At 42.7% G+C, this 144,179-nt stretch overlaps 1 protein-coding gene and 1 pseudogene across 2 annotated transcripts in view; both read right to left on the bottom strand.

The window, feature by feature from the left end:
- Positions 1–687, bottom strand: part of LOC147689895 (uncharacterized) — a 12,485-nt gene extending 11,798 nt beyond the window's left edge. The window contains exon 1 of the mRNA XM_086937392.1: positions 629–687. Within this exon, the coding sequence (XP_086793518.1) occupies positions 629–638 (10 nt within the window). The 5' untranslated portion in view covers positions 639–687. The remainder of the gene's footprint in view (positions 1–628) is intronic.
- Positions 688–53,057: 52,370 nt separating this feature from the next.
- Positions 53,058–138,333, bottom strand: LOC147689894 (uncharacterized; annotated as a pseudogene). The gene is made up of 3 exons (XR_015300129.1): positions 138,275–138,333; positions 136,537–136,553; positions 53,058–53,621 (listed from the first exon to the last, which is right to left on the bottom strand). The product of XR_015300129.1 is annotated as an uncharacterized LOC147689894 (transcript).
- Positions 138,334–144,179: the final 5,846 nt, after the last annotated feature.

The following is a 144,179-nucleotide window of genomic DNA, read 5'->3' as shown; positions in this document are numbered from 1 at the left end:
TCTCACCAGTGGAGCCAACCCACTTCCCTGTCAATGTGTGGACTATTTCAACAACTTTGACACTTATGACATCAAAATGGGTCAAATTGATTGTATTGAACACCTATTGGCCTTTTGCTCAGTTTGGCTCGAAGATCAATGATCGAATATTTGATTGTGCTGCAATTTTGATTATTCTGCCTGTAAGCCTGCAACGATTCAAGAGTAAAATTAAAGTCCAGACAACTTGCTTCACATGAAGAACAGAAAATCTAGCCAGTGTATTCAAGCGCTCATATGATGAAGGGGCTCACCAGTATAAATGAACATTCATGTTGTTACTGCGTGAGCACAGTTCCACCTAACCCTTCATTACTACCCTGTTTCTATGATTGTATTGCAGAATAATCACATTTATTTACATTATTGCTGTATTACCATAGTACAATGGCTATTAATTTAGTTTGAGATTATTTTGAACACTTTGTTATATTTTTAATGTATCTATTTTGCATTGGTTTATTATGTTGTGTCACTGATTTGGGCTGATGTGATTTATTTAAATTGCCAATAAACCTTTAACAACTTCAAAGAAAATAAAGGTTGAGATTGTCATGAGAAGCAGAAATTAAGAGCAACAAGCACTTACAGTGGTCCATGACTTTCAAGGTTGTGGTTCGATGTCACCAAAGAAAAAACAAGGGTCTGTGAAGGAAAAAAAGTCCATCAGAGAAAACAAAACAATGAACAGGAAACTTAATCTTTGAACTGTAGCGATCTATTAATCAGCAATAACATAACCATGATGCAGCACAAGGGTTTTGGGCTTATTTGTATCCTAATTCCTGACAGGAGCTGTGAACATACACTCATACTGCCGCAAAGAATTATGCATCTGGTAAGATTTAAATGGTGCCAACCTAGTTGCCTTTGTTTGTTTTTACAGCCGAAAACACAATAGTGGAATGTCTCTTTCCTGTTTAATGCTTAGGTAGCATGTATTTACTAAGTGTATTTATTGATATTTGCAAAAAAATGCAGAGACATTTCAGTTTAGGTGCCAAATTAGAGGCTCAGAAATCAGAAAACCTTAATTATATTCCAGCAAATCATCTTAATCGGATTGTGTGAACCTGGACGGTCGCTGTATCTCACATTTTGTCTTCCTTTGTCTGGGTACAAGCACCTTATACTTTTCCTAGGCGCCATACAACGGATGTGGGTTGGTGATGTCACTAGGACCCACACTCTTGAGCACGGCGATGTTAGCTAATGAGATGGAAAATAGGGAAAGACAATTTCGGAAAGTGTGGAGACCAGTACTTGGGTTTTGGACAGGGCGGCATTTGTGGAACATGTCAGAGGAGATAACAAGCCCTTAGAATTAGATTGAGAGATGCCAAGGTGTAACAAGACGGGCCGCTAGGAGGGCAGGGGATGCTTTGGACGGCAATTTAGGTTCTATTCTTGAGGCGAAAACATTTGATAAAAGAAATTACAATATTGTTAAAGTTAATAATTGTGGCAGCAAACTGACTGCTCTAGTTTTCAAATCTCTTTACTAGACAAATGGCAGAAAAAATTGTGCTAGCAGTTCCAAGTGCCTTTTTCCTTCTGGGCCAACGACATTTATTTTAATGAAACACATGGAGTTGTCTAGTTTCTCCAGCAACTTTAATTTTCTTTTAGTATACACACAAAGTTCTGACTTAAAAAATCAACTTCAAAAATTCAGCTTGCACAGATAAATATATCGAAAACATACTAACAAGTAGTACTGATGCCTAAATTATGCATGTACCTACATATGTGCAATTGCATCAAGACTTTGAAACATGCACCCACATCAGAGAGTTTCCACAGACACAAAGCACAGAGCTCATCTCTTACCTGAATGGAGGGTCAGTTAAGAATCTGAAAGCTTTGCTGAGAGTTTGGTATTTATATACAGCGTTGGCTGTGGCTGTGCGCCCCTTGGGCAAGACCCCGCCCTATCAAAGGCAGTTTGAGTCATTAAATGCATTCAGGTGGTGGCACAGCACATCAAGATGAGCCAGATATAAATGGTTAAATTAGTGCAATGGAGAATAATTGTGATTATTTTTAATTAAAATAATTATGTTAATTTTTCCGGATCTGGGGTTGGACCATGCACAGAGAGCAGATCCTAGTGCGGGAGCTCCCTGCCGCCCATGCAATAAACCAGAGGAAAGCATCACCAGCTGCAGACTTTCTAGGTCGTGACCCTCCCTCGTATGCGTCAATTCTCCTTTCATGGAAAATGCGATGTTAATCGTCAGTGCTCTCCACAGTATTATTAAGGCAGAAAGTAATGCCACTCCCTCAGGGTAAACATCCACTCAGTGGTATTTTTAAAAAGATCTGAGCAATTGTTCAAAGAGGAGAATGCACCATCTAATCGCTGCCTCATTCCAACTTTCTGTATTTAGTAATCTACACATTCCTGCTCATTGACTCAAAATGTTGATTGTTTATGAATCCAACACCCATTATAAACAATAGCACATATTTAGAATTATATAGAAGGGTAGTCGTGAATTACAGTAGTCTCAAATTGTCTATGATGTCACCCAGAACCTCAAGGTGAAATATATCCTCTTAATTTACTATTTACTCGTCTATAATTGTAGGTTATGTTTGGCCTTCAAAATCATCAGCCCCTGATTTCAACAGCTACGTAGGGAGCAGAGGATTAGTAGTGCAGCTGTACATAACATGCCCGCTCCTCCCTGTCCATTAAAAAAAATATATATATATACGGTATCCAGGAGCACATCCACCTCCACCGCTCTCTGCCCCTTTCTTTCCCTCTTCTCCAGAAGGGGTGCTCCCTGCTTTCTACCACTGCCCTGACAGGTTCTTAAAGAGCCCAGCCAGAGCAGCCTGGACTTCCTTTATGACGCAACAGTGGTTAACATGAGGTGGTACCCCAGGCTAGACAATAAACAGCTGTTATGCTTTCACACAATAACAAAGCACCCATTCATCTTTGTCAGTTTTATTTAGATTGTAATCGAACTTGATAAAACCTCTCCTGACAACAAACTGGTCCCGCTAATTTGTCACCTTCAATAGCATCTACCAGGTTGAGAAAATCAATCTGTTTTTTTTTTCCTCAGATCCTTTTTTTTCCACTTTATTGGAGAAAGTTCCCACTTGATCTGTATTTTTGTATATCTTACAAATGCCTTGGTTGTGATACCCACATAAATGTATGTTACATATGCAGTATCTTTTTACAGACCATGTTATTCATCTTTCTTAAATTGTATCATATTCATTGGTCTCGGTAAACAAATCTCATTAAAAAGTCTATATTTCCATTTTAACATTTTCTTCCATGTACTGTGACAGACATGTTTCTCACAACAAAGAAAATAATGATACATTTTACATAAAATCAGAATAACCCCCCATATAACACTCCGCTTTCTCATACAAACATCCAAAGTCCCTCCCTATCATACACTTCATTCATACACTACATTCATACTATGACCTAGCATCCTACACATACACAGGACAAACAACAACCAAAAAGCATTTTTGATTTTTATCCATCGCAGCCTTGTGGACTGGGGTCACTTTTCCGAAAACGGTCAACGTACTTTTCGGTGTGGGCATTGATTACGTCCAATCACCTTCTTCAGGAACACAGAGCAATACAGATACTTCAAGAGGTATTCAAAGGGGAATTTATCTTTACGCCAGAAGCTGTAGCTGGTCACACCTATGTCTGGTAGTATGACACCTCCACACTGCTCCTTAGTAGATGATCTGATCATTACCAGCTCCTGACAATTGTCTCCAGCAGCAACAAAGAGTTCACATGTGACGTGAGCACATCTAAAAAAATAAATGTAAGGATGTCTCGTATTAAAATAGGGAGTCCTGAGAAGTGAACCTTGTTACTGTGATTGGCAGAGTCCTAATTTGTGTTTCAGTCCAGATGTACAATACTCAAGGATCTTGGCCTGAGGAATTCTGTCAGGAGTTGGCAATGATAAGATCATCTACGAAGGAGTAGTGTGGCTGTTTCATACTTCATAGATGTTTCAGCAAGTGGCTCTGCAGGTAGGAAATGGAAGCTGGATACAGCTGTATACTATCACAAGTACCCCTATTTAGTGCACTTGCGGCATCAGTATGCAAAACAGACAAAAGGTGCTTGTGGTCAGTGATTCAAAAAAGGAGCAACCGGGGCGGAGTAAGTCAGTGTGTCTGTAGTCAGTGCATATAGATTAAAGGGCAAAACTCCTTACCCACCCTGAGGTGGCATGCTTCCTTATAGGTATACATAATGAAGTGACATCAGAGGAAAGAGATTTGTAAAAAATAGTTCCTGGTGGACCTATACAATTTTATTTCTGTCCCAAACGGTAGTGGTTAAAAACTGGGGTGTAATTCATTCCAATATAAGCCCTCAAGATATTTTTGCCTGTGGAAAACTCTTAGCACACATCTGCAGAGATTCATTAGGACCAGATATTCCTTTCTGTAAGATAGTAAATATAGTGAAAGAGAATAATATGGATACATACAACCAATGGTGCCTCATTTACTGGCAGCTGGACGTGTAACAATCAGGAAGGAATAGGCACACATTAAATTACATAAAATAAAATGTGCACACACACAAGTAGTGACTCTGAAGAGGGTAGTTGAATATACACAGTGCCATGTAGTGAAAGTGAATAGTGGACCTGCATTCAAACATGACACCATCCTTATAACTGGTAGCCAAAAGAAGAAATGGGGGATGCGTATCTACTTCACCTTGGGTCTGAGCTTCAACTCAGTTCTTAATAGACAAGGCATCAACACAACTGATATTCAAAAAGAATTTAGAGTGAAACAGTCTTTACAGTTTAGTGGAATAAAACTGTTGCACATCCTGGGAATAGGGCCCAGGTCTACAAGGCTTGGATTTTCAACCCCCGGGTGAAGGAATTTAGTTTAATGAACCATCTCTGAGTAAGGAATTCCAGGTTACTGTAGCCTCAAACAACTGTTTTTGGGTTACTACAGTCCCTGAAGTAGTTCAGGGTTACAGTCGTAATTCAGGCCAAATTTCAGTCTCAGAATAGCACATTCAAGCATTGCACTAAGAAAAAAACTATTTATTTAAAATTGTTTATTTCAACAGTTTCTTCCTGTTTCTTCCTGTTCCTTAGTAAATAAATACCAAACACACAGAGTATAATTAAAAAAGCACTTATGCATGTTGCTACCAGCATGAATGAAACAAACAGTTCTAACATGCTTAAAATGATCATAGCAGCATACCATCATAAAGTTATGTATATGAACTACATTACAGGAATATGAAATATCTAGGATGCCTCTAGTGTTTCTTAAGGCCCAGTGAACTGCATTCCTATTTACAATGGATCCGCTGTGGCTATTAGACTTGAGCTGGGAGACCGTGTTCTCTCAGAAGGGAAACACATGATGGATCGACTCCTGGCATAAAATGGATTCTCTGACAGTCTGGCAGGATTTCTTATGCCAACCTGGTGTGAAGGTCTCTCAATTTTAGTGGTTAATTTAATGAGTCTATATATGATTGACCACTGACTTTTGGCCTATATTGCAAAGTCTAGTGGGGCTTGCCAAAGTCGCAATGCAACCGGCTTAAACCAGCAAGATGAAAATACTTCATGTTTACCCTACAAGTCTACTGACAAACCTAGAAACGCAGATATTGGGTAGTTGTTCACAGATTTCCGTCACCTGATATTATGACTAATTATTGTTTAGCTATAATGACACTTTCAAAAATTCTGCGAAAGAAAATAACATGCTGAATGTGGACCAAAGTTTGTAACACAACGGAGTGAGGTCCTGGGACGTGAGGGCAGCTGGACCAAATATTTCATGTACATACACGAGTTGCTGGCTCCACACTTCACTTTTTATCTCCAATGCTAAGAGAAAACAAACAAATCCTAGTCTTATGTTTGTTGGGTATATTTATTTTTACCCCTCTGAATTTATATTTTCACAATACTGCTTTCATTTTTATGAATGAGAAAGACCACATAATAAACATTTACACTTATATACAACACAATTTTCCATAACATATATGCACAATAGATACAATCTTCTTCTGTAGCTCACTACCTTTTATCCACAAATACTTAGGGGCACATGAGGATCCGCCACCCTAGCGGAACTCGAGACCGTCCGCCTAAAGGGCGGGGGTCCCGACATTGCCATTAGGATGCGCCCGCCACAGTGGCGGGCGCATTCTTCAATTTAACATTGTGGCGGGCGGTGCTCACTGCTCCGCCCGCCACAATGTTAAAAACAAAAGCACGCATTTGCATATTCGAAGCGGCAGGCACCGCGCGGTGCCTGCCTCTTCGAGTATGCAAAGGTAGGGGGTACCACAGGTACCCCCCGTGTGCCACCCCCCTTTGGCCTTCACTCTGGGGGCCCACAGGGGGCCCCCAGAGTGAACACCGCATGCCTTTCTGTGGCGGCATTGCCGCCACGGAAAGGCATTTAAAAAAGCCCATTGTAATATTGCGGGCGGTGTCTGACAGACACCGCCTGCATGTTACTCGTTTTCCGCCCCGGCCGCAAGGCGACCGGGGCGGAAAAGTGGCGGGCGGTGTTTGGCTCCGCAGCGGTCCCCCCCGCCATTGTAATGTGGCGGGGGGGAAAAGGGTGGCGGGCGGGCATTTTTGTCGGGCGGTCGCCACCGCCACCATGGCGGTGGCGATCCGCCCGACATCATAATGGGGCCCTAAATCTTTGCATGATAATTGTCAAGTAGTAAGGGTTTAACAAAAACCCACAAAAACCCACAAAATATGAGCAAAGTCTTGCTAAAAGAAAGGTCAAATAAGACTTTAAGATATTTAATCAAAGTAACAATCAATGAAATCCTTTTCTCCTTTCTTTATGCCAACGCGTTTCGAATCCGGTATTAGCAATTGCCAGATTCTCATCAGGGCTCTGTCGTTTTGGGATGTCTGTTTAAGGAATATAGAAGAAGGGAATTTATTTACTGGAATTCTCTAACTCTGCAATAACCCTTTATCTAAAGATGTCACATCTTAGCTTAAAAATACCTGAATGAATGGACGGGCGGTCCCGCGGGTCCACTTCTTTTTGTAATAACGGGACAGATTCCACTTTGTTTATTTGGAGGCGGAAACTCCTAATGTGCAAATAAGAAAAAATTACTTATCTTTCTCAATCTTGAATAGGTCAGTGAGCGTCTAAAAGCCCAAGGTCCCCATGTTCCTACCTCTTTTCTGAAAGAGCGTGTGTGAAGACTTCTAGTCTTGATATGTAGCATTCAGCCCAATCTAAAATAATAATCGGAAACGGCCCTTAGTACTCGATTTCAATTGCGGCATGTCACTATCAAAAGCCCTTAAAGACCAACGTACCTCGATAACTTCATGTTGGGTTGGGCGCCAAGCTTCTTATGCTGGACACTATGTCCCCTCAACACGCTGCATTCACCAGCGGTTCATAATCCCGCGGCATTCCTGTATTAAGCGCAGCCTCATTAGTTTAATCCGAAAGCTGTGCTCGCGTATGATATTTTCCTTACGGTTGCGCTCTCTCACCTGTTGGTTTCTGCACCAATGCGGGAATGCAAACAAGCTGTCTATGTGGCGGCCATGTTTGGTCCCTCCCATATAGTCAATCATAGGGATGCATTCTGGTCATTGTAGTTGTATTAATGGCAATCGGTCTGAATGTCGGGGATTGTGAATGAGTTAGAGTCTTGATACTTCAGATAATGAATTCAACCCGGTCTGGGTACTGTTACATTTTAAGATTAGATATGCCTCTTTTTTTAACAAGACTTGCTCTATATCTGTTGAGTGTTTTGATTGATTTACACTAAACAGTACAGTCCACTTAAAATCATGTTCTCCATGCTTGTTTTCCATGAAATGCTGTACCAGGGGCGTAGTTAAAACCTTATTTTTCAGGCGTGATCTGTGTTGGGTCATTTGTGTGTTGACTTGTTGGTTCGTCTTGCCAACATAGATTTTGAGGCAGGGGCACACAATGGCGTACACCACGTTTCTAGTCCTGCAGTTGGAAAAGCCTTCATGTTTCCAAGTTACGTTCGCATGTTGGAACACTTTTCCTTCGATTGTGGTGTCACATGCCACGCAATTTCCACATCTATGATGTCCTTCTACAGGTTTCATTCCCCATTGTGCCAAAAGATCGTTCTTGGGTTTGGGCAACACGATGTCCGCTCGGACAATCTGCTGGCCAATGTTTTGATTCTTCCTATATGCAAATATAGGACGAGGGAAAGGCACTTCCAGTTCTTCTAGAAGATGCCAGTTCTTGAAAACCATTTGTCTTTTTTTGTGGGTGTCTGGACAAAATGTGGTGACACACACCATCTTTTCAAGATCACGTTTTTCTTTGACTTCAAGTAGGCATTCTCGTGGAGTGTAGCATGCCCTCTTATAGGAATGTTTTAATAACTTCCTCGGGTATCCTCTTTGGGTCATTTCATCACAAAAATTCTGTGCATGTTGGTCATACTGCCCTACCTCTGAGCAATTTCTTCTTATACGAAGAAGTTGCCCATAAGGCAGGTTAGCCCTCAAATTCCTGGGATGCAAACTTTTATAGTGAAGTATGGCGTTTTTATCAGTTCGTTTCTTATAAAGGGAAGAATTTAGTTTGCCTTCAGCACACGTTATTTCAACATCAAGAAACGTAATCTTCACACAGCTTGAGTCTATGGAGAATTTTATGTCCTGATGTTTCAGATTTAACCACTCATGGAACTCAGACAACTCGGTGTGGCTCCCCTGCCACAGCAGCCACACGTCATCGATATATCTCAACCATTGTAGAATGTGATGTTTATACAGGTTGTTCTCTTCCATGTATTTCTCTTCATATTCAGCCAGGAACAACAAGGCCATTTCTGGAGCATAATGGCACCCCATCGCGGTGCCCTTAATTTGCATAAAATATTCATCATTAAAACGGAAATAGTTCTTTTTCAATGTAATTTCTGCTAGTTTAAGGATGAATGATGTAGGGACCCTATGTGGTCTTTCTCTAGAGTCCAGATAAAGTTCCATCACCTCTAACGCCTCGTCCTGGGGGATCTGCGTGTTGAGGGACGTCACGTCTATTGTTACCATAAGTTGTGTTGTATGGTCAAATGGTGTGCCTTCTACCTTCACCAGGAAGTCAGTGGTGTCTCTCAAGTATGCTTTGACCTTACTTACAAATGGCTTTAGAAAAAAGTCCACGTATTTAGAAAGGGGCTCAGGGCACGATTCACATCCGGAGACGATGGGACGTCCGGGGGGATTATTCAAATCTTTATGGATCTTTGGCAAAAAATATGCCACTGGGGTTCTTGGAAACTTTTTTACTAGGAACTTGCTTTCTTTTGGGCCCAGAAACCTGCTGTCCCTGCCAGTTTGAATAGTGTCTGATATTAGTGCTTGTATCTGTTTTACAGGATCTTCTTGTAGTTTCCTGTACCACACCTAGTTGTTCACCTGAGATAAACCTTCGGCTATGTATTTGTCTCTGGGCCAGATAACGACTGCACCGCCTTTGTCGGCCTGTTTTATTAAGACTGTAGAATCTTCTTTAAGATTTTTAAGTGCAGCTCGCTGACCCTTACTGATGTTCTGCTGAACATATTTTTTCCTTTTTTCCAATTTGTTTATAGATGACAGCATTATCTGTTCAAAAGCGTCTCCTTGTTCGCATCTCCCATGGTGTTTTGAATCATACTTTTGGCTGCTGACCTTTATCTAAAAAAGAAGTTTGCTTTTTGTTACTATTACCTCTTGTTTCTGAACCCAAGGATTCAGATGAAAAGGTTTCAGAGAAGGTTTTAAACCTGTTGCATGACCTCCCTTGATAGTTATATAATGCTCCACGAGAATCTGCTTGTGAATAATAATCGTCTTTAAGAAAAGGATATGCCTTCTCCAATGTGAAAGATTTAGAGTCCCTGTCGTACTGAGCAGTCTTACCGTTGATGGTATTATCTTAAATGACTGTATCTCCTTGTCTATTTTTTCCAAGAGGGCCTTGGAGTCAGGCAGCAACTGACTGTCTTTCATAGTTTGAGTTAAATCTTTAATTTCTTGTAATTCTTTTGCACAAAGTCTCTGCGCTGTTTCTATTGTGTGGACGATTAGGTCACGGCTGCACTTGGTGTTTGTACAGCTGAAGCCCTTTTTATATTCTGCATAAACTGTGAATATTACTGGGATATTTTTAACCTGAAGACCCCAAGGGATGGTACCTCCCCTGAGGTGCTTCAGAAGAAAATACCCATGGAGTTCTGTGCGGATATGTTTTTTGCGTAACCTAATCAATTTGTCTGATTCGTTCTGCTGTTGGGCAGAAGAGCTTAGTGTGACATCTGCGAAAGGGGAAGAGGCCAATACATTTTGTATATGGCTCTCAGAAAAAGATAAAGTGTCTTTCTCAGACATTACTTTGGAGGGACGAATTTTCTCTCCTCGTTGTTATTTCAATAGAACTCACAACTTGGAGAAAAAATCCGAAACGCCCTGAAAACTCTCGCGGGTGTAAACCCGCCCTAAACTTTGTAACACAACGGAGTGAGTTCCTGGGACGTGAGGGCAGCTGGACCAAATAATTTGTGTACATACAAGAGTTGCTGGCCCCACACTTCACTTTTTATCTCCAAGGCTAAGAGAAAACAAACAAATCCTAGTCTTATGTTTGTTGGGTATATTTATTTTTACCCCTCTGAATTTATATTTGCACAATACTGCTTTCATTTTTATGAATGAGAAAGACCACTGTACATTAAATAAACATTTACACTTATATACAACACAATTTTACATAAAATATATACACAATAAATACAATCTTCTTCTGTAGCTCACTACCTTTTATCCACAAATACTTAATCTGTGCATGATAATTGTCAAGTAGTAAGGGTTTAACAAAAAAAACACAAAATATGAGCAAAGTCTTGCTAAAAGAAAGGTAAAATGAGACTTTAAGATATTTAATCAAAGTAACAATCAATTAAATCCTTTTCTCCTTTCTTTATACCGACGCGTTTCGAATCCGGTATTAGCAATTGCCAGATTCTCATCAGGGCTCTGTCGTTTTGGGTTGTCTGTTTAAGGAATATAGAAGAAGGGAATTTATTTACTGGAATTCTCTAACTCTGCAATAACCCTCTATCTATACGACTGTACCTCGATAACTTCATGTTGGGCGCCAAGCTTCTTATGCTGGACACTATGTCCCCTCAACACGCTGCATTCACCAGCGGTTCATAATCCCGCGGCTTTCCTGTATTAAGCGCAGCCTCATTAGTTTAAGCCGAAAGCTGTGCTCGCGTATGATATTTTCCTTACGGTTGCGCTCTCTCACCTGTTGGTTTCTGCACCAATGCGGGAATGCAAACAAGCTGTCTACGTGGCGGCCATGTTTGGTCCCTCCCATATAGTCAATCATAGGGATGTATTCTGGTCATTGTAGTTGTATTAATGGCAATCGGTCTGAATGTCGGGTATTGTGAATGAGTTAGAGTCATGATACTTCAAATAATGAATTCAACCCGGTCTGGGTACTGTTAAATTTTTAGATTAGATATGCCTCCTTTTTTAACAAGACTTGCTCTATATCTGTTGAGTGTTTTGATTGATTTACACTAAACAGTACAGTCCACTTAAAATCATGTTCTCCATGCTTGTTTTCCATGAAATGCTGTACCAGGGGCGCAGTTAAAACCTGCGTGGCATGTGACACCACAATCGAAGGAAAAGTGTTCCAACATGCGAACGTAACTTGGAAACATGAAGGCTTTTCCAACTGTAGGACTAGAAAAGTGGTGTACGCCATTGTGTGCCCCTGCCTCAAAATCTATGTTGGCAAGACGAACCAACAAATCAACACACGAATGACCCAACACAGATCACGCCTAAAAAATAAGGTTTTAACTGCGCCTCTGGTACAGAATTTGATGGAAAAGAAGCATGGAGAACATGATTTTAAGAGGACTGTCCTGTCTAGGGTACTGAATTATCAATATTGTAACTGGGACAAAAGGTTAAAGAGTATATTATCTGAGTCTAGAATAGGCGGTGCTAAACCGTAGAAATACAGCTTAAGAGGTGTGCATGCACAGAAGTTGCTGATCATTATGATACCTTCTGAGCGATATGGGAGCATGATCTCATATTTTTGACTGAGACACCCACAGAATGTTATTGTTGGAGCCAGTATTGTGGGTCACTAATCTGAAGACCCGTTCTTGTTATTTTTGCCAGTGAAAGCGACTGAGTTCATGAGATTGCGGTTCGATGATTTTTTGGCTTTCCAATGACTGTCCACGTTATGTCATGCTCTTGATGGTCTGACTGTAAAAAATGTGTTGTCATCCTTGTAGTGGAGCGTTAACACCTTACATAACACCTATGTTCCATGATACAGGTTTACATTTTTTGTGTGATCCTCCCAATTTACCATTATATGCAAAGGCATGTGATAAGATAGATCACCCCTTTCTATTGCAATTTGTGTGTTGGTGTAGTTCTCGTTGTGTGGTCAGACCTAGGATAAGATGAGTGTCATGTTCTTTGAATCCACAGATTACATAAGGACCGCATTGTGCATGTCCAGTGACTCAGGGGAGCGACCAGAAAATTGATTGTGAGTGAGTAGTGGTCAATGTTTGTGCAGTGTGGATGCATACATTCCAGAGGATGTGCCATGATGCATTGGAAATAGTGGGAGTAACATACGTAACATAGCATCCCTACTAAACAATACACAAGGGAGTATGCAAAAGCTGTGGGAGGAGCTTGACTTTCCTTCTGTCTAGCCGATGGCATCTGTTAATCAATATACGCAATCCCATTCTTTCATTTGAGATGGTGTTGCTCCAGTGACAACTGCTTTGAGAGTTACATATACTTCGGTTATGAAACAATATCTGACCAGAAGGTGATGTTTTGAGTGATATGACAGCTGCTGGCAGTTACTGTCAGGATAGAATTCATGGTGTATGCTCTACAAGGAAATAAATAAAGGAAACAAATCTTTGGCTCCTTGTTTCTGCTGGTGATCAGGAGGATGTGAAATAACATGTGGCCCATCATCGCAACAGAACACAGCTTTGTCTTTTGGATAGGATTTTTTTTCCATTGTCCAGCTACACAGGAAGTGACATCACTGCATTTCCCACCATCATCTGCACAGGAAGTGGCATCACTGTATTTTCCATCATCCCTTTGCACAGGAAATGACATCACAGGTTTCCGGATAAAGCATTTTTAAAGGGAAACAACCTTTACAATAACATCTTAACCATGCATGCTGTAAAACTCAGGCTTTACAGCGCATGAGTCTTTACCACGCAGACTTTTACACTGAATCTGCCTTTACCATGCAAGCCTTTTATATAAAAAATGTAGCAATTTTGTAGGCAAATGTTCGGGGTGATCCGGCAACCTGGGGCCGAGACAAAGGGGGCGAAGGGCATAAGAAAGTGTTTCCTATGTTAATTCCCATTGAGATTTTAGACACAACTACAGACCGAACTTCTGGACGGAATTACACCAAATTTGGCATAAAGCTAGATTTTGGTCCACAAAGAGAGCTTTTTGTGAGTTAGTGTGAATCTATTAAGTAGTTTTTGAAATATGAAGGAAAAGATATTTTGTATATGTAGAGCAACAGAGCCTTCATTATTCCAACAGGTCTGATTGTCTGCCAACACTTCAACCAGAGAATGTTGCCATCCTTTTTGGGACTCCGACCCATGCAAAAAAATACAAAAATAGAAAAGAAAGATTAAAGAAATACATGTAAAATGTGCCTGTGGCTCACAGTACAATAAATACATACCCCATATGCAGTTATAGGCTCACCCAATTGAAAGCATGGGAAGTTAAGTGAATACAAAAGTGGCTTGATGTAACAATGATAGCATTCATTCCGAGTGCATTTCCAGAATTTTCAAAACAAATCAATTTATTACATTCATGAAATAGAAGTAAAGAAACCTATTTTGTCAATCTCCTTTGAAGGAAAATAAAAGGAGAGGAGGGAAAACTTTGAACCAAATGGTAGGACTGAACATCACAGTGCCAGATGTCTTATTCCCTCATCAATGAAAAAACCAAAGTCTTAAACGCTCTTTTAGGCTGCACATTACTCTCACCCAAAGTGAAAAAATTCACACACGAAGAAAACATGATATATAACCTCCATTAAAGTTTGCTGCTTCTAGAAACATACAAGGTGTTAGAAGTTTCCTAACGTTAAATAAACTCAATTAACAAAGACTGTTACTTTGACCTAGGAAAACAGGCAGAGGGAGAGCAATCCAAAAGGCGTCATAATCCAAAGGAGAAGGCCGCACAGTTCTAGAACAATTCTCATGGAGGTCCAAAATCCCAAATTTAAGATTGTAAGCTGAGTGAGACTACACGGTCACACCAAGACTTAAATCAGGTCTAGACCAGGAAAGGCTGCTTTAACAAATCAGCCATTGTAAAAATGCAGTTCCTCATCCTGATTGAGGCCTCCCGGGGACTTGCTCCCTAACAGAATAATATATTCCTATTCCAAAAGTTAGAGCCTCTTCTCTCTGTCTCCTCCTCAAGCACTTTTCATGAACCTGTCAATTCCCAAAAATAATAACAAATCAACATTCAGATTATGCTCTTTGGGCAGGGCTTGGCCACTGGCTAGCGCACATCAAGATTTTTTATAGCTCTGCAATGCTCCACAATTCTCTTTTTCACTGATCAGATCATACTGCCAACACACATGTGAACGAATGGGCATTGTACAACAGAAACACAATGATCACTTCCACACGTGATGAACTTGTTAATGTGGCGTGTCTTACCTGTGGGCAGTGTGTATGCTTTGTGATTGCTGCTCCCTTTAAGGGCCTTGCATGTACCACAATTGTAAAACCCTTGCTGTTTGTGTAAACACCCTCCCCTGCTTTCACATGTTTCATTGTAGCTGTGTACTAGACTGTCCAGCAGAGATTTAGATTTGCTGTATGTGACCAAAGGAATGGGGTGGCATTTTGTTCCTTATAAAAGGATCAGCTCTAACCAATACCAGTTCCTATTGAGAATCATTATGACTACAGTGGATTCACTATTGTAGGTAGTGACAAGACTGACTGCATGAGGGCCCTGCACCTCTCTCTTTCACTTGATAAGTAAGCTTTATCGCCTCACTAGTCCAGCTTTGTCCATCATTGTTCTAGGAACTTGCTGGGTGTAACCTCTGACTCTTAGGTCCAGATGTACAAAGCTACCCATTTGCATTTCTTAAATAGCAATTCCATAGGAATCGCTATTTAAGAAATAAAAATAGGAAATGCCATTGCATTCCCACCAATGGTTATAATAAGACATTCTTTTTCGAAATGCAAAGCCGAGGATGCAGCTCGGCTTGAGGCCCCCCTGGAGGCACCCCAAATATTCTAGTGCACATGTAAGTGCAAATATGCCCTAGGGGCATATGTGCGCTTCATATCAAATGAAGAAATGCATTTTTAAATACATTTCTTAAATTTGTACATGGTTACCATTGACTTCAAGTTGGTAATTACCTTTCCTAATTGCCCTGATAAGAAATGCAATGTACATGTGCTTTAGGAATTGCACATATGGATTACCTATTTGTGATTCCTTAACAACATGTACATAGCATTCTACCAAGGACCGTTTGTACATCTGAAAAGGCCATTTAGCATTCTTTAGCAGTCTGAAATAGCAAATCGTCCCCTTAGGAAATACTGAATGGCTTCCTACATCTGGGCCTAAATCTAATGATCATGCTTCCCTCTTCCTCCTTAACCCCTTGGCTGCGGCGGTAATTCCGCCGCAGCGCTAGGGAGGAGGGGATGCCACGCGGCACTGCCATGCTCGTGACAGAACCACTCCATCACGAGCCTTGGGCGCGCTGTGCTTGTGACGGAGTGGTTCCGTCACGGCCCGCCCGCTCAATAGAACGCTCAGCGCAGGCGCAAAATCAATGCCGCGCAGGCATGCCGGCCGGGCCGTAAGGGAACCACTCCATCATTAGCACAGCCCGTCCGTGGCTGGTGACGGAGTGGTTCCGTCACCAGCACAGAAGGGGTTAAAAGACTGACCAGTAATGCAATTTGGCTTAGCTCTGAGCAATTTCCCATAGGGGATGCTCCACTTAATCTACTGTGGTTGGTGACTATTAGCGTTGAGAATACTGTTACCCGCAATGCTCCTCTGATGTAGGCTGGGTTGTATCCTCTCATCAACTATCTTGATGGAAACATCAAGAAAGTTCATCTCCGTGGCAGTGGGGGGATGGGTCAAAAGAAGTGTGTTTCCTATGTTTATTCCCATAGAGATTTTAGACACAACTGTATCCCAAACTGCTGAACGGAATTACACCAAATTTGACAGAAAGCTGAATTGTGATCCAGAAGGACTGCTTTTTGTGATTTGGTGTAAACCGGTTCAGTAGTTTTTGAGATATGAAAGCAAAATCAAATGAGTATATCTAGATCATGCTGAGATCTGATTGGCTGCCAACACTTCAACCAGGAAGACTTGGCAGCCATTTTGGGATTTAGACTCAGCCGAGCTCCCACTCACTCTAGAACAGCTTTTGCAGAGTTCCCTTTGCAAACATGATTTACGGGCCGCAAGCAAATTGGCATACTCAAACTCATTTCCACTATGGCTAAGGGAGGTCCGTTGAGGATTATGGAGAAATTCATGTTCCATCATTTACATAGTAAACTGTGCAGGGTGTAAACTGCTTATTCAACCGAACCTAAAGATTTCCCACCACTCACAATGGTAATCGCTTCACAAGATAACAGCCATCTTGTTTTCCATATTGTATCACACTTCCTTACAACTGATGTCCATTGGTGTGGGAATGCCAGAGCTTCATAGGAATGGAAACAAGGTATCTCTATCCTGGATAAGACGCGGTACTACTGAAGTACGCAGACTAAACGTTTGTCCAGTAACCACAGTCATAAGCTGCGGCATTACAAGTATCTCCAAAGGGCTTATACCCCTGAGACTCTGGCAAAATATGATCCCTCTAAAAGGTCCAAGCTACCTCTCCCTTGCTCTGTCCAAACTCGATTACGCCAATAGCCTCTACCACGGATCACCTTTAACGACCATGAAAAGACTACAATGGATTCAGAACTCGGCTGCCAGACTACTCTTGCATATCAAACCATGAGACCACATCCCCTCTGCCTTGAAAGCCCTGCATTGGTTACCCGTTGCCAGAAGATCCACGTTCAAGCTGCTTTGTATCACCCGCAAAGTGATACATGGAATGGGACCACTCTTCATCAGGAATAAAATCACGAAACACATTCCACAAAGGAACCTCCACTCTAGAGTGGAACCTCGCTCAAAAACCCCAAGATACAAGAAAAAAACATGGATGGCACATCCTTCTCTGTTCAAGCAAACAAATTATTGAACTCTTTACCCCCCACTGACAACTACCTTATCTTCAGAAAACTACATAAGAATTGGCTCTTCCCCACATAAGCACGATATGCAAACAGAAATATACAAGATATCCCTCTGTATATAAGCATGTATTTGTACTAAAGGTATGTTCCAATATATATGTATTGCTTTGTATAACCAATTTTTAAGTACAATTCCCCTTGAAAACCAGAGTTTAGCTAATGTATCTTTAATCTACATATACGTACTTCCTTTATGCATCTATATATGCATCTATACCTTTCATGTACCTGGATCTATGTATTCATTAGTTTTCTCCTAAAAAAGCAAATTCAATGTACAACCCTATTTCTCTTCCTATACCTCTATCAATATCTTTAATCTACATATACTTACTTCCTTTATGCATCTATATACTTTCCATGTACTTATGGATCTATATATGTATTACTGTCTTTTAATTCTGCATATCCAATGCACTACCCTATTTTTCACCCTATACCAATACTATGATCCCCAAAATAACCCTTTCTAGACTCTCCCCTACTCTACCCCTCCTTGCATCATCTGACACCTCTTTTACTATACTGATCCCCAAAAACAAGCCTTTCTAAACTCTTTCCTCCGACTCCTCCCCTCCACATCCCTTTTACTCACCCCAAGCCTCCTCCCAGTGCTATGACCTCTCCAAAAAATAAAACAATCCTTCACTCTTCTATCCCTCCACTATCCTTTTCAAACAAAATAACTGAGTAACATGTCCAATACTCAAATTTCATATTTCACTATACTAATTCACTGCTAATCCTTTATGGGTTCCATAATAGTGTGCTATTCGCTGAAAAAGTGCTTCAACACCCCATCAGGGGTAGCAAGCACTATATAAATGCAAACCTTTTGCCCTCTTTTATGCCTCCACTACCCTTCTCTATCCAAATAACTGAATAACATATCCACAACTCAAATTACTTTCATATCTCACTGTATTAATTTTCATCATTAATCCTTTATGGGTTCCGGAGTAACATGCTACTTGCCAAAAACTGCAATTAAACCCCCATCAGGGGTAACAAGTGCTATATAAAAGAAGACCTTTTTCCCTCTTCTATCCCTCTGCTCTCCTTCTCAATCCAAATAACTGACTAACCTATCCCCCACTCAAATTTCTTTCATATTTCACTATACTAATTCAACACTAATCCTTTATGAGTTCCGGAGTAGCGTGCTACTCGCCGGAAAATTGCTTTGGCGACTCGCCAGAGGTAGTAAGCACTATTTCAATGCAAATACAATACAATACAATCCCACTGCTTCCCTGTATGCCAGTCGGACCATGCAGATTTTCTCCACTTATTATGGACCTGTGTGGTGATAGCATCCTTTTTCGTGGACATCAATTCCACTTTGTCTCTCATGATTTAAATGACCTCATGCACTGGATCCCATAGTGGCTTTGTTGAGGTAAGTTTGGCCATTACCACTAGGATTATATCATTTTACTGGTATTGCCTTACTTCTAGCAAATGCAAACCTCACCTCACTGGGGTGCTCGAACTCCCCCGATGGTGGCAACCTGGGTAAAAGATCTGTCCTGTTGTGATAGTAACTCTGAATTGTACGCTTCCCTGCAGCCAATTACTTCCAGGCCCAAGGATATCTGGCAACTAATGCAAGACTATTTGTTATCCATGGATTGCTCTACAGGCAAGGAAATGGCAGGTTAAAGGCTTGTTATTTATCAAATGCTGTATAAGGTACTCTCTTGATCTGTTCTGCAATGCCCGATGCGCAAATTACTTTTGAAACTTAACTTATCTCTATAATTTCTCCTTCTTGGTCTTTTATTTACTTATCATTTTCTTTTCATGTAACTTTGCTGTGCCACACATTTATTAGTGTTATATATTTTCTGGCTGCATTGTATGTATTTGTCGTATAGAGCGATAAATACATAAAAAAATAGTTCTGAAATAACATGGAAATTTTGTAGAAATTCACTGAAAAAACTGAAGGTTACAGGGATGTTACAGTTAGGATATAAAACTAAAAACCTTTGAAATTCACAGAAAAATCAAAGATTACAGGGACAGGATAGTTAGGCTCAGATTTTACACGCACAAAGCCATAGAATGAATTTCCTGTTATGAATAGTCACCGGGGATAATTTTAACTTATGCCCCGCAATGAACTGCTTATGATCCCACATATCATATCACTCATGACAAAGTCAGTGACGTCACTGATGGCATCTCAAATGACATCCCTGATGACATCATCCAGTCAGTGTAATTCCTTCATAAACATTTCTGAGACTTAAAAATATATACTAAGCTGCTGCATAAGTTAAATTACAGTTGTTTCTGTCAGTGATGCTATTTATAATATATGCTATCTGAGTTATTGTGTGACTATCGGTGTGAGAGGGTGACTGAGTGGTTGTATGGATGTGTGAGTGGGTGTGTGAGTGGCTGTATGGAGCTGTCAGTGGGTATGTGTGTGTCTGTATAGGTTTGTCAGTGGATATGTGAGTGATTGTATAGGACTGTTAGTGGGTGCATGAGTGGTTGTATGGTGTGTAAGTGGTTATATGGGTGCGTGTGAGTGGTTTTATAGGTGTGTGAGTGGTTGTATGAGTATGTAAGTAGATGTATAAGTAGCTGTGTGAGTGTGTGAGTGGGTGCAGGAGTGGTTCTGTGGGTGTGTGAGTGGGTGTGTCAGTGATTCCTTGGTTTAGGGAGAGGTTATGCTGGTGTAGGCGTGGTTATATGGGTGTGTGAGTGGGTATGTGAGTGGTTCTATGTGTCTGTGAGTGGGTTGTGAGGGTTTTTAAGGATTTGTGAGGGGGTGTGTGAGTGGTTGTATGAGTGGGTATGTGAGTGTGTAAGTAGCTGTATGAGTGGTTGTATAGGTCTGTAAGTGGGTATGTGAGCAGTTGTGTGGGTGCGTGACAGGGTTTATTAGTGGCTGTATGGGTCTGTGAGTGGGTGTGTGAGTGGCTGTATGGGTTGGTGAGTGGGTGTGTGAGTAGCTGTATGTGTCCGTGACTGAGTGTGTGAGTAGTCGTATCAGTCTGTGTGTGTCTGTCTGGATTTATGAGTTGGTGTTTCAGTAGTTTTGAGGGTATGTGAGAGAATCCGTGAGTGGGAATGTGAGTTGGTGAGTAGGTGTGAGAGTGTCTGAGTGGGTTTGTGACTGTCTGAATGGGCCTGTGAATGGGTATCAGATTGGGTCTCCGAGTAGGTGCATTAGTGTTTGATCCGGTCTGTAAGTGGGATTGAAAGTGTTTGAGTATGTCTGCCAGTGAGCATATCAGTGTTGGAGTGGGACTGTGAGTGAATTTGTAAGTGGGTGCGTGAGTGCCTAAATAGGTCTGTGAATGGGTGTAAGACTGAGTCTCTGAGTGGGTGCGTGAGTGTCTCATTGGTTCTGAAAGAGGGTGTGAGAGTGTCTGAGTTGGTCTGTCAGTGGGAGTCTGATTAGGCCTGACAATGGGTGTGTGAGTATCTGAATGGGTCTGTGAGTGGGTGTGGGAGTTTCTGAGTGATCTGTGAGGAGGCGTCACAGTGTCTGAGTGTCTGTGTGAATGAGTGAGTTTATAGGTGGCTGTGAGCGTGTCTGAGTGGGTCTGTGAGTGGGTGCATCAGTGTCTGAGTGAGTCTGCCAATAGGTGCATGAGTGTCTGAGTTTATCTGTGAGTGGGTATGTCAGTGTCTTATTAGGACTGTGACTGGGTGTGTGGGACTGTGAGTGGATGCATGAGTGGGTCTGTAAATGGGTGTGAGAGTGTTTGCATGAGTTGCTGAGTAGGTACTTGAGTGTCTGAGTGGATCTGTAAGTGGGTGTGAGAGTGTCTGAGTGGGTCTGCCAGTAAGTGTCTGAGTAGATCTGTCAGCAGATGTCAAAATGTCTGAGTTTGTCTGTGAGGGCCTGTAAGTGGGTACATTAGTGTCTGGGTAGGATTGTGAATGGGTGTGAGAGTGTTTCAATGGGTAACGTAATGTAATGTATGTAATGTAATGTATTTGAGCTTATATAGCGCACAGCTACCCACAAAGGGTTTCCCGGCGCTTGCTTAGGGAACCCGTCCTGGTAATCCCCTGTGAGATAACCCGGCAGGGTATCCACAAGGTGAAAGCCAGGCAACCCGCCGCGAGGGGCCGTTGTGGAGATTAAGCAAGCTATTGCCCAGAGTCGCAGAGTGTGAACCCGTGAGTCGAGAAGGCACCGGAACGAGAATTATCGAGTCCGTGGAATTTTTGAGCCCAAGACCCGCCGAGGCGGGGAATTGAACCCTGGTCCAGGGCCGATCTCAGCTTCCGTCTGTGAGTGGGTGTGTGAGTGTCTGAGTAGATCTATAAGTGGGCATGAGAGTGTCTGCACGAGTCTCTGAGTGGATGCATGAGTGTCTGAGTGGGTCTTTAAGGCAGTGTGAGAGGGTCTGAGTAGGTCTGGCAATGGGTACAGAGTGTGTGCCAAGACCACTCACCAGAAGCTCCATATCTTCCTTCCGGGAGATGCTAGGACCCAATACCTCCTGGAACCCTTCTTAGCTACAATGTGTTTCCATTAGATGTATACACTGAGCTGTGAGTGTCCGCAATGGGAAGGAGATTGGGATGAGACACTGGAGCGCTGGAAAACCTCTTCGTAGCTGGTATCTTGGCTGGAAGTAAATGTGACGTGCGCTTAAACTGGGTTCAAAGTGGATCATATGATGTGAGGCGCTCTGCAAGAAAAACGAAGTAATCACTTTATGGTTAGATATCATTCACTAATGTGGAATAATTGTAACATGTTTTAATAAGGGTTTGCTCATGCCTAGCAGAGTTCGTACTTTACTTCTTTAATGTGAGGGAACAAGTTGTTGGATCATATTCACTCTTGAGTATTATATGGTCACTCATTCATACTGTTGCATAATACTGCTGCAAAACAACAATAATCATTACTGCACAAGAAAGTACACTCAAAGTACTAGTAAATAATATTTGTGCCTGACACAAGTAATGGGTGTTTCCCTGTTACTCAATTCATACAGGCATTTAAGGTTTCTAATCATTGTTGACATGTGCCCTGACCCCTGATCATCTGTTCTGATCACCTGCTTTCGGTACGCAGTATGACCTGCTCTGCACTCATGTGCTTTCAGTACACAGTACAATATGCCAATACAATATGACCTGCATAGGAATAGAAAATAAAATAATTAACTGACTATGTCCTGCCACCCACACATGACTCACGCTATGAACTACATACACAGTAATACATTTAATAGTGTTATGAGTCCAGGGTCGTGAGTTCTGGAATCATTACAGTCGCCCCTCTCAAAGAACACCCCACTGTGCATGGTTTATCTGTTTGACATACACTGTCTTTTGTAACCAAGGGACATGCATATCTGAAGCTGGTTCCCAAGAATTTTCAGTAGCATTATATCCTTCCAAAAGCAATTAAATACTGTAGGTGTCCGCAGATGCATTTGAATCAAGTATGCATTCTACCTCAAATTCTAAAAGCCCATTGACCAATAGAGGAAGGGGTGGTGTATCTGAGCGCTTATCTGGGTGATATGGTTTTAGGAGGGATACATGAAATACTGGATGAATTGCGTATTCCTCAGGCAAGTTTAATTTCATAGCCACTGGATACACTATCTGTGTGATGCTAAAGGGTCCAATGAACCTGAGTATGAGTTTACATGGTCCTTCAATTTGGAGTTTTTTTGTGGATATCCATACATGGTCTCCTATGTTTCATTTTGGTGTGGGTTCTCTTTTTTATCTGCTTTTATTTTCATGGTAGTTTTGTATTTTTGTAGGGCTAATTTAGCTTATTTCTGACCCTCCAATAACTGATGTAAACGCTCAGTGACCGCAGGTACTGGTGGAGTTTGTATTGTAATTGGGAGATGTCTGGGATGGTATCCTGTAAGAAAGTAGAATGGACTACAATGGATTCCTGTATGTTCACTGTTAATATACACAAACTCTGCTATGGGCAATGCTACATTCCATTCACTTGTAACTGTGGACAAAAGACATCTGAGTATTTACTCAAGGGTTCGATTAACCTTTTCTGTTTGACCATCTGATTCTGAGTGATAAGCAGATGACAATGCTATTTTTTATCCCAAGGATTTGCATAAGGCCTTCCAGAAATGTGCAGAATCGACTTTCTCTATCTGATATATTTTGGAAGGTAAGCCATGTAATCGAATGATGTTCTGAAGAAAAATTGAACTTAATTCTACTGCTGATGGCACTTTAGGCAAGGAAATAAAGTGAGACATTTTTGATAATAGATCCACTATAACGCAAATAGTAGTGTAACCACCAGCGGGTGGTAAATTGTAAATACAATCAATACTAATTGTATGCCACGGATTTGATGGTGTTGGAAGAGGACATAATAATCTAGTTGGAGGATGGTGCGTGCTTTTTTGGAGGGCACAGGTTGGACAATTTTTAACATATTCTTTGATGTCTTTATGCATGGAATCCCACCAAAACTGTTTCCTACAGTTGGCCAATGTTTTAATATGCCCGGATGCCCAGCTAATGGGGAATCATGCACCCAGCCTAGTACTTGTTCTCTTACGCCCTTACTTGGCAATAAGAGACAAGAGTTATGATACAATAGTCCATCCTATATGGTGTTGTTAGGGTCAGGAAGCCATTCTTTAATGTTTGTTTCTTGACTTTGTGATAAAAGAGTGGTGTCAAAATCAGCTTCATTTTGTGTAAGGGCTATCACTTTTTCAGGACCAATAATGTTGAAAAGTATACCATCTGTTTTATCGGAAGAATGTTCTAATCAGGACAGTATTTGATTATAAAGTCATATGTACTAAAGAAGTTAAGCCATCTCATTTGATATGGTGTCAAGGTTTTCACGGTACCAAAATCCTGTAAATTGTTATGGTCTGTATAAATGGTTACTCGATGTTTGGCTACCATTAGATGATGTGCCGTTCTTCAAACACTAATTTAATTCCAAGAAGCTCTCTCTCAGCTCTTGTATAATTTTGTTCAGCTGGAAGCATTTTTTTAGAATAGAAGGCAATGGGATGCAATTGTCCATCTTCTGGATGTTAGTAGAATAAGACACCTCCAACAGCAACGAATGAAGCATCTGCTTCGACCAAAAAATGGCTGATCCGGGTCAGGATGTTTTAATATTAGGGCTGAAGTGAACTTTTCTTTCAAGGTTCAAAATGCTTGTGAAGCGGCTTCAGACCAGGTTAAGGTCTATCCCTTTCGTAATAAACTTGTGATTGGAGCAACAATTTCAGAAAAGTTTTGAATGAACTGCCTATAGAAGTTTGTGAATCCTAAAACTTGTTGTATGTATTTTACATTGGTGGGCTCTGGCCAATTCATGATGGCTTCCACTTTGGCAGGATCCATGAAAAGCCAGTTGGAGAAAGATGGTTCCCTAGGAAGTGAATGGTTTGTGTATGAAATGTACATGTTTCTAATTTAGCAAACAAATGATTTTCTCATAGCGTTGTAGGACAGCTCCTACCTGTTGAACATGATCTGTGTAATTTTTTTGAATAAATAAGAATGCCGTCAATCTAGTAGACCACACAGATGTCCAAAACTTTATTAATGAAGTATTGGAAAGCCGCCCTGGCATTACACAAGCCAAAGGGCATGACGGTGCACTCAATAGACAAAATGTTGTTCTGGAAGCCGTCTTCCACTCGTCACCCTCTTTGACTGGTATAAGATGGTGTGCTCCCCGGAGGTTCAACTTTGTTTAAACGTATGAATGACCGAACTGATCCAATAAAACCGGGATCAATGGTAATGGATATTTATTTTTAATTGTGGCTTTATGAAGACTACAATAGTCTATACATGCTCTTAAATCGCCCGCCCAATTTGGGACGAAGAAAAGAGGAGAAGACACTGGTGAAGTCAAATGTCAAATGTTCCTATATAGCGCACAACTCATTACGAGGTCTCATGGCGCTATAGAGTAAAGAAGTCGAGTGTCTTGTAAAACCACTTGCTATTAGTTCTTCTAGGCATTGTCGAAAGTATTGTGTTTCTGTTTCTATAAGTGCATAGATTCTGCTACATTGCAGAGGGGCTCCTGGAATAAGGTATATATACAACAATCATAGATTCTGTGAGGTGGTAAGGACGTGCCCTAAACTGAATCAAAGACATCTTTAAAATTCAAATATTGTGAGTGAATGACTCGTACGGTGTCAGAAGTACAATCGAAAGGAGCAGCCCACTCTGTTTCAGAGTCGTTACAGCAATTACTTTGACAATAAAAACCAACTTAAGTAACTATTCTCTATTACCAATCTATGTTAGGGTTATGTGTGGTTAATCAAGGTCATCCTAGGATTAGCTTATGGTTAGGGTATCAATAAGATAAAAAGATAGGCATTCAGTATGTCCATTGGAAAATACTAAAGTGAGTGGAAGTGTCTGATACTTGATGAGGCCTGAACGCAACGCAGAGCCATCCACAGTTCATACCAGCTCTGGCTCATCTTTTAAGATTTTAGGGATCCCCAGAGTACCAGCCAAACTAAGATCAAAAAAGTTGCAGTTAGCATTGGAACTACTTAACAATTGGTAACACATGTCTTTCTTGAGTTGTTAGAATAAGTGTAACCTGAATGATGAAATGTCGGGGAATTCTGGAAACAGTATTTGCTAAATATTGGGAGAGCTTGGGGATAATCTCTCACGACTTGATGACCTCCAATCCAGTGGAGAGTTGTAGTTTACCAAAGAGGAATCAGGGATGTTGGTAATAGCTACTGTCTTTTTAGATTTTAGTTTAGTAGGACATTCTTTAGCAAAATTCCCTGATATCCTACAATATAAGCATACCTATCATTTTCTTCCTCTCTCTTGTTCCTCAGTTGTTAAAGGACCTTTAATTCCACCTTTTTGCATAGGTTCCACTTCTGATAGTTAGGAATCTGGTTCTTTACAATCTAGTCTTAGTGAAAATGGTTTAGGATCTGCTCTTGGTCTTTCACCCCTTTGCTGTCCTAATCTATGGTCCAATTTTACGACTAAATCTACAAATTCTGGCAAATCTACTATGTGAGATTGGGCATCTTTCAGACTGTCATTTAATCCACGATAAATAGGAGAGGTTCTTTTTTCATTGGGCCATTGTGTTTCAGTGAGGAGTCTATTAAACATATGTCAACAGTCCTTGTTACCTTGTTTAAGATTTAATAATTCATTATCTCTAGCCTGTATTAAGACGTGTTTAGCGAATTGACCAGTCATGGCTGATTTGAAGGTTGGACAATGATGAAGGATTGGATCATTCTTGTCTATGAGGGGTATAGACCAATTTGCCACCACCCCACCAAGGTATAATAAAACATAAGCCACTTTGGCTGAATCCGTGAGAAAGGGATCACTGAAATAATATCGAGGGTCAAAATATCGACTTGCCAAAATATCGTTGACAAAATATCGACAGTCAAAATATCGAGTTTGTATCTACAAACAGGTAAGTACAAAAATATCGAGTACAAAATATCGTTAACAATAATATAGATGTAAAAAATATCGACTTTATTAAAAACAGTGTTAAATTAAATTAATATTAAATTTTAATTACTAAAATATACTTAAAAATACTTAAATTAAATTATAATAATTAAATAATAAATGAAAATAATAAAAATAATTTTTTACAATCTTATTTGTTGACCCTGAACCCTAAAAATACCCCTTTACCCAAAAACCCAAAACTGACCCTGAACCCTAAAAATACCCCTTTACCCAAAAACTGAAAACTGACCCTGAACCCTAAAAATGCCCCTTTACCCAAAAACTGAAAACTGACCCTGAACCCTAAAAATACCCCTTTACCCAAGAACTGAAAACTGACCCTGAACCCTAAAAATACCCCTTTACCCATGAACTGAAAACTGACCCTGAACCCTAAAAATACCCCTTTACCCAAGAACTGAAAACTGACCCTGAACCCTAAAAATACCCCTTTACCCATGAACTGAAAACTGACCCTGAACCCTAAAAATACCCCTTTACCCATGAACTGAAAACTGACCCTGAACCCTAAAAATACCCCTTTACCCTAAAACTGAAAACTGACCCTGAACCCTAAAAATGCCCCTTTACCCAAAAACTGAAAACTGACCCTGAACCCCAAAAATACCCCTTTACCCTAAAACTGAAAACTGACCCTGAACCCTAAAAATGCTCCTTTACCCAAAATTTATCAATATTATTTAATTACCAATTAATTATTAATTAACAATAACAATAAAGTAAATATATTAGCACATTAGCTGTAATTATTTTAATAATTAATATTATTTTTTCCCAATTAATTACTTAAAAATAACACAAAATTATATATATTAAAAATTTACTCTAATTAATGTAATTAACTAATTACAATTAATTAATTACCAATTATTACTAATACAAAATATGTTCAAAATTATATTAATTAATTAACTAATTAATATTAATTAATTATCAATTAATTATTAATTAAAAATATTAACAAACATATATTAATTAATTAATTATTATTAAATTACTTCCCACCCTATTCCCCTATAAACCCACAACCCGCTACAGAATTACATTACGCAAATATTATAAAAACAAAATTAATTTAATAAAATATTTTATAACATTAATACACACTTTTCACACATATTATTACATAAAAATACACTATAAAATATTATATATTATTAAAAATTCGATATTTTTGCTATCTATATTTTATACAGTCGATATTACTTCACTTACCTGAAAAACGATATTTTTGTAGTCGATATTATGTCCAGTCGATATTTTGTCCAGTCTATATTTAAAATTCGATATTATGTCCAGTCGATATTTTGGAGTCGATATTTTGTCTGTATACCGTGGGAAAGGATTGTGGTTTACATAGAAAGCGCAAATTACACCGACTAAGAAATATTGCAAACTTAGAACTATCCCCCGTAAAAAGTTCAGGCATGGATAGGGGTACTGGTCTAGAGGCATCACCACTACCATAAGGAGGGAACATGTTTGTTCATGTGCTAAAATCAAAGGATTCTTTGCCTGTTTTATTAAGGTGAATATCCTATGGCTCCTTTCTGGGTTGTCAATTCTGTCCCAAAAAAATAATTTTCTGCATGTAAGTTACACATTTCTCTTTGTAAAGAATGTAACATATGAGTTACATCTTGATTATCTGCTACATCAGCTGCCAAAGCTAGGGCCTCATCCTAAATATTGATTAGTGTGCTTGGAACCTGGATCCAAGTCTCCAGAAAGGAAGAGCTGTTTATGGCTTGGCCTTCTGTCAAGACCACTCACCTGAAGCTCCAGGTCTTCATTTTGGGAGATATTAAAACCTGCTACCTCCTGCAACCATTCTCAACTACAATGTTTTTTTTAGGTGTATACACTGAGCTGTGAGTGGCACCAAGGGGAAGGGAGTTGGGATGAGAGGAAAACCTTTTTGTAACTGGTATCTTGGCTGGAAGTAAATGTGACATGTGCTCAAACTCGGTTTAGAGTGGATCGTATTATGTGAGGTGTTCTACATGTTTTATTAAGGGTTAGCATATTCCTAGCAGAATTTGTGCTTTACTTCTGTAATGTGTGGGAACAAAATGTTGGACCATATTCAATTTTGAGTATTATATGGCCATTCATTCATAATACTGTTGCATAATACTGCTGCAAAATAACAATACTGCTCAAGAGAGCCCACTCTAATGACTGGCAAAGAATAATCCGTCCTGTTCTAACACTTATATAACATAAATAATAATGTTCAAGTTAGAATTCTGATGAAATGTCAGCAAGGGGCATATAGGGTTCAAGGATTCCTACTGAGTTTGTAAGAGAAAGCCACCAAGGCAAACTATAGGAGATTTGTCTCTCCGGAAATGAGGCTTATAAGATTGCTCCACAAAACAAACAACAAATTGTTGCAATGTTGAAAAGTCAATAAAGTGTTTGTTCTCTATACTTGAATCAAAAAAGAAAATCAATAACTTTTCTCTTTTACTTGCACTATCAGAGGCAACTTTTAAGCAATGACTCACAGTTTTTTGTTTTGTCTTTTTGTTTTGCAGGTCTGAGTCAGGAACGAGAAGACTGAAAGTGAAAGAAGAGCGGAGTGCCCAGAGAGCAACAGCCACGGAAGACAGGCAGTTTGCTGTGTGAGGAAGAAGACGCAGAATCCTGAAGATGCATCGCTGGAGCTCAGGTAAGCGAAGTACAGACAAGGCAAGCGCTGCTCTCAAAGAGAAACATGTAATTATAGCCTGCTGTACCGACAGCCCAAGTTTATGCAAAACACGCACAACAGTTATTTCTTTTGACAATTGGACTCGTGTTAGGTACTGATGCATGCCAGATACGAGTAATGGGTGGTTCCCTGATAGTCAATTTGTGCAGGTATTTAAGGTTTCCAGTCATTGCCACATGCCTTGATCATCTGCTCTGACCACCTGCTTTCAGTACACAGTATCACCTGCTCTGCACTCATGTGCTCTTAGTACACAGTACAATATGCCAACACAATGTGACATGCATTAGAATATAAAATAAAATAATTAACTGGATATGTCCTGTCATCCACATATGTCTCATGCTATGTACAACATATGCCTTCATACACTTACTAGTGCTCGAAGGCCTGATTACTCTGGGTCGTGAGGGCTGGAATCATTATATTGACTAAGTGGGTCTGTGATTGGGAGTGAGACTGTCTGAGAGGGTTTGTGAGTCTGTATGAGTGTGTCTAAGTGGGTGTGTGAGTGGGTGTTTGAGTGTCTCTGTGGGTCTGTGAGTGGGTGTGACAGTGCCTGAGTGGGTATGTGAGTGGGTAAATGGGTTTCTGAGTGGGTCAGTGAGTGGGTGTGAAAGAGCCTGACTGGGTCTGTGAGTGGGTGTAAGAGTGTCTGAGTGGGTGTTTTAGTGGGTGTGTGAGTGGGTGTATGTGTGTGAATGGCTCTGTGAGTGAGTGTAGGATATATAATTGAATCTACCAGTGGGTGTGACTGTGTCTGAGTGGCTCTGTGAGTGGGTTTGACAGTGTCTGAGTGGGTCTGTGGATGGGTGTAAAAGTGTCTGAGTAGGTCTGTGAGTGAGTGCCTGAGTGTGTCAGTGAGTGGGTGTGACAGTATCTGAGTGAGTCTTTCAGTGGGTAAAGTAGTATCTTGGTTGGACTATAAGTGGGTGTAATAGTGTCCGAGTGCATATGTGAGTGGGTGTCTGAGTGTCCGGGTGGGTCAGTGACTGGGAATGAGAGCTTCTGAGTAGGTCTGTGAGTGGGTGTAAAAATAGTCTCTAAGTGGGTCTGTGAGTGAATGTGACAGTGTTTGAGTATTGGTGAGAGTGTCTGATTGGGTCAGTGACTCGGTGTGAGAGTGTCTGAGTGGGTTTGTGAGTGGGTGTATTTTTCTTATGGAAACTAGGTGCTAACTAGAAATACCTACTGGCTACTGCTAGTAGGTAATATAATATATATATGATATTTTCCTGTTAAATGTTTAACACACTGTTTCGCTGTAAAGGCATGCGAGGTAAAGGCATATGGTGGTAAAGGTATTTGTGGTAAAGGCATATTTGGTAAAGACACTTGCATTGTAATGACGGTGTTGTGAAGGCATGTGTGGTAATGGCATGCGTGGGAACGTCATACAACTATTTTTAAAAGAAGTCAAGGAAGAGGAGTTCATTTGCCATCATCCATCTGCACAAGAAGTGACATCACTGCTATTCCCATTATCCATCTGCATTGGTATTGATATCAATGGTTTTCCGCCAAACCCATCTTTAAAAGAAGAAGCCAAGCAAGAGGACGTATTTTCTCATCATCTATCTACACAGGAAGTAACATCACTGATTTCCCACAAAACTCATCTTTAAAAGAAGAGGCCAAGCAAGTCGACTTTGTTTCCCATTGTAGGAGAGATTTTATAAAATAAAAAAATAATGTATAATTGAAACATGTTTCAGTTAGCATGACTATACTGAATTCATCTGAATGACTATTCATGTTAGCAGAATAATGATGCACATTTGTTTTATGTGAGCAAGCCCTTGTCTCTCTTTGTGTACTTGTGTGTTTTTCATTTCAGGAAAATCATTTAAAATGTAGGCTCAGCTATGGTGTCTGTAATTTAATATTTGCATTCTTTCGAAGAATCCGTTTTCAGAATGTTCCTCAATTTTAATAATTTTCAAAGACGCCCGTCTATGTTGTGTGTATGTCATTCAGAAACTTAACAAGCTGCTGTATTGCTGTTTTATATAAAATATCAATTTGTTCCCTTAATTTTAGTCATGCACAACGTAAACAATGAAATGCATTACAGAGTAGATATCTTTGGAAGTACCTTATTTACTAGAATATAGATTGTTTTACATGTTTGCCACATTGCTAGTCCATCTCTTGTATGTCATGTCATACCATGAATTTTGAGCGGCTTCTGTACCCTGAAACCTTACAAAAGCTTCCTTATCTTTGAGAAGCATTAGTGTGTTTTTTCTGAGGTTTCTTAGGAGGAAGCTTCTGCGCTGGTCTAATATATAATTCCTACTTAGATACTTTTTGTATCTAACAGAGCATGGTCTATTTTAGTCTGTTCACTGATTTGTATAACGTTTTTTCTAGGGTTTTATTCAACAGCAGACCTTATGTTAGTCGTTTTGCGCAGATGGGATTAAAGGTCGGTGTCTAGTTGGCGGTCTTGTATGGACTTTGAACGCGAAGACGAGCTGCGGTATGGAATATTGATTCTCTGCACTATGTGAGTAAACTAAGGAAACCTGGCTTTTATATAAAGGTTCTGGACATTGTTAGTATTAGCAAGTAATGGTACATTTCCTTTTCTCGCAGTTAGGAAGTATTAGTAGACGAGATAGCTACATAGTGAGAATTGACTCTATAGGTAAGAGTGCTGATACTCTGAATCGTATATTTTGAATCGTTTTCTTGATTTTAATCGTTTTCTTGTTTCTTATATGTGATTTGAGTCTCTATGTGTTTAACTGAGAATATTGCTCATAATCTTAATCTTTGCGCAGTGATTTGTTCAGCAAGGAGAAGGAGGAAATATTATGTAGAGTAAGGTTTTTGGTTTTTATTTGGTTCTTATGGTGTTAGTCACTAGGGTGTGCATGATTGGCACTTGGGTGTTATCCACTGGTTTTTGGACGCTGATTGGTGGTATATATTGGTTTAAGAAGTCGGAGGCCTGTCCTATCACTTAGACATGCCTTGTAGGTCAGTCACTGATGTTGGATTGCGATGTGAGCAGACGATATACAGACATATTTTTGGAACCCAGGGGTTATTGATTGCTGTATGTGTTGTTTTTACTTTTTTTAGGAATGTCTGGATACTGATCAACTCTGTGTCCTGAGGATGGTCTTATGGATCTGTGAGATCAATGAAAGACCAAAATTTCGACCTAAATATACCCGTTTTGTATCTGTATACATCAGTGATTTGTTCAGCAAGGAGAAGAAGGACATATTATATAGGATTTTGGTTTTTATTTAGTTCTTATGGTGTTAGTCACTAGGGTGTGCATGATTGGCACTTGGGTGTTATCCACTGGTTTTTGAACGCTGATTGGAGGTATATTGGTTTAAGTAGTCGGAGGCCTATCATATCCCTTAGACATGCCTGGTAGGCCAGTCACTGATGTTGTACTGCGGTGTGAGCAGACGATATACAGACATATTTTTGGAACCCAGGGGTTATTCATTGCTGTATGTATTGTTTTTGCTTTGTATAGGAATGTCTAGATACTGAGCAACGTTGTATTCTGAGGATGGTCTTATGGATCTGTGTGACCAATGAAAGACCGAAACGTCGACTTAATTACACCCGTTTTGTATCTGTATACATCGGTCAATATGGCTGAGATACCCGCCACCCCCTCTCAACACAATCCCCAAGAATTGGGAAACCGGAAACAGTTCTTGAACTTTTGGAAGGCGGGAAGGGAGTGACCCTTCCCGGCCGGATTTATTAAAAATATGAAACAAAATTAAAATATTAAAATAACAGTTTCATATTATGTACAATTTCATTTCCACATTACGATGTTTGGCTAACCTTAACAGATCTCTAATACAAAGGTTCTCCTAGCCGAACTAACATCCTACAAAACATTTGACTTGAAATTGTACATCCTAACGTTAAGGGCCAACGGCAAGGTCGTAACCGGTGTCAGATCCCTAAACCAGAAATACCCCCCTCACTTGTGAGAGGAGCGACCGCACAGAGGCGTACCTCAAGTGCATCTACCAATTTCCCTTTGTACTTGACGGGGGCCCCGATAAACTCGACGCCATTTAACGGTCGTTCGAGGACTCGTGTGAGGTGTCTAAAAGGTAGCGTAAACCCCCTCCCGCACCCCACACAACTTACCCATCTGCCATCGCAGATGTCCTGGCCCCGGGAAATTCCCCAGGAGGGGCAGTAGCCCCTCCTATCCAGGAAGGGGCCTTGACCACCATTCCTTTCCTTCCGGCGGCCTCTCCTTAGACAGGACCGCCTCCCCGTTGAGGGGCCAAGTGGCCACCTCCCCGAGCGCTCCCATCCGTAATGGGTGACGCCCCCTCATAGGGATCTTCGAATTACTGCTCACCGATCATGACCTTACCGCCCGACCAAAATAAATACGACAATTCTACCTAAGTTACTAAGATTACAAAGCAAACATCATTTATTACCAAGCGTAAATACTGATCAATCCTTGTTCCAAATTACTTTAATTGCAAAACATACTGAAAATAACCAATCTTTATTGCATCGTAAGAAATTTCACGACAATCATCACAACCTGTAAGAAAACAGAGAAAACAAAAAGATACTATATCAACTGTATTCACAACGAATCGCTGTCCTCAGGGGCTGGTGGGTGGGTCAAAATTGCTCTTCGTTCCGTCTCGAGCTCACGTGCAGCGGGGAGGTGCAGCTTCAGAGCACAGGAACAAGAGGATGCTTTCTTGGCTTCCGCTCCTTTTATCCGTCTTCAGGGTGGGCGTAAACCCGCCCCCGCCTGCCTCCGAGGGCGTGGCCGGCCGCGTCGGTGTCTAGGCCAGCCCACTCTAGGGCGGGAAAAAGGCGCGCCCCGGCTACGCCGCTTCGGGCATACCAGCCGAGACTCGCCTCCCGCCCAAGATGGCTTCCCGGGGGGATCGTGGTACTCCACCATACGTTCGGGGGGACCGAATGGTCGCCCCTTTCCATATGGCTGAGATACCCGCCACCCCCTCTCAACACAATCTCCAAGAATTGGGAAACCGGAAACAGTTCTTGAACTTTTGGAAGGCGGAAGGGAGTGACCCTTCCCGGCCGTATTTATTAAAAATATGAAACAAAATTAAAATATTAAAACAACAGTTTCATATTATGTACAATTTCATTTCCACATTACGATGTTTGGCTAACCTTAACAGATCTCTAATACAAAGGTTCTCCTAGCCGAACTAACATCCTACAAAACATTTGACTTGAAATTGTACATCCTAACGTTAAGGGCCAACGGCAAGGTCGTAACCGGTGTCAGATCCCTAAACCAGAAATACCCCCCTCACTTGTGAGAGGAGCGACCGCACAGAGGCGTACCTCAAGTGCATCTACCAATTTCCCTTTGTACTTGACGGGGGCCCCGATAAACTCGACGCCATTTAACGGTCGTTCGAGGACTCGTGTGAGGTGTCTAAAAGGTAGCGTAAACCCCCTCCCGCACCCCACACAACTTACCCATCTGCCGTCGCAGATGTCCTGGCCCCGGGAAATTCCCCAGGAGGGGCAGTAGCCCCTCCTATCCAGGAAGGGGCCTTGACCACCTTTCCTTTCCTTCCGGCGGCCTCTCCTTAGACAGGACCGCCTCCCTGTTGAGGGGCCAATTGACCACCTCCCCCGAGCGCTCCCATCCGTAATGGGTGACGCCCCCTCATAGGGATCTTCGAATTACTGCTCACCGATCATGACCTTACCGCCACAGGCCGGATAGTTGACCGGCTATCCGGACCCCCCACAAAATACTCCTACCTAAAGGTCATGCTGTAAACCCCTCAACCAGGCTATGAAGTCTCCTATGAGTAACTCGTTCCCCACCCGGGACAAATGAACACCGTCCCCCAAATACATACTGTCCCCTTTGATACAGCCATGCGAAACAGAATGCAGTGTATTTGAACGAAACAATCTACTCACTTTGTTATTTATCTTTCTTACTGAATGATTCAATGCAGTAACCGAAATAGCCCCCCGCCACACTTTCCGTGGGATCATATGGGACCGTGCAATCGTGCACCCTGGAACTCTTGTTTGCCAACCAACTTACTGTGGAAAGCATTGCCTTGAGAAGAAGTCGTCTACCAGTGGCCACCAGATCGTTACCCCCAAGATGGACTATGATTATAGACGGCGGTGACCTCGTCCGCTCTAACAAACCCTCAAAAAAGATTTGAAACTGGTCAATACAGAGCCCGCCCTTTCCGTAGAAGGACACCCTGTACCCGTATTCCCCAGCCATGTGACTCATATCACCTGCTTTGAATACGTCCGCGGCACGCCTCACATATGAGTGGCCCACGACCCACACCTCTTTATTCGCAGACGGTGATTTCTGACCGCTGGTCCCCAGGAGTCGGGTCGACTGTACAGTCCGCCCCGCTTCGTAAGCTTGCGTAACTGAAAATCAAACAGAGACAAGAAGCGTGAGTATATCATTACAGCTTCACAACATGTGCAACCGCACATACCTTTTATAACAATTAGAGGACCAACGCCCCACACGTTTCACTCGCTCCACACTCAGACCCCTGGCTGTAGCCTCAGTAGCAGCCCCTATCCGAAAGGAATGGGTCCCGAACTCACCGGGGTTCAAGCCCGCGGCCGAAACAGACATCGCAAGCACCCTCCGGAACTGAAACCTCGTCAGTGGGGTGGCGTCAGCGTGTCTCAACAAGGTCCCCCCCCCATGCTGCCACCCTCTGCGCTAAATATTCCTCTACGCACGCAACAGGGCACATGGAAGACCCGGGGATCCTCTGAATGATTACGCAGTCCCCGATTGCACCCTGATCGGATTTGGACCTAACAAACGAGACCGTCATCGTCTCCTCCCTGACCTGAATGTGTTCCCGGCACAGTCCCCCCATCGTATCTCGCTTGTTCTTTGCCACTAATTCGCTTACCCGCATAGCCCCATGGAATGCTAGTGCAAATGCGGCTCGGAACAACACTGCTTCGTACTGGGATGAACACGTTGCCGGAAGTACGGACAATAACAGGGTCAACCTATCCAGACCTATCGGGTGCCTATCGTCTACTCTGCGACCCTCAAGGCGTTGCCACCCACGTAGCGCTTTCTGCACAACGAAAGACGCTGTCGGGTCCTGGATCCCATGAGCCTTTGCCATAAAGGAAATGGCGGCCCGATGCCTCTGGGCCGTAGCTACTGACTTGCCTGCCTGATGTAAAGAGAGCAGGAATCTCACTACAAACTCTTCCTGACCCCAAAGCTCCCCCCCGGCAGTACCCAAAAAGGCCCAATAGGAACGGAACGCCCCTTCATATGCCTTCCTCGTCCTGGGTGCTAAACTCTCTCCCACGAGGTTTTGTAGTTCGGGGCACCGAGAGACCAGAGAGCTTCGGGAAAGGGTGCCGCCACCGGGTCCGCTGTGGGCAGAAAACCCCAGAAGGCCTGCATACGGAAACGAGAAAGCGCATCAGCCGCTTGGTTCATCACCCCCGGCACGTGTCGCGCCCTAAACAGTACATTCAGTTGCATGCATAACAACACAATTTCCTTGAGCAGTCTCAGAATCAATTTGCATCGTGCTGCCTGACTATTGATACACTCAACCACGGTCATGTTATCAGACCAGAACACCACAGAGTGATCCCTAAACCCTTCAGGCCATGTTTTCAAAGCCACCAGAATAGGGAACAGTTCGAGAAAAGCAATGTTACTCGTCAACCCGCACTCATGCCACCATGACGGCCATTTTTGAGCCGACCATTGTGTACCCAATATGGCGCCAAAACCCACACTCCCCGCCGAATCTGTCCAAAGCCCCAGCTCCTCGGAAGACACCGCTGGTTTGTTCCAGACAATTCGACCATTGAAATCCGCCAGGAATGCAATCCAAATGCGCATGTCCTGGCGAACCTCTGCCGAGAGTCTCGTGCGATGATGTCCTTCCTTCAAGCCGACCATGGATTGTGCAATCGAGCGGGAAAAGGGGCGCGCCATCGGCATCACTCTTAGGGCAAAATTCAACTGACCCACCACCTGTTGCAATTGATGCAGGTTTACTTTCGTTGCACGAATACACGTCTCAAGGGATAACCTGAATTTTAACACTTTTTCCTTGGGTAATCGAAAACAACCTTCCACCGAGTCGAGCTCGATCCCCAGAAACTCGATCAAGGTCGGGGGACCCACAGTCTTACCTGGCGCCAATGGCACACGGAATTGATTCATTAGGACACAAAATTCATGTAAAGCCTGTCCACACTCAGAATCCCCGGCTGCCCCCAAAAACAGAAAGTCATCGAGATAGTGCATAACATGTTGAAAACCTGTCTTCCTTGTGAATACCCACTGCAGAAAACAACTGAACTTCTCGAAATAGGCACATGAAATCGAGCATCCCATTGGCATACATCTATCCATGTAATAGCGACCCTGAAACTGAAAACCAAGGAGACGCTGATCGTCTGGGTGTACCGGGAGCAACCGGAACGCTGACTCGATGTCCGATTTTGCCATCAGCGTCCCGGGCCCCAGGCGATTCAACATGGCAACGGCCTCATCGAAAGATGCGTACCGCACCGAACACACTTCCGGGTCTATCGCGTCATTCACGGAAAGACCACGTGGGGCTGACAAATTATGTATCAGCCGAAACTCACCCGGGTCCTTCTTGGGGACCACCCCTAGCGGAGAACAAACAAAGTTAGCAACCGGTGGCAAATCGAATGGACCGGCGACACGACCTCGAGTCACCTCTTTCCCAATCTTTACCTGCACCACCGCCGTGTGCTGTAAGACCGACATTTGATTCTTACAATTTGGTACCCCCTGAAAATCCCCCACTGGGATGCGGAAACCATATGAAAACCCGTTTCGTAACACCCCAGCGGAAGCATGATCCGGGTATTCGCTGAGCCAAGGAATCATTGCCATGGTATCAATCGGGGTCGGTAAAGGCGCCCCTCGGACTATATTACACCTGTTTGGCGCCTCCCTTGCCACCGTTATCACCCGTTTTGGCTCTGCACATGGACTCAGGATGGGATGGCTGCCCGCACCCCCCACACTCATGTCTGAATTTGCATGACCCCTGGGGCCTAGTACATTTCCCTCTGTTAAAATTCCAACAGATCCCCCTTTTACCTGTGTTGCCACTCGGCTTCGAGTGGTACTCGTTACCTGCACCCGTCCGAAAGGGTGTCCCAGAGTTTTGGCGGGAAGATTCCCCCCCGTTACTCCCTACCAATGGCACCTTCAACATCCCTGTACTCTCCATTTTTTGCCATGACACGGAGTCGTAACAATCCCAAGTCAACAATGGGTTGTGTTCTTTAGCTTTTCTAAACAGATTGTCATAGCAGAACCACTGATTGCCCCCATATGCCACAGAATACTCCATAATACGCGACTGATAAATGGGTAACTCGGTCAACAACTCGGGCCTGCGCTCACCCATGATGGAAGTAAAAATGCCCCACGCTCTGCCCCAAGTACCAATGGTCTCGTCGACCTTAAAGGCGGCCATTTTTGCGCGCCAAACACTCGGATGCATGAGCTCCTTTTGACTCTTCACATGCTCAATCTCGTAATGGTCGGTAAGCAATGAAAACATGTTTACATATTTATCCGCCCAAATCAATTCCTTAATTTCTTGTGGGACGTGCTGGGCAATCTTCTCCCTTCGAGAAGGTACAGACCCCTCCCCCGCAATCGGCAATGGCCGCTTACCTGAAGTAGACCCCGCGCTTGTCGCCGAACTTGGGCCTGCTGTACTTCCAGCCGCCGGAACCTGCGGGGGAACAGAAGATGTTGCCTTCGCAGCCTCCCTAGATTCCCGCAATTGCCTCATTACTGCCCGGGCGTCGTCAGCCGTGGCGCCCTTGCTATCGTTTCCCAACCACGCTGCCAATTGTGCCGCTAACTCGGGGGGCATATCCTCCCTGTTCACGGGGGTGACCACCACAGGGATTGGATTCCCCTTTTTCGGCACCGGGATTGGCTCCTCACGTGGGGTTTCGGGAAACGGGGTCCCTCCCCCAAGTGCTCCCCTTCTGGGCCTCTTGCTTTTTCCACCGGGGATTGTTCCCTGCAAAGGCCGTTTCGGTCCTTCCTCCCCGTCCTTAGCCTCCACCTTTTTCTTCAGATCGGCTATCTCCTTCATGAGCATGCGGAGCATCTCCTCGGTACCGACCCGCTTTCCGACTCTCTTGGGCATTCTCAGACGGGATATCTGTAAGACAAAAGAAAGATTACAACGCTCAAAATTGCTCTTCGTTCCGTCTCGAGCTCACGTGCAGCGGGGAGGTGCAGCTTCAGAGCACAGGAACAAGAGGATGCTTTCTTGGCTTCCGCTCCTTTTATCCGTCTTCAGGGTGGGCGTAAACCCGCCCCCGCCTGCCTCCGAGGGCGTGGCCGGCCGCGTCGGTGTCTAGGCCAGCCCACTCTAGGGCGGGAAAAAGGCGCGCCCCGGCTACGCCGCTTCGGGCATACCAGCCGAGACTCGCCTCCCGCCCAAGATGGCTTCCCGGGGGGATCGTGGTACTCCACCATACGTTCGGGGGGACCGAATGGTCGCCCCTTTCCATTCCTTTGACATCTGTGTTTTGTACATATATGTTAAAACTATCACAAAGGTGTCTGATGAATAACATTCATGAAATTGTGAATCAAACTCATTAACATAAGGGTGTTACACAACTATAAAACTGTGAAATGTTAGTAGTGACAGTCTTGCTAAGAACTGGAATTGAATATATTTCTTGTCATGAATACAACGTTTTTGTGTATATCCCTGTTGTAATAATTTTTTTGTTCACTTATCTTGTAACTTGATTAAATATTTGAATAATTATTGAAACAAATTCCTTGCGGAACATTTCTTAAGAGGCTATTTATTATACCCAGTCCCTCGAGGTATATTGGCTTGCGCTTTTTTGTTGTTGAAAGTATAAGCGCAGGCAACTGTCTACAAAGGCCCTTTTTTTATAAGTGGTTTTGGGATATAAGTTTCACTTTGTATATAGGTCTGCACTTTGACTATTGCGTCCAGTGGTTACACCTGTTTTTCAGTTGTTTCAAATCACACTGTTTTGTAATTATACCCTTTTTTATACACTTTTAAGCACTAACGTCAGAACAGGAAATGTTAGCCTATACAGATGAATATATTGCTAAAATAGCCAGTGGGCCATCATTATTAGGACCACAACATAGGAATGTTGGGGTAAACATACAACAGGATTCAGTACGTGGGAACTTAGAGAGGCTACATAAGAAGTTGATAAGTACTGAATTACACGCTAAATTCCCTACAGATTGTCTGAATGCGAATATCATCCCTCTAGAATTACAAGTGCAGAACATTCCTATTATTTTTGTGGATGACGAGGGCTTTAAAACAGGCTTAAGTTTTGTGTCAAACAAATGCTCACAGAGCTGGATGGTTCTGAGCATTGAAACAGCATTGAAACCCATTGATAAAATCAAAGCAGAAATCGCAGAACTAGAGAAAAAACTATTAGAGGATCCCGCAGTGACAGATGCTAGAGATTTTTTGAAAACCTAGAAACTGTAGTGGCAGAGTTTCATAGGACAATTATACTTAAAAAGACTATTAAAATATAAAAAGATATCAGGAAATACAGTAGAGATCGGACCTATTCCTATTTAAGAAAATATTTTTTCCAACAGAATCAAGGCCAAACTACAGGACCACAGAAATATACTACATTTTCTGACAGTAATCCTTAAACTCAGAGGGGGACACCAGCAGAGGGGGGTACAGAACTTTGGGTTTGCTCCAGGTCAGAATAGTATTTTTTACAGAGAGGCCAACCACATCAAAGGGGACGAGTTCAGAATACCAGGAGAGGTTGGTACCGGAACCAATACACCTCAGGGTTTCGTCAAACTCGCAATCAATACAACGAGTGGTAGACCCAAATACAACGACGGACAATGAAAATATGCAAGCAGTTCCTATTTTTATCTTTCTTGTCATGAATTGAGCTCAAAAGAAATTACACTTTTGAGTAATGGATTGTCCATCGATCCCACCTGTAGAAATGACCCTTTTATAACACAGATAGAACTATACAAATTCTTTAGAAGCCTGCGTTTAAAGTATTTTTTCAATAAAATTCTGATGGCAACACAGAATGATACCACAGGTCTACTTTGTCCATCTACATTCTATACTGCTACAAACTGTATGCCTAAGGAGTTGCTCACCTTTGAGAATATAATTCTGATTGAGATGGAACAATTGTTCAAAGAGCACAAATATAGAAGGTTTAATTTTTCTAAGGATCAACAACAGACTCTGAGGGAGCTTGCCAGCCGTGGTGATTTAACAATCAAGCCTGCTGATAATGGGGGTAGTATCATTGTGCAAAATAAAACAGATTATGATGCTGAAGTATCAAGACAACTACAAGATCCATTGCACTATGTAAGACTGTCAAAAGACCCCACAGATAATATTAGAAAAGATATTCTAGAGTTGACAGTTATAGGACTGAATGGACTGTGGCTTAGTCAAAAAGAATCAGACTATTTCAACAACAAAAAAATTCACTATCTCAGCATTCTATAGGCTGCCTAAAATTCATAAAAATGACAAACATCCACCCGGCAGACATATAGTTGCAGGTTGCCAATCAATTCTACAACCAATAGCAGAATATACTGATTTTGTTCAGCAAGCCATTTGTTCCTTTTACACGATAATACACTATGGACAGCATGGATGTAATTACACAACTGGAGGGATTGTCTTTCGATGCCCAAACTGATGTCCTGGTTACTATGGACATTAAAAATGTATACACCAGCATTCCCCAAAATGAGGCTCTAACGATAATAAAAAACACATAAGAATTGAGAACTCGTCCACACAGAGTGCCCCCGGATTTTGTAGTGGATTGGGCAGGGATCGCATTGGAATCTAATTAATTCATTTTTTAATAATTCGTTTTTTGGTCAGGTAAAGGGCGTGGCTATGGGGGCAATTTTTGCCCCTGATATAGGTGATATAGCTAATCTTTATGTTGCTGCCTTTGAAGATGAGGTAATTTATAACAACAATCCATATGCGCAACATATTAAAAAGTATTTGAGGTAGATGTGATTTATGTCGGGTCTGGAATGGTCCGGCATCCACTGGATTACCAATATTGATTAAACACACAAAATAATAATTTTAAATTTACTATGAAATACAATCATGACTGCATCAATTTTTTAGATCTGAAGATCTGGATCAATGAAGGACAGCTTGCAATGAGCCTGTATACTAAACCAACATCAAGAAATACACTTCTAAAGTATACTAGTTGCCATCCGTGGAATTTACGTGATAATCTCCCTTTTGGACAGTTCCTAAGAATAAAGTGGAACTGCACCAGAAGGGAGGATTACTTTAAAGAAGCCAAAATCTTACAGAAAAAGCCCATTAAGAGAGACTACCCGTACCGTATGGTGAAGCGGTCTATGAAACGGGTTTGGTACTATGACAAGGATGCACTGCTACAGGTTAAAGTCAAACAGAATACAGATTGCAATGTGATTACATGTGTAACGACCTATGGTACAGAGTCCAATTAAATTGGAAACATTATTTTAAAGAACTGGCACCTAATAAGCAGGGTTGACCGGAGAGACCATCGGGTCAGGGCATATTATGAACCAAGACCAACCACGTTACAGGATATGTGGGGTCTAATGCCAGTTGTGGGGCATTACCCAGGTGGGCACTGTGCAGCCTGTGCCACTACCACTGTAATAAAATCATATGTCATAAATGGGAAGAAATGGGCATTAAAACATCACTCAAATTGTCTGTCAAATAATGTAATCTATTGTATACAATGCCCATGCTTACTGTTTTATATTGGCAAAACCACACAGGAAGTGAAAAAACGTATAATGCAACATCAATCAAGGATATGATGTAAAATAACAACAGCACCCTTGGTGGAACATTATCTACTGAAATCTCATGCGCCAACAGACATACAATGGATTGTATTAGAGATGGCTAAGGGCTCTAGATGTTGTCGGAATGTTGATCGTCTGCTCACATTGAAGGAAAACAGATGATTTGGTCTGCCAAGACTGTAGAGAAAGGACTTAATTCTTTTGTGGAATGGCACACTTTGGCAACATCATACCGCTAGTTGCCATGAATCATATCTCGGTCCTTAGGAGTAACATTTATATATGACTCAGTATGTTTGATCGGTGTATCTGATAAGAATCAGCTAGGAATGTGATTGTTACCCAGATGAATGTATCTGAACAACCTGATATTAACATTAGGCTAAATATATGTTGGTCTGTTCTAATTATAAAAGCTACGTGTGACTAGTACATGGCGTCTGAAATAATTTTTGTAATTTTTGTCGTTTTGGCTGATGCTTTATATATCCTGTATTTTGCGTATGTTTATTTTAGTAGGTCCAGAACTTTGAGTACCCGATACTATGAGTTGAATTATGGCACAATTAAGGAGCTTGGCACTATGGGAGGAATTGATTCAACATCGAGTGTAGCTAGGGAACAGAAAAGGAGCCGTTGTTAAATGTTGAACGCTCTTTTGTGAGTGCTCTAGACGTTTCTGCCATGAATAGTATTACTTTCAAGATGGCGGTCACGTTGTGACGTCTTTTGCTTGGATGCGATTAAAGGTCAGAATGTAGTTGCCGGTCTTGTATGGACACTTCGAAGGTGAAGATGAGCCGCGGTATGGGAGATTGATTCTCTGCACTATATGAGAAAAGTAAGGAAACCTGGCTTTTTATATAAATATTCTAGTCATTGTTAGTATTAGCAAGTAATGGTACTTTTCCTTTTCCCGCAGTTAAGAAATATCAGTAGACCAGATAGCTATATAGTGAGAATTGACTTTACAGGTAAGAGTGCTTACATTCTGAATCGTACATTTTTAATCGTTTTCTTGTTTTTGATCGTTTTCTTGTTTCTTATATGTGATTTGAGTCTCTGTGTGCTTAACTGAGAATATTGATCATACTCTTGATCTTTGCACAGTGATTTGTTCAGCAAGGAGAAGAAGGACATATTATATAGGATTTTGGTTTTTATTTAGTTCTTATGGTGTTAGTCACTAGGGTGTGCATGATTGGCACTTGGGTGTTATCCACTGGTTTTTGAACGCTGATTGGAGGTATATTGGTTTAAGTAGTCGGAGGCCTATCATATCCCTTAGACATGCCTGGTAGGCCAGTCACTGATGTTGTACTGCGGTGTGAGCAGACGATATACAGACATATTTTTGGAACCCAGGGGTTATTCTTTGCTGTATGTATTGTTTTTGCTTTGTATAGGAATGTCTAGATACTGAGCAACGTTGTATTCTGAGGATGGTCTTATGGATCTGTGTGACCAATGAAAGACCGAAACGTCGACTTAATTACACCCGTTTTGTATCTGTATACATCGGTCAATTCCTTTGACATCTGTGTTTTGTACATATTTGTTAAAACTATCACAAAGGTGTCTGATGAAAAACATTCATGAACATGTGGATCAAACTCATTGACAAAATGGTGTTACACTACTATAAATCTGTGAAATATTAGTAGTGATAGTGTTGCTAGGAACTGGAAATGAATGTATTTCTTGTCATGAATATAACTTTTTTTTAATATATCCCTGTTGTAATAACTTTTTTGTTTACTTATCTTGTGACTTGATTAAATATTTGAATAAATATTGAATCAAATTCCTTGAGGAACTTTTGTATAGAGACTAATGTTATATTTGTATGCAATATAATATTCCACATTTGTAAAGCACAAACTATCACCCGTAAGGGTCTCCAGGCACTGGGGGCCGTCGGGAAGATTAGGCAAACTATTGCCCAGAGTCACATGTTCCTGGGCTAATCTGCCGCTGGCTCCGGGGATCGAACTGTGATCCCCAGATTCCTGCGTCAGTCGCCCTGGCCGCAGCGCCACACCTCTCCCAGATAGGAACATATGGAATATGCAATATGGAAAGTTGTCACACATTACAATGCAATATACATTGTTGAAATGAGTTGAGTGTTTCTATTTTGTTGAAACTATTTTGATAATTTTATGTGATTTATGGGGAACTTTATTTTATTTATTTATTTTTTCAGTTTGTAGAGCGTGACAGCTACCCAAATAGGATTTCCCGGCGCTAATGAAGACTGGAGCAACATGTAGTGGGTAATAGGTTATTTGTTAAACAACCAGGTTTTGACTGCTTTACGAAAACGGTCGTAGCAGCTCTCTGCACGGATGGCAGGCGGGAGGGAATTCCAGAGCCTTGGACCTATGGAGGCATAGGACCTCCCACCCATCCTAGCGAGTCTGACCTTAGGTACCCAAAAGAGTTCTTGGGTAGATGACCTTAATGTGCGTATTGGGGAATACGTCGTCACCAGGGATTCTAAATATCTTGGAGCCATGCCTGATTTTATTTTGTACATGTAGATTAGGGCTTTAAACTTCACACAGCTCTCCACTCGGAGCCAGTGAAGTTCCCTAAGATGTTGTGTAATAGGTTTATTCCTTTTGCAGCCGCAGAGTAGGCGCGTTAGATATAACATTCTACTGAATAAGGTGAGGCACCAATTAATTATAAGTTGAAGCTTATAAGATCCTTAATAGTTCAGCTGAAAATGAGTACTAATAAGCAATCGTGGTATTTTATTCTGTGCACAAGAATAGAGATCATAGGGCCAGATGCATCAAAGGGTTTTGCCCATTCTATGTCAATGGGAAAATGTGTTGATGCATATGGCCCATAGATTATAGGTTGGGTTTGAATCTCTGGTTGAGAAGCCTAGCTCAGATAGTATGCAAGTCGTATTGCAAGGTACTACATGCTTTTCAGTAGTGAATTTGATTCTCTTCCCGTATTCTGGTTGGCAGAAACAAACTTTATTTGTTTTGATTTGTCAGCTTTGTGCATTTTCTTTAAGATTTTGTTTTTAATTTAATTTGGGTTGTGATTCATTATATGCATTGTGAAAGTTTGGTTGAACTAACAATGAGGGCATTAATTACAAAATCTAAGAAATCGTTCGAGGGTAGTAATGTTCCAGAGGCCGCTCCCCCACAATGGTGGAGGAGCGTCACCCCACTGCCTGGCTCAGAGCCAGCAAATGTAAAATAAAACCATCGGTATTGGAAGGGGCTGGGCCTGGGAATGGGAGGGGGGAGTAAAATTGCTATGTGCACTCCACTCACTACATGCGCATATGTGTTTTGGCCAGCCGTCTCGGGCCGAGCAAAACACACATACGTACTTAGGTTTTCTCCAGCCCAGCTGCATTGAGCAGCCGGGCTGGAGAAACTCCCACCAACTCGCTGATCTGAGCAGGGTGTCTTTCCTGCATGCTCCGACCAATCCCTGTGCTGCGACTAGGTGGGAGTCTGCCCCAGGGGCTGCTGTGACCCAGGAAGAGGTGAGGCAGTGAATCCGACACAATGCTGGAGGTGGCCAGTGGCAAAAGGTACATATTTTCTTTTTAATGCATTTCTAAAACCTCCTTTCCGCGTGAACCCTCCAGCACAGCCCCAGCTGTGCCACCACCCTTTGTTTATGGTGGCCGCTGCTGGTCTGTTCCACTCCAATTGGAAGTGCTGAATATGAGTTTTGTGACTCTATTTTACAAACTACCACCATTTTTTACAAAGAGTATCCTTAAAATTCCAATACTTGTTTTCAAATTTTCAATGCCTCTCTCACTCAAGTCATCTTATCAGAAGGTGCAAAGACTGGTCAGATCCTCCCACTTCTGAAAAATCCCACACTGGACCCTAATGACTTCATCAACTACCTTAAGCACTCACCCACCATTCATCTGCAGCATTACTGGAAAAGCAGTCTGTGTTCAACTCCAAGATCACATCACTGCTAACAATCTCCTGCAGGACTACCAGTCCGGCTTCAGCTCATGCTGCGGCACAGAGACTACTACCTTGCTCATCGTGAACGATATCCTCTTGACCACAGGATGAAGATGAACCCTGTCTCCTAACATTGCTGGACCTCTCAATTGTTTCTGCTACAGTTGATCATCCTACCCACATATACACCCTCAACTCGCAAATGGGATTCACTGGGAATACCCTTCACTGGTTCTCTGCCCACCTTTTCAACTCACACCCTTTTGTTCACATGGGCACCTCAAGGTAATAACATCTCAATCACATGTGGAAAACCCAAGGGTTCCATTCTGTTGCCTATAAACGTCATCGGTTACATGGAGCTGCTTGGTGATCTACTCACAGATAATGGCATTAAGATTCAACAAAATGCTAATGATACACAGCTCTACTTCAAATTCTCCTGTGCTTCAGACATCTGCTACACAAGCACTGCTTGCACCTCATTCAGACAGAGACACCCAGCGCCTACCTGAAGCTTATCCCAACTAAGACAGAATTCCTATTATTTGTATAAAACAGAAAACAAGATTCAGTACAAACCTACCTCAATGAGATGAACGTTGAGGTCTACGAACCGCAACTCTCACTTAATGCCTAATCTCTTGGGGTCACCCTGGACACCAACCTCTCCCTCAAGAAATACAAATAAAGAAGGCCTGGTAACATCACTCTTTTGTAAAAAAAAATCAAATTGTTTCTTTCAGAAAGGGACTTCAGATCTGCTGTTCAAGGCCTTGTACTCTTGCATCTAAATAGTGGTAATACCATATTCCATGGCTTTCGGGACTCCACACTAGCACTGATTAAGGGAATCCTACGTGTTACAGCATGTCTCATCCAGGGTCTAAATAAATATGACCACATCACCCCCATCATGCTAGAACCCTATGGCTCCCCTTGGCACCCCCGCCATTTTCAGAACTAGCAGCATCCTTTACAAAGCCATTACAACCAGCACCCTCGTTTATCTTGCAGACAAGCCCACCATCTCTGTTGGTTCTCGTCATGCCTGCAGACAGACTAAGAAGCCTAAAAAATTAAAACAAGACAACAAGCCTTTTCCATCTATGCACTCATTATCTGAAACAACAGCACCATACCAATCAGGCCTGCCTCAACACTTCTCCAATTTAGGAAAGAGTTGAAGACTCACCTCTTTAAAGAACACCAAATAATAATGCACTAACTGTCCACCACTCAGCTTCCTATCCTGTTAATTACTGACTTTAAGGTTGCCTGTGGCAATGTACGGCACTCCACTCCTTTTTAGCTACTTTAGCACTAAATAAATATTATTTGTGTGTGTGATTATATACCCACATATGCATTCTTTTGTAAATTAGCATGCTGGTCTCGATACCTGCATACTACTGACATTTTGTAGACATTTTTGCTTTCCCTACAGCTGCCAAAATAGGGTCACCAAGATATTGTATTGTATTGGGTCACCAAGGGGGGTAACCAAGATTCCAGGCATCTTCTTGTTACCGGGTGTTAAGAATGCTGTGGGAGAAAGTTCCTGATAGAGCCCGTTTCTATGCGATGCTGTTCCTAATCCCATTTTAGTGAATTGATGTCAATGGCTTTCGATGCTATTTTAAATTTCTTACCTCCATTCTGCACCTTCTTAAGGGCAGTGATTTTAACCAGAGCTCACTCAATTTTAGGGCCAGTTGCTGACCTACCTGGAACTGTGTAGCATTGGTGGGAGTGTTTAGTCAATGTGATCATGTTGCTTCCAAGATTAAGTGCATGGATATGAGGAGGCAACATCACTGTGCTGTCACTGCTGCCTGTGGGGTGCAGGGGCACTCTGTATGAAAGAATAAAAAGCAAAAATTGAAGACCACCACACAAAACCATTAACATATGTGATGATAAAAGAGTGTGCACCTACTCAAGCATAGTGCCCGATATAATCGTATATCTTAAAGCTGAAGGGTCTGTCATAAGGAATGTGATGCATGAAATTCAAAAATTTATGGAGGTAGGGGGATATAAAGTTAACCAAGCAAAAACAGAAAGCCTTACATTTAATTTGGTTCCTTCTGATCTCTCGGCCTCTTTGCATCGCGAATGCCATATCCAATCAGATACCTAGGTATTTATGTTACAAATGATTATGACCAATTTTTTTCTATGAATTACACTACTATGCTCGGGAAAGTGAAAAATGTATTAGAAAAGTGGACTCTACTTAATTTATCATTAATAGGTCGGGTGTCTATGGTTAAAATGTTGGTGCTACCATTGTTTCAGCTTCTCTTTAGTAACCTTCCTTTGATAATCCCATGGGAATGAATGGGAAGGCATTCCTTAATAGTGAATTGCATTTTGCGATTCGCTATTAAGGAATATGTAGGAATCGCTATTTTTTTGCGAAACCAACATGCATAGGTAAATACATAATAATCACTTTTAAGGATTCGCAATTCCCTACTTTTTTTGCATGTGGCCATAGTTCGTAAACAAGAAACTTCTCTTTCCTCCGAAACAGGAAACTTTTGTTACTATAATTTTTCCAAACACTAACATAATATTTGGGACCATAATGTCCCCAAAACGTGCATTTTCTTATTTAGGCAACCTTTCAAATATTTAATACAGACCTCTTCAGTTGATCTCATTTTGTGAATAACTGCATGGTATTGTTTGTGAATTCCAAATCTATTGTCACCTACTTGAGTCTTTCATGACAACTTAACACTTGAATTACTACTATGTTAAAGGGAGGGAGTAAGGACTGGCCCACTCAGTGCACTAGCACAATGTGGCACAGCTTGTGTCCACCCCTTCCCCCTATAATGGCAGTGCATACCCTAGTGAACTTAAAAGTCAACTCATAGTTTAAGTACAATAGCAAATGGAGTGGAGATCCAAATCCTGTTTCAATAAGTTGAAAGAGGCCCCGCAAAACTGATGTACAAATGTCTGTGTGCACTCTAGGTAACAGTGATTATCTGAACTGGCAGGCACCTCTTCTGATCTTGGACTTTCTGGACTTTGGGCACTCGGAGGCCAAGTACGTCTGGCAATGAGGCATCTGCCTTAAACAGGGTTGGTCCGAATCACTCTGTGCACAACCTTAGAACACCTATTATCTACATTTTGGAAATCATTTCTGGGTAAGAGCAATTCAGGAAGAGGTAGGACTAGGTCTTCCAGTGTTCCATAACCAAGCAGGGTTGCTTCTAGTTATCTGGAGTCAAAGTCTTTCTCTTGCTTCTTACTGGCTAGTTCTGAAGTGGCATTAGCCTTCATGGCAAGATTTTGTAAAAGAAGGGCATTATATATATATATGTTAGGTTATCTAAGTACAATCTATAAAAAGTTCCCTTTGTCTAAAATCCCTTTATTTTCTACAGGCTGACGCAGTTCCTGTTTTAAGAGTATGTCCAGTGCTACTTTGATTATATGAGAACTTTTTTCAAATAAAAGTCCTGCATGACTTGAGGCATCTATTAGAAACTCTTCTGCTATCTAATTTCACTCACCACAAACCAGTTCAGCTGAGCCTACTTTAAAGGCATTTTAGCTTCTGCTGGCCCTTCCACATGATGCTACACAGAGTAGAGGAGATAGAGTCTGGAATTAAACCCTTCCTGAAACAATGATGGCACGGGTATTCACAAGTGCATTAGAAGGCAGCAAGCGTTGTCACCCCAGCCTTTCTTACTGGGCATTGTGAGTATTTCCCATCAAATACAAGGATTCTAACAGTGTATGTGGAGTTTTGCTAAGCGGCCTGAACAGATGGGAAGTCATTAGGTCAAACGTGTGAATGCCTAAACATTATTTTAAACTGGTCCAGTTATACAACATTCAATTTCTCATAAGCACTACAATAACAACAGTTGACTAATGACTTACAGAAAATATTTGATCTTTTCACGCCAATATGATAATCTATTTTATTGTATTTAATCCTTATGAAACAGGAGTACTGTAGCACAACTGTTAGGGATTGAGAAAGCGCTCTAAAATGCATGACATATATTATGAAGTGTGGAACAAATATCATGCCTAATTTCTAACTGTCCCAAATGGAACAGGCACAGTGGTGTTGCCTTACAATACGGTACTGATCTCTTACTATGTTCCAGTGGAAGTGTGAGGGTCTGAGAAGCAGTCAAATCAATGTTACAATAGTAGAGACTGCATTTAATAAAAGGTGTCCAGTTTTACCACCAAATATGTGTTTGGGAGTGTTTCAACAGGTCTCTTTCAACACAAGATGTCAAGAACCCAGAAGTTCGAAACGAAGAATTATAGTGAAATGTACACTCAGCAGATCAATTTCCTACACCTCTCGCTCTTTTTCTCTTCTGTCTGTTCAAGTTTCCCCCATTTTGAGCTTTTCTTATTATTTTTGCATCTCTTTCCTTATATCTTCTATGGAATACTGCTACATTCTTATCATCTCATCCTAAACTGCATCACACGAGGGAGAGTTGAGTGTAGAATTTAAGGGAGTTACTAAGGCCACAGAAGCTCACCATGTTATGTTATATTGATCTATGTAGTGCTCTAATCAGCCGAAGGGCTATCCAGGCGTTTGGATCGGTATGTAGGTTTGTGGTCCTCAAGGTATTTATATGAAGAATCAGGTCTTCAGCATCTTGAGGAATTCAGGAAGTCATGAGGAGGCTCTGATGTGTTGAGGAAGGTTGTTTCATGTCTTGGGTGCTATATGTGAGAATAAGGGGCCTCCAGTTTTGCTTTTGCGGCTGCAGGAATGTGGATTAGTGAGAGTGAGGCAGAGCATAGTTGTCTAGTGGGTTGGTGAAAGTGTAAGTAGATGTTCAGGTATTCTGGTTGTGTGTTGTGTAGGGCTTTTTATGTGTGGATGAGAAGTGTGAATGGGCTGGACTTGTACCATGACCTGTGGATTTAAAAGAATATGTGATGTGAGAGATAAAGTTGCGCAACTACATTTCTCTCAAATTCAAAGCATTACTTTTACAACAGCTTTAACAGAACACCTATGTGAATCGAAATCAACAACGTAGATGTGCTTTTGATGAGTTTTAGCTCTTGAGCTATTGAAAGGGAGTTAAACCCAACTTAAAAATACGCAGTATGCTCCTGGAGCTCACAATGCAAATACTTTTCTCTAATGTTCTACGTAATTCAAGATAGAATGTTTTTATAAATCAATGAAAATGTATGTTCAGCAAAAAATACACTGAAGAGGTGATAATTGATTCATGCATTTATTTTAAAGTATACATTGCAACTCTATCCATTTTAACAATGTCACTTCTTAATATCGAGATGGAACTTGATTGTACAGTTTTAAGGATGTTTAATTGAAGAGATGCAGGTGAATGTCTACGTGGCACACCATGCAATAATGGATGACGGCTTTTATTTTCTGGATTCCTTGTCACATTCTCTTCCTTGAAACTGGTGGAGATAGTTTCCCTGCTTTTGTCCCATGTCTTTCCCTTGGCACCTTCCTTCATGTCCCTGTCCTTGGCCCTCTTCCAGACTCTTTCCTTCGTTTGCATGTTCTTGACCCATTCCCTTGTCCTCTGCTTGGCCCTTTCCTAGTTTGTCTCCATAGCCTTGCCGCTGGTCTTGTCCCAGGCCACCTCCAAGGTGTTTATCTTCAGCTTTTCCCTAAGCATATCCTTGGTCTTTTCCCTGGTCTTTTTCATGTCCATATCCCCGGTCTTTTCCCTGGTCATATATTTCACCTTTTCCTTGACCGGGTTCATGTGCCACTCCATAGCATGTTTCTTCAACTCCTTCTTTCCCATGTTCCTGGCCATGACCTTGTCCTGCTCCATAATCTTTTTCCTTGCCAGGAGTGATTCCTTGCCCTTGTTGTTGGCCATGACCCTTCTCTTGTCCTTTGTCTCGTCCTTGGTCTTGCTTTCGTCCGGAGAGGTCTGTTTGAACTCCGCAGGTTCCTTCACTTTCTTTTCCCTAGTGAGAAGAAGTAGATAATAATATGGAGAGATGGTAAGTTTATGGTTAACAAAATTAATCAAATTCTGTTAAGTGTAAAGCAGAGTCATTTAACAAATAAAAGCATCCACAATACACATGCACAATGCACACAGTCCTCATGTTTATTGGGTGATCAGTGAAGCAATGACATGCATAATACAAAACCTTTAAAGAACAAGCATACATGTCTCATTTGAACCACCACAATTTCTGTATATTTCAGCAGTTCCAGTGAAGGATTCTCAGAGCCTTATTCAAAATGATATTTTCCCACTGTGAGGCTCTGTCTCCTGTGGCAAAAATTCCATTTGTAAATGTTTTCTATTTTTGTTTTCCAGTTTGGACCATTTTTAGTACAGCAACTATTTTCAAAGATTTGTATCACCAAACATTTTGCCATTGATTGCGCAATTGATGACATCGTCAATGAGATCAGAAGTCACATATGGCAATATAGATCTCAGCAGATCATCAATTAATGCTGTGTCCTCAATTCTGCTCCGGTTTTACTCACAAGGGTGTAGGAGGGAGAAGCCATATCTTGTCATTCGTTCTAACAACACAATAAATAATAAAAATGGACTGGAAATGGTTACATCTACTTTATGTTATTTCCTAATTTTCATTTATTTAGAAGCTAAGCATAATAGAGTTTCCTGTTTATGCATTTCCATTGAAAGAATATTATGAATGTTACTTAAAAGTACTAAAAGTGCAAAGTGTGACAGATATAAAAAAAAAACTAAAAACTTTGTTGAGGACCTTATTGTTAGCATTGGAGTAAACATGTAATTTTTGATAATTCCAGGAGTACATATGTGAGGCTTGGCAGAATGAGGTTGAATCCAGAACCACCAGAGTGACTACAAGGGCTAGTTGGCTGGCCTCCTGACCAGAGTGTTGGTTGTCCCAGGTGCAGGACTTCCATCGCAGTCCACAGCCTCATCAGAAGCACCACTGCATGACACTTCTTCAAGACAGTCCTTCAATTGCAAGTTCTTTGTCAACATCTCCTTCAGAACCAGCCAGTGCATAATGTATCATCAACGCAGGACTTCGCATCACAGGCCACAAGGGCCTCCAGCACACCATAATGTGTAAATGTGCCACATTTCATGGAAAATGTGACTGGACGTTTGGCTGCTTTGCATGAATTCAAAGTCTATAGAAAAATGCGTTGGTGTCCAAACCCTTGTTGGGACCCCCTTTTACACCCTTTTATCTTTGATTTTCCATGACCAGTCACCTCAAGACCTTCCATCGTCCTCCAATGTAGAAAACACAATAGTTTTGTGGAGTCAATTGGACACATATTTATGAATATTGAAAAATCTGAGGAAATCCCATTTCTGGTAACCTTGACCATAACGACAGAGTGGCTACTGTTACACTGTGTATATATAATAAAAAAATAAATTCTTGGACTGTATAGACACCTCACCAACATCTAGTTTAGGAGACAGAAAAGCAGCTTGCAGCCCTCCTGCTGTCTATGCCAAGGCAAAGGAGAGGTGTGGTGTAGCAGCCAGGGCAGCTGACTATGGAGCGCGGGGCACACAGTTCGATCCCAGGTGGCAGCTCAGCACTATGTGACTCTGGGCAATAGCTCACTTAATCTCCCCGATGGCCTCCAGCACCTTGAGATCCTATGGGGTAAGTTGTTCATGCTTTACAAATACCGGATTTAGGGCAGGCTCTGCAGCACTTCACCATTTGATTGGGTGTGTCTGTGCTTCTTGGAACATCCTCATCCCCTTTGGGGCTAAGCTATATAATTCTTCTAAGTAGCAGAGTGAGAATTGGAAATATACAGGTGGTAACTAGTAAAGCAAAATGTGAGAGGCAATTTTGGATATACGATATTGCGTAGATGTCTATCGCTATTGTTTATATTGATCTGTTTGTGCATATTTGTATGGTTGGCATCTCTTGTATGTAAGGTTGGCATCTCAGCCATCTACTCCTCTCATATCCAGTGGATATCCCTGACATAGTTTGCCCATTCATTGCACAGGATAGGCATCCCTGACATCTGGTGGCCGCATTATCAACAGGTGGTCTAACTAGGGGCCACCAGTGGCTTATATTGAGTACCAGTGGCATCTGGCTGATATTTATGATATCTAGCTGGTACTCTTATTCTCTGATGGCATCCTTGACTTTAATTGGACATTCTTGACATCCTTACGTCACCGTTTACATGTAATAGCTGCTTGTAGCCTCCGAATGTCACATCGCTAATTATGGCATCTGGTGGGTATTTTTAGCTTTGGGTGTGTGTTGGACCATGCGTCATTGGCATGGTTTTCCCTAATTGTTACCTTGTGACTTTTTGTTTTAGCTGACGTCGTTTTTTCTGGCATTAGGACCCTTTGCACTTTACCACTGATGACCAGTGCTAAAGTGATTGAACTCTTTCCCTAAACATGGTTACACTGGCTTTTCAACAATTGGCATCTCTAATTTACTGGGAAGTGCCTAGCAAAGTGCACTACATTTACCTAGGACCTGTAAATTAAATGCTACTAGTGAGTCTGCAGTACAGTAGTCATGGCGGGCGTCCCACCACTAGAGGCAGGTGAAGCCGAGCATTTCTGTGCTCTGAAAAGCAGGGTGATTAAGTGGCTAAATTTGAATAGACCCTTACCCGTACACTTAAGCAATGAGATCATAATGGTCAGAAGGGTGCCTTGGATAGGGAGAACACGCAAATCCATCATAGGGGATTGCATATTGGTGAGCTTCAGGGATGCTGGAACAGTTGCTCACATATGCCAGGGAAAGAACTGATCACAGGTAACAACAATTCAAACACTTCATGTGTCTTTCTTCTTTCCCCCCATCCCAGCCCCTGTACACGTGACCCGTTCATATGACAACTGGGAAAGGGTGAGTCGAAGGGGTGTTCATCACGAGTTCAATCCCAGGCCATTATATAGCCGCCTAGAGCCACCCTTCCACACATTCAATCGGTTCCACTGCCTGGATGGTCTTGAGGGGGTAGATTGACAAAGAGATAATGGCATATGGGGTATAGGGGGTAGAGGGGTTCCAAATGCTGAGTGGGAGAAGCACAGCCCCGAGGCAAAACAAAAGTCATCATGTTGCGCCCGGAGTTATGTGCTGGATGAACCTAGGGTTGTAGATATTGCATGTATAGGTGACGCACAGGGACCGGAATTGGGAAAACAAGTGCGAGAATCACTAGGTGGGTCACAGGGAGGAGGGGTCCAGGGGGATGAGGCACTAAAAATCATCTCATGGAATATAGCTGGCCTGGCTGGGAAATTTAATAACAAAGAGTGGCTTGACTATATCAGAAAATTCCATGTAATTTGTCTGCAGGAGACCTGGGCCCAGGAGAATAATTTCCATCTGCAAGGGTATAAGTGTTTTTTTGTACCTGCTCAAAAATCAAGATCAGGGAGAGCCATGGGAGGTTTAGCTATTTATACAGATCTGAGCCTTCCGGGAAGTTACACTTGCCTTGATTGGAATTCCCACAGGATTCAGGCAGTCAGGTTCACTGGGAAAGGTCTGAGATTTGTTGCAGTAAACCTTTATAACAACGAGATAGCGGGATCTAACATCTCTCTTGTTACTGAATTAGATAATAGGTTGGGCCAGGTCATAACAGGCCAAAAAAATGGGCAGTACTATGGGTTGGTGGTTATGGGAGATTATAATTGCCACTTCAGCCCGGTACTGGTCCAAATAAGCACAGATTGGTCCCGATGCCCTATGGAGAAGGGTCCGCATTTCTCTCATACGCCGTTGGGCTCAGCTTTCAGAATGTTACGGTTTAAATATGACCTTGAACACACCATTAATATGGTAGGGATGCAGGAGGATGGCACAATCCCCCCCACATTTAAGGGTAGAGGATGCTCTTCCTTCATAGATTACATTCTGGTCTCAAGGTCCTTAATTAATAAGACAACTAGTGTAGGGATCGAATGGAGTGGCTTTAGTGACCATAACCCTCTTGTCTTGGAGCTGCAGTATATGGTGGGTCTAAGTATTAGAGTTCAACGCACCTTCACTGAGAGAGCAACAGACCAGGGCAGGAGACTAAAATGGGCTAAAATAGACGGGGAAAAGTTCTACAAGGGCCTGGTGGATGCAGGCAAACTTGCTATTAATGATTGTTTGGACACAGAAGTCCGCGGACCGAGGATAATGGAAGCTTTCGACCAGATCGCTAATCTGGTCGATAGTTTGCTAAAGACTAGTGTCCCATTTAAGAACCACGGGAATCCCCGATGGTTCGACAAAGACTGCTCCAAAGCTTTGAGGGAGCTGAAAAGCTGCCTTAAAACTAAACCAAGGGTCCCCCACAAAGTTAAGGTGTGCAGAGAAATTTATAAAAAGGAAATTAAGAGGAGGAAACTCGCCTTGCAGGCGGAAGCGTGGGCAGATTTACGAGAAGCAGGGGAAAGAAAGGACCTAGCAGGTTTCTGGAAAATAATTAATAACCCAACTTTCCAGGAAAAAGACACCCCGGATATAGGGGCCAATATTCTCCCAGAGCAGTGGGTCAACCACTACAGGGGCCTGTACAATCATGAGCCTGGTTCTACTGTAGACCTACCGGCCATTCCAACTGAAGCTCCACTGGTAGAATTCTCCATTAAGGAGATCATTGCAGGGATTGAGGGCCTGACCAAAAATAAAGCTCCGGGGCCTGATGGAATCCCCCCGAACTCTGGGCTCCCCTAATGACAAGGGTTATTAATACTGCTATCATCTGTGGCCTGCCCCCGTCTTGGTCCACGGCAGTAATTGTGCCGATTTTCAAAAAGGGCAACAGGGATGACCCAAAGTGCTACCGCCCGATCTCCCTGATTGATGTGTCAGCAAAACTTTTGGGGAGGGCAATTCTTAATAGACTGTCCGAGTGGACCGAGGAAAAAAACATCTTCTCGGACACTCAATACGGATTTAGGGCAGGGAGGTCCACTAGTGACCAGTGCCTGAACCTTTATATGCTGACTGCCAAGTATACCATGGCTAGTGATGAATCCATCTACATGGGTTTCATGGATCTGGCAGCAGCATTCGATCACGTCAATAGGGAAAAATTGTGGGGCATGATGCTTAGTATGGGGATAGAGAGTGGTCTAATTAATATATTGAGGGAACTGCATAGTGACACCACCGCCAAAGTCCGCTTTAATAGGGAGGGGGGGCTGACTAGTTCTTTTCCCTGTAAGAGTGGAGTCCGACAAGGCTGCATTCTTGCTCCCTTTTTGTTTTCCCTTTATATTAATAATTTGGAGGAGTTTCTGTTAGGTCTGAAGGCAGATTGCCCAAGGGTTGGGTCGCGTCATATTCCTGTTCTGCTTTATGCAGATGACGCGGTACTGATCGCACGGACACCAAGGAGCCTACAAATCCTGATTGATGGTTTTGTTAGGTTCATGAGTGCCTTGGACCTTTCTGTAAATCTGAGTAAATCCTATGTGCTCCTGGCGCGGAAAAAAGCCACCTCTAAATTTACATACAAAATAGGGAGCCACATTGTGGAAGAGGTCAAAACGTTTCCATACCTTGGTGTAACATTTGATGGTGCCCTGCGGTTTGATACCCTGGTGGAGGAACGTTGTGGTAAAATGATTGCATCTAACGGGGCAATTGCTAGCTATGGCAGGAGGCTAGGAAGATGGTCCCCGGAACAGGTGATAAATCTGTACAGCTCAGTATCATGCTCCAAGGTAATTTACGGGGCAGAAGTATGGGGCTTTGTCAATACCACTAGTATCCAACGTGAAGAAAATAAATATCTGAAATCACTCCTGAGGGTACCACAAAGTACTGCTGGTTTGATTGCCCATAGGGAGCTAGGGAGACCATATATAGAAGATCTGATAACATTGAGGCCTATTATCGCTTGGTTAAAAATCTGGTACAATCCTGATGCGACACTTAGTAGAGAAATCTTATCGGACTGCCTAAAAAGGGACAAGTGTATGCGCATCCCCTGGCTCCTTTATGTAAAGAATACCCTGGAGGAGCTAGGTTTTGGGAACCTCTTTACTCATCCTGTAACTATTGTAGCCCAGAATAAACTGCATGTAGGGAGAATTTTTCTAGAGCGGAAAAACCTACGCAGAGATGAGGCTGAAGGGTGCAAAAAGACAGTGAGGGCCCATCACCTAGTGAAGAGTGTGGAAGGTATGGAGCCATACTTGTTCCTCATGTACAATGCACAGGATAGGTTCCTGATGTGCCGTTTCAGATTGAACCTTCTCCCATTTATGTTGGCATCACCAGCGGGGTTTGCTACATCAATAGAACAGAAGGGGCCCTGCGGCTGCGACAACAGGTCTCTGCAGGACTCCCTTCATTTTGTTTTACTCTGCCCCTTTTACTCAATGCCCAGACGCAGATACCTTGTAAATATTTTGAAAAATGCTAATTTGGTCCACGCTAGGGAGGCACTTGTATTCTTACAGAAAGCTGAGGAACCCCTAACACTGTGTAGTATTATGAACTTTATCAAGGTAGCACTTCGTTTAAGGCTTACTAGAGGAGAAGACTGAAATGTTTTTACTTTAACTTTTAAGTGTTAAATATGGCTATATTGTTGTATTTATGTTTTGTTAATTCACTGTACAAAGAACCCTGAAATGTTTAATGACTTTTTAACATGTAAATATGAGTGTGCTTTTATGGTGTTTTTTAATCAGCGAATAAAGATTCTTTGACTTGACTTGACTTGAAATGCTACTAGTGAGTCTGCAGCACTAGTTGTGCCACCCACTTAATTAGCCCTTTAAACATGTCTCAGGCCTACCACTGCAGAGCCTGTGTGTGCAGTTTCAAAATGCCATGTACACCTGGAAAGTTAAACCTCTTGCCAGGCCCAAAATTCCATTTTAATACTTATACGTCAACACTAAGGTTGGCCCTAGGCAGCCCAATGGCAGGTTGCAGTGTATTTAAAAAGTAGGACATGTACTTTTGAGTTTTACATGTCCTGGTAGTGAAACACCCTTAAAATCCTTTTTAACCGCTGCAAGGCCTATCTCTCACATAGGATAACATTGGGATTGCTTATTCCATTGTATAAGTCTAATCTCCAATTCAGGAAGAAATAAGTCTCCTAAGTTTCACAATCACAATTTAAAATCACAACTTATGGTGAAGTAGGATTTTAATTAGCAATTCTGAAAATGACACTTTTAGAATGTTGCCATTTTTTTTGCTTTATCCATTTGATGCCTGCTGCCTGTCTATGATCACGTGTATGGGGTGGGTGACAGCTGGGCTTTGTGTATTCCACATAGACAGCCGCACACAATGGGAGCCTAAGTTTGACTTGATGGGCTATCCTAGCAGGGGGAGGGAGGAGCTGGACCCAGACTCATTTATACCTGAATAGGCTGTGTCCTGTACCCACACAAAGGGCTGCACACCTCTCTGTAGTGAGTCTGGAGCCAGGGCAGAGAGGCAGGGCATATGTGCACTTCAAGGCATCTCTTTGAAGTTTACCCACTTCAGAGGCACCACTGGGTTTAGGAAACTGGACCTCAGACACTACCACTTCTGTATACATCTGGATCTGTGGAAACTCTGCCAGGAAGAAAGACTGCTGTGCTGCTGAAAGGACTTCCACACTGCTAGACTGCTACTCTGAAGGAAATGGGGACTTGCTGTGCTGGCCTGCTGCCCCTTACGCCGGGAGGAAGAACTGATACTGGAACCCATCTTCAACCAAGGACCCCAGAGTGACTCAAAGGGCTAGTCTGCTGGCCTCCTGATCTGAGCTTCAGGCACATTGCAGGCTCCCCACAGCCCCTGGACCTGTCTTCAATGAGCTCCTTACTCCCAAGAGGTGCCTCCAGGTCCTGAGCCCTTGGTGTGGCTCTCGATTCCTTTGAATCAAACTTTTGAGCTCCTCACAACAGTGAGCGGGCCTGTTCGCATTGGAACCGTGCCTCTCGCACAATGAATCAGTGCGAGCTGTTGCAAGTTTACCTCTTCGCACAGCAAGCATTGTCCGTGGCCCTGGATCACTACAGCGAGGCTCCAGCGGACCCTTCCGTGACACCTGGCTGGCTCTTGGCTTCCCAATGACCATTGCCAGCAAAGCTCTCCTTGCTCCCAGCAAGCTTCTTCCCCACCAATGGCACTCTTGGCACAAAACTTGAGAAGGTAATCCTTCAGTGGGAGTGATCTGTGACTGTATCGTACCCGCGCTCCATGGCAGTTGGCCTGAGCTTTTGGATTTGACCCGATCCAGCCCAACCAAATATCCCCAGTTGGGGCTGTATGCTTTGTAACAATATTTTACAGTTAATTATTTATAAATTCATAACTCCAGTTCCACCTATTGTATTTTTTTTTGTTTTTCTAACCTGGTGTGGAATGCTTTTGTGTGATGTTTTAACAGTTTTACTGTTTGAAGTGTTGCAAAAATACTTTACACATTGCTCTAAAGTTACGCCTGACTGATCAGTGCCAAGCTACCAGAGGGAGAGCACAGGGAGAGCACAGGTTCATTAGGGACTACTTGTCCCTTTCCCTTTCCCTCAGTGAGGTTGTGATTACTGTTTGACCAGGGATTATACCCCAGCCAACTAGGAACCCAATTTCTAACAATTGACAGCCTTGACATCCATCCGGCAGTGACACCTAAAATACTCTTGGGTCAATCACATTTCATAAACATCCCTGGTACGTGGCACTGCTGCTGGCTCCTGGAGGGTATTCTTGGCATTTTGTGGATATCCTTTGCTGTGGAAACTATGCCTGGCCTCGGACAACCATATGAGATGGAAAATCCTGCCTTGTAGTGGGCATACCTGACAGAGATCTCTAATATATAGTAGGCCCTTCTGGTATCTACACCTGAAATCTAGTGGACATCCCTGGTGACATCTTGCGGTAATACCTAACATCAAATGGGCATATGACGGGGATCCTTTGCTTCTTGAGGGGAATCCCTGGCATGTAGTAGCCCACCCGGCATGATCTGGTAACCCATGGGCAGGAGCGGCTAGATCTGTCTATTTGAAGCCGTGTTAAATGTGAATATTTGATGAGAAAAATAAGCTGATATGTTGACATTGCAGACCAAACTAATAATGTACATACACTGAAGAGCTGGTGTTTGTTGACAATGGGGATATTATAAAAGAAGGTCAAGCTTTTTATTGGGTGGAAAAAGCGATAGATGGGGTAATATAAATGAGAAATTGTACTTGAAGGCCAGAGTATGCTCAGACAATAGTGGCTATTTGATGAAAAATAAGCTACTTTGCTAAAAATTACAAGTTGATTTAGGAATATGAAATGCATTATTTGGAGAAAATTGAATCTGATGAAGGAGATTGTATTTATTTACTGAACAAATAAAACCTGGTATTTAAGGGCAAAATATCTGTATTGTAAGAAAATAAACTGAAATGAATGCATTTGTACAATTCTACAATACATGTAATGCTTATATTTGAGAGATTATTCAAGCTGAGCTGAGTGCACAGGCACAGCAACACAACTGAATTTGACTTTCCATGACATTGTGGAGAGCTCTGTGGGTGTTATCAAGAGGACTGAATGCTTGAAAGTCAACTGCTTTATATGCCGGCTGCCCACAGGCCAAGTCTCACCAGTCTTCAATAGATGTGTGAGGGAGATCTTTTGTATCAGGGACACAGAGATTCAACAGAATTAACAACCTCCCAATTGAAAAGAGAGGTAACTACACTTGTGTTTAGGTCAGATTGAAGCAATGCTTATCTGAATATATGAATGTTGTATTTGTTTTATGGACTTTTGATTAATATGACCAATGTAAATGGTAATTTGCAGATTTAATAAAAATAGGTTGACATTTACATATGAAGACATAGCAAATAAATTATTAAGAAAGACTTGATGGATTTGGTTTGGATAGCTTTTACAGTATTGAACATTGCAAGCACTTTACATAATTATATTTACCAGCAACCACTGTGGCAAACACTTTTGCAATCATTTTATAGAATCTTTCCTGAAACCTACATACATTGACTACTAAAAGATGCTAAGAGATTAATGGATATTTTTCTGATATAAATTCAAAGGATGACTTTATAATTCTGCCCCCCAAGGAAATTACTTAGGCAAGGCATGTTATGTAATGAATTTACTTTTTTAAAGTAAAGAGAGCTCCAACTGAGATTATTTTATTTTATTATTTTAGGAGTTTTATATAGCGCTGGCACAACCCAGGGCTACCAGAGCGCTTTACAGCAAACCACATGCAACAGACTCTCTAGCAGATTAGAAGTACAATGGTAATAAGAGATACAAGAATAAGTCCAATTTAGTATCATGAGATGAGGACTTTCGTTAGGTCAGAGTGCAGGACTTTGGTTGAGAAGAAGAGGTCACATATCATCACTACGGACATATGAGGCGTAAACCTGCTACAATGGTGTGACCAAGGGGACATATCCAAACTCCCAAATAAAAAACAAAGAAAAGCCTAGTAGATTAAAGATTCTCAGCTGCTTCTCCCAAATCTGTGTTAATATTCTTTAATCTAAACAAATAAGATTTCAGAAGGGAATTGTAAAATCCATGGTCAATGATCAGTGGAGAAAAAATTGAGTCTTTCTTCTGGGTGTGATGATCTTCCAGTGTTCCATTAGGGTGACCACCCCACTTCAAGTCATTACAGACACTGAGGCCTAGTCACAAACGGCATTTTATTATATGTGTGGTAGCACTACAGTGGTACTACGCGTGTGCTACAAAAAGCTATTAACTTACATACACTTCCTACGATACTAGACTTGCACTTCTACCTCTCTGATCTTTTCTCAGTGGCAGAGATATCTGAACACATAAGCGTATGATTTAGAAATGAATGTAGGAATGACAAGCAGTAGTGGCTGTAACATGGAGAACATCTGCTCCTCAATGGAGCGATTTAGGCAGATAGATGCTAATAAAACAAACCCACAAAAGTGTGAGACAATTACCATTCACAAACTTCACTTCTAAACTTACTAAACCACAAAAGGCCACAAACAGATTTAATGTATTGCAGCCCACCTTTGGAGTAAGTGTGGTACCAAATGACCAATCACTGCTACTGCAACACACCCCTATGAAACTAATGGGGTCTGTGACTTAAAATAACAATCCATTGAAAATGATGTAAAAATAAATGAATTTGACATTTCAATTAAAAATTAAAAATAATTTAGAGTTAAAAAATATACAAAATAGATAATTGAATATTTTATTATTTTACAATATTTTTTATTTAAAAAACGTTCAATATTATTTTTAAGCTTCTATTAAAATAAAAAATAATTTACATTTGTTAAACATATTTTTTAATGAATTTCTTAAATATTAATTAAAAACATTAAATCTACTTAAGGTAGGATTTATTATTTTGGTTATCTTTACAAAGTAAATAATGCACTTACAATATTTAATACAAGTTTATTTTGATGAGTTAGGTCTTGTAACTTTGTATTTTACTTCATTATAAATAATGGTTATAATTATTTTACATTTATAGTTTGCATTAACATTGTATTTTATCTTTTTTTACTTAATATAGTCTAATTATTTTTGCTATCTTTCCTTAGGGATATCTTCGCACAGGTGGCAGAGAGCTCCATTTCTGTAGGAGAATTTATTAATTAGCACTTTACGCTTGTAAAATCAGCATTAGATGGCTCCACTCCCTGATTTCAGGGGATAGAGACACTCAAGTATACACTTAAGTGAAAGTCAAAAGCTACTCTTCTTTTGGTTTATTTTGCACACTGTGAGGAAGGTAAATGGCACCCTTTGAATCTGTAGGAGTTTTCATGATAGAAAATTAACTTCTGCCACCAAGTTTGCACCATCTTAAAAAGTATAGAGTACAATGTCTTACCTGCTTCTGCTTTTGTGCTGCAAATCAAAAAGACAATGATGGATTGAATTAATAATTGAATAGATGTTGTATTTGAACAAAATTCCATTTTTGCAACATGTTTGCAAAATGCAGGTTTTCTTCTACTAATGGACAGTGTGACCTCTGCTCGGACATGATAGTAAAGTATTTCTAAAGAAATATTCATTTTTGTTATTGAAGAAAGGATTTTTTTTATCAAAGAAAAGAAATATACTTTGGGAGTATGGATTCATCAAATTGTGGAAAATCAAAAAACATAGAGCGTGCTTAATAGCTTTCTTTTTACTCCTGGCATAAATATATGACTTTGTGAAAGTTGGCTTCTTTACTTGTCCTTGTCCACTGTAGCTGCCTGTGGAACACACACACCTCCTCCCCTAGTTATCAACAACTGCAGAAGCATTTTCAGAAGTGGCAGAACATACTATTTTATAAGTGACCTCTCCACATGCAAAACTGCTGCAACCTGGCCTTTGTTAATCGGGATTGCATTTTCCCTACAATTTTCCATTATTCCATGAATAAATGTGACTTTCTAGTGAAATTGTTTTTGTTATCAGGTCATATACATTGCTCACCATTGCTAATGGGGCGCATGAGTCTGGGAGAAACATTTGTTTTGACCTAGGACATCCAACATAAAGCTTGATCTATGTCAGATTTGTGAGCTGCTACCCACCGACTGCCTATATATGTTAATTATATTTTATGCAAAATGTTTCTTATATGTTTAGCCTGTAATTCTGACACTGGATGCCAAACACTGCTGGTTTACACCTTCATATGATTCGGCAACCTTTGGAAAATCAAAAAGAAGATTACAAGAGACTTTAGCAGAGTGATTGATGGCTCTGCTTTGTGAACACCCTTAAGTAAATACATCTGTGAGGCACAGTTGCATTACGCAATGATGTGCAATGGAAATGTATAATGTGTAAATATTTTATTTCACCCTATGCGCAGAAGAGATATGCATTAGAGCCAATTACCTAATTTATTAGTTGCTAACTTGATACTGTCTCATTTATGCAGTATTATTTAATAATTTTTATTTTGTAGATTAAGTTTGAGTTTATGTTGTGACTTGTGAGCGACAAGGACAAACATCTTTCTCTCTGTCCACTATGGAAGTTAAAACACATTCTGGAGTTATTTCTAAATCAAGACGTTTAGAAATGCTCGATTCATGACAATATATGAACTGTTCACCAACACCTATATTGTAAAGCACTCTTCATTCTATGAAACTTATCAACAAGTGATTAATAGCAAATGTATATTTCAAGTAAATTGCTAGTTTTTGAGCTTTTTGAAAAAATAAAATGCCAATTGATATGTTTTAATATCACTAACCCTACTCGCTAGAAAGCCAGTTCCCTGTCAATGTGTGGACTATTTGACACTTATGGCATCAAAATGGGTCAAATTGATTGTATTGAACACCTATTGGCCTTTTGCTCAGTTTGGCTCGAAGATCATGATCGAGCCTTTGATTGTGCTGCAATTTTGTATAATCTGCCTGTAACAAAAACACTATGGTAGGAGGGGACCTGGGGGAAGTTTAAAGACCATACTCTGGATACAATCCCCAAAGAAGCCTATAAACAACAACGGTACCAGAGGGTCTCAAAAAATGTGCCCAGAAGAAAAGAAAAGCCAACCTATCCCTGACCTCTAAAGAGATGCGTCACAGAAGGCTCTCAACAGGATGAGGAAAGTACCCATCAGTCACCATACGGATCCGCCCTTCATCATTTGGGATTTTGTCCGTACCACCCGTACCACTCCCTCACCTTTTCTAGCACTGCACACCCCAGTCCCATGTCTTTGGCCACTCATAACATCGAGAGGCACACCACACTGTCATTGCCTATACCTGTTGAGGAACCCCCTTACCACCGGGTTGACCTCTGAGTGTGGCACCGATCTTCTCAGACGGGTGGTACGGACAAAATCCCAAATGATGAAGGGCGGATCCGTATGGTGACTGATGGGTATTTTCCTCATCCTGTTGAGAGCCTTCTGTGACGCATCTCTTTAGAGGTCAGGGATAGGTTGGCTTTTCTTTTAATCTGCCTGTAAGCCTGCAACGATTCAAGAGTAAAATTAAAGTCCAGGCAACTCGCTTCACATGAACAACAGAAAATCTAGCTAGTGTATTCAAGCGCTTATATGATGAAGGCTCACCAGTATAAATGAACATTCATGTTGTTACTGCGCGAACACAGTTCACCTAACCCTTCATTACTATCCTGTTTCTATGATTGTACTGCAGAATAATCAAATGTATTTACATTATTGCTGTATTACCATAATACAATGGTTATTAATTTAGTTTGAGATTATTTTGAACACTTTGTTATATTTTTAATGTATCTATTTTGCATTGGTTTATTATTGTGTGTCACGGATTTGGGGTGATGTGATTTAGTTAAATTGCCAATAAACCTTTAACAACTCCAAAGAAAATAAAGGATAAGATTGTCTTGACAAGCAGAAATTAAGAGCAACAAGAACTTACAGTGGTCCATGACTTTCAAGGTTACGGTCTGATGTCACCAAAGAAAAAACAAGGGTCTGTGAAGGAAAAAAGTCATACACAATATTCATACTATGACCTAGCATTCTACACATACACTGGACAAACAACAACCGAAAAGCATTTTAGATTTTTATCCATCGCAGCGCTGTGGACTGGGGTCACTTTTCCAAAAATGGTCAAAGTACTTTTCGGTGTGGGCATTGATTACTTCCAATTACCTTTTTCAGGAACACACAGTAATACAGATACTTCAAGTGGTAATCAATGGGGGGAATTTATCTTTACGCTAGAAGCGGTAGCCGGTCATACCTATGTCTGGTAGTATGACATCTCCACATTGATCCTTAGTAGATGATCTGATCATTACCAGCTCCTGACAATTGTCTCCAGCAGCAACACAGGAGTTCACACGTGACGTGAGCACATCTAAAAAAATAATTGTAACGCTGACTCGTTTTAAAATAAAGAGTCCTGAGAAGTGAACCTTGTCACTGTGATTGGCAGAGTCCTAATTTGTGTTTCAGTCCAGATGTACAATACTCAAGGATCTTGGCCTGAGGTATTCTGTCAGGAGTTGTTAATGATAAGATAATCTCCTAGTGTGGCTGTGTTTCATACTCCATAGTTGTATCAGCAAGTGGATCTGCAGGTAGGAAATGGAAGCTGAATACAGTTGTATACTATCACAATTCAGAGGAACCCAAATTTAGTGCATTTGTTGCATCAGTATGCAAAACAGACAAAAAGTGCCTGTGGTCAATGTTTCAAAAAATAAGCAACCGCGGCGGAGAAAGTCAGTGTGCCTGTAGTCAGTCCATATAGATTAAAGGGCAAAAGCCCTTACCCACCCTGAGGTGGCATGCTTCATTATAGGTATACATAATGAAGTGACATCAGAGGAAAGAGATTGGTAAAACAAATGGTAAACGACCTTTACGACCTGGTGTTTACACCGCGCGTCCTTTACAACGCTGCCATTACAACGCAAGTCGTTACTACGACTTGCGCTGTAGGGCGCTCTTGGTAAAGGAATAGTTTGATTTTCTATTCCAACACCTTCCTTACTGTTACGTGGGCTGGAGTTGGAATAGAAAATTAAACTAATCCACAATCCAGCGCCCTCCAACGCAAGTCGTAGTAACAACTTGCATTGTAATGGCTGCATCGTAAAGTACCGCGATCATTTTGATCGCGTTGTACTGACGTACACCCAAACAAATAGTTCCTGGTGGACCCATTCAATTTTATTGTTGTCCCAAACGGTAGTGGTTAAAAAGTGGGATATAATGCAATCCAATATAAGCCCTCAAGATGTTTCTGCCTGTGGAAAACTCTTAGCACACATGTGTAGAGATTCATTAAGACCAGATATTCCTTTCTGTAAGATAGCAAATATAGTGAAAGAGAATAAAATGGATACATACAACCAATGGTGCCTCATTCACTGGCAGCTGGACCTGTAGCAATCAGGAAGTAATAGGCACACATAAAATGACATACAATAAAATGTGCACACACAAAAGTAGTGACTCTGAAGAGGGTAGTTGCATATACACCGTGCCTTGCAGTGAAAGTGAACAGTGGACCTGCATTCAAACATGACACCATCCTTGTAACTGGTAACCAAAAGAGAACATGGGGAATGTTTATCTACTTCATGTTGGGTCTGGGCCTCAACTCAGCTCTTAATAGACAGGGCATCAACACAACTGATAGCCAAGAAGAATTTAAAGTGGAATAAGCTTCACAGTTTAGTGGAATAAAACTGTTGCACATCCTGGGAATAGGGCCCAGGTCTTCCAAGATTTTCAACCCTCGAGTGCAGAAACTTAGTTTAATGAACCATCACTGAGTAAGGAATTCCAGGTTACTGTAGCCACAAACAACTGTTTTTGGGTTACTACATTCCCTCAAGTAGTTCAGGGTTACAGTGGTAATTCAGACCAAATTTCAGTCTTAGAATAGCACATTCAAGCATTGCACTAAGAAATAAACTATATATTTAAAATTGTTTATTTCAACAGTTTCTTCCTGTTCCTTAGTATGTAAATGTTAACCACACAGAGTATAATTAAAACAGAACTTATAAATGTTGCTAGCAGCAGGAATGAAACGAACAGTTCTAACATGCTTAGAATGCTCATAGCCATTAATTATAATGGGGTAACCCAGTGACCCTCAGAACCTGGGTCCTTAAGATAAATTAAAATAGTGGTTCTGCCGGGTAAAAAGAAATTTCTTTGCTTCTCTAAGTGTATAGACACATTTTACATGGACACTGAATCTAAAAATTATAAAGACACAACACATTTCTTAAGTATAAACAATGTTTCTTATTGTCAATCTTTTGCATGTATTACTCAATTGTACAGGGCGGCTGTCCAAGACAGACGTAATATGAAATCACATACAAAGTGGAGTACCTCGGTGACTGGTAGTGACAAGTGATTACTGTACTATACATAGACAGTGGAGAACAACATAATGACATACAATTATAGACGACACAGATTATCATCAGTTCACTGGATTCAATAGTTACAACAAACTGAATTGTTTTCTTTTCTTGTGTTGTAACTTTTTGTGGATGGATTGATGTAAATAACGTCCACGTTTTGACCCTACGTGGTGGTGCAGAGTTATTTGCATCCGGGGTGGGTCTTCATCAGGACAGATAGAAGAAGGACAGCCTGCAATTGTAAGGGAGGAATATTTAAGGGGTTGTGTGTTTAAAAGCATAAGTTAAAAGGCGAACCTATCCAGTGGTATGCTCACCTGGGGGTTCCTTAGGAAGCTAAAGAGTTCTTCCGAAGCTTTAGGGGAGGTGTCAGCCGACACCCTTCAAATGATTCTGTATTCGGTGATATCTGGGAAAATAGTTATGCACATGTCAATACACAGACTATTGGGATGAGTGACATGGATGGTAAAGTCAGGCAGATAATGTACCTCGTGCAGTAAATGTAGAAATTCTTCACCAGCCGGTGGAGAATTGGCGAAAGTGCCGCATGAGCGATTTCCTGTGAGGTAACAATTCAGGGGAGACCATCAATGTCTAAGTGTCCTTTTGGAGTCTAATTGGCTAATCAGCTTATAGATGTTAAATGTGGTTGGAAGTGCACATGCAAGAATAACTCATGTGGAGTCTGTGTATCCGCATATGAACCGCACAGAAAAAATAAAAAATAAATCGGCATGGGACCGTTAATAAGTAGGTGCACGTACATAATATCATTGAGCGTAATGTTGGTATTACAAGCCCGAGTAATCGTAACAATGTTATATGTCTACTGGAATCCCCCTGTAGTAATATATGCGAGTGCGTTATGGCTAGAGAGATGGTGCCAATTATCAATATTAGTTACGGAGTGGAAACTGTAGCGTACGAACCCAATTAATGTGCTCCAGGCAATACATGATGGCATTCTCTTAATGGGTGATTCAAAAGCATGCAAACGGACGGCCAACACTTGGAAAGGGATGGATTGTAGTGAGGATGCGATTGGGATCGGGGCTGAACTCGAGTGAAGCGGGACCTTAGTATGTAACCCGATTTGTGCGTGAATAGAAGAAAAAGGAGTTAAGTATTTAGCTTACTTGGGAGAACGGCTTTGATCGGCTTGAACGTCTGAGTCTATCTTCAAGCGGCGGTGAATGGCAGCCGGGCCGCGAACGGCGTCCCTATTTAACATATGTGATTATGTGGCCTACGTGTGTTCGTGAATGTATCTCTCCCGGGAAGGGTAACTGCTAAGACCTGGGGGACAATCCACCTGGACTTGTGTTGACCTACATACTAGGCAGTGCGTTTTCCACATTGTCATAGTTAAAGCTTTGCAAGCAAAAACTAAGTACTGATTTTGTTTGGCATACTTTCAAGATGACATATGTCGAAAGCGTGAAAGCTATTCACATTACATCTTATTTGTATTCAACAAAGAAGGTATCGTTCGATAAAGTGGTGTTTAAATTAAGCATGGGCGTAAAATCAGTTCCATTCGCCGAATTTGCGGATTTTCTGCAATTTCACGGTCCACGAATCTCGCGAAATTGCAGTAAAATCCACGAAATCGCATGTGGGACGGATTTTCTAAAACTGAAGTACGCGAAGCACTTACAGGGTTACAGAAGGTGCCCGAGTTGAAGCTAATTTCTTTGTAACCATTTTGTAAATGGTTACAAAGAAATTAACTTCAACTTGGGCACCTGCTGTAACCCTGTAAGTGCTTCGTGAGCAGCGCCTCCGGAGTTGTTGCCTACTTGCAACTATTCTCTGACCCTGCTCTGACCCTCGAAACAGGGTCAGAGAATAGTTACAAGTATGGCACAATGCTCCAGGCTGTCACAAAAATTAAACCACAACAGGAAGCACTGACAGATAAGGAAGCAGGTGCCGGACATGAAGCTCAAATTCAGTAACACATTAACCAGCCCCCGGTTGAGGCTGGGCAGATGTGCTTTCTCCCCATAATCTACAGTGGTGAACCAGAGGGTGCTATGATGAACCAGAAGGTGCAGTTGTGAACCAGAGGGTGCTGTGATGAACCAGAGGGTGGCAGTGGTGAACCAAAGGGTGGCAGTGGTGAACCAGAGAGTGCTGTGATGAACCAGAGGGTGGCAGTGATGAACCAGAGGGTGGCAGTGATGAACCAGAGGGTGACAGTGATGAACCAGAGGGTGGCAGTGGTGAACCAGAGGGTGGCAGTGATGAACCAGAGGGTGTCAGTGGTGAAACAGAGGGTGTCAGTGGTGAACCAGAGGGTGGCAGTGGTGAACCAGAGGGTGCTGTGATGAACCAGAGGGTGGCAGTGATGAACCAGAGGGTGACAGTGATGAACCAGAGGGTGGCAGGGGTGAAGCAGAGGGTGGCAGTGGTGAACCAGAGGGCGACAGTGATGAACCAGAGGGTGGCAGTGGTGAGTCCTCTTTCAGAAAACTGCTGAAAACTTATCTTTTCGCCCTCTAGCTTCCCCTTCCCTCCTTCCTCCAATGACTCTCTCTCCACAGCGCGGGGACACGCCGGGAGGCGTCACCAGGTGCTTTACAAACCCCTTTAATAATAATAATAATAATAATAATAATAATAACCAGAGGGTGGCAGTGGTGAACCAGAGGGTGGCAGTGGTGAACCAGAGGGTAACAGTGGTGAACCAGAGGGTGCTGTTATTATTATTATAATTATATTTCTTATATAGCGCCAGAATCGACCCCCGAAGGGGTATCTCCGCGCTTGCCTTGGGAACCCGTCCTGGTTTTTCCCTGTGAGATAGCCCCTACAGGGCATCCCCAAGGTGAAAGCCAGGCATCCCGCCGCGGGGGGGGCGTTGTGGAGATTAAGCAAGCTTAATGCCCAGAGTTGCAGAGTGTGAACCCATGATTAGGTCAGGCACCGAAGCGAGAATTATCGAGTCCATGGACATTTGAGCTCAAGACCCTGCCGCGTCGGGAATTGAACCCTGGTCCCGGGTCTGACCTCTGCTTCAGGGTCTGCCTGCTCTAACCAGTGAGCCACACTTCTCTGATGAACCACATGGTGGCAGGGGTGAACCAGAGGGTGGCAGTGGCTAACCAGAGGGTGGCAGTCCTGAACCAGAGGGTGCTGTGATGAACCAGAGGGTGGCAGTGGTAAACCAGAGGGTGGCAGTGGTGAACCAGAGGGTGGCAGTGATGAACCAGAGGGTGAATGTGATGAACCAGAGGGTGGCAGTGGTGAACCAGAGGGTGGCAGGGATGAACCAGAGGGTGACAGTGATGAGCCAGAGGGTGGCAGTGGTGAACCAGAGGGTGGCAGATATGAACCAGAGGGTGGCAGGGGTGAACCAGAGGGTGGCAGTGATGAACCAGAGGGTGACAGTGAAGAACCAGAGGGTGGCAGTGAAAAACCAGAGGGTGGCAATGGCGAACCAGAGGGTGCTCTGATGAACCAGAGGGTGGCAGTGATGAACCAGAGGGTGACAGTGATGAACCGGAGGGTACCTGTGGTGAACCAGAGGGTGCTGTGATGAACCAGAGGGTGGCAGTGATGAACCAGAGGGTGACAGTGATGAACCAGAGGGTGACATTGGTGAACTAGAGGAAGGCAGTGGTGAACCAGAGGGTGGCAGTGATGAACCAGAGGGTGGCAGTAGTGAACTAGAGGGTGGCAGTGATGAACCAGAGGGTTGCAGTGATAAACCAGAGGGTGGTGCTGCTAAACTGCCCTGGGGCCCAGTGGGTGTGAGCCCCCGTGCTGCTGAACTGCCCCGGAGTCCTCCAGTGTGAAAATCATTTGTGCTCAATTGCCTGGGAGACCTCTGGGTGTGAGCACACATTGTGCTAAGTGGCCCCTGCCCCGAGAACATATATACCCGTACTGCACAGCACCATTATGCTCTTGCACCATGAAGTTTGGTGCCTGGATGCTCCTGATCCGTGTAGGTGGTACCACCGTCTGTACAGTCAAAATGTAAAGTCATAACTTGCTACACAGCACCAATAAACACGTGTCCCCCCTGGCACCGGTATGCGCATACACCAGGCGTGGAGCACCCGCATGCCACTGCACCCTACTGCCCAGCGCCAGCATATGCCTGTACGGGGCAGTTTTAGTGTGAGATGGGACATTGTCCAGCAGCGCCATGCGCCTGAACCCACTGAGCAGGATCAGAATGGCTTTGTACCAACACATGCAGCAGAGCTATCTTGGACATCTGAAGGATTCTTGGGTCCTGTGCCAAACGTATTTTTGCATCCATGAGTTTCCCGAGTGCCATCTCCGTGTAGCTCCTGTACCAGGAGGCTGCTTTCTCCTCATGTGCTGCTCTGCTCGGTCTCTGACCCTTTATAAACAAGATGCATGTGAACTCGCATAGAAGCCCAGCCCGTTTGGCCCCGTCCACCACACACTAGCAGTATGAAACGTCTTCCCGCCCGTCCCCACTATAATGGCCAGCTCACTCAAGGGACCTCGGCGCCTTTTGGCACGCTGGCAAAGTTACAGGCACACGTGGTCACCTATTTGTGCAAATGGCACAAAAATCCGTGAGTCCGCGGGAAAATTCGTGAACTCGCTGATTTTTTTTGCCATTTCGCACAACTTCGCCCATACTTAGTTTAAATGTTCTGAAAAAATCCCTTGATTATACAGGGCTCAACTAAATACATTGTTTCAGCGTGTTTTACACAGTGTCATGGTTATAATGGAAAAACAACTCTGTTCAAGTATCGTAAATTATTATTTTAAAAATACATATCTCACATATGTGACATCTATCCACTAATGACACTATGCCTATTGGAAGTTTCACGAAGAAAGCGCATATGTCAATAAAAATGAAAAGGTCGCTAAGTGATTCAGGGCTTGTGTGGCCCAGTTCATTGCAGAATATAGACAAATATTTAACCACATGATATTCACAATTTTGAAACAACCTATGTATGCTGATATCGATAAGGCGCGTTATGGCCATTGTATTAATCCTTTGTGCATGGGGTAATGCTGGTTTCTAAGTGTGGCCAAATCATTAGAATTACATGGAGATTCACATTATACATGTATGTAGTTATAGACTTGATTGGTTAGATAATTACGTTATAATATGCGGCCAAACACAGTGGGCCCGAGGTTTGCCGGTATAGTCATATATTCATATCAAAAGGAATACACATTAGTACGCACTATACATTTATGCAGTTTTCAGCTTAGATAGTTAGTGTGGTATAATATCCCTGATATGGTTGGCCCGGTGCCTGACCAAGTGAACGTATCCTAGCAACTGGTATGTGACAAGTGTGGTTATATTTCACAACGCTATGTCTATCTACGGTATTCTCTGATCGAGAGGAATGGCCTAGACTAGTGTACATGTAAGATAGGTGTAGTGTGTCCTGGGTTTATAATCTGTTCATTTGTAAATAAGTCTCTTCGTGTTCATTTAGGCCCTGGTTTACAGTCTCTAGGATATGGATCCAACGGCACTCTTTGAAATTGAGTGAGGAAGCCATATTACCCCCTCTCTGATGTAGTTGTATTTTTTCTACTACCCACCACTCAAGCTGTTCATGTGTGTGGCTAAAGCTATTGTAATGTTCCACTAATGGTGCACCTTGTACCTTACATCTGAGTCTGCTCTGATGCCGTAGAAACCTTTTTTTTTACTTTTTGGGTAGTTTGACCAATATACATCATCTGGCAAGGACATCTGATGGCGTAAATTACATTTTGGCTGTTGCAGTTCGTAAATTTGTCAAGGGAATAGGTCTTTGCCCTGTGGGTGAAGGGGTTTCCAGGTTTGGTGTATTTACATACCTTACAGTTTCCACATCTTTAATGCCCTGTTATAGGTGGTAAACCAAGTTGTGTTTCTGATATCTATTGGAGACCACATGATCCTTGATATTCTTTGCTCTTTTGAAAGAGCACATGGGAGCTTGTGGCAATCCGATCTCAGGTCCTATTAGGTTCCAGTATTTCTTTATCACTTTATTTATTTTGTGGCTCCTTGTGGTGAAGGTATTTACACAGACTAATCTGTCTATTTCTTTAGTTTTGTCCTGTACTTCTAGTATTGTCTCCCATGGTCTATACCAGGCTCTTTTTCGCGCCCTCTTGAGAAGGCCTTTGGAATAGCCTCTGTCTCGTAACTTTAGAATGCTCATAGCAGCCTACCACCCTAAAGTTATTTCTATGCACTACATTACATGAGTATGAAATAGCTAGGTTGCCTCTAGTGTTTCTTAGGGCCCAGTGAACTGCATTCCTATTTGCCTATTCTACTGCTGATGGCACTTTAGCAAAGGAAATAAAGTGAGACATTTTTGATAATAGATCCACTATAACGCTAATAGTAGTGTAACCACCAGCGGGTGGTAAATTGTAAATACAATCAATACTAATTGTATGCCACGGATTTGATGGTGTTGGAAGAGGACATAATAATCTAGTTGGAGCATGGTGCGTGCTTTTTTGGAGGGCACAGGTTGGACAATTTTTAACATATTCTTTGAAGTCTTTATGCATGGAATCCCACCAAAACTGTTTCCTACAGTTGGTCAATGTTTTAATATGCCTGGATGCCCAGCTAATGGGGAATCATGCACCCAGCCTAGTACTTGTTCTCTTACGCCCTTACTTGGCAATAAGAGACAGGAGTTATGATACAATAGTCCATCCTATATGGTGTTGTTAGGGTCAGGAAGCCATTCTTTAATGTTTGTTTCTTGACTTTTTGATAAAAGAGTGGTGTCAAAATCAGCTTCATTTTGTGTAAGGGCTATCACTTTTTCAGGACCAATAATGTTGAAAAGTATACCATCTGTTTTATCGGAAGAATATTCTAATCAGGACAGTATTTGATTATAAAGTCATATTCACTAAAGAAGTTAAGCCATCTCATTTGATATGGTGTCAAGGTTTTCACGGTGCCAAAATCCTGTAAACTGTTATGGTCTGTATAAATGGTTACTCAATGTTTGGCTACCATTAGATGATGTGCCGTTCTTCAAACACTAATTTAATACCAAGAAGCTCTCTCTCAGCTCTTGTATAATGTTGTTCAGCTGGAAGCATTTTTTTAGAATAGAAGGCAATGGGATGAAATTGTCCATCTTCTGGATGTTATTAGAATAAGACACCTCTAACAGCAACGAATGAAGCATCTGCTTCGACATAAAATGGTTTATCCGGGTCAGGATGTTTTAATATTAGGGCTGAAGTGAACTTTTCTTTCAAGGTTCAAAATGCTTGTGAAGCGGCTTCAGACCAGGTTAAGGTCTATCCCTTTCGTAATAAACTTGTTATTGGAGCAACAATTTCAGAAAAGTTTTGAATGAACTGCCTATAGAAGTTTGCGAATCCTAAAACTCGTTGTATGCATTTTACATTGGTGGGCTCTGGCCAATTCATGATGGCTTCCACTTTGGCAGGATCCATGAAAAGCCAGTTGGAGAAAGATGGTTCCCTAGGAAGTGAATGGTTTGTGTATGAAATGTACATGATTCTAATTTAGCAAACAAATGATTTTCTCATAGCGTTGTAGGACAGCTCCTACCTGTTGAACATGATCTGTGTAATTTTTTTGAATAAATAAGAATGCTGTCAATCTAGAAGTCCACACAGATGTCCAAAACTTCATTAATGAAGTATTGGAAAGCCGCCCTGGCATTACACAAGCCAAAGGGCATGACAGTGTACTCAAAAGACAAAACGTTGTTCTGGAAGCCTTCTTCCACTCGTCACCCTCTTTGACTGGTATAAGATGGTGTGCTCCCCGGAGGTCCAACTTCGTTTAAACGTATGCATGACCGAACTGATCCAATAAAACCGGGATCAATGGTAATGGATATTTATTTTTAATCGTGGCTTTATTAAGACTACAATAGTCTATACATGCTCTTAAATCGCCCGCCCCATTTGGGACGAAGAAAAGAGGAGAAGACACTGGTGAAGTCAAATGTCAAATGTTCCTATATAGCGCACAACTCACTACGAGGTCTCATGGCGCTATAGAGTATAGAAGTAGAGTGTCTTGTAAAACCACTTGCTATTAGTTCTTCTAGGCATTGTCACAAGTATTGTGTTTCTGTTTATATAAGTGCATAGATTCTGCTACATTGCAGAGGGGCTCCAGGAATAAGGTATATATACAACAATCATAGATTCTGTGTGGTGCTAAGGACGTGGCCTAAACTGGATCAAAGACATCTTTAAAATTCAAATATTGTGAGTGAATGACTGGTACGGTGTCAGAAGTACAATCGAAAGGAGCAGCCCACTCTGTTTTAGAGTTGTTACAGCAATTAGTTTGACAATAAAAACCAACTTAAATAACTAGTCTCTATGTTAGGGTTATGTGTGGTTAATCAAGGTCATCCTGGGATTAGCTTATGGTTAGGGTATCAATAAGATAAAAAGATAGGCATTCAGTATGTCCATTGGAAAATACTAAAGTGAGTGGAAGTGTCTGATACTTGATGAGGCCTGAACGCAATGCAGAGCCATCCACAGTTCATACCGGCTCTGGCTCATCTTTTAAGATTTTAGGGATCCCCAGAGAACCAGCCAAACTAAGATCAAAAAAGTTGCAGTTAGCATTAGAACTACTTAATAATTGGTAACACATGTCTTTCTTGAGTTGTTAGAATAAGTGTAACCTGAATGATGAGATGTCAGGGAATTCTGGAAACAGTATTTGCTAAATATTGGGAGAGATTGGAGATAATCTCTCTCGACTTGATGACCTCCAATCCAGTGGAGAGTTGTAGTTTCCCAAAGGGGAATCAGGGATGTTGGTAATAGCTACTGTCTTTTTAGATTTTAGTTTAGTAGGACATTCTTTAGCAAAATTCCCTGATATCCCACAATATAGGCATACCTATCATTTTCTTCCTCTCTCTTGTTCCTCAGTTGTTAAAGGCCCTTTAATTCCACCTATTTGCATGGGTTCCACTTCTGATAGTTAGGAATCTGGTTCTTTACAATCTAGTCTTAGTGAAAATGGTTTAGGATCTGCTCTTGGTCTTTCACCCCTTTGCTGTCCTAATCTATGGTCCAATTTTACCACTAAATCTACAAATTCCGGAAAATCTACTATGTGAGATAGGGCATCTTTCAGACTGTCATTTAATCCACGATAAAAAGGAGAGGCTCTTTTTTCATTGGGCCATTGTGTTTCAGTGAGGAGTCTATTAAAAGTGGTAACATATGTCAAAAGTCCTTGTTACCTCGTTTAAGATTTAATAATTCATTATCGCTAGCCTGTATTAAGACGTGTTTAGCGAATTGACAAGTCATGGCTGATTTGAAGGTTGGCCAATGATGAAGGAATGGATCATTCTTCCATGAGGGGTATAGACCAATTTGCCACCACCCCACCAAGGTATAATAAAACAAAGGCCACTTTGGCTGAATCCGTGGGAAAGGATTGTGGTTTACATAGAAAGCGCAAATTACACTGACTAAGAAATATCGCAAACTTAGAACTATCCCCCGTAAAAAGTTCAGGCATGGCTAGGGGTACTGGTCTAGAGGCATCACCACCACCAGAAGGAGGGAACATGTTTGTTCATGTGCTAAAATCAAAGGATTCTTTGCCTGTTTTATTAAGGTGAATATCCCATGGCTCCTCTCTGGGTTGTCAATTCTGTCCAAAAAAAATAATTTTCTGCATGTAAGTTACACATTTCTCTTTGTAATGAATGTAACTTATGAGTTACATCTTGATTATCTGCTACATCAGCTGCCAAGCAAGGGCCTCGTCCTAAATATTAATTAGTGTGCTTGGAACCTGGATCCAAGTCTCCAGAAAGGAAGAGCTGTTTATGGCTTGGCCTTCTGTCAAGACCACTCACCTGAAGCTCCAGGTCTTCATTTTGGGAGATATTAAAACCTGATACCTCCTGCAACCATTCTCAACTACAATGTTTTTTTTAGGTGTATACAGTGAGCTGTGAGTGGCACCAAGGGGAAGGGAGTTGGGATGAGAGGAAAACCTTTTTGTAACTGGTATCTTGGCTGGAAGTAAATGTGACATGTGCTCAAACTCGGTTTAGAGTGGATCGGATGATGTGAGGTGTTCTACATGTTTTATTAAGGGTTAGCATATTCCTAGCAGAATTTGTGCTTTACTTCTGTAATGTGTGGGAACAAGACGTTGGACCATATTCAATTTTGAATATTATATGGCCATTCATTTATAATACTGTTGCATAATACTGCTGAAAAATAACAATACTGCTCAAGAAAGCCCACTCTAATGACTGGCAAAGAATAATCCATCCTGTTCTAACACTTATATAACATAAATAATAATGTTCAAGTTAGAATTCTGATGAAATGTCAGCAAGGGGCATATAGGGTTCAAGGATTCCTACTGAGTTTGTAAGAGAAAGCCACCAAGGCAAACTATAGGAGATTTGTCTCTCCGGAAATGAGGCTTTTAAGATTGCTCCACAAAACAAACAAAACAAACAACAAATTGTTGCAATGTTGAAAAGTCAATAAAGTGTTTGTTCTCTATACTTGAATCAAAAAAGAAAATCAATACCTTTTCTCTTTTACTTTGCACTATCAGAGGCAACTTTTAAGCAACGACTCACAGTTTTTTGTTTTGTCTTTTTGTTTTGCAGGTCTGAGTCAGGAACGAGAAGACTGGAAGTGAAAGAAGAGCTGAGTGCCCAGAGAGCAACAGCCACGGAAGACAGGCAGTTTGCTGTGTGAGGAAGAAGACGCAGAATCCTGAAGATGCATCGCTGGAGCTCAGGTAAGCAAAGTACAGGCAAGGCAAGCGCTGCTCTCAAAGAGAAACAAGTAATTATAGCCTGCTGTACCGACAGCCCCCGTGTATGCAAAACACGCACAACAGTTATTTCTTTTGACAATTGGACTTGTGTTAGGTACTGACGCATGCCAGATACGAGTAATGGGTGGTTCCTTGATAGTCAATTTGTGCAGGTATTTAAGGTTTCCAGTCATTGCCACATGCCCTGATCATCTGCTCTGACCACCTGCTTTCAGTACACAGTTTTACCTGCTCTGCACTCATGTGCTCTTAGTACACAATACAATATGCCAACACAATGTGACATGCATTAGAATATAAAAAAAAATAATGAACTGGATGTGTCCTGTCACCCACAAATGTCTCATGCTATGTACAACATATGCCTTCATACTCTTACTAGTGCTCGAAGGCCTGATTACTCTGGGTCGTGAGGGCTGGAATCATTACATTGACTAAGTGGGTCTGTGATTGGGAGTGAGACTGTCTGAGAGGGTTTGTGAGTCTGTATGAGTGTGTCTAAGTGGGTGTGTGAGTGGGTGTTTGAGTGTCTCTGTGGGTCTGTGAGTGGGTGTGACAGTGTCTGAGTGGGTATGTGAGTGGGTAAATGGGTTTCTGAGTGGGTCAGTGAGTGGGTGTGAAAGAGCCTGACTGGGTCTGTGAGTGGGTGTAAGAGTGTCTGAGTGGGTGTTTTAGTGGGTGTGTGAGTGGATGTATGTGTGTGAATGGCTCTGTGAGTGAGTGTAGGATATCTAATTGAATCTACCAGTGGGTGTGACTGTGTCTGAGTGGCTCTGTGAGTGGGTGTGACAGTGTCTGAGTGGGTCTGTGGATGGGTGTAAAAGTGTCTGAGTAGGTCTGTGAGTGAGTGCCTGAGTGTGTCAGTGAGTGGGTGTGACAGTATCTGAGTGAGTCTTTCAGTGGGTAAAGTAGTATCTTGGTTGGACTATAAGTGGGTCTAATAGTGTCTGAGTGCATATGTGAGTGGGTCTCTGAGTGTCCGGGTGGGTCAGTGACTGGGAATGAGAGTTTCTGAGTAGGTCTGTGAGTGGGTGTAAAAATAGTCTCTAAGTGGGTCTGTGAGTGAATGTGACAGTGTTTGAGTATTGGTGAGAGTGTCTGATTGGGTCAGTGACTCGGTGTGAGAGTGTCTGAGTGGGTTTGTGAGTGGGTGTATTTTTCTTATGGAAACTAGGTGCTAACTAGAAATACCTACTGGTTACTGCTAGTAGGTAATATAATATATATATGATATTTTTCTGTTAAATGTTTAACACACTGTTTCGCTGTAAAGGCATGCGAGGTAAAGGCATATGGTGGTAAAGGTATTTGTGGTAAAGGCATATTTGGTAAAGACACTTGCATTGTAATGACGGTGTTGTAAAGGCATGTGTGGTAATGGCATGCGTGGGAACGTCATACAACTATTTTTAAAAGAAGTCAAGGAAGAGGAGTTCATTTGCCATCATCCATCTGCACAAGAAGTGACATCACTGCTATTCCCATTATCCATCTGCATTGGTATTGATATCAATGGCTTTCCGCCAAACCCATCTTTAAAAGAAGAAGCCAAGCAAGAGGACTTATTTTCTCATCATCCATCTACACAGGAAGTAACATCACTGATTTCCCACAAAACTCATCTTTAAAAGAAGAGGCCAAGCAAGTCGACTTTGTTTCCCATTGTAGGAGAGATTTTATAAAATAAAAAAATAATGTATAATTGAAACATGTTTCAGTTAGCATGACTATACTGAATTCATCTGAATTGACGGCTATTCATGTTAGCAGAATAATGATGCACATTTGTTTTATGTGAGCAAGCCCTTGTCTCTCTTTGTGTACTTGTGTGTTTTTCCATTTCAGGAAAATCATTTAAAATGTAGGCTCAGCTATGGTGTCTGTAATTTAATATTTGCATTCTTTCGAAGAATCCGTTTTCAGAATGTTCCTCAATTTTAATAATTTTCAAAGACGCCCGTCTATGTTGTGTGTATGTCATTCAGAAACTTAATAAGCTACTGTATTGCTGTTTTATATAAAATATCAATTTGTTCCCTTAACTTTAGTCATGCACAACGCAAACAATGAAATGCATTACAGAGTAGGTATCTTTGGAAGTACCTTATTTACTAGAATATAGATTGTTTTACATGTTTGCCACATTGCTAGTCCATCTCTTGTATGTCATGTCATACCATGAATTTTGAGCGGCTTCTGTACCCTGAAACCTTACAAAAGCTTCCTTATCTTTGAGAAGCATTAGTGTGTTTTTTCTGAGGTTTCTTAGGAGGAAGCTTCTGCGCTGGTCAAATATATAATTCCTACTTAGATACTTTTTGTATCTAACAGAGCATGGTCTATTTCAGTCTGTTTACTGATTTGTATTACGTTTTTACTAGGGTTTTATTCAACAGCAGACCTTATGTTAGTCGTTTTGCGCAGATGGGATTAAAGGTTGGTGTCTAGTTGGCGGTCTTGTATGGACTTCGAACGCGAAGACGAGCTGCGGTATGGAATATTGATTCTCTGCACTATGTGTGTAAACTAAGGAAACCTCGCTTTTATATAAAGGTTCTGGACATTGTTAGTATTAGCAAGTAATGGTACATTTCCTTTTCCCGCAGTTAGGAAGTATTAGTAGACGAGATAATACAGAATTGACTCTATAGGTATATGGCCGGGATGCCCGTCACCCCCTCCCAACACAATCCCCAAGGATGGGAAGTCGGACGCAGTTCTGAACTTTTGGAAGGCGGGAGGGAGTCACCCGTATTTATTAAAATATGAAACAAAATTTAAAACATTAAATAAAAGTTTCATAATCATGTACAATTTTCATTTATTACATTTCGATGAAGACATGTTCTTTGGCTAACCTTAACAAATTTCTAATACAAAGGTTTCTAGCCGAGTCTAACATCCTGCAAATGCATACATTCTAAATTAAAATTGTACATCCTAGCGTTAAGGGCCAACGGCAAGGTCTTAACCGGTGTCAGATCCCTACTACCAAAACTCTCGCCCTCGCGGTGTGAGTGGCGGCCGCGCAGAGGACTGTACCCTCCTTGCCAACTCTAATTTCCCTTGTCTTGTCGGGGGCCCCTCTTTCCGCTCGACGCCATCTTAAAGGTCGTCCGAGCACCCGTGTGAGGTATCTGTAGGAAGGACAGCGTGGACTCCCCCCACCCCCACACTCTCTATCACATCCGCCGTCGCGGATATCCGTGCCCCGGGAAATTCGTAGGAGGGGCATATAGCCGCCTCCTCCCCTGGAAGGGGCCTATGGCCGTCTCCCCTTAGGCGACCCATCCTTAGTGGGTGCCGCCTCCCAGTGGGAGGGTCCAATGGCCGCCTCCCCCCGGGCGCTCCCATCCATAGTGGGTGGCGCCCCCCTCTAGGGACCTTGAAATTACTGCTCACCGATCATGACCTTACCGCCAGACCAAAAAATAAATACGACATTTGTTCACCTACTAAGCGAGAAATTATCATCCTCTCTAATTGTATCCAGCTGTTTACTCCTAAAAGAAAAACAGTATCCTACGGCCAGAAGTCACATGCTCAATCTAGACATTCATTTTCTTCTATACGGAGGGAAAAAGAGGTTATCACACCAAACTTTATTGCAAAACCAAATATTGCCATCAGGGGCTGGTGGGTGGGTCAAAATTGCTCCTTGTTCAGTCGAGGGCTCACGAGCAACGAGTGGGTGCAGCCTTCCAAGCACAGGAACAAGAGGACGCTTCTTCGGATTCCCGCTCTATTTATTCTTCTTCGGGAGGGCGTGTACCCTCCCCCGGTACGCCTACTGGGCGTGGCCATCGGTGTAGGTGTCTAGGACAACCCCTCTTGGGCGGGAAAAGGCGCGCCCCGGCTACGCCGCTTTGGGCATACCAGCCGAGACACGCCTCCCGCCCAAAATGGTTTCCCGGGAGGATCGGGGCACCCTACCATACGTTCGGGGGGACCGAGTGGTCGCCCCTTTCCATATGGCTGGGATGCCCGTCACCCCCTCCCAACACAATCCCCAAGGATGGGAAGTCGGACGCAGTTCTGAACTTTTGGAAGGCGGGAGGGAGTCACCCTCCCGGCCGTATTTATTAAAATATGAAACAAAATTTAAAACATTAAATAAAAGTTTCATGATCATGTACAATTTTCATTTATTACATTTCGATGAAGACATGTTCTTTGACTAACCTTAACAAATCTCTAATACAAAGGTTTCCTAGCCGAGTCTAACATCCTGCAAATGCATATATTCTAAATTAAAATTGTACATCCTTGCGTTAAGGGCCAATGGCAAGGTCTTAACCGGTGTCAGATCCCTACTACCAAAACTCTCGCCCTCGCAGTGTGAGTGGCGGCCGCGCAGAGGACTGTACCCTCCTTGCCAACTCTAATTTCCCTTGTCTTGTCGGGGGCCCCTCTTTCGGCTCGAGGCCATCTTAAAGGTCGTCCGAGCACCCGTGTGAGGTATCTGTAGGAAGGACAGCGTGAACTCCCCCCCCACCCCCACACTCTCTATCACATCCGCCGTCGCGGATATCCGGGCCCCGGGAAATTCATAGGAGGGGCATATAGCCGCCTCCTCCCCTGGAAGGGGCCTCTGGCCGTCTCCCCTTAGGCGACCCATCCTTAGTGGGTGCCGCCTCCCAGTGGGAGGGGCCAATGGCCGCCTCCCCCCGGGCGCTCCCATCCATAGTGGGTGGCGCCCCCCTCTAGGGACCTTGAAATTACTGCTCACCGATCATGACCTTACCGCCACAGGCCGGATAGTTGACCGGCTATCCGCCCCCCCCCCCCAAACTCCTCCTAAAGGTCATGCTTCCTCAAACGCCTTAGCCATGCTATGAAGTCTCCTATGAGTAAAACATTTCCCTCCCGGGATAGGTGAACCCCATCATTCAGATACATGTGATCACCCCGAATACACCCATGAGGAATGCTATGCAACTGCCCAGAGCGAAACAATCTACTAATTTTGTTGTTAACCTTCTTCACCGAATGGTTCAGTGCTGACACTGAAAGGCCCCCCCGCCATACCTTTCTGGGAATCATGTGGGACCAGGCAATCGTGCACCCCGGGATTCTTTTTGCCAACCAGCTAACGGCAGACAAAACTTGCTTGAGTAATACTCGTCTACCCAGTGTCACCAAGTCATTGCCCCCCAGGTGTACTATGACTACAGATGGCGGTGACCTTTGCCGCCCTAAGAGACCCTCAACAAAAGATTCGAATTGGTCAATACAGAGCCCGCCCCTTCCGTGGAAGGCCACTCTGTACCCGTATTCCCCAGCTGCGCGAGTCGCGTCACCTGCCTTGAATACGTCCCCGGCCCGCCTCACGTATGAGTGGCCCACGACCCAAACCACTCTCTCCTCAGACGGTGATCCATGACCGCCGGTCCCCTGGTACTGGGTCGACTGCAAATTCCGCCCCGCATGACATGCTCGCGAAACTGTAAATCAAACAGAAGACAAGAAGCGTGAGTGTATGTCACTTGACTTCACAACATGTGCAATCGCACATACCTTTTGAATCAATTCGATGACCATCGTCCCAGCTGTTTCACTTCTTCAGCACTCTGACCCCTGGCTGTAGCCTCAGTAGCAGCCCCTATCCTAAAGGAGTGGGTCCCGAAATCGCACGGGTCCATGCCCGCCACAGCGATTGTCAGTGCTAGCACCCTCTGGAACTGAAACTTCGTCAGTGGGGTGCCATCGATGTGCCTCAGCAAACTCCCCCCCCTTGTATCCGCCCTCAGTGCCAAGTATTCCTCTATACACATTATCAGGCACGTGGGGGACCCTCGCTTGCGCTGGACAACAACACTGTTTCCCATAGCTCCCTGGTCAGTTTTGGACCTAGCTATCGTGATTACCATCGAATCACCCCTAATTAGGATGTGATCCCTGCACAAGGCCCCCTCCACATCTTTCTTATTCCTTGCGACCAGTTCGCTCACCCGCATAGCCCCATGGAACGCTAATGCGAAGGCTGCCCGGAATAGAACTGCTTCGAAATGGGAGGAGCATGTCGTGACTAGTGTCGCCATGAGTAGGGACAACCTTTCTAAGCCAATCGGGCGCCTCTCGTCTTGCCTGCGACCCTCGAGGCGCTGCCAGCCGCGCAGGGCTTTTTTCGCCAAAAAGGAACCTGCTGGGTCTTTGATGCCATGCACCTGTGCCATGAACGAGATGGCCGCCCTGTGTCTATTGGCCATGCCGCTGATCGGTCTTCCCTGTGCAGTGCTACCAGGCACCCTAGGAAGGAATCCTCCTGACCCCAGTTCTGATTCTCTGTCGGACCCAAAAATGCACAATAGGAACAAAACGCTCCTTCATATGCCTTCCTCGTCCTGGGGGCTAAGCTTGCTGCCACGAGGTCTTGTAATCCGGGGCACCGATTAGCCAGAGTGCTTCAGGGAATGGTGCCGCCGCTAGATCCGCTGTAGGCAGATAACCCCCTGAACGCCTGCATATGTGAACGAGAGAGTGCATCAGCCGCATGGTTCAGTACACCCGGCACATGTTTCGCCCTGAACTGTACATTCAGTCTCATGCAAAGTAGCACAACTTCCTTCAACAATCTCAATATCCATTTGCAGCGTGCAGCCTGACTGTTAATGCATTCGACGACAGTCATATTATCAGACCAAAATACCACAGAGCGGTCTCTAAACTCGTCCGGCCATGCCATCAGAGCAACAAAAATAGGGAATAGTTCAAGGAACCCTATGTTACCTGTGAGACCGCTGGTGTGCCACCACGTCGGCCATGTTTGCGCCGACCATCGATTAACAAAGATGGCGCCAAATCCCACGCTCCCCGCCGAGTCAGTCCACAAACCCAGCTCGCCCGAAGACGCTGGCGGTTTGTTCCACACTACTCGACCGTTGAAGTCCACCAGAAATGCCAACCAAATGCGCATATCCTGGCGAACCTCTGCAGACAGTCTCGTGCGGTGGTGTCCTTCCTTGAGACCAACCATAGCTTGTGCAATAGAGCGTGAAAAGGGGCGGGCCATTGGTATAACTCTTAAGGCAAAGTTAAGCTGGCCCACTGCTTGCTGTAACTGGTGCAGGGTCACTTTCTCCTTACTAAGACAAAGTTCCAGGGAAGCCCTAAATTTAGATACCTTTCCCACTGGCAAACGGAAACATCCCTCCACGGAATGGAGCTCAATTCCCAGAAACTCCAGTGAAGTAGATGGTCCAACCGTCTTACCTGGTGCCGATGGGACTCCAAACTCCCTCATGAGGATGCAAAAGTCCTGTAGCGCCTGCGCACATGTCGTGTCGCCGGCAGCTCCCAAGAACAGAAAGTCATCTAGGTAATGCATAACAAGCCTATGCCCTGTGGCCTCGGTGAATGCCCACTCTAAAAAACAGCTGAGTTTTTCAAAATAGGCACATGAAATGGAGCAACCCATCGGCATGCATTTATCCATGTAATACCGTCCTTGGAACGTAAAACCTAGCAAACGCTGATCCTGTGGGTGTACCGGGAGCAACCGGAATGCTGATTCGATATCTGATTTCGCCATCATGGCCCCGGGGCCCAGGCGATTTAACATGGTGATGGCATCATCGAATGATGCGTACCGCACCGAACAAACTTCTGGGTCAATAGCATCGTTTACCGAGAAATCCCTTGGAGCAGACAGATTATGGATCAGCCTAAATTCCCCTGAGTCCTTCTTGGGGACGACCCCTAATGGGGAACAGATGAAACCCACTACTGGCGGGCGCTGAAAAGGCCCAGCCACCCGGCCCAGGCTCACTTCTTTAGCAATTTTCCTCTCCACCACACCTGGATTATGCTGTGCCGAACGCTGGTTTTTACAAAAAGGTTCCCCATGAAAATCCCCCGCCGGGATGTGGAAGCCATATAAGAATCCCTTCCTCAACACCCCAGCAGAGACATAATCAGGGTATTTGTTCAACCAAGGAGTCATAGCCATGAGATCAACGGGCGTAGGCAATTGTACATAATGATCCACCTCAGTCTTGCTTGGACCCTCCTTTACCACCCGACCCGCTATTCTTCGATCTGCATGAATTCTCCGGGTGAGAGGAATTCCCACAACCTGCACACACATGCTTGAACCTACATGTACCTTGCGGTCTGTTACAGTTGCCTCTATTGAAGCCCCAACAGACCCCTCGCTTTCCACCATTCCCACTGGTTTTCGGCTGGTGATCACCGCCGGCGCCTGCATGAAAGGGCACCGCGGGCTTTTGGCGGGAAACTCCCGACCCATTCCCACCTGGCGAGGATGTCCCTGCCGACCCAGGCAGGAGATGCTTATGCCAAGAGATAGAATCGAGGCAATCCCATGTCAGAGAGGAATCATACTCTTTCGCTTTACGAAATTTCATGTCGTAACCTTTCCATTCATCCCCCTCATACATTTTATAAAAATCCATTATACGAGCCTGATAACAAGACAGTTCGGTCAATACCTCGGGCTTACGTCCACCAATAATCGCAGTAAACATTGCAAAGGCCTTTGCCCAATTCGTTATCGTCTCCTCCACCCTGAACTCCGCCATTTTGGCGCGCCAGACGCTCGGGTGCCACAAATCTTTCTGTGTTTTAGCACACTCCATCTCGCGATGGTCAGTCAACAATGAAAACATATTGACATACTTGTCTGCCCATATCAATTCTTTCGTGGCCAACGGGATATGTTGAACCAACCTCTCCCGTCTTGAGTGAAAAAACGCATAATGCAACATCAATCAAGGATATGATGTAAAATAACAACAGCACCCTTGGTGGAACATTATCTACTGAAATCTCATGCACCAATAGACATGCAATGGATTGTATTAGCGATGGCTAAGGGCTCTAGATGGTGTCGGAATGTTGATCGTCTGCTCACATTGAAGGAAAACAGATGGATTTGGTCTGCCAAGACTGTAGAGAAAGGACTTAATTCTTTTGTGGAATGGCACACTTTGGCAACATCATACTGCTAGTTGCCATGAATCATTTCTCGGTCCTTAGGAGTAACATTTATATATGACTCAGTATGTTTGATCGGTGTATCTGATAAGAATCAGCTAGGAATTTGATTGGTACCTGGATGAATGTATCTGAACAACCTGATATTAACATTAGGCTAAATATATGTTGGTCTGTTCTAATTATAAAAGCTACGTGTGAATAGTACATTGCGTCTGAAATAATTTTTGTAATTTTTGTCGATTTTGGCTGATGCTTTATATAGCCTGTATTTTGCGTATGTTTATTTTAGTAGGTCCAGAACTTTGAGTACCCGATACTATGAGTTGAATTATGGCACAATTAAGGAGCTGGGTACTATAGGAGGAATTGATTCAACATCGAGTGTAGCTAGGGAACAGAAAAGGAGCCGTTGTTAAATGTTGAACGCTCTTTTGTGAGTGCTCTAAACGTTTCTGCCATGAACAGTATTACTTTCAAGATGGCGGTCACGTTGTGACGTCTTTTACTCGGATGCGATTAAAGGTCAGAATGTAGTTGGCGGTCTTGTATGGACACTTCGAAGGTGAAGATGAGCCGCGGTATGGGAGATTGATTCTCTGCACTATATGAGAAAAGTAAGGTAACCTGGCTTTTTATATAAATATTCTGGTCATTGTTAGTATTAGCAAGTAATGGCACTTTTCCTTTTCCCGCAGTCAAGAAGTATCAGTAGACCAGATAGCTATATAGTGAGAATTGACTTTATAGGTAAGAGTGCTTACATTCTGAATCGTAAATTTTTTATCGTTTTCTTGTTTTTGATCGTTTTCTTGTTTCTTATATGTGATTTGAGTCTCTGTGTGCTTAACTGAGAATATTGATCATACTCTTGATCTTTGCACAGTGATTTGTTCAGCAAGGAGAAGAAGGAAATATTATATAGGATTTTGGTTTTTATTTAGTTCGTATGGTGTTAGTCACTAGGGTGTGCATGATTGGCACTTGGCTGTTATCCACTGGTTTTTGAACGCTGATTGGTGGTATATTGGTTTAAGTAGTCGGAGGCCTATCATATCACTTAGACATGCCTGGTAGGTCAGTCACTGATGTTGTACTGCGGTGTGAGCAGACGATATACAGACATATTTTTGGAACCCAGGGGTTATTCATTGCTGTATGTATTGTTTTTGCTTTGTATAGGAATGTCTAGATACTGAGCAACGTTGTATTCTGAGGATGGTCTTATGGATCTGTGTGACCAATGAAAGACCTAAACGCCGACTTAATTACACCCGTTTTGTATCTGTATACATCGGTCAATTCCTTTGACATCTGTGTTTTGTACATATTTGTTAAAACTATCACAAATGTGTCTGATGAAAAACATTCATGAAAATGTGAATCAAACTCATTGACAAAATGGTGTTACACTACTATAAATCTGTGAAATATTAGTAGTGATAGTGTTGCTAAGAACTGGAATTGAATGTATTTCTTGTCATGAATATAACTTTTTTTAATATATCCCAGTTATAATAATTTTTTTGTTTACTTATCTTGTGACTTGATTAAATATTTGAATAAATATTGAAAGAAATTCCTTGAGGAACATTTGTATAGAGACTAATGTTATATTTGTATGCAATATAATAATCCACATTTGTAAAGCACAAACTATCACCTGTAAGGGTCTCCAGGCACTGGGGGCCATCGGGAAGATTAAGCAAACTATTGCCCAGAGTCACACGGTCCTGGGGTAATCTGCCGCTGGCTCCCAGATTCCTGCGTCAGTCGCCCTGGCCGCAGCGCCACACCTCTCCCAGATAGGAACATATGGAATATGCAATATGGAAAATTGTCACACATTACAATGCAATATACATTGTTGCAATGAGTTGAGTGTTTCTATTTTGTTGAAACTATTTTGATAATTTTATGTGATTTATGGAGAACTTTATTTTATTTATTTATTTTTTCAGTTTGTAGAGCGTGACAGCTACCCAAATAGGATTTCCCGGCGCTAATGAAGACTGGAGCAACATGTAGTGGGTAATAGGTTATTGGTTAAACAACCAGGTTTTGACTGCTTTACGAAAACGGTCGTAGCAGCTCTCTGCACGGATGGCAGGCGGGGGGAATTCCAGAGCCTTTGACCTATGGAGGCGAAGGACCTCCCACCCATCCTAGCGAGTCTGACCTTAGGTACCCAAAAGAGTTCTTGGGTAGATGACCTTAATGTGCGTATTGGGGAATACGTCGTCACCAGGGATTCTAAATATCTTGAAACCATGCCTGCTTTTATTTTGTACATGTAGTTTAGGGCTTTAAACTTCACACGGCTCTCCACTCGGAGCCAGTGAAGTTCTCTAAGATGTCGCGTAATATGTTCATTCCTTTTGCAGCCGCAGAGTAGGCGCGTTAGATATAACATTCTACTGAATAGGGTGAGGCACCAATTAATTATAAGTTGAAGCTTATAAGATCCTTAATAGTTCAGCTGAAAATGAGTACTAATAAGCAATTGTGGTATTTTATTCTGTGCACAAGAATAGAGAGCATAGGGCCAGATGCATCAAAGGGTTTTGCCCATTCTGTGTCCATGGGAAAATGTGTTGATGCATATGGCCCATAGATTATATGTTGGGTTTGAATCTCTGGTTGAGAAGCCTAGCTCAGATAGTATGCAAGTCGTATTGCAAGGTACTACATTCTTTGATTCTCTTCCCGTATTCTGGTTGGCAGAAACAAACTTTATTTGTTTTGATTTGTCAGCTTTGTGCATTTTCTTTCAGATTTTGTTTTTAATTTAATTTGGGTTGTGATTCATTATATGCATTGTGAAAGTTTGGTTGAACTAACAATGAGTGCATTAATTACAAAATCTAAGAAACCGTTTGAGGGTGGGAATGTTCCAGAGACCGCTCCCCCACAATGGGGGAGGAGCGTCACCCCACTGCCTGGCTCAGAGCCAGCAAATGTAAAATAAAACAATGTTCTTGCATTGTTTTATTTTGCATTTGCCAGCTCTTAGCCATCGGTATTGGAAGGGGCTGGGCCTAGGCATGGGAGGGGGGAGTAAAATTGCTATGTGCACTCCACTCACTACATGCGCATATGTGTTTTGGCCAGCCGTCTCGGCCGAGCAAAACACACATACGTACTTGGGTTTTCTCCAGCCCAGCTGCATTGAGCAGCTGGGCTCGAGAAACTCCCACCAACTGGCTGATCTGAGCAGGGTGTCTTTCCTGCATGCTCCGACCAATCCCTGTGCTGCGACTAGGTGGGAGTCTGCCCCAGGGGCTGCTGTGACCCAGGAAGAGGAGAGGCAGTGAATCCGACACAATGCTGGAGGTGGCCGGTGGCAAAAGGTACATATTTTCTTTTTAATGCATTTCTAAACCCCTTTCCGCGTGACCCCTCCAGCACAGCCCCAGCTGCGCCACCACCCGTTGTTTATGGTGGCTGCCGCTGGTCTGTTCCACTCCAATTGGAAGTGCTGAATATGAGTTTTGTGACTCTATTTTACAAACTACCACCATTTTTTACAAAGAGTATCCTTAAAATTCCAATACTTGTTTTCAAATTTTCAATGCCTCTCTCACTCAAGTCATTTTATCAGAAGGTGCAAAGACTGGTCAGATCCTCCCACTTCTGAAAAATCCCACACTGGACCCTAATGACTTCATCAACTACCTTAAGCACTCACCCACCATTCATCTGCAGCATTACTGGAAAAGCAGTCTGTGTTCAACTCCAAGATCACATCACTGCTAACAATCTCCTACAGGACTACCAGTCCGGCTTCAGCTCATGCTGTGGCACAGAGAATACTACCTTGCTCATCGTGAACGATGTCCTCTTGACCACAGATGAAGATGAGCCCTGTCTCCTAACATTGCTGGACCTCTCAATTGTTTCTGCTACAGTTGACCATCCTACCCACATATACACCCTCAACTCGCAAATGGGATTCACTGGGAATACCCTTCACTGGTTCTCTGCCCACCTTTTCAACTGACACCCTTTTGTTCACATGGGTACCTCAAGGTAATAACATCTCTATCACATGTGGAAAACCCAAGTGTTCCATACTGTTGCCTGTAAACGTCAACGGTTACATGGAGCTGCTTGGTGATCTACTCACAGATAATGGCATTAAGATTCAACAAAATGCTAATGATACACAGCTCTACTTGAAAGTCTCCTGTGCTTCAGACATCTGCTACACAAGCACTGCTTGCACCTCATTCAGACAGAGACACCCAGCGCCTATCTGAAGCTTATCCCAACTAAGACAGAATTCCTATTATTTGTATAAAACAGAAAACAAGATTCAGTACAAACCTACCTCAATGAGATGAACCTTGAGGTCTACGAACCGCAACACTCACTTAATGCCTAATCTCTTGGGGTCACCCTGGACACCAACCTCTCCCTCAAGAAATACAAATAAAGAAGGCCTGGTAACATCACTCTTTTGTAAAAAAATCAAATTGTTTCTTTCAGAAAGGGACTTCAGAACTACTGTTCAAGGCCTTGTACTCTTGCATCTAGATAGTGGTAATACCATATTCCATGGCTTTCGGGACTCCACACTAGCACTGATTAAGGGAATCCTACATGTTGCAGCATGTCTCATCCAGGGTCTAAATAAATATGACCACATCACCCCCATCATGGTAGAACCCTATGGCTCCCCTTGGCACCCCCGCCATTTTCAGAACTAGCAGCATCCTTTACAAAGCCATTACAACCAGCACCCTCGTTTATCTTGCAGACAAACCCACCATCTCTGTTGGTTCTCGTCATGCCTGCAGACAGACTTAGAAGCCAAAAAAATTAAAACAAGACAACAAGCCTTTTCCATCTATGCACTCATGATCTGAAACAACAGCACCATACCAATCTGGCCTGCCTCAACACTTCTCCAATTTAGGAAAGAGTTGAAGACTCACCTTTTTAAAGAACACCAAATAATAGTGCACTAACTGTCCACAACTCAGCTTCCAATCCTGTTACTTACTGACTTTAAGGTTGCCTGTGGCAATGTACGGCACTCCACTCCTTTTTGGCTAAGTTAGCACTAAATAAATATTATTTGTTTGTGTGTGATTATATACCCACATATGCATTCTTTTGTAAATTAGGAGCAATAGTGGCATGCTGGTCTCGATACTTGCATACTACTGACATTTTGTAGACATTTTTGCTTTCCCTACAGCTGCCAAAAAAGGGTCACCAAGGTATTGTATTGTATTGGGTCACCAAGGGGGGTAACCAAGATTCCAGGCATCTTCTTGTTACCGGGTGTCAGGAATGCTGTGGTAGGAAGTTAAATTGAAAGGAAGGGGTGGGCCCTTAGGGGACGGAGGGTAGGTAGGGCCACAATAATAATATAAAACAGGGGGATTGTACCTATGCCTCCGGGATGTATTACTAGATCACTCAGTAAGACAATAGATAAAGCTAAATGAATTAGTTTTACCAAGACAATTTATTTTGTCAGTATCTTTAGAATCAGTTTTTTAGATGATTATTTTTTAGGCAAGAGAATCACCATTAACAACTCAACCTCTAGCGACTGAATTTTCACAAAAGACTAATGTACAAATAACATACAAAAAACATTGAATTAATCATCAATAGACCTCAACAAAAAAGGACTAATGTACATGTGACATACAAAGAACATTAAATCAACATATATCATTTCATTCCAATTATCAAAAAACAGTTAATCATGGACAGAAAGAATTTGCCAATATTAAATATGCATTCAGTTTCCACAATGTGGTGCACTATTTCTTTTTAGAACCACATGAGTCAAAGTTTAAACATTCCTTTTAAACTTGAGCATTCATATTAAATGTATTAACAAGAATTTTATGCGAACTAGTGCCGTAGGAAGTTAGGCAGATCCTGTAGAGCCCGTTTCTATGCCATGCTGTTCCTAATCCCATTTTAGTGAATTGATGTCAATGGCTTTCGATGCTATTTTAAATTTCTTACCTCCCTTCTGCACCTTCTTAAGGGCAGTGATTTTAACCAGAGCTCACTCAATTTTAGGGCCTGTTGCTGAGCTACCTGGAACTGTGTAGCATTGGTGGGAGTGTTTAGTCAATGTGATCATGTTGCTTCCAGGATTAAGTGCATGGATATGAGGAGGCAACATCACTGTGCTGTCACTGCTGCCTGTGGGGTGCAGGGGCACTTTGTATGAAAGAATAAATACCAAAAATTCAAGACCACCACACAAAACCATTAACATATGTGATGATAAAAGAGTGTGCACCTACTCAAGCATAGTGCCCAATATAATCGTATATCTTAAAGCTGAAGGGTCTATCATAAGGAATGTGATGCATGAAATTCAGAAATTTATGGAGGTAGGGGGATATAAAGTTAACCAAGCAAAAACAGAAAGCAGTACATTTAATTCGGTTCCTTCTGATCTCCCGGCCTCTTTGCATCGCGAATGCCACATCCAATCAGATACCTAGGTATTTATGTTACAAATGATTATGACCAATTTTTTTCTTTGAATTACACTACTATGCTCGGGAAAGTGAAAAACGTATTAGAAAAGTGGACTCTGCTTAATTTATCATTAATAGGTCGGGTGTCTATGGTTAAAATGTTGGCGCTACCATTGTTTCAGCTTCTCTTTAATAACCTTCCTTTGATAATCCCATAGGAATGAATGGGAAGGCATTCCTTAATAGCGAATTGCAATTTGCGAATCGCTATCAAGGAATATGTAGGAATCGCTACTTTTTTTGCGAAACCAACATGCATAGGTAAATCTGTAATAATCACTATTAAGGATTCGCAATTCCCTACTTTGATGCATGTGGGCATAGTTCGTAAACAAGAAACTACTCTTTCCTCGAAACAGGAAACTGATAGGTCCACTAGTATAGCACTTCACTGACCATTTATCTGTCATTGGTGAATCAGGGTTCATCCTAGATACCCATTTGCCAGACAAATAAAGATGTGAACATTAATTCTCGAAATGCATAAATAATATCAGGAAACGTCACTGTTTACTTAGCCTTTGGTCTAAACTAGTTACAAGCATCTTACTTAAATGTACATCATATGAATGCCGACCTTTTTTATTATCAACATTGTCTGTCATGACAAAAGAAGCTTTGCAGTACTATTTGTATCATGATTTAAAGTTGCTCTTCCCCTAAGGATGAGAAGAACCCTAAATCCTCAGCTGTGTCCTGCTTGGAAAAAGGAGCTTTACGGCCAATATTTGAGAGGACTATGTACTGATCTAGCAGACCACACGTAGGCCTAGCTGACTGAGACCTGAATGGAAGACAATTCCATGTGAAAGGCTGTCCAGAAACCACAGGGTCCTGCAGCCCAGTGGACGATGACCAAATCTGAGGAGTTTCAAAAACATCTGCATCTTGAGAAATGTCAGTTTGTGCCCGAGATACTGAACAATTGCACCTGATGGCGAGCCCACATCACTAACTCAACCTGTTGTTTGGACACCTGACCCACTAGCTATTAGTGAGCACAATTGACATAATGATGCACAGGATGGTATCCAGAGGAAGACCCTATCTTGATTTTGTAGAAGCCAGTATCACCCATTCCTGTTTCCAAAAGGACCTCTAAGAGTTTCCCCCTTTCACCTTACATATCTGGGTGTTTATTGTTGGATGAGACTGGTCAGGTTGAGTCCTGTAACATCGGGATCATTGCCCTGTGATGTATCATATCCTAACTATTATTATTGGAATCACCATTTGTACCCTAATCCTAAAAATGGGAGTTTGACTTCGTCCTGCGTCTGCCATTGAGCCCAATGGGATTAACTGGCCCCATGGCTTCCTCTTCAACAGTGAACTCATTGTTGTAACCAGTTGTTACCAAAAGACAGGTGAAACCCATTGGGTGCAAGCTATAAGGTATCACTCTGTCTCCTCACTGATAGCCTGAGCTTTGCCTGTGATCCCATGGATCACAATTTGTAATGCGACTTTGCTCAATTCAATTTTTCAAACAGTTGCAGCCTGATTTTGTGGTTTGGATTCCCATATCACTTTTTGTGTAGCGGTTGGATGAGTTAAGGGTAAACATATTTTGGCATTGAAGATAAACTGTAGAAGTTTATGACTGGATTATGATTGATACATATGAAAGTAGTTCTCAGGGGTTAGTTGAGAACAAAAGAAATTAACTTTTATGTGCAAATAATGCAAATAGTGTTTTCCATCTATGTTTGGCTTTTGTTACTATAATTTTTCCAAACACTAAAATAATATTTGGGACCAAAATGTCCCCAAAACGTGCATTTTCTTATTTAGGCACCTTTTCCAATATTTAATACAGACCTCTTCAGTTGATTTCATTTTGTGAATAACTGCATGGTATTGTTTGTGAATTCCAAATCTATTGTCACCTACTTGAGTCTTTCATGACAACTTAACACTTGAATTACTACTATGTTAAAGGGAGGGAGTAAGGACTGGCCCACTCAGTGCACTAGCACAGTGTGGCACAGCTTGTGTCCACCCCTTCCCCTTATAATGGCAGTGCATACCCTAGTGAACTTAAAAGTCAACTCATAGTTTAAGTAACAATAGCAAATGGAGTGGAGATCCAAATCCTGTTTCAATAAGTTGAAAGAGGCCCCGCAAAACTGATGTACAAATGTCTGTGTGCACTCTAGGTGACAGTGATTATCTGAACTGGCAGGCACCTCTTCTGATCTTGGACTTTCTGGACTTTGGGCACTCGGAGGCCAAGTACGTCTGGCAATGAGGCATCTGCCTTAAACAGGGTTGGTCCGAATCACTCTGTGCACAACCTTAGAACGCCTATTATCTACATTTTGGAAATCATTTCTGGGTAAGAGCAATTCAGGAAGAGGTAGGACTAGGTCTTCCAGTGTTCCATAACCAAGCAGGGTTGCTTCTAGTTATCTGGAGTCAAAGTCTTTCTCTCGCTTCTTACTGGCAAGTTCTGAAGTGGCATTAGCCTTCATGGCAAGATTTTGTAAAAGAAGGGCAATATATATATATGTTAGGTTATCTAAGTACAATCTATAAAAAGTTCCCTTGGTCTAAAATCCCTTTATTTTCTACAGGCTGACGCAGTTCCTGTTTTAAGAGTATGTCCAGTGCTACTTTGATTATACGAGAACTTTTTTCAAATAAAAGTCCTGCATGACTTGAGGCATCTATGAGAAACTCTTCTGCTATCCAGTTTCACTTACCACAAACCAGTTCAGCTGAGCCTACTTTAAAGGCATTTAAGCTTCTGCTGGCCCTTCCACGCGATGCTACACAGAGTAGAGGAGGTAGAGTCTGGAATTAAACCCTTCCTGAAACAATGATGGCACGGGTATTCACAAGTACATTAGAAGGCAGCAAGCGTTGTCACCCCAGCCTTTCTTACTGGGCATTGTGAGTATTTCCCATCAAATACAAGGATTCTAACAGTGTATGTGGAGTTTTGCTAAGCGTCCTGAACAGATGGGAAGTCATTAGGTCAAACGTGTGAATGCCTAAACATTATTTTAAACTGGTCCAGTTATACAACATTCAATTTCTCATAAGCACTACAATAACAACAGTTGACTAATGACTTACAGAAAATATTTGATCTTTTCACGCCAATATGATATTCTATTTTATTGTTTTTTATCCTTATGAAACAGGAGTACTGCAGCACAACTGTTAGGGATTGAGAAAGCGCTCTGGAATGCATGACATATATTATGAAGTGTGGAACAAATATCATGCTTAATTTCTAAATGACCCAAATGGAACAGGCAGGGTGGTGTTGCCTTACAATACGGTACTGATATCTTACTATGTTCCAATGGAAGTGTGAGGATCTGAGAAGCAGTCAAATCAATGTTACAATAGTAGAAACTGCATTTAATAAAAGGTGTCCAGTTTTACCACCAAATATGTGTTTGGGAGTGTTTCAACAGGTCTCTTTCAACACAAGATGTCAAGAACCCAGAAGTTCAAAACGAAGAATTATAGTGAAATGTACACTCAGCAGATCAATTTCTTACACCTCTCGCTCTTTTTCTCTTCTGTCTGTTCGACTTTCCCCGATTTTGAGCTTTTCTTATTATTTTTGCATCTCTTTCCTTATTTCTTCTATGGAATACTGCTACATTATTATCATGTCATCCTAAACTGCATCACACGAGGGAGAGTTGAGTGTAGAATTTAAGGGAGTTACTAAGGCCACAGAAGCTCACCATGTTATGTTATATTGATCTATGTAGTGCTCTAATCAGCCGAAGGGCTATCCAGGCATTTGGATCGGTATGTAGGTTTGTGGTCCTCAAGTTATTTATATGAAGAATCCGGTCTTCAGCATCTTGAGGAATTCAGGAAGTCAGGAGGAGGCTCTGATGTGTTGAGGAAGGTTGTTTCATGTCTTGGGTGCTATGTGGGAGAATAAGGGGCCTCCAGTTTTGCTTTTGCGGATGCAGGAATGTGGATTAGTGGAGGCAGAGCATAGTTGTCTGGTGGGTTGGTGAAAGTGTAAGTGGATGTTCGGGTATTCTGGTTGTGTGTTGTGTAGGGCTTTTTATGTGTGGATGAGAAGTGTGAATAGAAAGGGGCAACCACTCGGTCCCCCGAACGTATGGTTGGGTGCCCCGATCCTCCCGGGAAACTATTTTGGGCGGGGGGCGTGTCTCGGCTGGCATGCCCGAAGCGGCGTAGCCGGGGCGCGCCTTTTCCCGCCCAGAAGGGGTTGTCCTAGACACCTACACCGATGGCCACGCCCAGTAGGCGTACCGGCGGAGGGTACACGCCCTCCCGAAGAAGAATAAAGAGAGCGGGAATCCGAAGAAGCGTCCTCTTGTTCTTGTGCTTGGAAGCTGCACCCACTCATTGCACGTGAGTCCTCGACGGAACAAGGAGCAATTTTGAGAACTTGTAATTTTTGTGTTTCTCTTTCAGTGATTTTACAGAGGAGAGTCCCGGACCGTCTTGATCGACCCGGAGTGGATAATCGAAACCATGTCTGGCAAGAAGCCAGGAAAAGGTTCCGAGACAGACCAGGTGCTTCGCATGTTGGTGAATAGAATGACGAGGATAGAACGAAGCATCGGTCAGGTTCCTGCGCTTGGTCGTGATATGGCGGGCATCAAGAAGCAACTGGCCGCAATGAACAAGCCAGGAAACCCGAAGAAGGTAATAGGCCCGGCATTGCCGGGAGTCATCCCCGAGGGTAGAGGGAAACGGGTCAAGAGGAGGGCTGTGTCAGGGGAGGTTCCGGTCCCTGAGGTGACCCCGGTCAGCCCTGCCATACCAGCTGATGTCCCAGTACCAACCCCAGACGCGGGTCAACCGATTCCGGTTGTGATTACGCCCGCCGACGACGAGGACATGCCTCCCGAGTTGGCCACCCAGTTGGCCGCATGGCTCAGCAAAAAAGCAGGGGGTGCCACGGCGCCCGGAGACACGGCCGAAGAGGCCAAGTTACTAATCCAGCAGTTGCGGCAGTCGCAAGATGCTGCAAAGGCGAATATCCCTCTTGTCTCCCCAGAGGTGACCCCAGAAGGACCGGCAACTGGCACCGAGAAAACGGCGGGAACAACGACCGAACCGGGTAAGCTCGCTTTGCCAGTGGCGGGGGAGGGCTCATTGCCCTCAAGACGGGAGAGAGTGGTTCAGCATATCCCGTTGGCCACGAAAGAATTGATATGGGCAGACAAGTATGTTAATATGTTTTCGTTGTTGACTGACCATCGTGAGATGGAGTATGCTAAGACACAGTAAGATTTGTGGCACCCGAGTGTCTGGCGAGCAAAAATGGCGGGATTCAGGGTGGATGAGACGATAACAAATTGGGCCAAGGCCTTTGCAATGTTTACTGCAATTATTGGTGAGCGTAAGCCCGAGGTATTGCCCGAATTGTCTTGTTATCAGGCACGTATAATGGATTTTTATGAAAAATATGAAGGGAATGAATGGATGGGTTACGACATGAAGTTCCGTAAAGCGAAAGAGTATGATTCATCTCTGACATGGGATTGCCTCGACTCGATTTCTTGGCAGAAGCAGCTCCTGCCTGGCGCGGCGAGGACGTCCTCACCAGGTGGGAACGGGTCAGGGTTTTCCCGCCAGCAGCCCGCGGTGCCCTTTCGAGCAGGCGCCAGTGGCGATCACCAGCCGAGAGTCGGCGGGAACGGTGGGAAGTGGGGGGTCTGTTGGGGCTTCAATAGAGGCAACTGTACCAGACCGCAGGGGGCATGTAAGTTTAAACATGCGTGTGCGGGTTGTGGGAATTCCTCACACCCGGAGAGTTCATGCAGGTCAAAAAATAATGGGCCGGGAGTTAAAGGAGGGTCCAAACAAGACTGAGGGGGATCGTTGTGTACAATTGCCTACCCCCGTTGATATCATGGCTATGACTCCCTGGCTAAACAAATACCCTGATTATGTCTCCGCTGGGGTGTTGAGGAAGGGATTTTTATGTGGCTTCCACATCCCGGCGGGGGATTTTCGGGGAAAACCCTTGTGTAGAAACCAGCTCTCGGCACAGCATAATCCAGGTGTGGTGGAGAGAAAAATAGCTAAAGAGGTGACCCTAGGCCGAGACGCTGGCCCATTTCAGTACCCATACACAACAAACAATGAAAGTGGGGTCTAAGGGCGAGTTTACCGACCAACCAGGTGCATGCCCCAAAATACAATATTATCACAACAGAAAACACCTGGGGGTCACAGAAAAGGGTGGATCACAAAACCAATGCAACACAAAAGACACCAGTGAGTGGGCTCCGATAGTGAAATGCCGGCCAGACTAAGGCTCAAGAGCAAATGGAGAAATAGTTCCCATCAGAAGCCACACTGTACCGCCCTTTTTCTCATCATCTGGGTTCTCCTTACCCAGGAGACTGAACGGCCGGTCAGATGTTACCGTAACCGATATGTGTGAGATAAGGGTGGTGTATAAAGTACAAAGAATTAAAGTGGCTACTGTAGAGGCAGTGTTGTGGTGGTAAGAGTGTTCAGTGAGGGAAAGATATAAAATTAGGTGATCGGGTGGACGAACAACATTTATTAGTGTCTCCCAATCCCTAAGGTTTAAAAAGCAAGTGTAAGTGCGGGTTCCAAATAATCACCGTACTACATGGTGGTCGACATGTTTCTGCATTGTGTTGAACATAGTTTCAAATGCATTCTTCAGGACCAAGAATATAAAAAACACTGCTACTTAGATTAAGGAATTAAGAACAATATCACCTGATTGATAATAATAATCATCACGGGAGTTTCTGTTTCATGTGATATGTTCTGCTTAACATGTGTTTTTTCTTGATCTCCAAGCAGTACAGCTGACTGCCAGGAGACATCGACGGTTAGAGCGGTGCTCCTCAAACCTGCGCTGTGGCCAGGTGGGGTGAAGCCTCTCAACCACCAGATTTGGTATTCGGTTGAGTATGTACCTGAAGATCAGGTGATATTGTTCTTAATTCCTTAATCTAAGTAGCAGTGTTTTTTATATTCTTGGTCCTGAAGAATGCATTTGAAACTATGTTCAACACAATGCAGAAACATGTCGACCACCATGTAGTACGGTGATTATTTGGAACCCGCACTTACACTTGCTTTTTAAACCTTAGGGATTGGGAGACACTAATAAATGTTGTTCGTCCACCCGATCACCTAATTTTATATCTTTCCCTCACTGAACACTCTTACCACCACAACACTGCCTCTACAGTAGCCACTTTAATTCTTTGTACTTTATACACCACCCTTATCTCACACATATCGGTTACGGTAACATCTGACCGGCCGTTCAGTCTCCTGGGTAAGGAGAACCCAGATGATGAGAAAAAGGGCGGTACAGTGTGGCTTCTGATGGGAACTATTTCTCCATTTGCTCTTGAGCCTTAGTCTGGCCGGCATTTCACTATCGGAGCCCACTCACTGGTGTCTTTTGTGTTGCATTGGTTTTGTGATCCACCCTTTTCTGTGACCCCCAGGTGTTTTCTGTTGTGATACCATTTCAGTACCCGCCAGTAGCGAATTTCATCTGTTCCCCATCAGGGGTGGTCCCCAAAAAAGACCCGGGGGAATTTAGGCTGATCCATAATCTGTCGGCTCCAAGGGGTTTATCAGTGAGAGATGCGATTGACCCAGGAGTCTGTTCGGTGCGGTACGCATCCTTCGATGATGCCATCACCATGTTGAATCGCCTGGGCCCCGGAGCGCTGATGGCGAAATCCGATATCGAGTCGGCGTTCCGGTTGCTCCCGGTACACCCACAGGATCAGCGTCTGCTAGGTTTTGCGTTCCAAGGACGTTACTACATGGATAAATGCATGCCGATGGGTTGCTCCATCTCTTGTGCTTATTTCGAAAAATTCAGCTGTTTTTTAGAGTGTATTGTAAATAGAAGGGTTCGACCCATGTGGTCAGTGGGACCTGGGTAATAGGTTGAGATATATAAAGGGGTCCCTGACCAAACACACAACAAATACTTGAATTATTCACTTAATTATTTGAATAGAAACAACATAAAAATGATGGTGGACAGTGTTTTTATTATCACTGCTCCAAAACCAAAAACCATATATTGGTTATACATTTACTAGTATAGAACACAAAATTCGAGTGCGCCCACAAAGGAAGGGGGAAGGAGTGCAAGGGAAGGGGTGTATTTCAATTAGTTAACATCACTAATCAAAAAAATCATTAAGCACGAATCCATAACTAAAACCATCATTGTCATTGATCCATATGTTGGAGATCAAGAAAAAACACATGTTAAGCAGAACATATCACATGAAACAGAAACTCCCGTGATGATTATTATTATCAATCTTGGGTTAAGGAGTTCGTGTAAGTAGATGATGGTCTACGTTTCGACCCAAAGGTGTAGGATAATGGATCCTTACTCGCGGGTCTTCATCAGGACGTTGGGGGGGGGTGAAGGAAGAGGTGGGGCTGTGTCCTAGGTGTGGAAAAGGAAAAATACGCTAATTACTTGAAACGGTCTCAGAAAGAGTCCCGACACTGTTGGATTACAAGGGGCCCGAAGGCCAGTAAAAGCAAGACATTAAAGTTTCAAAAGGAAAATTAAGAAGAATTAAAAGGAGGTTGGATGAACTGAGGACGGAGCACTACATGGTTGAGTAACCCAACAAAGTAGGTAGACAGGGCACAGGCCCTGCTGGGCATATTAACGTCTCCAGGAGGGGGCCAGTCCCAGTTATTAAACGTGGTGTCTGAAAAGGCATATTGAAAAAAGTGGTACTGTAGCACCGAACATCAAAGCGCTGGCCCGTTTAAGGGCTGATGGAGGGTCGTGATATTAAAAACTACATTATTATTGATAAGGTGTAAATCACCTGGTCTTGAAGCCAAGGCAGGATGTGTTGATAATAATCGTATTTCTCAAAAAACCCAGGCGTTCATCTGGAAAACACTGTTGGAAAAACCAAGTATTAGATGGGGGGGCATGGGGTAAAGTTATAAAAAGTGACTCGCACGCATTTCCAAAGTGCAGAAACTCACCCGAGGGGGATTGCAGAAACAATCGCAAAGCAGGAGCAGTCACTGCACGTCTCCTTCAAAGTAGTTGAATACTCCGTGGCTAGTGCGTCCCAAAAAGTAGATCGGGCACAACCGACCGCCGTCTGGAAGAACGAATTCCAGAGAGGGTATTAGGGGTAGAGGAACGATTAGATTCTGATCGGAAGGGGGTATGCGCGCGGCTCCTAACAAAAGACTCACCCGTGGTCGGTCAGAACGGAGCCAGCGTCAGCGCGTGTCTGCCTGGAACCAGGAAGTGTTACCTTGGTAACCAAGGTCGGTTAAGTAACCTCCTAGAGGAAAGACTCACATGTGTTGCTAGGTTACAGGGTATGCAACCTGGTGGAGGAAATACTTGCGGTGTATTACCAAAAAAGGGGGATTACTTGCAGATTGTATCTCTATTACCAAAAGATGACGATGTTAATTATATGAAGATACAAATGCGAATTACAGATCGTATCTGTGTTGCCAACCAAATGACGGTGTTAATTAATGAGGATACAAGTGTGAATTCCAGATTGCAAGGCAGGGAGGCACGAACCTGCCAAACATGGCGGTCAAGTGCACATTAATCCACAACCAAAAGGTCAATAGAGTCACACCAGCAAGGAGGTCATATAAACAGTTTCAAATACGTACTGCAGGCCAACATTAATGAGTCCCTCTGTATGGCCATTGGTGTACATGGGATGTGGAAAAAACACACAGTCATTTTTCAAATACGTCCAGAAGGCAACCATTACATAGTACCACGGTGTGGTCATCGGTATGCATAGTAGCACTCCAAAGGCGCGGACCCACCAAACACGGTAGTCAAGCGCCTATGGGTCAGTGGTAAAACACTCAGACATATTCAACTGTGTCCTTAAAGCAAGCACTACATAATTGATTGGTCTGCATAACATGTATCACAGAGGCGCGGACCAACCAAACATGGTAGTCAAACGCCTTTGGGTCAAAAGGAGAACACTCAGACTGGAATGCAGAGAAGAATCAGTTAGATAGTTTGCAGATTAGTATAGTATAGACACCCGAGAGTGTGAAAGTAGGACCCTAATTCACAAGGTGGCCATTTGCGCAAAGCTACTTTCAGATTCATTCAAACCCCTGGTTACTGAGTAAAGAAACGGATCCATTTTATCTCCCTTACATTGAGGACGGGTTCGATGTTACCACCCCTTGGGCCCAGTCGGACCTGTTCCAGAATTGTCCACTTCAGGCTTTCAGGGAGGTGATTGTTTGTATTGCAGTGTTCAACCAACGGGGCACCTACGACCTTGCATCTCACGCGGCTGCAATGTTGCAGAAAGCGTACTTTCGCACGTTGTTGTGTCTGCCCCACATATATCTGGTCACAAGGGCATATTATGCAATATACCACATTTGTGGAGTTACAATTGGTGTGTGACTTGAGTGGGACTTGATGTTGTTTGTGGGTGAAGATCTTAGTCTGAATTGTCGAAGGGCAGGCTTTGCAAGACCCACATCGAAAATGGCCCACAATAGGCGGCATGTTCCACATGGTTGTGATCGATGGTGTGGCTGGGCTCGGGAGAAAGGAGCGCACCACATGGTCTCGGATATTCCTTGCCTTTTTAAATGCATGAAGGGGCGGGCAACCGATATTGAGATCCTCGGATATCAGATTCCAATATTTGTTGACAGTTTTTTTTATCCTGTTACTCTTTGTAGAAAAAGTTGTTACACAGATCATGCGATCCTCATTCCTATTCTGTTTGTCTCCTGGTTCTAGTAAGGTCTCTCTGGGGTTGAACCATGCTCTCTTCATGGCTTTCTTTACCAACCGCCTGGGATATCCACGGTCAAGTAGTCTGCCCATTAGTATTGAGGATTGATCCATGTAATCCTCCTTTCTGCTGCAGTTGCGGCGAATCCGCAAAAACTGGCCGAAGGGGAGGTTATCACGGAGGCCCCTAGGGTGGTGGCTGGAGTACAAAAGGAGGGAATTCCTCTCCGTGGGTTTCCTAAAAAGGTTGGTTTGAAGGATCTCATTCTCCACAAAAATTGTTAGGTCCAAAAAATCGATAGATTTCTTATCAAATGTGATTGTGAATTTAATATCAGGGGATCTATCATTGAGCCAGTTGAAGAAGTTGTTGATATCATCCTCGGATCCTGACCAGATACAGACAACGTCGTCTATGTATCTCATCCATAGGTTTATTCGGGATCTGAAAGGATTGGCGTTGGTGAGTACAAAAGTGTCTTCATACATTGCCATGAAGATTATGGCCAGATCAGGAGCAAAAGCCGCCCCCATCGCCACACCCTTGGTCTGGAGATAAAAGCAATTCCGAAAGATGAAGAAGTTCCTCATCATTGCAATCTTGAGCAGTAGGATGATAAAAGATGTTGGTACCTGGACGGGTGCCTCCCGTTTGTCAAGTGCAATCGACATTGCCACCAGGGCCTCCTCCTGGGGTATGCTAGTGTACAATGACACGATATCGCACGTTACCAGGAGGTCACGTGTAGAATCGAAAAGGTGTCCATCGATCAGGTTGATAGTTTGAGTGGTGTCCCTTAGATATGTGGTTGTGGCCTCCGCCAGCGGTTTCAGGAAAAAGTCTATATACCTACACAGAGGTTCCAGCAGGGAGCCGCATCCAGATACAATAGGGCGTCCCGGGGGCTTTTGGAGATCCTTGTGGACTTTGGGTAACGTATAAATGGTGGGAAGACGTGGGTGCTTCTGATTCAAGTACTGGAATTCGTGTTCCGATAGAAACCCTTGTTGTAGGCCATCTTGGGTGACCCTCAGAATTTCAGCCATTATACTTTGTGATGGATCACCGCCCAATTGTCTGTAGCTGATCCCATCATTTAGCTGTCGTAGAATTTCGTTCGTGTAGTTGTCCTGGTCCTGTATTACAATGGCACCACCCTTGTCCGCGGGTTTAACCACTATTCCGATGTTGTCCCTCAAGGATTTTAGTGCAAATTTCTCAGCTCTACTGGTGTTGTATTTGGCAAAATTGTTGTCTTCCAAGATGGTCTGCACATCGCGTAGTACTAGACTCTCATACGCCAAGATGCGTTGGGTCATGGCATACGTAGATGGTACAAAAGTAGACGGTGGCCTCAGGTTAGTAGTTGAGGAGGCTTGCTGGTAAGGCTTGTCCTTGAAAAAATATCTCAATCTTATCTTCCTAAAGAACTTGTGGAGTTCGACCATAGTGTTGAATGCATCCGGTGTGGAGGTGGGAACAAACGATAAACCACGGCTTAATACTTTCGTTTCATCCTCCTTGAGGGTGTAGTTCGAGATGTTGATTACAGGGGAAGTCTCTTCTACCACCTGTAGTTCTTCCTGCGTGTGGACCTCTCCCCGTGTTCCTCCTGGGGGAAACTCACTTGCTTCGTGCCTCTCCCTCTTCCGGAGTCCCACTCCTGGCCCGCATTGGATTGGCCTCTGCCAGTGCCCCTGTTCCAATTGTTCCCTCTGCCCCGTGGCGGTCTCCATCCTCCCTGTCCTAAAAAAGGGGGTTGGTAAGAGGGTCCGTAGGAGTCCTGGTATCCGTATGCACCACTAGGACCGGCTCGTTCTGAGTCCTCACCCGAACTGTACGAGGAATCTGAAAAAGTAGTAAAGTTCCGCCTGCCCCTGTAGGCCCCTCGGCCGCGGTTAGTAAATCTCCCTTGATTGTCCTGTCTGTAATATTCGTCCTGCAGGTAGGGATAAGTTCTTTTTTTGTCGTACGACCTCACGTCGCGGGCTAATTTCTCAAGTTTCTTTTTGATTGTAGTCGTTTCAAAGTCCTGAAGGGTCGCCACCAGTTTGGTCAATGCCTCTTTGGAGTTAGTGAGAGTGGAGTCCCCACTTATCTCGGCTTTTAGGTCAGCTATCTGCTTTGTTAGAATGGCAATTTGTTCACTGGCTGTTTCAATACCGAGGACCATCCAATGTCGCGAACAATTGTTCGCGACAAAGCTGAAACCTTCTTGAAACTTGGGAACGTCAATAAAAATAGCGGGTTCAACTTTAACCTGTAAGCCTACAGGGATAATGTTGGATTGCAGACACTGTGCCAGAAAATGTCCATGAAGTTTGGTTCTGATGAGTTTTTTTCTCTAGACGCTCCAGCTGATTAACTTTGTCATTGAGAGAAAAATCAATCACAGGTGTATTTGTTGTGTGTTTGGTCAGGGACCCCTTTATATATCTCAACCTATTACCCAGGTCCCACTGACCACATGGGTCGAACCCTTCTATTTACAATATACTTCGAGCAGACGCTGGTCTGCGAGGTTCTCTTTCTTTTATACCTTATATATCCATCCTCCTTTCATTTCTGTTTCTTAAATAATTATTTCAACCATCATGGTTGATAAGGAGGTTCTTTCGTATACTGAGGACTACATCAAACAATTTCTCTCAGACTCTGCAAATACTTTTTTGTCCTCAACCACACCTGTGATTGATTTTTCTCTCAATGACAAAGTTAATCAGCTGGAGCGTCTAGAGAAAAAACTCATCAGAACCAAACTTCATGGACATTTTCTGGCACAGTGTCTGCAATCCAACATTATCCCTGTAGGCTTACAGGTTAAAGTTGAACCCGCTATTGTTATCGACGTTCCCAAGTTTCGAGAAGGTTTCAGCTTTGTCGCGAACAATTGTTCGCGACATTGGATGGTCCTCGGTATTGAAACAGCCAGTGAACAAATTGCCATTCTAACAAAGCAGATAGCTGACCTAAAAGCCGAGATAAGTGGGGACTCCACTCTCACTAACTCCAAAGAGGCATTGACCAAACTGGTGGCGACCCTTCAGGACTTTGAAACGACTACAATCAAAAAGAAACTTGAGAAATTAGCCCGCGACGTGAGGTCGTACGACAAAAAAAGAACTTATCCCTACCTGCAGGACGAATATTACAGACAGGACAATCAAGGGAGATTTACTAACCGCGGCCGAGGGGCCTACAGGGGCAGGCGGAACTTTACTACTTTTTCAGATTCCTCGTACAGTTCGGGTGAGGACTCAGAACGAGCCGGTCCTAGTGGTGCATACGGATACCAGGACTCCTACGGACCCTCTTACCAACCCCCTTTTTTAGGACAGGGAGGATGGAGACCGCCACGGGGCAGAGGGAACAATTGGAACAGGGGCACTGGCAGAGGCCAATCCAATGCGGGCCAGGAGTGGGACTCCGGAAGAGGGAGAGGCACGAAGCAAGTGAGTTTCCCCCAGGAGGAACACGGGGAGAGGTCCACACGCAGGAAGAACTACAGGTGGTAGAAGAGACTTCCCCTGTAATCAACATCTCGAACTACACCCTCAAGGAGGATGAAACGAAAGTATTAAGCCGCGGTTTATCGTTTGTTCCCACCTCCACACCGGATGCATTCAACACTATGGTCGAACTCCACAAGTTCTTTAGGAAGATAAGATTGAGATATTTTTTCAAGGACAAGCCTTACCAGCAAGCCTCCTCAACTACTAACCTGAGGCCACCGTCTACTTTTGTACCATCTACGTATGCCATGACCCAACGCATCTTGGCGTATGAGAGTCTAGTACTACGCGATGTGCAGACCATCTTGGAAGACAACAATTTTGCCAAATACAACACCAGTAGAGCTGAGAAATTTGCACTAAAATCCTTGAGGGACAACATCGGAATAGTGGTTAAACCCGCGGACAAGGGTGGTGCCATTGTAATACAGGACCAGGACAACTACACGAACGAAATTCTACGACAGCTAAATGATGGGATCAGCTACAGACAATTGGGCGGTGATCCATCACAAAGTATAATGGCTGAAATTCTGAGGGTCACCCAAGATGGCCTACAACAAGGGTTTCTATCGGAACACGAATTCCAGTACTTGAATCAGAAGCACCCACGTCTTCCCACCATTTATACGTTACCCAAAGTCCACAAGGATCTCCAAAAGCCCCCGGGACGCCCTATTGTATCTGGATGCGGCTCCCTGCTGGAACCTCTGTGTAGGTATATAGACTTTTTCCTGAAACCGCTGGCGGAGGCCACAACCACATATCTAAGGGACACCACTCAAACTATCAACCTGATCGATGGACACCTTTTCGATTCTACACGTGACCTCCTGGTAACGTGCGATATCGTGTCATTGTACACTAGCATACCCCAGGAGGAGGCCCTGGTGGCAATGTCGATTGCACTTGACAAACGGGAGGCACCCGTCCAGGTACCAACATCTTTTATCATCCTACTGCTCAAGATTGCAATGATGAGGAACTTCTTCATCTTTCGGAATTGCTTTTATCTCCAGACCAAGGGTGTGGCGATGGGGGCGGCTTTTGCTCCTGATCTGGCCAAAATCTTCATGGCAATGTATGAAGACACTTTTGTACTCACCAACGCCAATCCTTTCAGATCCCGAATAAACCTGTGGATGAGATACATAGACGACGTTGTCTGTATCTGGTCAGGATCCGAGGATGATATCAACAACTTCTTCAACTGGCTCAATGATAGATCCCCTGATATTAAATTCACAATCAAATTTGATAAGAAATCTATCGATTTTTTGGACCTAACAATTTTTGTGGAGAATGAGATCCTTCAAACTAACCTTTTTAGGAAACCCACGGAGAGGAATTCCCTCCTTTTGTACTCCAGCCACCACCCTAGGGGCCTCCGTGATACAGGGGCGTAACAAAACCTGATGGGGCCCCCCTGCAAAGTACATGGAGGGGGCCCCCCACTCAGGGCTATGAAGTGGTATGAAAGATTCGAGACGTGAAAACTGCAAGCATGGGCTTAGAAATGTACAGTTTTTTCATCAATCCTTCCCAACTCTCTAAAAGTAGTCTCTAAATTCTCATTAGTATAGACTTCACCAACAACCATGTTATGTTTTTAATCCTGAGTTTTAACGCCTGATTTTGTGTTTGTCTAGCCCAAGTACTCAACATATAAAATCTATTAGTATTGATGACAAACAAGGGACTATGACTCTTATATCTTTTAGGCCTTATTGCCTTAGGTAGCATTTCCTTTATGTTGATTGTACACACTTGCATTATTTATTGTATGTATGTATGTATGTGTGTTCTTATATAGCGCTCGACTTACCCTTGGGCATCTCGGCGCTTGCATTGGGAACCCGTCCTGGCTTTTCCCTGTGAGATACCCGTACTTGGCATCCCCAAGGTGAAAGCCAGGCATCCCGCCGCGGGGGGCCATAGTGGAGATTAAGCAAGCTATTGCCCAGAGTTGCAGAGTGTGAACCCATGATTTGAGTAGGCACCGAGGCGAGAATTATCGAGTCCATGGACATTTGAGCTCAAGACGCTGCCGCGTCGGGAATTGAACCCTGGTCCCGGGTCTGACCTCTGCTTCAGGGTCTGCCTCCTCTAACCAGTGAGCCACACTTCTCTTTGTATAATATGTGTGTGATGTAAAGCACTCTGGGATTTCATTATGGCCAAAGGGTGCTACATGAGGAGAAGTGCATTTTAATGAAATCCCAGGCAGTGATATCATACGACCTATGACTCTAAATCCTCCCAGGATTTCATGTCACATGACCTTAACCCTGGTGACATTACAATAAGTGACATTACTGAAGTTCTATCATTACTGCATGATTATATAACAATGCAACACATACATGTCTATTTTAGATACCACATATATTAAGATGGTCACATGACTTTTGAAACTTGTGTGGCATAATATTAGCCCTAAATAGTAGTGACCCAGTGAAACAAGTGAGCCAGACCTCTCCTAAGAGGGGCCTGCCCATGAGAACATTTTGAAAAAATTGTGGTCAAATAGTGCACTTTTTAAAAGACAACTTTCACACTACTTTGCTACAAAGCCATAGTCTCTGAACGGACACTTTAAATATTCAAGTCTTCGAATGATGTGCCAAGCCAATGGAACCAGACACTCCACTGGAGTTGACACCATTTTTCAAAATGCGCTATAGGTGCCCCAATATATCAAATAAATATCTCCATTGTGCCAAGCCAGCATTTTGTGATGGGCCTATTGCGCCAAAAATTACAAACAATATACCAGAGCCAGAATGTTTGCTATTGATGCCATCCATATACCATGAGTGACACTTACGTCAACAATTACCTCAGTTTGTCAAGGCCAGCATTTTGTAATGGTTCCCCCTTTCATGCATCCCAGACGCCCTCACTCATGACCATTATTACCTCCAATTTGATAGTGCCAACAATTTGACACAGAAACTCCAATGCCAAGTATTTCCTCAAGTATGCCAGCTACAGCATCTTCCCACAGGTGCCCTATATGCCACCAGTTACCTCTCATATGCCAGTACGGGTATTTTATTGTGTCAAGAACTACCTTAAGAACAAATTACCTCTATCCTATTAATACCAGCATTATATTGTTATGCTAACAGCTACCTCCAGTATGTCACTACTTAACACCACTTCCTGTCATGGTAAGAATTGCCTCCATTATGGCCAACATTTTGCCATGGGTGCCTCCATCAACAATTACCTATAGTATACAATGGCACACAGCAGATTCACAAGCATATTATCACAATCTCACTCATGCTCACTTACGTCCACTTATTCTTACTCGCCCTCACTTAAACATTTTCACCACATTGTACTCATTGTTCATTGTCACTCACTATCTTGCACTCACTCTTACTTCCTAACTCTCATTCACTTTCACTTTTCAATCACTGTGACTCACACATTCACAATTCAGTCACTCAAATTCACTTTCTCTGAGTCATACTTTCACTCACTCTAAATCTTTTTTACTCACATTGATTCTCACGCTCTCTAGCACTCCCTTGCTCATTCATTCTCTCACTTACAGTCACTCTTACTCGGTTTGCCTCACTCATACTCAATGACACTCAAACTCACACATTGTGATTGACTCTCACTCTCATTGACTCTCACATTAATATTTAGACACACAGATACATACACACACACTCTCTCTCACACAAATACACTCACCCACATGCTGTTACACAACATACATATGAAAACATTTGTATCTACCTTAGCTGCCGGGAAAGTCCCATTCCAGCTAATTGTACTCCATTTTTTATTACACATAATGAATAACATAATGTTATTCACTATTAGTGTATTGTATTGCACCAGCTGATGCGATAAGGACAAGCAGCTCCTGTGTTTCTGTCACTGATTTTGACATCTCTTAGGCCAGGGATCACAAAGAACGAGCCATAACCAGGTGTCACAGCTGCAACCCCTGGTGACCCTAAATGACGTCCATGTCCTAGATAGATAGATGGATGGATGAATGATAGATAGATAAATAGATAAGAAGCTGGAGTAGAAGAAGGAGACAATAGTGTCTAGAGTACTCAGACTTGCAGTGGGTTGGGCTATGGCTCGTACCTTGTGAATGATTTCATGTGCAGTTACAGTTTGCATTAACATGAATGGCCCACCCCACCCTGAACCAAAGGAGATACCAAAGTCAGGCACTCAGGGCAGGCCCCGGTGAACCGACCAGTTTATTGTCTGCAAGATTATGCTGCCTATGTTTAGATAGCAATACAACTTATGGAATCGAGCGAGGCATTCTTTCATAATTTTGGCATAAATTATATAATTTGGTGAGGTACTGTGAGACACCTTCCCTCCTGAGGACAAACACCTTAACCCCAGCTGAGGACACCTCACACCCACACTGAGTATAAACGGAAGTGCAATGTAGTCACCTAGCAATATATTTAACATATTTAAGAGGGACACACTGAATGAACGTATCAATCAGCAAACCTATTTCAATATTGCAAATCAGATAGACTCATAGCACTTTTTCTTGGCTAGGCAAACCAAAGCCAGGTGATTCACTTACATTGGATTGGCTTCACCCCTCTGATACGTGTGCACTCCTATGGAACTTACTGTTTTTATTTTGTGGCTCATGGTTAAGAGATAAGCCAGTGGTGAGCCCCTATAACAGATGTGGTACATTGCATGTGAATAATTTTACAACCACTAAACTGTAAGGATATATATATGTACTGTTCATAATTCCACTTATGTTTATGTCCTTAGGTAAGTATGGGTGGAGAATAGAGCAGCAAATATATGACACTCAAACTCACACATTGTGATTGACTCTCACTCTCATTGACTCTCACATTAATATTTAGACACACAGATACATACACACACACTCTCTCTCACACAAATACACTCACCCACATGCTGTTACACAACATACATATGAAAACATTTGTATCTACCTTAGCTGCTGGGAAAGTCCCATTCCAGCTAATTGTACTCCATTTTTTATTACACATAATGAATAACATAATGTTATTCACTATTAGTGTATTGTATTGCACCAGCTGATGCGATAAGGACAAGCAGCTCCTGTGTTTCTGTCACTGATTTTGACATCTCTTAGGCCAGGGATCACAAAGAACGAGCCATAACCAGGTGTCACAGCTGCAACCCCTGGTGACCCTAAATGACGTCCATGTCCTAGATAGATAGATGGATGGATAAATGATAGATAGATAAATAGATAAGAAGCTGGAGTAGAAGAAGGAGACAATAGTGTCTAGAGTACTCAGACTTGCAGTGGGTTGGGCTATGGCTCGTACCTTGTGAATGATTTCATGTGCAGTTACAGTTTGCATTAACATGAATGGCCCACCCCACCCTGAACCAAAGGAGATACCAAAGTCAGGCACTCAGGGCAGGCCCCGGTGAACCGACCAGTTTATTGTCTGCAAGATTATGCTGCCTATGTTTAGATAGCAATACAACTTATGGAATCGAGCGAGGCATTCTTTCATAATTTTGGCATAAATTATATAATTTGGTGAGGTACTGTGAGACACCTTCCCTCCTGAGGACAAACACCTTAACCCCAGCTGAGGACACCTCACACCCACACTGAGTATAAACGGAAGTGCAATGTAGTCACCTAGCAATATATTTAACATATTTAAGAGGGACACACTGAATGAACGTATCAATCAGCAAACCTATTTCAATATTGCAAATCAGATAGACTCATAGCACTTTTTCTTGGCTAGGCAAACCAAAGCCAGGTGATTCACTTACATTGGATTGGCTTCACCCCTCTGATACGTGTGCACTCCTATGGAACTTACTGTTTTTATTTTGTGGCTCATGGTTAAGAGATAAGCCAGTGGTGAGCCCCTATAACAGATGTGGTACATTGCATGTGAATAATTTTACAACCACTAAACTGTAAGGATATATATATGTACTGTTCATAATTCCACTTATGTTTATGTCCTTAGGTAAGTATGGGTGGAGAATAGAGCAGCAAATATATAATTACTTTATAATACAGTGGTAGGTTGATATAATGAATGCAACTTTATTGCAGGTTGATATAAACATTATAGTGTCTTCAATAGGCCACAAAAAGTAAAGCTTCCTGTATCTTAATTCTCTTGCATACAAATATACAGTGACATGCCAGACATGCTTTCTGTAGTGCTCCACATTGACTAGCTTCGAGGGGGACAACTTTGATAGTAATTTGTTTTTTTATTTAACAGTTAATATCTGATGTTTCTAAGCGCAGCACAGGTGTTGGTACTATCCAAAGTAATTGTATTCAATCCATAGACTTCAGAAGTATGTGAAGTAGTTGATTTTGGAAGGGCGCAAACTTGTGAGTCTCAGAAGCAGTGTAACTCACTGAGCCATCTGTCTGGCTATTTAACACATCTCAGGACATAATCTAACAGAATTGACTCTGGTCTTTCACCACTCACTTGATGCAGATGCATGTGGCTTTTTACTCAAAGGATAGTGTAAAAACATAAGCCTGAATTTACCGTTGGCCCCGAATGCAGATTGCATGAACCTTGGAGGGCAATACATTTTTACTATCCGAAAACCTGAAAAGTGAAAATATAAACCCAACAGTATGCTGTCAATTAGTCTTCAACACAAGGCAATGAGAATGTGTTTTAGTCTAATTGGGGGAATAAACAGGAAAATCCATTGACTTTAACTTTCAGCAAAAACATTTGCCAGCATTTTCTCCAGACCCCTGCCCACCTGATACACTCTGAGATGAGGTTGAAGCATTGAAAACTAAGGCGCGCCTACTTCACATAAAATAGCTATAGTCACCACTAACGCTTCAGCCAGGATACTCTGAGACACAGGAATGTGAAATGTAAGTAGACGGGCAGAATTTCTTGAAGTAAAATACTCTGGCTTCAAAAAGACCAAGGAAGTAATTGAATTCTGTAACGTTCTCTTCCCACCTACCATTGATGGCCACAGTAAGACCCTTTCTAGGAATGTATCTTCATAGAGACAACAGCTATTTCTTCCTTTAAACATGGCACACGGAATCACTTCAATTTAGTACATAAATCGAAGCGATACCACATGGCATGTTTAAAGAAAAAATACCCTCTTTGCATTTTGACGGACGACCGGCCCCTAAGTGTATACCAAGCCGTTTGGTGCATGCGGGCTGCCCAGATGCATCCACCCTGCAGTTGTCAAAATGCAAAAAGGGTATTATTTATTTCTTTAAAAATGACACGCATCACCTAATGTTCTAAATTGAACAAATTCCATGAGTCATGTTTAAAGAAAGAAATACCCTGGGCCTCTTGAGCATTTTGACGACCACCCCAGCCCCGGGTCACAGCTGTGGGGCCCAGAAGTGAAGGAAAGGGGAACAGCCATTGCGGGAAGGGCACGAGTCAGATGAAGAGCTTGTGCGAGTGGGAGGGGTGAGAGAGGGCCGTGCCCCCACCACCATGAAGAAAATAGAGCAAAAGCCGATAATAATATGGCATAATACACACTAAAAATGGTATGGTACTCACAGTAACGACATGCTGCTCAGGTGCGCGGGGTGTGAATGGCCTTGTGCAGTTTACACTGCGCATGACCATGACACAGCCCTCCCTGCCCCGCCTTGAAGAAAAGGAGACACCCAGGCGCCGAGGCAACAGAAACCCTGCTTTCAGTTCTTTCTCGGTTTCTGCAGCGAGATGTCGACTCTGCTCCAAGTGCCGAAATATTAATAAATACATTATTAATAGTTACTGGCCCAGCGGAGGATCAACAAAAACAATCAAACCAAAAGGCAGGGGGCCCTTAAAAACCACGGGCAGGCCAGGCCGTCCCACCAATTTATAGTTATAAACTATAGTACCACTGACACTGAGGGGGGCCCCCACGTGACTAGGAGCTTGGGGCCCCCCCGCACTGCGTGGCCTGCAGGGCCTTGTGTTACGCCACTGCCGTGATAACCTCCCCTTCGGCCAGTTTTTGCGGATTCGCCGCAACTGCAGCAGAAAGGAGGATTACATGGATCAATCCTCAATACTAATGGGCAGACTACTTGACCGTGGATATCCCAGGCGGTTGGTAAAGAAAGCCATGAAGAGAGCATGGTTCAACCCCAGAGAGACCTTACTAGAACCAGGAGACAAACAGAATAGGAATGAGGATCGCATGATCTGTGTAACAACTTTTTCTACAAAGAGTAACAGGATAAAAAAAAACGTCAACAAATATTGGAATCTGATATCCGAGGATCTCAATATCGGTTGCCCGCCCCTTCATGCATTTAAAAAGGCAAGGAATATCCGAGACCATGTGGTGCGCTCCTTTCTCCCGAGCCCAGCCACACCATTGATCACAACCATGTGGAACATGCCGCCTATTGTGGGCCATTTTCGATGTGGGTCTTGCAAAGCCTGCCCTTCGACAATTCAGACTAAGATCTTCACCCACAAACAACATCAAGTCCCACTCAAGTCACACACCAATTGTAACTCCACAAATGTGGTATATTGCATAATATGCCCTTGTGACCAGATATATGTGGGGCAGACACAACAACGTGCGAAAGTACGCTTTCTGCAACATTGCAGCCGCGTGAGATGCAAGGTCGTAGGTGCCCCGTTGGTTGAACACTGCAATACAAACAATCACCTCCCTGAAAGCCTGAAGTGGACAATTCTGGAACAGGTCCGACTGGGCCCAAGGGGTGGTAACATCGAACCCGTCCTCAATGTAAGGGAGATAAAATGGATCCGTTTCTTTGACTCAATAACCAGGGGTTTGAATGAATCTGAAAGTAGCTTTGCGCAAATGGCCACCTTGTGAATTAGGGTCCTACTTTCACACTCTCGGGTGTCTATACTATACTAATCTGCAAACTATCTAACTGATTCTTCTCTGCATTCCAGTCTGAGTGTTCTCCTTTTGACCCAAAGGCGTTTGACTACCATGTTTGGTTGGTCCGCGCCTCTGTGATACATGTTATGCAGACCAATCAATTATGTAGTGCTTGCTTTAAGGACACAGTTGAATATGTCTGAGTGTTTTACCACTGACCCATAGGCGCTTGACTACCGTGTTTGGTGGGTCCGCGCCTTTGGAGTGCTACTATGCATACCGATGACCACACCGTGGTACTGTGTAATGGTTGCCTTCTGGACGTATTTGAAAAATGACTGTGTGTTTTTTCCACATCCCATGTACACCAATGGCCATACAGAGGGACTCATTAATGTTGGCCTGCAGTACGTATTTGAAACTGTTTATATGACCTCCTTGCTGGTGTGACTCTATTGACCTTTTGGTTGTGGATTAATGTGCACTTGACCGCCATGCTTGGCAGGTTCGTGCCTCCCTGCCTTGCAATCTGGAATTCACACTTGTATCCTCATTAATTAACACCGTCATTTGGTTGGCAACACAGATACGATCTGTAATTCGCATTTGTATCTTCATATAATTAACATCGTCATCTTTTGGTAATAGAGATACAATCTGCAAGTAATCCCCCTTTTTTGGTAATACACCGCAAGTATTTCCTCCACCAGGTTGCATACCCTGTAACCTAGCAACACATGTGAGTCTTTCCTCTAGGAGGTTACTTAACCGACCTTGGTTACCAAGGTAACACTTCCTGGTTCCAGGCAGACACGCGCTGACGCTGGCTCCGTTCTGACCGACCACGGGTGAGTCTTTTGTTAGGAGCCGCGCGCATACCCCCTTCCGATCAGAATCTAATCGTTCCTCTACCCCTAATACCCTCTCTGGAATTCGTTCTTCCAGAAAGCGGTCGGTTGTGCCCGATCTACTTTTTGGGACGCACTAGCCACAGAGTATTCAACTACTTTGAAGGAGACGTGCAGTGACTGCTCCTGCTTTGCGATTGTTTCTGCAATCCCCCTCGGGTGAGTTTCTGCACTTTGGAAATGCGTGCGAGTCACTTTTTATAACTTTACCCCACGCCCCCCCATCTAATACTTGGTTTTTCCAACAGTGTTTTCCAGATGAACGCCTGGGTTTTTTGAGAAATACGATTATTATCAACACATCCTGCCTTGGCTTCAAGACCAGGTGATTTACACCTTATCAATAATAATGTAGTTTTTAATATCACGACCCTCCATCAGCCCTTAAACGGGCCAGCGCTTTGATGTTCGGTGCTACAGTACCACTTTTTTCAATATGCCTTTTCAGACACCACGTTTAATAACTGGGACTGGCCCCCTCCTGGAGACGTTAATATGCCCAGCAGGGCCTGTGCCCTGTCTACCTACTTTGTTGGGTTACTCAACCATGTAGTGCTCCGTCCTCAGTTCATCCAACCTCCTTTTAATTCTTCTTAATTTTCCTTTTGAAACTTTAATGTCTTGCTTTTACTGGCCTTCGGGCCCCTTGTAATCCAACAGTGTCGGGACTCTTTCTGAGACCGTTTCAAGTAATTAGCGTATTTTTCCTTTTCCACACCTAGGACACAGCCCCACCTCTTCCTTCACCCCCCCCCCCAACGTCCTGATGAAGACCCGCGAGTAAGGATCCATTATCCTACACCTTTGGGTCGAAACGTAGACCATCATCTACTTACACGAACTCCTTAACCCAAGATTGATAATAATAATCATCACGGGAGTTTCTGTTTCATGTGATATGTTCTGCTTAACATGTGTTTTTTCTTGATCTCCAACATATGGATCAATGACAATGATGGTTTTAGTTATGGATTCGTGCTTAATGATTTTTTTGATTAGTGATGTTAACTAATTGAAATACACCCCTTCCCTTGCACTCCTTCCCCCTTCCTTTGTGGGCGCACTTGAATTTTGTGTACTATACTAGTAAATGTATAACCAATATATGGTTTTTGGTTTTGGAGCAGTGATAATAAAAACACTGTCCACCATCATTTTTATGTTGTTTCTATTCAAATAATTAAGTGAATAATTCAAGTATTTGTTGTGTGTTTGGTCAGGGACCCCTTTATATATCTCAAGTTTTTTAGAGTGGGCATTCACCGAGGCCACAGGGCATAAGCATGTTATGCATTACCTAGATGACTTTCTGTTCTTGGGAGCAGCCGGCGACACGAAATGTGCGCAGGCGCTACAGGATTTTTGCATCCTCATGAGGGAGTTTGGAGTGCCATTGGCACCAGGTAAGACGGTTGGACCATCTACTTCACTGGAGTTTCTGGGAATTGAGCTCGATTCTGTGGAGGGATGTTTCCGTTTGCCAGTGGGAAAGGAAGCTAAATTTAGGGCTTCCCTGGAACTGTGCCTTAGTAAGGAGAAAGTGACACTGCATCAGTTACAGCAAGCAGTGGGTCAGCTTAACTTTGCCTTGAGAGTGATACCAATGGCCCGCCCTTTTTCACGCTCTATTGCACAAGCTATGGTTGGTCTCAAGGAAGGACACCACCGCACGAGACTGTCGGCAGAGGTTCGCCAGGATATGCGCATCTGGTTGGCATTTCTGGCGGACTTCAACGGTCGAGTAGTGTGGAACAAGCCACCAGCGTCTTCGAACGAGCTGGGTTTGTGGACTGACTCGGCGGGGAGCGTGGGATTCGACGCCATCTTTGGTAATCGATGGTCGGCGCAAACATGGCCGGCATGGTGGCACACCAGTGGTCTCACAGGTAACATAGGGTTCCTCGAGCTATTCCCTATTTTTGTTGCTCTGATGGCATGGCCGGGCGAGTTCAGAGACCGCTCTGTGGTATTTTGGTCTGATAATATGACTGTTGTCGAATGCATTAACAATCAGGCAGCACGCTGCAAATGGATCTTGAGATTGTTGAAGGAAATTGTGCTACTTTGCATGAGACTGAATGTACAGTTCAGGGCGAAACATGTGCCGGGTGTACTGAATCATGCGGCTGATGCACTCTCTCGTTCACATATGCAGGCGTTCAGGGTTTGTCTACCTACAGCGGACCTAGTGGCAGCACCATTCCCCGAAGCACTCTGGCTAATCGGTGCCCCGGATTACAATACCTCGTGGCAGCAAGCTTAGCCCCCAGGACGAGGAAGGCATACGAAGGAGCGTTTCGTTCCTATTGTGCATTTTTGGGTCCGTCAGGGGATCAGAACTGGGGTCAGAAGGATTCCTTCCTAGGGTTCCTGGTAGCACTGCACAGGGAGGGCCGATCAGCAGCAACGGCCAATAGACACCGGGCAGCCATCTCATTCATGGCCCAGGTGCACGGCATCAAAGACCCAACAGGTTCCTTTTTGGTGAAAAAAGCCCTTCGAGGCTGGCAGCGCCTCGAGGGTCGTAAGCAAGATAAGAGGCGCCCGATTGGCCTTGAAAGGTTGTCCCTACTCATGGCGACATTAGTCACGACATGCTCCTCCCAGTTTGAAGCAGTTCTGTTCCGGGCAGCTTTCGCATTAGCATTCCATGGGGCTATGCGGGTGAGCGAACTGGTCGCAAAGAATAAGAAAGATGTGGGTGGAGGCTTGTGCAGAGATCACATCCTGATTAGGGGTGATTCGATGGTAGTCACGATAGCTAGGTCCAAGACCGACCAGGGAGCTATGGGAAACAGTGTTGTTGTTGTCCAACGCATACGAGGGTCCCCCACGTGCCCGATTAGGTGCATTGAGGAATACTTGGCACTGAGGGCGGATACATGGGGGGGAGTTTGCTGAGGCACATCGATGCCACCCCACTGACGAGGTTTCAGTTCCAGAGGGTGCTAGCACTGACAATCGCGGCGGCGGGCATGGACCCGTGCGATTTTGGGACCCACTCCTTCAGGATGGGGCTGCCACCGAGGCTGCAGCCAGGGGTCAGAGTGCGGAAGAGGTGAAACAGTTAGGACGATGGTCCTCGAATTGTTTTAAAAGGTAGGTGCGATTGCACATGTTGTGAAGTCAAGTTACATGCACTCACGCTTCTTGTCTTCTGTTTGATTTACAGTTTCGCGAGCATGTCATGCGGGGCGGAATTTGCAGTCGGCCCAGCACCAGGGGACCAGCGGTCACGGATCACCTGCTGAGGAGAAAGTGGTGTGGGATGTGGGCCACTCATACGTGAGGCAGACCGGGGACGTATTCAAAGCAGGTGACGCGACTCACGCAGCTGGGGAATACGGGTACAGAGTGGCCTTCCACGGAAGGGGCGGGCTCTGTATTGACCAGTTCGAATCTTTTGTTGAGTGTCTCTTAGGGCGGCAGAGGTCACCGCCATCTGTAATCATAGTACACCTGGGGGGCAATGACCTGGTGACACTCGGTAGGCGAGTATTACTCGAGCGAGTTTTGTCTGCCGTTAGCTGGTTGGCAAAAAGAATCCCGGGGTGCAAGATTGCCTGGTCCCACATGATTCCCAGAAGGGTTTGGCGGGGGGGGCTTTCAGTATCAGCTCTGAACCATTCAGTGATGAAGGTTAACAACAAAATTGGTAGATTGTTTCGCTCTGCACAGCTACATAGCATTCCACATGGGTGTATTCGGGGTGATCACATGTATCTCAATGATGGGGTTCACCTGTCCCGGGAGGGGAATGTCTTACTCATAGGAGACTTCATAGCATGGTTAAGGGGTTTGAGGAAGCATGACCTTTAGGAGGAGTTTGTGGGGGGGCCGGATAGCCGGTCAACTATCCGGCCGTGGCGGTAAGGTCATGATCGGTGAGCAGTAATTTCAAGGTCCCTAGAGGGGGGTGCCACCCACTATGGATGGGAGCGCCCGGGGGGAGGCGGCCATTGGCCCCTCCCACTGGGAGGCGGCACCCACTAAGGATGGGTCGCCTAAGGGGAGATGGCCATTGGCCCCTTCCAGGGGAGGAGGCGGCTATATGCCCCTCCTACGAATTTCCCGGGGCCCGGATATCCGCGACGGCGGATGTGAGAGTGTGGGGTGGGGGGGGAGTTCACGCTGTCCTTCCTACAGATACCTCACACGGTTGCTCGGATGACCTTTAAGATGGCGTCAAGCTGAAATGGGGGCCCCCAACAAGACAAGGGAAATTGGAGTTGGCACGGAGGGTACAGTCCTCTGCGCGGCCGCCACTCACACCGTGAGGGCGAGAGTTTTGGTAGTAGGGATCTGACACCGGTTGTGACCTTGCCGTTGGCCCTTAATGCTAGGATGTACAATTTTAATTTAGAATGTATGCATTTGCAGGATGTTAGACTCGGCTAGGAAACCTTTGTATTAGAGATTTGTTAAGGTTAGCCAATGAACATGTCTTCATCGAAATGTAATAAATGAAAATTGTACATGATATGAAACTTTTATTTAATGTTTTAATTTTGTTTCATATTTTAATAAATATGGCCGGGAGGGTGACTCCCTCCCGCCTTCCAAAAGTTCAGAACTGCGTCGGTCTTCCCATCCTTGGGGATTGTGTTGGGAGGGGGTGACGGGCATCCCGGCCATATGGAAAGGGGCGACCACTCGGTCCCCCCGAACGTATGGTTGGGTACCCCGATCCTCCCGGGAAACCATTTTGGGCGGGGGGCATGTCTCGGCTGGTATGCCCGAAGCGGCGTAGCCAGGGCGTGCCTTTTCCCGCCCAGAAGGGGTTGTCCTAGACACCTACACCGATGGCCACGCCCAGTAGGCGTACAGGCGGAGGGTACACGCCCTCCCGAAGAAGAATAAAGAGAGCAGGAATCCGAAGAAGCGTCCTCTTGTTCTTGTGCTTGGAAGCTGCACCCACTCATTGCACGTGAGCCCTCGACGGAACAAGGAGCAATTTTGACCCACCCACCAGCCCCTTGTGGCAATGTTAGTTTTGCAATAAAGTTTTGGCTCTGATAACATCTTCTTTCCCTCCGTATAGCAAAAAATGATTGTCGAGATTAAAGATGTAAGTTCTGTTTGTAAGTACTGTTTTCCTTAGGAGTAAACAATTGATGAAAGTAGACAGGTTGATATTTTCTCCCTTAGTAGGTAACAAATGTCGTATTTATTTTGGTCGGGCGGTAAGGTCATGATCGGTGAGCAGTAATTTCAAGGTCCCTAGAGGGGGGTGCCACCCACTATGGATGGGAGCGCCCGGGGGGAGGCGGCCATTGGCCCCTCCCACTTGGAGGCGGCACCCACTAAGGATGGGTCGCCTAAGGGGAGATGGCCATTGGCCCCTTCCAGGGGAGGAGGCGGCTATATGCCCCTCCTACGAATTTCCCGGGGCCCGGATATCCGCGACGGCGGATGTGAGAGAGAGTGTGGGGTGGGGGGGGAGTTCACGCTGTCCTTCCTACAGATACCTCACACGGGTGCTCGGACGACCTTTAAGATGGCGTCGAGCTGAAATGGGGGCCCCCAACAAGACAAGGGAAATTGGAGTTGGCACGGAGTGTACAGTCCTCTGCGCGGCCGCCACTCACACCGTGAGGGCGAGAGTTTTGGATGTAGGGATCTGACACCGGTTGTGACCTTGCCGTTGGCCCTTAATGCTAGGATGTACAATTTTAATTTAGAATGTATGCATTTGCAGGATGTTAGATTCGGCTAGGAAACCTTTGTATTAGAGATTTGTTAAGGTTAGCCAATGAACATGTCTTCATCGAAATGTAATAAATGAAAATTGTACATGATATGAAACTTTTATTTAATGTTTTAATTTTGTTTCATATTTTAATAAATACGGCCGGGAGGGTGACTCCCTCCCGCCTTCCAAAAGTTCAGAACTGCGTCCGTCTTCCCATCCTTGGGGATTGTGTTGAGAGGGGGTGACGGGCATCCCGGCCATATGGGCTGGACTTGTACCATGACCTATGGATTTAAAAAAATATGTGATGTGAGAGATAAAGTTGCGCAACTACATTTCTCTCAAATTCAAAGCATTGCTTTTACAACTGCTTTAACAGAACACCTGTGTGAATAGAAATCAACAACGTAGATGTGCTTTTGATGAGTTTTAGCTCTTTAGCTATTGAAATCGAGTTAAACCCAACTTAAAAATACGCAGTATGCTCCTGGAGCTTACAATCCAAATCCTTTTCTCTAATGTTCTACATAATTCAAGATAGAATGGTTTTATAAATCAATGAAAATGTATGTTCAGCAAAAAATACACTGAAGAGGTGATAATTGATTCATGCATTTATTTTAAAGTATACATTGCAACTCTATCCATTTTAACAATGTCACATCTTAATATCGAGAAGGAACTTGATTGTACAGTTTTAAGGATGTTTAATTGAAGAGATGCATGTAGAATGTCTACGTGGCACACCATGCAATAATGGATTACAGCTTTTATTTTCTGGATTCCTTGTCACGTTCTCTTCCTAGAAACTGGTGGAATTACTTTCCCTGCTTTTGTCCCATGTCTTTCCCTTGGCACCTTCCTTCATGTCCCTGTCCTCGGCCCTCTTCAAGACTCTTTCCTTCTTTTCCTTGTTCTTGACCCTTTCCCTTGTCCTCCGCTTGCCCCTTTCCTAGTTTGTCTCCATAGCCTTGCCGCTGGTCTTGTCCCAGGCCACCTCCAAGGTGGTTATCTTCAGCTTTTCCCTGAGCATATCCTTGGTCTTTTACCTGGTCTTTTCCATGTCCATATCCCTGGTCTTTTCCCTGGTCATATCTTTCACCTTTTCCTTGACCGGGTCCATGTGCCACTCCATGACATGTTTCTTCATCTCCTTGTTTCCCATGTTCCTGGCCATGACCTTGTCCTGCTCCATAATCTTTTTCCATGCCAGGAGTGAACCCTTGCTGTTGGCCATGACCCTTCTCTTGTCCTTTGTCTCGTCCTTGGTACTCTTTTCGTCCGGAGAGGTCTGTTTGAACTCCGCAGGTTCCTTCACTTTCTTTTCCCTATTGAGAAGAGGTAGATAATAATATGGAGAGATGGTCAGTTTATGGTTAACTAAATTAATCAAAATCTTTCAAGTGTAAAGCACAGTCATTTAACAAATAAAAGCATCCACAATACACATGCACAATGCAAACCGTCCTCATGTTTATTGGGTGATCAGTGAAGCAATGACATGCATAATACAAAACCTTTAAGAACAAGCATACATGTCCCATTTGAACCAACACAATTTCTGTATATTTCAGCAGTTCCAGTGAAGGATTCTCAGAGCCTTATTCAAAATGATATTTTCCCACTGTGAGGCTCTGTCTCCTGTGGCAAAAATTCCATTTGTAAAGTCTCTTGGTATAATCCGGCATCCTCATATGGCATCTTGTGATGGCACAGTAATGCAACCACACCTACTTATCTTAATGTAATATTGGCCCTTGATTTGGGAATGGTAACAGCATGTACAATAATCCAATTTTCATACAAATACACGCAGCGTATGAGCACGTAAATAACATGAAAAAGGTTTTCCATTCTTTAAAATTTTGTATTATCATGAACAGTTTAGACCATTTTTAGTACCGCAACTATTTTCAAAGATTTGTATCACCAAACATTGTGCCATTGATTACGCAATTGATGACATCGTCAATGAGATCAGAAGTCACATATGGCAATATAGATCTCGTCAGATCATCAATTAATGCTGTGTCCTCAAATCTGCTCCGGTTTTACTCACAAGGGTGCAGGAGGGAGAAGCCATATCTTGTCATTTTTTCTAACAACACAATAAATAATAAAAATGAACTGGAAATGGTAACATTTACTTTATGTTATTTCCTAATTTTCATTTATTTAGAAGCTAAGCATAATAGAGTTTCCTGTTTATGCATTTCCATTGGAAGAATATCATGAATGTTACCTAAAAGTAGTAAAAGTACAAAGTGTGACAGATATTTAAAAAAACCCTAAAAACTTTGTTGAGGACCTTATTGTTAGCATTGGAGTAAACATGTATTTTTTGATAATTCACTAAGGTTTCCAGGAGTACATATGTAAGGCTTGGCAAGTTGAGGTTGAAACCAGAACCACCAGAGTGACTACAAGGGCTAGTTGGCTGGCCTCCTGACCAGAGCGTTGGTTGTCCCAGGTGCAGGACTTCCATCGCAGTCCACAGCCTCATCAGAAGCACCACTGCATGACACTTCTTCAAGACAGTCCTTCAAATTGCAAGTTCTTTGTCAACAGCTCTTTCAGAACCAGCCAGTGCATAATGTATCATCAACGCAGGACTTCGCATCACAGGCCACAATGGCCTCCAGCACACCATAATGTGTAAATGTACCACATTTTTGGCTGCTTTACATGAGTTCAAAGTCTATGGAAACATTTTTTGGTCCCCCTTTTACCCCCTTTTATCTTTGCTTTTCCATGACCAGTCACATCAAGACCTTCCATCGTCCTCCAATGTAGAAAACACAATAGTTTTGTGGAGTCAAATAGACACATATTTATAAATATTGAAAAATCTGAGGAAATCCCATTTCTGGTAACCTTAACCATAACGACAGAGTGGCTACTGTTACACTGTATATATATAAAATAATAAAAATCCTGGGACTGTACAGACACCTCACCAACATCTAGTTAAGGAGAAAGAAAAGCAGCTTGCAGCCCTCCTGCTGTCTATGCCAAGGCAAAGGAGAGGTGTGGTGCAGCAGCCAGGGCAGCTGACTATGGAGCGTAGGGCTCACAGTTCGATCCCAGGTGGCAGCTCAGCACTATGTGACTCTGGGCAATAGCTCACTTAATCTCCCCGATGGCCTCTAGCACCTTGAGATCCTATGGGGTAAGTTGTTCATGCTTTACAAATACCGGATTTAACGCAGGCTCTGCAGCACTTCACCATTTGATTGGGTGTGTCTGTGATTTTTGGAACATCCTCATCCCCTCTGGGGCTAAGCTATATAATTCTTCTAAGCAGCAGAGTGAGAAGTGCAAATATACAGGTGGCAACTAGTAAAGCAAAATGTGAGAGGCAACTTTGGAAATACGATATTGCGTAGATGTTTATTGCTATTGTTTATATTGATCTGTTTGTGCATATTTGTATGGTTGGCATCTCTTGTATGTAAGGTTGGCATCTCTGCCATTTACTCCTCCTCTCATATCCAGAGGACTTCCCTGGCATAGTTTGCCCATTCATTGCACAGGATAGGCATCCCTGACATCTGGTAGCCTTATCAACCGGTGGTCTTATCAACCGGTGGTCTAACTTTGCATCCGGTGAGTGTTTTGGCATGTAGAGGACATCCCTAATAACTAGTGGTCACCAGTGCCTTATATTGAGTACCAGTGGTATCTGGCTGATATTTATGATTTCTAGCGGGTACTCTTATTCTGATGGCATCCTTGACTTTAATTGAACATTCTTGACATCCTTAAGCCACCGTTTACATGTAATAACTGCTTGTAGCCTGCAAATGTCACCTCTCTAATAATGGCACCTGGTGGGTATTTTTAGCATTGGGTGTGTGTTAGACCATGCGTCATTTGGCATGGTTTTCCCTAATTGTTACCTTATGACTTATTGTTTTAGCTGACTTCGTTTTTTCTGGCATTAGGATCCTGTGCACTTTACCACTGATGACCAGTGCTAAAGTGCTTGAACTCTTTCCCTAAACATGGTTACATTGGCTTATCAACAATTGGCATCTCTAATTTACTGGGAAGTGCCCAGTAAAGTGTACTACATTTACCTAGGGCCTGTAAATGAAATGCTACTAGTGAGTCTGCAGCACTAGTTGTGCCACCCACTGAATTACCCCTTTAAACATGTCTCAGGCCTACTACTGCAGAGCCTGTGTGTGCAGTTTCAAAATGCCATATACACCTGGAAAGTTAAACCTCTTGCCAGGCCCAAACCTTCCATTTTAATACTTATACGTCACCACTAAGGTTGGCCCTAGGCAGCCCAATGGCAGGGTGCAGTGTTTTAAAAAGTAGGACATGTACTTTTGAGTTTTACATGTCCTGGTAGTGAAACACCCTTAAAATCCTTTTTACACGCTGCAAGGCCTATCTCTCACATAGGATAACATTGGGATTTGCTTATTCCATTGTATAAGTCTAATCTCCAATTCAGGATAATTCTCCTAAGTTTCACAATCACAATTTAAAATCACAATTTATGGTGAAGAAGGATTTTAATTAGCAATTCTGAAAATGACACTTTTAGAATGTTGCCTTTTTTTTGCTTTATCCATTTGATGCCTGCTGCCTGTCTATGATCACATGTATGGGGTGGGTGAGAGCTGGGCTTTGTGTATTCCACATAGACAGCCACACACAATGGAAGCTTAAGTTTGACTTGATGGGCTATCCTAGCAGGGGGGTGGGAGGAGCTGGACCCAGACTCATTTATACCTGAATAGGCTGTGTCCTGTCCCCACACAAAGGGCTGCACACCTCTCTGTAGTGAGTCTGGAGCCAGGGCAGAGAGGCAGGGCATATGTGCACTTCAAGGCATCTCTTTGAAGTTTTAACCACTTCAGAGGCACCACTTGGTTTAAGGACTGGACCTCAGACACTACAATTCCTGTATACATCTGGATCTGTGGAAGCTCGGCCATGAAGAAAGACTGCTGTGCAGCTGAAAGGACTCCCACACTGCTAGACTGCTACTCTGAAGGAGATGGGGACTTGCTGTGCTGACCTGCTGCCCCTTACGTCGGAAGGAAGAACTGAGGTGCGAATATCAGTGGTCGCGAGGAGCAATTTTAAGGCACAATGGCCGTATATATAAGGGGTCAATTGATGGTCCTCTCGTCTTGAAAATTTGAAAGTACTAACTAACCAGACTGGAGAATACCTTTCCAGGTTCTGGAAGCAACTCGGATCTATTAATCCTATAGTATTATCACATTTCGAGGTTACCTGGGCGTGCAGAGTGTACAATATAGAACTGATTAGTTTTCCGACATAAGTAATGATAAAAGGTGCTGGTGTGTAACCCTACAAGTACCAGGGATTTAGAATACTAATATACAGAATAAACCCTACCGACTTCACTCACTCTGCTACCCTTGCAAATAACCTTAATTACTAGTCCTAGTATAAACGTCTATGGATCTTATGAATTCGAGTGAGAGGACTCGGTGTAATTGAAGAAGTTTTTGGTGTACATGCACCTTTTATTTGCCCTTAAAACTGAATAAAGGGATATAGATTGTACGCATATCAATTCTCGCGGCCTACCATGACCAGAGATTTCCTGTAATTAGATCTCACGATCATATACAGGAGCCCTGACGAAGTTCCACTGGAACAAAACGCGTTGGCTGATCCTGAGTTCTTTTACACAAGAAATGGACCAATAACGTTTTTTTCGAAGACCTTTGAAGATTGGTTGAACTGTACTCCTTTGTGCACCGTCCCATTTTTTGGATAATCAGAAGGAAAAACTGATACTGGAGCCCATCTTTAACCAAGGACCCCAGAGTGACTCAAAGGGCTAGTCTGCTGGCCTCCTGATCTGAGCTTCAGGCACATCGCAGACTCCCCAACGCCCCTGGACCTGTCTTCAATGAGCTCCTTTCTCCCAAGAGGTGCCTCCAGGTCCTGAGCCCTTGGTGTGGCTCTCGATTCCTTTGAATCAAGCTTTTGAGCTCTTCACAACAGTGAGCGGGCCTGTTCGCATTGGAACCGTGCCTCTCGCACAATGAATCAGTGCGAGCTGCTGCAAGTTTATCTCTTCACACAGCAAGCATTGTCCGTGGCCCTGGATCACTACGGCGAGGCTTCAGCGGACCCTTCCGTGACACCTGGCTGGCTCTTGGCTTCCCAATGACCATTGCCAGCAAAGCTCTCCTTGCTCCCAGCAAGCTTCTTCCCCACCAATGGTACTCTTGGCACAAAACTTGACAAGGTAAACCTTCAGTGGGAGTGATCTGTGACTGTATCGTACCCGCTCTCCATTGCAGTTGGCCTGAGCTTTTGGATTTGACCCAAGCCAGCCCTACCAGATATCCCCAGTTGGGGCTGTATGCTTTTTAACACTATCTTACAGTTAATTATTTGAAAATTCATAACTCTAGTTTCACCTATTGTATTCTTTTTGTTTTTCTAACCTGGTGTGGAATGTTTTTGTGTGATATTTTAACAGTTTTACTGTTTGAAGTGTTGCACAAATACTTTACACATTGCTCTAAGGTTACGCCTGACTGATCTGTGCCAAGCTACCAGAGGGAGAGCACAGGTTCATTTAGGGACTGTTTGTCCCTTTCCCTCAGTGAGGTTGTGATTACTGTTTGACCAGGGATTATACCCCAGCCAACTAGGAACCCAATTTCTAATAATTGACAGCCTTGACATCCATCTGGCAGTGAGATCTAAAATACTCTTGGGTCAATCACATTTCATAAACATCCCTGGTACGTGTTGCTGGCTCCTGGAGGGTATTCTTGGCATTTTGTGGCTATCCCTTGCTGTGGAAACTATGCCTGGCTTCTGATGGACAACCATATGAGATGGAAAATACTGCCTTGTAGTGGGCATACCTGGCATAGAACAGAGATCCTTAATATATAGTAGGCCCTCCTGGTATCCACACCCTAAATCTAGTGGGCATCCCTGTTGTCATCTTGTGGCAATACCTAACCTAAAATGGGCATATGACGGGCATCCTTTGCTTCTTCAGGGGCATCCCTGGCATGTAGTGGCCCACCCGGCATGATCTGGTAACCCATTGGCAGGAGCGGCCGGATCTGTCTATTTGAAGCAGTGTTAAATGTGAATATTTGATGAGAAAAATAAGCTGATATGTTGACATTGCACACCAAACTAGTTAATGTACATACAATGAAGAGCTGGTGTTTGATGACAATGGGGATATTATAAAATAATGTCAAGCTTTTTATTGGGTGGAAAAAGTGATAGATGGGGTAATATATATGAGAAATTGTACTTGAAGGCCAGTAGTATGCTCAGACAATAGTGGCTATTTGATGAAAAATAAGCTACTTTATTAAAAAGTTGATTTAGGAATATGAAATGCATTATTTTGAGAAAATTGTAATCTGATGAAGGAGATTGTATTTATTTACTGAACAAATAAAACCTGGTATGTAAGGGCAAAATATCTGTATTGTAAGAAAATAAACTGAAATTAGTGCATTTGTACAATTCTACAATACATGTAATGCTTATATTTGAGAGATTATTCAAGCTAAGCTGAGTGCACAGGCTCAGCAACACAACTGAATTTGACTTTCCATGACATTGTGGAGAGCTTTGTGGGTGTTATCAAGAGGACTGAATGCTTGGAAGTCAACTGCTTTATATGCCGGCTGCCCGCAGGGAAAGTCTCACCAGTCTTCAATAGATGTGTAAGGGAGATCTTTTGTATCAGGGACACAGAGATTCAACAGAATTAACAACCTCCCAATTAAAAAGAGAGGTAACTCCACTTGTGTTTAGGTCAGATTGAAGCAATGCTTATCTGTATATATCAATGTTGTATTTGTTTTATGGACTTTTGATCAATATGACCAAGTAATTGGTAATTTGCAGATTTAATAAAAATAGGTTGACATTTACATATGAAGACATAGCAAACAAATTATTAAGAAAGACTTGATGGATTTGGTTTGGATAGCTTTTACAGTATTGAACATTGCAAGCACTTTACATAATTATATTTACCAGCAACCACTGTGGAAAACAGGTTTGCAAACATTATATAGAATCTTTTCTGAAACCTACATACATTGACTACTAAAAGATGCTACAAGATTAATGGATATTTTTCTGATACAAATTCATAGGATGACTTTATAATTCTGCCCCCCAAGGAAATTACCTAGGCAAGGCATGTTATGTAATACATTTACTTTTTTAAAGTAAAGAGAACTCCAACTGAGATTATTTTATTTGATTTTATTATTTAAGGAGTTTTATATAGCGCTGGCACAACCCAGGGCTATCAGAGCGCTTTACAGCAAAACATATGCAAAAGAGTCTCTAGCAGATCAGAAGTACAATGGTAATAAGAGATACAAGAATAAGTCCAATTTAGTATCATGAGATGAGGGCTTTCATTAGGTCAGAGTGCAGGACTTTGTTTGAGAAGAAGAGGTCACATATCATCACTACGGACATATGAGGCGTAAACCTGCTACAATGGTGTGACCAAGGGGACATATCCGCACTCCCAAATAAAAAACAAACAAAAGCCTAGTATATTAAAGATTCTCAGCTGTTTCTCCCAAATCTGTGTTAATATTCTTTAATCTAAACGAATAAGATTTCAGAAGGGAATTGTAAAATCCATGGTCACTGATCAGTGGAGTCTTTCTTCTGGGTTTGGTGATCTTCCAGTGTTCCATTAGGGTGACTACCCCACTTCAGGTCATTGCAGACAGTGAGGCCTAGTCACAAACTGCATTTTATAGTATGTGTGGTAGCACTACAATGGTACTACGGGTGTGCTACAAAAAGCTATTAACTTGCATACGCTTCCTATGATACTAGACTTGCGCTTCTACCTCTCTGATCTTTTCTCAGTGGCAAAAATATCTGAACACATGAGCGTATGATTTAGAAATTAATGTGGGAGTGACAAGCAGTAGTGGCTGTAACATGGGGAATATTTGCTCCTCAATAGAGGGATTAAGGTAGATAGATGCTAATACAAACACACCCACAAAAATGCGAGACAATTACCATTCACAAACTTCACTTCTAAACTTACTAAACCACAAAAGGCCACAAAGAGATAAAATGTATTGCAGCCCACGCTTGGAGTAAGTGTGGTACCACAAATGACCAATCACTGCTACTGCAACACACCCCTATGAAACTAATGGGGGCTGTGACTTAAAATAACAATCCATGGAAAATGATGTAAAAATATTTAGTGTTGAAAACAATACAAAATAGATAATTGAATATTTTATTATTTTAAAAAAATACATTACTTAAAAAACGTTCAATGTTATTTTTAAGCTTTTTTTAAAATTAAAAAATAATTTACATTCGTTAAACATATTTTTTAATGAATTTCTTAAATATTAATGAAAAATATTAAAGCTACTTAAGGTAGGATTTATTATTTTGGTTATCTTTAGAAAGTAAATAATGTACTTACAATATTTAACAAAAGTTTCTTTTGATGAGTTTTGTCTTGTAACTTTGTATTTTATTTCGTTATAAATAATTGTTATAATTATTTTACATTTATAGTTTACATTAACATTGTATTTGATCTTTTTTTAATTAATATACTGTAATTATTTTTGCTATCTTTCCTTAGGGATATATTCGCACAGGTGGCAGAGAGCTCCATTTATGTAGGAGAATTTACTAATAGGCACTTTACTCTTGTAACATCAGCATTAGATGGCTCCACTCCCTGATTTCAGGGAATGGAGACACTCAAGTATACACTTAAGTGAAAGTCTGCAGTCGGAAGTTGTGGCAAAAGCTACTCTCCTTTTGATTTATTTTGCACACTGTATGAGGAAGGTAAATGGCACCCTTTGAATCTGTAGGAGTTTTCATGACAGAAAACTAACTTCTGCCACCAAGTTTGCACCATCTTAAAAAGTATAGAGTACAATGACTTACCTGCTTCTGCTTTTGAGCTGCAAATCAAAAAGACAATGATGGATTGAATTAATAATTGAATAGATGTTGTATTTATACAAAATTCCATTTGTGCAACATGTTTGCATAATGCAGGGTTTCTTCCACTAATGGACAGTGTGACCTCAGCTCGGACATGATAGTAAAGTATTTCTAAAGAAATATTCATTTTTGTTATTGAAGAAAGGATTTTTTTTTATCAAAGAAAAGAAATATACTTTGGAAGTATGGATTCATCAAAGTGTGGAAAATAAGAAAAACATAGAATATGCTTAATAGCTTTCTTTTTACTCCTGGCATAAATATATGACATTGTGAAAGTTGGATTCTTTACTTGTCCTTGTCCACTGACGCTGCCTGTGGAACACACACACCTCCTCCCCTGGTTATCAACAACTGCAGAAGCATTTTCAGAAGTGCCAGAACATACTATTTTGTAAGTGACCTCTCCACATGCAAAACTGCCGCAACCTGGCCTTTGTTAATCGGGATTGCATTTTCTCTACAATTTTCCATTATTCCATGAATAAAAGTGACTTTCTAGTGAAATTGTTTTTGTTATCAGGTCATTTACATTGCTCACCATTGCTAATGGGGCGCATGAGTCTGGGAGAAACATTTGTTTTGACCAAGGACATCCAACATAAAGCTCGATCCATGTCAGATTTGTGAGCTGCTACCCACCGACTGCCTATATATGTTAATTATATTTTATGCAAATGTTTCTTATATGTTTAGCCTGTAATTCTGACACTGGATGCCAAACACTGCTGGTTTACACCTTCATATGATTCGGCAAACTTTGAAAAACCAAAAAGAAGATTACAAGAGACTCTAGCAGAGTGATTGATGGTTGTGCTCTGTAAACACCCTTAAGTAAATACATCTGTGAGACACAGCTGCATTATGCAATGATGTACAATGGGAATGTATAATGTGTAAATATTTTATTTCACCCTATGCGCCAGAAGAAATATGCATTAGAGCCAAGTACCTAATTTGTTAGTTGCTGACTTGATATTGTCTCATATATGCAGTTTTATTTAATAGTTTTTATTTTGTAGATTAAGTTTCAGTTTATGTTGTGAGAGACAAGGACAAACATATTTCCCTCTGTCCACTATGAAAGATAAAACACATTCTGCAGTTATTTCTAAATCAAGACGTTTAGAAATGCTCGATTCATGACAATATATGAATTGTTCACCGACACCTATATTGTAAAGCACTCTTCATTCTGTGAAGCTTATCAACAAGTGAATAATAGCAAATGTATATTTCAAGTAAATTGCTAGTTTTTGAGCTTTTTGAAAAAATAAAATGGCAATAGATTTTTTTTTATTATCACTAACCCTACTGGCTAGAAAGAGTCTCACCAGTAGGGCCAACCCACTTCCCTGTCAATGTGTGGACTATTTCAACAACTTTGACACTTATGGCATCAGAATGGGTCAAATTGATTGTATTGAACACCTATTGGCCTTTTGCTCAGTTTATCTAGAAGATCAGTGATCGAGTATTTGATTGTGCTGCAATTTTGTATAATCTGCCTGTAAGCCTGCAACGATTTAAGAGTAAAATTAAAATTAATTTAGTTTGAGATTATTTTGAACACTTTGTTATAGTTTTAATGTATCTATTTTGCATTGGATTACTATGGTGTGTCACTCATTGGGCTGATGTGATTTATTTAAATTGCCAATAAACAACAAGCACTTACAGTGGTCCATGACTTTCAAGGTTGTGGTTCGATGTCACCAAAGAAAAAACAAGGGTCTGTGAAGGAAAAAAGTCCATCAGAGAAACCAAAACAATGAATAGTAAACTTAATCTTTGAACTGTTGCGGTCTATTAATCAGCAATAACATAACCCTGATGCAGCACAAGGGCTGTGGGCTTATTTGTATCCTAATTCCTGACAGGAGCTGTGAACATACACTCATACTGCCGCAAAGAATTATGCATCTGGTAAGATTTAAATTATGCCAACCTAGTTGCATTTGTTTGTTTTTACAGCCGAAAACACAATAGTGAAATGTCTCTTTCCTGTTCAATGCTTAAGTAGCATGTATTTACTAAGTGTATTTATTGATATTTGCATAAATGACATTTGAGTTTAGGTGCCAAATTAGAGGCTCATAAATCAGAAAACATAAATGATATCCCAGCAAATCATCTTAATCTGATTGTGTGAACCTGGGCGGTCGCTGTATCTTGCAACTTGTCTTCCTTTGTCTCGATACAAGCGCCTAATACTTTTACTAAGCGCCATACAACGGATGTGAGTTGGTGATGTCATTAGAGCCCACACTCTTGAGCATGGAGATGTTAGCTAATGAGATGGAAAATAGGGAAAGACAATTTCGGAAAGTGTGGGGACCAGTACTTGGGAACACGTCAGAGGAGCTAACAAGCCCTTAGAATTAGATTGAGAGATGCCAAGGTGTAACAATAAGGCCGCTAGGAGGGCAGGGTGGGTGTGTGGACGGTAATTTAGGTTCTATTCCTGAGGTCTAACATTGGATAAAAGAAATTACAATAGTGTTAAAGTTAATAACTGTGGCAGCAATCTGACTGCTCCAGTTTTCAAATCTCTTTACCAGACAAATGGCAAAAAAAAATGTGCGAGCAGTTCCAAGCGCCTTTTTCCTTCTGGGACAGCGAAATTTCTTTTAATGAAACACATGGAATTGTCTAGTTTCCCCAGCAAGGTTAATTTTCTTTTAGTACACACACAAAGTTCTAACTTTAAAAATCACCTTAAAAAATTCAGCTTGCACTGATAAATATATCGAAAACATGCTAACAAGTACTACTGATGTCTAAATTATGCATGTACCTACATATGTGCAATTGCATCAAGACTTTGAAACATGCACCCACATCAGAGAGTTTCCACCGACACAAACCACAGAGCTCATCTCTTACCTGAATGGACGGTCAGTCAAGAATCTGAAAGCTTTGCTGAGATTTTGGTATTTATATAAAGCGTTGGCTGTGGCTGTGCGTCCCTTGGGCAAGACCCCACCCTATGAAAGGCAGTTTGAGTCATTTAATGCAGTCAGGTGGTGGCACAGCACATCAGTATGAGCTAGAGATAAACGTTTAAATTAGTGCAATGGAGAATAATTGTGATTATTTTTAATTAAAATAATTATGTTAGTTTTTCCGGATCTGGGGTTGGACCATGCACAGAGCGCAGATCCTAGTGCGGGAGCTCCCTGCTGCCCATGCAATACACCAGAGGAAGGCATCACCAGCTGCGGACTTTCAAGGTCGTGACCCTCCCTCGTCTGCGTCAATGCTCCTTTCATGAAAAATGCTGTGTTAATCGTCAGTGCTCTCCACAGTATTATTAAGGCAGAAAATTAATGCCACTCCCTCAGGGTAAACATCCACTCAGTGGTATTTTTAAAAAGATCTGAGCAATTGTTCAAAGAGGAGAATGCACCATCTAATCGCTGCCTCATTCCAATTTTGTGTATTTAGTCATCTACACATTCCTGCTCATTGACTCAAAATGTTGATTGTTTATTAACCCAACACCCATTATAAACAATAGCACATATATAGAATTATATAGAAGGGTAGTAGTGAATTACAGTAATCTTTTTCATTGAGGGATTTTTTCAGTGACATGAAATAGACAAGATCAGACGTCAAATTGTCTATGATGTCACTCAGAACCCCAAGGTGAAATATATCCCCTTAATTTACTATTTACCCGTCTATAATTCTAGGATATGTGTGGCCTCCAAAATCATCAGCCTTTGATTTCAACAGCTACGTAGGAAGCAGAGGATTAGTAGGGCAGCTGTACATAACATGCCCGCTCCTCCCTGTCCGTTAATAAATAAAAAATATACGGTATCCAGGCGCACATCCACCTCCACCGCTCTCTGCCCCTTTCTTTCCCTCTTCTCCAGAAGGGGTGCTCCCTGCTTTCTACCACTGCTCCGACAGGTTCTTAAAGAGCCCAGCCAGAGCAGCCTGGACTTCCTTTATGACGCAGCAACAGTGGTTAACATGAGGTGGTACCCCAGGCTAGACAATGAACCGCTGTTATGCTTTCACACAATAACAAAGCACCCATACATCTTTGTCAGTTTATTTAGATTGTAATCCAACTTGATAAGACTTCTCCTGACAACAAATTGGTTTCGCAAATGTGTCACATTCAATAGCATCTACCAGGTTTAGAAAATCAATCTGCTGTTTCTTTTCCTCAGATCCTTTCTTTTTTCCACCATATTGGAGAAAGTTCCCTATTTCTTTTCGTATATCTTACAACCGCCTTGGTTGTGATAGCTAGATAAATGTATGCTACATATGCAGTATCTTTTTACAGACCATGTTATTCATCTTTCTTAGATTTTATATACTCATTGGTCTCGGTAAACAAATCTCATTAAAAAGTCTATATTTATATTTTAACAATTTCTTCCATGTACTGTGACAGACATGTTTCTCAGAACAAAGAAAATAATGTTCAATTTTACATTAAATCAGAATAACCCCCATATAATACTCCGCTTTATCATACAAACATCCAAAGTCCCTCCATATCATATACTACATTCATACACCACATTCATACTATGACCTAGCATTCTACACTACACTGGACAAACAACAACCGAAAAGCATTTTTGATTTTTATCCATCGCAGCGTTGTGGACTGGGGTCACTTTTCCAAAAACGGTCAACGCACTTTTCGGTGTGGGCATTGATTACGTCCAATCACCTTCTTCAGGAACACACAGCAATACAGATACTTCAAGAGGTAGTCAAAGGGGGAATTTATCTTTACGCTATAAGCGGTAGCTGGTCACACCTATGTCTTGTAGTATGACACCTCCACATTGCTCCTTAGTAGATGATCTGATCATTACCAGCTCCTGACAATTGTCTCCAGCAGCAACAAAGGAGTTCACATGTGACGTAGGCTCATCTAGAAAAATAATTTTAAGGATGTCTCGTATTAAAATAAGGAGTCCTGAGAAGTGAACCTTGTCACTGTGATTGGCAGAGTCCTACTTTGTGTTTCAGTCCAGATGTACAATACTGAAGGATCTTGGTCTGAGGAATTCTGTCAGGAGTTGGCAATGATAAGATCATCTCCTAAGGAGAAGTGTGGCTGTTTCATACTTCATAGATGTATCAGCAAGTGGATCTGCAGGTAGGAAATGGAAGCTGGATACAGCTGTATACTATCACAAGTACCCCTATTTAGTGCATTTGCGGCATCAGTATGCAAAACAGACAAAATGTGCTTGTGGTCAGTGATTCAAAAAAGGAGCAACCGGGCGGAGTAAGTCAGTGTGTCTGTAGTCAGTGCATATAGATTAAAGGGCAAAAGTCCTTACCCACCCTGAGGCGGCATGCTTCATTATAGGTATACATAATGAAGTGACATCAAAGGAAAGAGATTTGTAAAAAATTGTTCCTGGTGGACCTATACAATTTTATTTTTTCCCCAAACGGTAGTGGTTAAACATTGGGGTGTAATTCATTCCAATATAAGCCCTCCAGATGTTTTTGCTTGTGGAAAACTCTTAGCACACATCTGAAGAGATTTATTAGGACCAGATATTCCTTTCTGTAAGATTGCAAATATAGTGAAAGAGAATAATATGGATACATACAACCAATGGTGCCTCATTTACTGGCAGCTGGACCTGTAACAATCAGGAAGTAATAGGCACACATTAAATTACATAAAATAAAATGTGCACACACACAAGTAGTGACTCTGAAGAGGGTAGTTGAATATACACAGTGCGATGTAGTGAAAGTAAACAGTGGACCTGCATTCAAACATGACACCATTCTTGTAACTGGTAGCCAAAAGAGGAAATGGGGGATGCCTATCTACTTCACCTTGGGTCTGGGCCTCAACTCAGCTCTTAATAGACAGGGCATCAACACAACTGATATCCAAAAAGAATTTAAAGTGAAACAATCTTTACAGTTTAGTGGAATAAAACTGTTGCACATCCTAGGAATAGGACCCAGGTCTGGAAGGCTTGGATTTTCAACCTCCGGGTGAAGGAATTTAGTTTAATGAACCATCTCTGAGTAAGGAATTCCAGGTTACTGTAGCTCCAAACAATTGTTTTTGGTTTACTACAGTCCCTGAAGTAGTTCAGGGTTACAGTAGTAATTCAGGCCAAATTTCAGTCTCAGAAAAGCACATTAAAGCATTGCACTAAGAAAAAAGTTATTTATTTACAATTGTTTAAATCAACAGTTTCTTCCTGTTTCTTCCTGTTCCTTATTAAGTAAATACCAACCACACAGAGTATAATTAAAACAGCACTCATGCATGTTGCTACCAGCATGAATGAAACAAACAGTTCTAACATGCTTAGAATGCACATACCAGCATACCACCCTAAAGTTTTGTTAATGAACTACATTACAGGAGTTTGAAATAGCTAGGTTACCTCTAGTGTTTCTTAGGGCCCAGTGAACTGCATTCCTATTTACAATGGATCTGCTGTGGCTATCAGATTTGAGCCGGGAGACCGTGTTCTCTCAGAAGGGAAATACATGATGGATCGACTCCTGGCATAAAATGGATTCTCTGACAGTCTGGCAGGATTTCTTATGACAACCTGGTGTGAAGGTCTCTCATTTTAGTGGTTCATTTAATGAGTCTATATATGATTGACCACTGACTTTTGGTCTATATTGCAAAGTCTAATGGGGCTATCCAAAGTCGCGATGCAACAGGCTTAAACCAGCAAGATGAAAATACTTCAACCCGGACTTCATGTTTACCTTACATGTCTACTGACAAACCTAGAAACGCAGATATTGGGTAGTTGTTCGCAGATTTGCGTCACCTGATATTATGACTAATTATTGTTTAGCTATAATGACACTTTCACAAATTCTGCGAAAGAAAATAACATGCTCAATGTGGACCAAAGCAGAAGGACTAACTTACTGTTTGAAAAAGTCTGACTTTGAGAGCTCACGACAAAACCAAGTAAAAAGGTGTGAGGAAGATTCCGCACTCTCCCTGAAAATGCAGGTACACCGGGAACTACAACGGCGCTCATGTTCTTCCGTGTTTTTCCCATACTATCAATAAACCCATTTCTAAACCCTTATTGCAGCCTCCACGCCTGTTTATCAAGCCCGCACTCCCACAAAAGGCAAACAGGTGATCAGTGTAATCCTGCTCCCTAGACCCCAAACATTGACTATGTTTTATATAGATTAACTGGACATACATGTGAAAGGTCCCCATCGATGGGTGTGTAGTGATGTACCCAGGAGATATAAGGATTATGGCTCATTTTACGCAATAGCCAATCAAACAGTCCAAAGTTTTAAGGAAGGGAAGGTGATTCCTCCACCCCAGTTAAACAAGTCATGCCTTAGTTGTGAGGCAGCAGGCTAGCAGGTTTGTGGTGGCTGTAAACAAACAGGAGTGCTTTGAAAGGGGGATAGCATGCCCCCTAAGTGTAAGAGTTCTACCTCTGTTTGGGTTGTCGTTTGTTTCAAATGCTGCACCAAGCTGAGGAGATGCTTTGTGTCTGGCGAATGCAAACCCAACAGTTGATGGACAGAATGTGGAACAATGTCATACATTCACCCCAGTACAGAGATCTGGG

This window comes from Lissotriton vulgaris, chromosome 9, assembly GCF_964263255.1.
Source record: "Lissotriton vulgaris chromosome 9, aLisVul1.2, whole genome shotgun sequence".
Classification (NCBI taxonomy): Eukaryota; Metazoa; Chordata; class Amphibia; order Caudata; family Salamandridae; genus Lissotriton; species Lissotriton vulgaris.
This window is presented reverse-complemented; position numbering and strand designations above follow the sequence as displayed.